The sequence below is a fragment of the Bos grunniens genome, chromosome 14 (genome assembly GCF_055505025.1).
Source record: "Bos grunniens cultivar Pamir isolate PY7600 chromosome 14, Bosgru_T2T1.0, whole genome shotgun sequence".
NCBI classification, from domain to species: Eukaryota; Metazoa; Chordata; class Mammalia; order Artiodactyla; family Bovidae; genus Bos; species Bos grunniens.
Genome location: NC_141178.1, coordinates 1,424,409 through 1,568,587, shown reverse-complemented (window position 1 = coordinate 1,568,587; position 144,179 = coordinate 1,424,409). Strand labels below are relative to the sequence as shown.

The 144,179-nt window shown below is 42.0% G+C and overlaps 2 protein-coding genes, 2 long non-coding RNA genes and 1 other non-coding gene across 17 annotated transcripts; 2 read left to right on the top strand and 3 right to left on the bottom strand.

Moving 5' to 3' along the window:
- The first annotated feature begins 45,179 nt into the window (after positions 1 to 45,179).
- Positions 45,180 to 80,632, top strand: SNX16 (sorting nexin 16). Of its 12 annotated transcripts, none has more exons than XM_086335777.1 (9): positions 45,180 to 45,317; positions 47,621 to 47,868; positions 47,956 to 48,095; positions 57,881 to 57,967; positions 65,334 to 65,482; positions 72,879 to 72,948; positions 77,114 to 77,250; positions 77,782 to 77,901; positions 78,619 to 80,632. In XM_086335777.1, the coding sequence occupies exons 2-9, from the start codon at positions 47,721 to 47,723 to the stop codon at positions 78,710 to 78,712; spliced, it is 945 nt and encodes a 314-aa protein (XP_086191903.1). In that variant the 5' UTR covers positions 45,180 to 45,317; positions 47,621 to 47,720; the 3' UTR covers positions 78,713 to 80,632. The 12 variants fall into 12 exon arrangements, 11 of the variants coding, with proteins under 11 accessions (XP_086191903.1, XP_086191899.1, XP_086191908.1 ...); XM_086335776.1 differs by lacking the exon at positions 45,180 to 45,317 and adding an exon at positions 45,362 to 45,412; XM_086335780.1 differs by lacking the exon at positions 45,180 to 45,317 and adding an exon at positions 45,362 to 45,446.
- On the bottom strand, positions 78,695 to 93,827 carry LOC147358954 (uncharacterized). The gene is made up of 2 exons (XR_015140436.1): positions 93,691 to 93,827; positions 78,695 to 78,746 (listed from the first exon to the last, which is right to left on the bottom strand). It is a non-coding gene; the product is annotated as an uncharacterized LOC147358954 (long non-coding RNA).
- Positions 93,828 to 102,159: 8,332 nt separating this feature from the next.
- On the top strand, positions 102,160 to 109,668 carry LOC147358953 (uncharacterized). Of its 2 annotated transcripts, none has more exons than XR_015140438.1 (2): positions 102,160 to 102,494; positions 109,291 to 109,668. It is a non-coding gene; the product is annotated as an uncharacterized LOC147358953 (long non-coding RNA). The 2 variants fall into 2 exon arrangements; XR_015140437.1 differs by lacking the exon at positions 102,160 to 102,494 and adding an exon at positions 108,115 to 108,241.
- On the bottom strand, positions 103,741 to 134,319 carry CHMP4C (charged multivesicular body protein 4C). The gene is made up of 5 exons (XM_086335783.1): positions 134,013 to 134,319; positions 112,095 to 112,272; positions 109,457 to 109,571; positions 106,140 to 106,302; positions 103,741 to 105,612 (listed from the first exon to the last, which is right to left on the bottom strand). The coding sequence occupies exons 1-5, from the start codon at positions 134,200 to 134,202 to the stop codon at positions 105,548 to 105,550; spliced, it is 711 nt and encodes a 236-aa protein (XP_086191909.1). The 5' UTR covers positions 134,203 to 134,319; the 3' UTR covers positions 103,741 to 105,547.
- LOC147358952 (U4 spliceosomal RNA) lies at positions 112,916 to 113,058 on the bottom strand. Its single transcript, XR_015141361.1, has one exon. It is a non-coding gene; the product is annotated as a U4 spliceosomal RNA (small nuclear RNA).
- Positions 134,320 to 144,179: the final 9,860 nt, after the last annotated feature.

The window sequence follows — 144,179 nt, the reverse complement described above, 5'->3', positions numbered from 1 at the left end:
CCTCAATAATAGAAGAGGTGTCTTCTCTACACTAAAAGATCATATAATCTGAACATCCCAGGTATGGCTCTTCATATGAATGTCATAAAACTACTAGGAAAAAAGTCCATTTTGGCTTAATACCATGAAAATATCATTCCTGTTACGACATGGAATATTACAGTTTTCTCATCTTTAAATGGAAAAGTGAGCAGAAAGGGACCTGCTTTACCACTGAGTTGTTTCACTCTGGAGACATAATCTGACTGCAATATCTTGGGATCCTATTTTTTAAAGTACAGTGGCAGGCTTTGATCCCTTTGGATGTGGATTTCATATCCTTTGGATATGATCAGAGTGTAAGAGTGAAGACACCTCAGATGGTATTAATAAACACATAATTAGCAGGTGAAATGAAAATCCTTAACAATATGGATTCAAAGAGCATCTTCCTCTTAGTGTCTCTATGTCATTCTGGTAATTCCCAGAACTTCCATGGGGCAAATTTTCTAAAACAGTGAATATTTGCTTATTTTTGTCCTCGTTATCCATCAGTGTTGCCCATTTTTTAAACGAGCAAGATAATTTATATTTTTTAATCAGTTGTCCCCTGTGTACAGCACTAAAAAGCAACAGAAAAACTTCCCATCCCCAAGTCATATGTAAGACTACAGACAATAATGCCAATCTGGAATTGAATAAGAGTCAGTGCGTAGAGTGATCTCTCTAATGGACTCTTGGATTTAAGATACTTATGTCTGACTAAACCCTAGTCTATGTGTGATCAATACATTAACCAATTTTCTGTTGTTTAAAGTCAAGGGCCAAAAAAAAAAATTAAAACAAGGGCCAATTACTATAAAATAGCGACAATATGTTTATCACAATTTAACCATTAAGACTTGTCTTCTAATGAGAACTTTCAATCATATGAACATCAGTAAAATATGCTTCTGAATAAAAAAGAAAATATGGATATTTCATTATCCATCTTAATTAACCATTATGCCACATCTATGAAACTCTAAAGGAGAAAGCATTTTAAATTCACATAAGCCTTTTAAATCAGTAGAAGACAGGCACTCTACCTATCTTGCTCATCTCTGTATTTCCAACACTAGCATCTGGCACATAAGCATTCTGAATAAGTGAATGAGCCTAGACCAACCCTTTTATTTTACAACTAAGGAAACTGAGACCCAGAGAGGTCATACATTTTTTGCTATCGTCAGTAAGAACAACTAAGAGGCTGCTAAGATGCATCTGTACTCGGCATGAATGTTTCATTAATGTTGCTTATGTTAATGTATATGCCTATGGCTTATCACCTCCATATACATTTTTAGTATTTGCTCTAGTAATTTAGTTTAATATTGACAAGCACACTCAACTGCATTTAGGGTCTTTTTGATAAGTAAGATATAGCTAACTTTTGCTACTGTTTGTTGATAATAAAACAAGAAGAAAAAAGACAACAAGAAGAAATAATGTATATAAAATATTCAGTCAGTTTGGGACATATGGCTTCACTATACCCTAAGCTAAAACTTTTCTTTGGAGTGAAATATGTAAGAGACACTCAGGTGCAATAATATAATTTAAGTAATTCTGCATGTTACATATGGTCCTTTTGAAGAAGACCAAAAATCTTTAAAATTTCATAATATTGAAAAGTAGGTTGTAGCAAGGCTCTGCTACTGCAATTTATATTATTCATTATATATTATTTAGAATTTTTACTATTTATTGAACAGAAATATATTTATTAAAGGAGAAATACATTTTAATGTTGATTATTCCTAGATCCTTCTTCTATATCTTGAAATTTCTACTTAAATTCGTTAATATTTATTGTGTGCCAAGCAGAATTGCCCACCCTGATTGGAATTTTCAGTCTAAAAGGACAAAGGGGAAAAAATTAAAATATGATTGAAAAGTACCATTGTAAATCTCTATATACAATATTTTAAGGGTGAATATTAGAGATTATTAATTCTGCCTGGGAAATCCTTTGAGGTATTTTTTTAGAAGAGGTGATTTTGAGCCAGGCTTCAAGGCATATGGAGGAAGTCATCAGATTAAAGGAAAGAAATAAAGCTCAAGACCTGCTGGGGTCCAGTCCCGGCTGATCCAGGGTATTTGAAGGGGAGACGGCTTCGGCGACTATTTAAATATTCATCAAAGATACAAAGAGTAATAGAATGAGGATAGCTCAGTAGGAAAATTCAGTGGAGAAAAGAGGCTGAGTAGCTTGGTTTACGCGGGAGACCAATAAAACTTCAAGACAAGAAGCTTGCACCACTTAAGTAGGCCGCAGGCGTCCTTCCGTTCTCCCGAAGGAGAGGAGACACTGAGGCCTCCCCGGTCGGATCTTAGAAGCCCAGGCATAATTAGTAAGCATGGCGGGTTCCACGCTCCAGATGGAGACTCAGCCAGAGTGAGAGAGAGAGCGACATGGGGAGACCAGTCTTTCGAGGAACTGATCCCAATTCTTTATTTTCCAGAGTCTGTTTTTATACACCGAGATGTTATACAAAAGTCACGTGGGGACAGCAGTCCTGACTTTTATTAAAGTCAGGTGCTTCATACAAATGTATACAGAGGTCTTAGGGGTGTTACATCATCTTCTGGCCAGGGGGGCCTGCTGACAATTTATGACCCTCTCCTTGTGACAGTGGTCAGTCAACCACAACACTTTTTTCTCCAAGGGTTATTATTCTTAAAACAGACGCCACCCAAATAAAGTTACATTCCAATAGGGTGAGGGTGTAGTGGGTTTTAATTAAGGAAAGAATTTACTTAGCCTAAGGTCTAAGGTGATTTATATCAAAGGTTAATACTTATTTCTTCTATATTCATTAATGTGTGTAAGGGCAGGGGATGTGGAGACTTAGCAGCAAACATTGGCTCAACAAATGAAAAACCCTTCACCAATACAATTTCTAATCAGCCCATTATACTTATACTAATAGTTTTCTAACTTTTCTAAGGAACCTGTTTTTAGAAGGTTTAAAGCATCTCGTGCCTCTCACAGTTGGGAGGCTGTGAGCAATCACATGTGGCCGGACAAGCCTGTCAGGCAGGCTAGAGAACCTTCAGAGGAGTTTGTAGGTTAAAACACTCTTATCATGCCCAGGAATTATTATTAACTGGAGCTCTAAGTTAACTCCTTCTCCGAAAGAGGTGGTGGGAGACAGCCCCCCGTAAAGTCAGAGGTGTAGGGGAGAGCACAAAGTAGTAAAGTAGGCAGGCTCTGGTTATGGGGGTAGATGCTCGAGAATTTCCAGGGGGACTCCTGAGGCTCGATCCCGCATTTGCGTATGTCGAGCCTCCTTCCTCATGACCTTTGTCGTGGGCGGAGTGCCTCACCCGGCCCCCAACAAAGACCTAAGGAAAAATATGCACAATTACACACAAAAAAGTGTAACAGCCGACAAATATAAGGCGCGTCCATTGGTGCTGTGTGAGTAGAACAGGGGACGTGAAGAACGGACACTTCCCCAGCGTGACTCTCAAAAGTAGAGCTGGGCTCAGATTATGAAGGACATGTTGCATCATGAGAAAGAGTTTAACCTCATCTCCCAGGTAATGAAAAGCAATTTCTAAGCGGGAAACTAGTATAATTTGCTTTATAGATTAGAAAGAATAACCAATTGGAATAATGGAGAGACTGAAGACAGATAATAAGAAGGTTATTTAAACAGGTCAAATTTGATGACAAGAACATTATCAGAAAGAATAGAAAGGAGGGAGCAGATTCTGGATACCTTTGAAGAGTACCTTCTAAAGCCCTTGGCGACTGATTAACTATGGACCTTAAAAAGACCTGAAGTGAAATTCCTCGGCTGAACAACTGAATGGATGCCTGGCAACTTTAACCCAACTGAAATGCACTAAAAAGAGAGTCAGGAGATCATAGCATTTGTAAGACACAACAGCAAGTACTCAAAATTTGAAAACTAAATAATTGATTGGTTTAATTTTCATTCAACTAGTAAATCAATTAACTATTTTCTCATCACAATGAAAAGCCATATGAGGCCGATAAAGGGCCTGTTTAATATTCTGCTCCTGAAAACATCATTAAGACATAGTTTGATATAGACACAAGTGAGACAGAAGACTTTAGCTTCCCTGACTTCTTGTAATGAAACCATGGGGCGTGCAGCTTATTTTCCAATCCTGATGTCATAGTCCATGTAAAGGATACTTGTTCAGCTTCACACTTATCTTTCTCCTCCCCCTCACTCAGTCTAGGGGAGATGGGCTGAATTACCTAACAAGTCACTGAGTTTGGAAACTAGTTAAGTGTTAGTTCAAGTCCTCCAGGAAGTTTATGCAAGATGGGATGAGACACCCAAGAGGTTACTGGAGGAAGTGCCCGTTAAGGATGAGGGGAGAGGAGACAGGGAAGGCAGAGAGAGCCTTCATAATGCAGTGTGGGTCTGACAGCTGCTAAGGAGCGTCAGTAACAGTCTCAGACCACAGTACCATTCCGAGAGTCTGGGCAAGGTCAGCGGGGCCCTCACAAGGAGGCTGCCCACGAAAAAGCCTGAGGAAGGAGTGGCACTAGTCCGCAAGCCCTGCTCAGTCAGCGGTGAGATCAGCCCTAGGAGTGGCCGAGCTGGCTCCAGAAAGGGCAGAAAGTGGGGCAGTCAGCCAATCAGGCTCCCAGCCACAGAAAACGCAGGCACCGCATCAGCCGCTCAGCACAGGAGAGACTGAGCATGCGCTGTCTCGCACCTTCCCCCTCCTTTTCTTGGGAACCAGACTCCCCACAAATTCTTAGACACTTTACTGCTCCAGGTCAGGACATAAGATCTACCCTATGGAGGGCAAGGAGTCCTGTGTTTATTTTTCAGGGAGGAAATATCTTTGTAACAGAAAGGAGGATGAATCTTTGGGGACCGACATACACAAGGAGTGATGAAGGCTTCTGGGGTAAGCCATGACCCATGACTTCAGGCTTTTTTGTTTGTTTGTTTACTTTGACCATGTTTAGAAATTATCAACCTTGAAATCTACTACAATTATGCATTTGTTGTTTTGTTTTGCTGTTCCTGCCCTGGCCTGAGAGACTGTGAGCTTCAAGCACAATGGCGTTTTTTCACTTGCCGTTGATCACAGCTTACAGAGGCGCTTTCTTTGGGAGGGCAGTGACATCTGCCCCAGGACTAACACGATGATGGCCGTAACAAAGGCGGGGTTGCGACTTCATCTAAGGAAGATCTACAGCTGACTCAGGAGGGCTACAACAGGCTCAGGAGGAGGGCTCCTTAGACCACACAGGTATGGCTTCCTAGGCAGCCGTGGCTGAGGCAAAGCTCAGCTTTAAGAAGCAGTCTTTTTACACAGAGGCCCTAAAATTGGACAAGAGACAGAACATTTGCTTCTCTTGTGCTTAAAGGATTTAGCTCATGCTAACCCAAGTTTTGCCTATGCTACACTACACTAATGAGTTTCCAGGTTTAGATTTTCAATGTCAGGCACAGGTAAACAGTACAAAGAAGACAGGCAAAAACTAGAGGCTTTGACTATGGGATGGAAGTGAGAGACTCCCTGAGATTTTCTGTCTGAAAATTTCTGTTCACCATTAAAAGTTTCTGAATTTTGAAAAGCAGCAGCCATGTCTCAAATGCAAGATCTGGAAGAGGACATGGTCCACAGAAGTGGATTTTGCTCCATGCTCAAAATTCTCCAAGTCAGGCTTCAGCAATACATGAACCATGAACTTGCAGATGTTCAAGCTGGTTTTAGAAAAGGCAGAGGAAGCAGAGATCAAATTGCCAACATCTGCTGGATCATGGAAAAAGCAAGAGAGCTCCAGAAAAACATCTATTTCTGCTTTATTGACTATGCCAAAGCCTTTGACTGTGCGGATCACAATAAACTATGGACAATTCTGAAAGAGATGGGAATACCAGACCACCTGACATGCCTCTTGAGAAACCTATATGCAGGTCAGGAGGCAACAGTTAGAACTGGACATGAAACAACAGACTGGTTCCAAATAGGAAAAGGAGTACATCAAGGCTGTATATTGTCACCCTGCTTATTTAAATAGTATGCAGAGTACATCATGAGAAACGCTGGGCTGAAAGAAGCGCAAGCTGGAATCAAGATTGCCGGGAGAAATATCAATAACCTCAGATATGCAGATGACACCACCCTTATGGCAGAAAGTGAAGAGGAACTAAAAAGCCTCTTGATGAAAGAGGAGAGTGAAAAGGTTGGCTTAAAGCTCAACATTCAGAAAACTAAGATCATGGCATCTGGTCCCATTACTTCATGGAAAATAGATGGGGAAACAGTGGAAACAGTGTCAGACTTTATTTTCTGGGGCTCCAAAATCACTGCAGATGGTGACTGCAGCCATGAAATTAAAAGATGCTTACTCCTTGGAAGGAAAGTTATGACCAACCTAGACAGCATATTGAAAAGCAGAGACATTACTTTGCCAACAAAGGTCTGTCTAGTCAAGGCTATGGTTTTTCCAGTGGTCACGTATGGATGTGAGAGTCGGACTGTGAAGAAAGCTGAGCGCCAAAGAATTGATGCTTTTGAACTGTGGTGTTGGAGAAGACCCTTGAGAGTCCCTTGGACTGCAAGGAGATCCAGCCAGTCCATTCTGAAGGAGATCAGCCCTGGGATTTCTTTAGAAGGAATGATGCTAAAGCTGAAACTCCAGTACTTCGGCCACCTCATGTGAAGAGTTGACTCATTGGAAAAGACTCTGATGCTGGAAGGGATTGGGGGCAGGAGGAAAAGGGGACGACAGAGCATGAGATGGCTGGATGACATCACCGCCTCAATGGACATGAATTTGAGTGAAATCCAGGAGATCGTGATGGACAGGGAGGCCTGGCGTGCTGCGATTCATGGGGTCGCAAAGAGTCGGACACGACTTAGCGACTGAACTGAACTGAACTGAACACTAAAGGAAAAGTTAAACTCTTACTGATTTCTCCCATTTGATTTTACGACTTCTGGACCAATTATCAAGCCTGGCTTTACAGCAAAGCTAGATCAAGAATATTTTCTGTGATAGGCAGTTAAACATATGGCTAATTTATATTTTGGATGAGATAAAACCTGTAGGAGTTTAGAGAAAATAGTTATCAAAGAAAAATCAGGACAAGAGTCATAACATCAGAAAATTATCATTTGGAACATCTACCAATGAAGACCCTTCTTAAGTCATTTATTTCCTAATTGATAAAAATCTCTAGCTTAAAAAAAAAAACTTTTTATTTTATATTAGGGTATCATGTTCATGCTCAGTCACTCAGTCATGTCCAACTCTGCAACCCCATGAAATGCAGCCCACCAGCTTCCTCTGTCCATGGGATCTTCCAGGCAAGAATATTGGAGCGGGTTACCATTTCCTCCTCCAGGGGATCTTCCTGACCAAGGGATCAAACCCATGTCTCCTACATTGGCAGGCAGATTCTTTATCACTGAGCCACCTGGGAAGCCCTGAATTGGGAGATAGCCGATTAATCTGAGAGTTTCAGGTGAACACAGAAGGGACTCAGCCATACATACATGGATACATGTATCCATTCTCCTCCAATCCCCTCCCATCCAGGCTGCCACATAACACTGAGCACAGTTACATGTGCTGTACAGTAGCTCCTTTCTGGTTACCTATTTTAAATACAGCAGTTTTTACGCGTGTAGCTTTTTTTAAAGTCAAAATCTTCCTTTTTCATACTTCCAATGCTAGATTCAGCTTTGTCTTCTGGGAAAGCTTCAAAATTTAGATATTTTGATTTCAGAGATTTTCTGAGGAATAAAGTTTAAACTAAATACATTAACAAAAATGAGAAAAAAAGAATATTTTTTTTCTGTGTTCCTTCACTTACATATCCTTGAGTCAGTGCTGTGGTCTTTGACAAACAACACTTACTTAGACTAGATCTTGAGTTCCAGATTCTGGAAATATTACTTTGCCTTGTATAACTGTTCTAGGAACTAGGGATTGGCTCATTTCACAATTTGTTGTGTCTGCCTAAAGCCGACACTTTCTGATGTGCATTTGGTCTCTTTAAAAAAAAGTGCAGCTCATAAAACAAACATTTGGCATTAAACAAATATAACTTCTGCAACTCTGAAGGACCTACACCCATTGCAGGAGGAAAGAGTCCAGCCTGCAGCTTTTAAAAGAAACCAAACTCTGCCAAGGACTGAGAAATGACTCTAGCTGAGACTGAGCAGAATATTAAGTTAAACAGAATGGATTTTGCACTTAAATTTCTCTGGCATTCTACAACACAAGGGCAACAGAATTTGATTTTGGACTTTATTTCCTTCACGCTTTTTCTTAAACTTGAATTGATGAGCTGGTTCTTTTCTGCCTGCTCTCCAGGTCTCTCTGTATACTTCTTGCCCCAGAGGCGGCGCGGGTGCTTGGCCCTCTGACTCCCCACTGAACTCACCCCAGGGAGGCACCAGCAGGACAAGAGGGAACTTAGCGCACGTGTTTATCCCCTCTGTTCCTCCCAGGCCGCGGTGAGTTTTTCTCTCTCTGTGTAAGGTGGCCCTCTCCATGCAGCTCCTTTCTCCAGAGTCTGAGGCTCCCCCGCTCCATGGGTCCCTTCAGGCCCAGGGTGGTATCAAGTACCCGCTCCTGATAACCCCAGGAGGCTGTTCATCCTTCTTCACTTCGGACGCCTTGTCTCCACTGCAGTCAACAGTTCTTTTATTAAACCCTTCTCTACTGCCCAGCGTGAGCTGCCATCTGCTTCCTACTAGAAGTTAATGGATACAGCCTGGAAGGGAGTTCAGTGGACAAGTTGTATTTCTCCCTGGGAATCTGATAATAAGAAGAGGATTGTATTTTATGATTTTTCATTTGCTCTCTTTGAAGAACGTCTGATCGCCCCTTCTGGATATGTGGTTGGATACATTTGGGATGTGAAGTAACATATAAGTGAACTTCAGCCTTCAGTGCAGAGAAGTCTTGGAGGAGGTAATTTAACTGGTTATTGTTTTGTCCTAGAGCCATTTGAGTGTAAAATCTATACTGCCTACAAGTGGCCCCAGTGAGTACTCAAAGGAGCAGTAACCAGTATTCACGGAGCAGCCTCAGGAGAAGGGTCATCCTGAGAGATGCCTGCTCCCCTTTCTGGCTGACAGGGCTATAACTATGGCTGACCAAAGACTTAATAGTTAAGCCCCAGATGTTAAAGAATCTGCCTGCAATGCAGAAGACCCAGGTTCAATCCCTAGGTCAGGAAGATCCCCTGGAGAAGGGAATGGCAACCACTCCAGTATTCTTGCCTGGAGAATCCCATGGACAGAGGAGCCAGGTGGGCTACAGTCCATGGGTTGCACAGAGTCAGACACGACTGAATGACTACCACTTTCACTTCCCAATGGATTAAGGTGCAGAAGCTTAGGCAGTTCTCATGGTGAGAGAAGTTGAATGGCCACTCCCGATGTTCCCCTGGATGCAGAAGGAACCTCATTAGTGAAACGCTGCTGGCCTCTCTCTACCCACAGCCCCCCAGTTCCCGACCCCCTAAATGATGTCACATGACTGGTGAGTCCATGAGAAAGTGGGTATGAAGCCCTTCTTCCGGGCTGTGTGTTCCTTCAGGAAGCCTCTGCCGACAGTGAGCAGGCAGTCCGTTCAGCTCCAGCCACAGACTCCCACCCTTTGGTTTGCGCTGTGTGCGCAGAAGGCTGCCTTAATCCAGGCAGTTATGACTTCCAGAGTTCAGTATGAAGAAACATATTTGTATACAAACACAGGCCATATTCTAAAGTAAAAGCTTTATGTGGATCAGAGATAATATTTGGACTTCCATCTGCCTTGCTCCTTGGAGAACAGAGGTAGTATTTATTTGTCATCCTCCATGATCTCAAAAAAAGTTAAAAGTTTCTCAAACCAAATTCTGTATTTTGCTAACATGATTTCTTGGCATTTATACTAAGTAAATACTAATAAAGTTAATATCATTAACCTACCATCAAAGACTGGCTTTCCCCAGGGGCTCAGTGGTAAAGAATTCTCCGGCCAATGCATGAGATGCAGGTTTGATCCCTGGGTTGGGAAAATCCTCTGGAAGAAGGCTCAGAAACCCACCCCAATATTCTTGCCTGAAGAATTCCATGGACAGAGGAGCCTGGTGGGCTACAGTCCATAATAGCATTGAAGAGTTGGATACAACTGAAGTGACTTGGCAGGCATGCACCATCCAAGACTAAGTTGTGATTTCATTATTTGTTTCACAAGAAAGGTAAATGCTATAATTCCCAGCAAAAACATAAAGCATTAAATTATATAGCAATCAAGGAAAAACCAAAAATAATATATCTGCTATTGTTTGGAAGATTTCAATTTAGTAAGCCAAAATGAGCATGTAATTCTTGAAAAACCCACCTTGAAAACTGAATTAAAATAAATGGTGGAATTTTTCACTTAGTGTTACCTCTCCTGAGTCTTCCATCATTTTCTGTTCAGATAAACTACCAGCTTTGTTTCTTCTTCTTTGTCCTCAGTGTGGAGAATAAAGGTCAAAATCTGAGTGTGCATCTCTGTGGTAACTGTGACTGCTGATGAGGGCGTCGGGGAAGGAGCTGCTGACACCAGGTCAGTTAGAATGACAGAAAAAAGCGTTGCACTGATAAGAGTCAGACCTTCCTTGTTTTGTGTCGTGTCTGATAGCCAGCGGAGCACACAGGGTAAGTGCTGGTTGACAAAGATACGCTATTATGTGAAAACTATCAGAGTTCAAACGAGGAAGATTTCTGCTTGGGAGGAATATTTCTGGGTTAAACAATTGAAGAGCTGCCAGAGCAGGCCACTGGAGGGCCATCGACAGCCCTGTTGAGAAAAAGACAAGGCTGGTGGGGAATTTCCCAACACGAGTCCCCATGAGCCCAGCACTGGTACTGGTGATTTTGTGACATGTCTCTCTGGTGGTGGATTTCACTTCCTGAACAAACCCTTTTTTCAGCAAGGTTTGAGCCAGTCTGCACTTGATACCAAGAACACAAGACTGACTTGTCCCAGGAGGGACAGTAAGTCACAACACAAGCAGTGTGGACCAGAAGAAGAATGCTCTGAGTACACCAAGGGACGATGCAGCTCTGCCAGGAGAACCCAGAGATTCATGGGAAGTTGTTCTACTCATAAACTATATCTTGCGAGGAAAGATGACTCATTGGAAAAGACCCTGATACTGGGTAAGATTGAAGGCAAAAGGAGAAGGGGGCGGCAGAGGACGAGGTTATACTGTATTGCCAACTCAATGGACATGAATGTGAGCAAACTCTGGGAGATGGTGATGAACAGGGGAGCCTGGCATGCTGCAGTCCATGGGGTCGGTCTCAAAGAGTCACACCCAACTTAGAGACTGAAAGAGAACAACATGGAAAAACCAATGTTTGAGGAAGGAAGGGGTATTTCACAAATGAGGAGTGTTCTGCATTACTGCATCACCCCGTGCTCATCAACCATAAACGTTCATCCAACATCAGCTCAGTGTCAGGAACTTTGCCAGGCAACGGAAATACCTGCTCTCAAGGAACAGTCAAGTTGAGGATACAGAACATATTTATGAAGTGTCAAACAACATAATAAAGTAGTAGATAACTACATAACAGGTCAGTCAGTCAGTTAGTTCAGTCACTCAGTCGTGTCTGACTCTGCGACCCCATGGACTGCAACACACCAGGCTTTCCTGTCCTTCACCAACTCCCAGAACTTGCTTAAACTCATGTCCATCATGTCAGTGATGCCATCCAACCATCTCATCCTCTGTCATCCCCTTCTCCTCCTGCTTTCAATTTTTCACAGCATCAGGGTCTTTTCAAATGAGTCAGTTCTTCACATCTTCACAGTTCTTCACATGGTGGCCAAAGTGTTGGAGATTCAGCTTCAACATCAGTCCTTCCAATGAATATTCAGGACTGATTTCCTTTAGGATGGACTGGTTGGATCTCCTTGCAACCCAAGGGACTCTAAAAAGTCTTCTCCAACACCACAGTTGAAAAGTATACAACAGGCAATAATGAAGAAAGCCAAATATCCCAGTTTTAGGGAAATATACCAATATCGGGCTAGTAGAATTATTTTAATAAGAGAATAGAACCAAACCAACACCCTTGAGTACTGGTATGGTTTTTCCAGAAAAAAAAGTTTTCCTGTGTCAATCATATAAAAAGAGGTTAAAGCAGAGAGCTGGGATGGGAAGGGGGCAGTAGGGAACTTGGGTATGAGGGACACTAGTCTCTCTGGGAAGGGGCATCTGATGTACAAAGACGACTGAGAATTCTGGAGTGGTTCTAACGGTGAGGCGTGAGTTGTCCCTGGTCAGAGGACACAGGCTGAGAGCTAGGCAAAGAATGAGGCTATAAGTGGTCAGAGGTATGAGCAGAGGTTTAGGCAACGACTGTTAGGCATTCTCTAACTTAAACCTCCCTACTCTTCCTTTAACATGGTGCATCAACAAAGCCTAAGCAAGAATTCCCAGGGTCTCAGTTGAGTTGAGGATCATTTAAAAAGACCTAGTACAAGCACTGTGGGAAAGAATGACAGGAATGAGGTTAGTTCTTCCCCACCCTGCAGAGGATCAGGAGGGGTAAGGCAGGGAGTCAGGGGGCTGGGCAATGTAGGAGCACCGCATGGAGCGGCTATCTCCTAAGTTATCAGTGGTCAGGAAGGCAGAAGACACCTGAGGATCAAGCTCTGTTCATGAAGAAGACTGAGCAGAAGAAACTGGGGCATTTGGGTCAGAACAGTCGAGAAACAGTATTCTTGGAATGGCCAGAGATAACTAAGGTTCATTGTGTGTGCGTGAGTGCTTAGTCGCTCAGCCGTGTCTGACTCTAAAGGTTCTCTTTAATGAATCTCATTTTCTGTCACAGAAATTTATGGGAGATTTGCCATACCAATTTGCATATAGTTTGCTGTGACTTGATAATAACAGATCTGATAACTTAGGGCTGCACTATTCAGAAGGTAACTGTCTGTCTCTTTGCCCAGGTCAGTCCCGATTTATGCCAGTTTTCCCAGCGTAATTATCAGTGGTACGCACTTTCACTATCAAGAGAGTCCCAGCTTGAATAATAAATACTGCAACTTCTCTAACTGAGCACAGCATCAGTGACAAAGAAAAGAAACACGCCGCTTCAGAAGAGCAGACGTCACTGAAGAATGGAGATTGGTTCTGAAATGCATCTTGAAGCAACAGAGAGCTGAAATAAAGGGAAAATGTAATGATTTTCGGGGAAAAAAAAGTGGCATGTGAAAATAATGTCAAATCTGGCATTTTTGCTGATATAATGTATTGAACTCTTTGCACGTGTCATGTATGGTTTTCTGTGATTTTTATGTAAGAACATTTTACTCCCCATAATAACCCTACATAGTAGATACTATTATTAGTTCTCTTTTAGTGAGACATAGTGTACTTAATTTACCCCAGCTATACAGTGAGAAAGTAGCAGAGCAGGAATCAAATACAGACAACCTGGTCTATCTAAATACACTGCCCATCAGGGAATACTGAGCAGATTTATTTTGGTCAAGTTTTTGATGGGAGAATAGCTGTAGATAAAGTTGGCAAGATGGATTAAAGGGTCTGCAATACCTAGTACAGCATACATACTTCATTCGCTACATGGCACAGACTTAGTGAGGGGTTTTGAGATATTGATTTGGGCAAGTCTTATTTTCAAAAGATTTATCTTTGAGAGAAGCATACAGAAGGAGTCAGAATTAGATTTAAAGGTTGTTTTAATTGTACTGGTTTATAATCTCTAATTCATTATGCTTGCTACCTTTACTCTACACATTGATATAAACGTAGGTGACATTTTTAAGAATTGCCTGCAACTGAGATTTACGGAGAATAAGATTAACAATCAGAATGTAGAAAAAGAAAGTTACCAGGGAGGGAGATACACACAGATATTTGAACATATAAATATTTCTTGTTTAGAGATAGGTATCTATGACAAAGCCCCAAAGCTGAGGGTGAAACCCTGTAGGAGTGGATTAAGTTAAAGATGAAAGGAGGAAGGAACAGTAGGACTATGAAATGAGATCAGTGTTTCAGGAAAGACTGGCATGCTGCTTGCTAGTAAAGTGAGCTCAATGGACAGAAATTTCAGTTCAAAACAAGAAAGAATTTTCAAAGAATCACAACTCCACAAGTGTGATTCTATGGGCATTTGTTCCCAAATTCCTATATTCTAAAAGTTAATCTACTGAATGTCACACAAAAATGGGAAAGAAATGTAACTGACAGAGCATATACATACATACACACACACGCACACATGCGCACGCACACACACACAGAGTAGATAGTAAATGTTTAGTAAAAGAAAGTGCAACATACACAGTACACACACTATAGGTAAGCTGGTGAGAGAGGGACAGAGATTCCCAGGATCCATGCGTGCTCAGTCGCTCTAGCCATGTCCAGCTCTGCAACCCTAGACTGTAGCCCACCAGGATCCTCTGTCCATGTGGACTCTCCAGGCAAGAATACAGGAGCGGGTTGCCAGGCCCTACTTCAGGGGATCTTCCCCACCCAGGGATCAAACCTGCATCTCTCATATCTCCTGCATTGGCAGATGGGTTCTGTACCACTAGCACCACCTGGGAAGCCCTTCATAGGATAGGCAGATATTAACTAGATACATGAACGTCCACGCAAATAGGCAGATAAGTATTATTACATTTTTTAACAAATTTCCCAATTTCCAAAATGTGAGAACCCAATCAAGACTCCAAGAGTGTAAGGGCTATGCCTGAATAATGATTTGCATGGTCCATGTACCAGTAAATGGGAAAAGGAAAATGACTGAAGGCTTTCGTAATTATTTCTAACATCTGGATTTGGACAATTAGCATTTGTTATTGAGGTGAAAATTGGGTACTATTTCACAGTATTAAAAATCTAGTGAGTATTGGAGTTGGGGAGATCATTTTCCCTAAAAGGTAAAAAAACAGTTAAACGTATTCTTTCATCATGTGAGAAAAATGAATTCATCATGCTTCTTTTATAAGCATCAACATTTGGGGCATCCTACTACATCCAATGTAGTGCTTTTTCATGTACTGGGATTGTGTACGTGTGCATATGTATGATACAAAATGAAAATTATATTTCTGAAAAATTAAATTATATTCATCTCAAATAGTAAACTTAAAAATTGTTAAAACTCCTATGAAAGCAACTCAGTTAAAATCATATATATTTTATTTACCCTAATACATGTGTGATATATATATAGTACATATACACATAGAGTCTCACCTCCTTTGCCTAGGTAGCTTATATCTCTTAGTAGCCCAAAGGAAAATTCCAGTACAGAACCAGACACTTGTCTTCTAATGGTAATATAAATATTATAATATAATATATATTATATATAATATACTCAAAGTAATATAAATATTACTTTAAAAATGGATTCTGCAGCAGAACAGGAATAAAAATATGTTCATTTTAAATCATTTATTTCAGTAGAAAAACAACTAAAGTTTTTTATTTATATTTTTAGCTTATGTAATGAAGTCATTATTTTCAGACAATAATTCTTCTGTCCAATTGCTTGAAACCACTGTCATAATAATTCGATTTAGATTGGAAAGAAACAGTCATAGTCACTTTTCAATTAAGAGACATTTCATTTTCCAATACCTCCATTTTCTTCATTTCCTCTAAAACTCATTATAAACTAAATTATTTCATTCAGACCAGGCAATTTCTGAAAACACAATCAAGGGTTACAGTATAAAATGAATTTTTAATTTTTTAGTTTATCTTTTTCTAGGGAACATTGTACATTAACAGGTAGAAGCTCCAGCTTTTGAAAATATTTCCCTAGGGCAGTACATTTGCAGTGAAAAACAATATTCAGGAAAACTATAATTTTTCTCCAGGATTAGCATAATATAGCACCATTAAAACATGCTTTGTAAGACACGAATGTTGTCAAGAAACAGTGATTGGTGTATGATCAAAGAGAGCAATTAAAAGGAAGTTAAAAAAAAACAATCCCAGGTGTGTGGATTTTTAAAGTCAGGAAAATAAAAATGTATTCTTCATATGCCTATGCATGTGTATGTATGTGTGTTAAAGCTATAAGTTCTGAAGAAATGCTACTCCCTGAAAATTTAGTAATCAAGCAGGACTTTATAACACCATGTGGAAGGGCCAAAATAGAGCTTATATATTATAAATTTTTTTCCTTTCCTTTATCAAGTTTTTATTTAAAATATATTAAATATATTAAATTAAAATAATAAATATACAATATATTAATAAAATATATTATGTTTTGTTATATAATTAAATTATTATATTATTTATATAATAAATATAAATTAAAATATATTAAAAACTTAATAAAGGAAAGGAAAAAAATTTAACTATAATTCTTAGCTCCAAGAATTTCACCACTTTACATATGCAGTTAAGTCATTAAATCTTTTCAACAGTTCAGTAAGGAAGGTTGTTATCACTGCCTTTATTTTATGGATGAAGAAAGTGAAGCTGAAAAGAAAAAAAAGGAACAAATTACCCAAGATCATACAAATTGTGGCAAAGTAAAAATTTCAAACCAGATATCAATTCAAAATCCTTCTCTTACTGACATGAGGATTCTTTAATGTACTATACTATAATTTACCTAGATAAAGTACAACAAAGTCAGCACTGAAAAGACATAAGAAAATATTGATAGCCATTTAAGAGAGTAATGTGCTGCTGTTGCTAAGTCGCTTCAGTCGTGTCCGACTCTGTGCGACTCCATAGACGGCAGCCCACCAGGCTCCTCCGTCCCTGGGATTCTCCAGGCAAGAACACTGGAGTGGGTTGCCAATTCCTTCTCCAATGCATGAAAATGAAAGGTGAAAGTGAAAGTGAAGTCGTGTCTGACTCTTAGCGACCCCATGGACTGCAGCCTACCAGGCTCCTCTGTCCATGGGATTCTCCAGGCAAGAGTACTGGAGTGGGTTGCCATTGCCTTCTCCGAGTAATGTGCTAGTAGCTATCAAAATTTTAAACATAAAAAAAGTTTATCCTTTTACCCAGTAATTCACTTTTAGGGAATTTCATTCATAAAACTGTGCCTACACCACAAAATTGTACATAACAATGTAAGATTATGGTGATTCTACACATACATACATAAAAAGATCTCTAAGATGTATCTTTAAGAGTAAAAGAAAAATAGAATATTACAAGTAACATGATCTTATTTATGAGTTATATTAAATTACAAATAGAATATTGATAGATAAATTGATAGACATATTGAGAAAGAGACCTTCTTACCATCCAAAGATCTTGCAACCTGATTTACCTTTATTCCTAGAAAAGAGCCCGAATTACATTTCGAAAACCAAGGATTAAAATGTTTCCCTCACGGGTCTATTGGAGCTTCAGGACTGAATCCACGACTACTATATTCACTGTAAAATACATCTGACATTTACCATTTTAAAGCACTTTCGCTCAGTTCTCACAATATCCATAATCAAAGTATCCCAGAGCAGACAAAAGCCATGTTATACTATTCTGCCATTTTATGCTAATATAAACTCATATTTATTCATTTGACAAGCATTTATGGATGGTTTACTATGAGCCTACTCCTCATAATATGTGTTGTCAGGGTAGAAAGATGAATCAGATTGGACAAAGATCCTACACTGAATAAAATGAGCAACCAGAGTGTATGTGTTGGGAGAAGCAGTGAGTTACATGATACATGCACAAAGAACGTAATTTAAGGAAAAAGGGAATAGATGACATCAAAAAGGCACCAAAACATACAAACTATGGTCTCAATGATGTGCAAATCTCGAAGCCTAGGGGTCTTCTGTAAGAGTCAAAACTCCGAATTCAAGTTGTTCATGTCACTTTCTTTGCTTGTTTATTCACAACAGTTCTTTAAGATGGTACTGATCCCACAACACTCTACTCTGCGATAGAACCAAGGGACAAGCACACAAAGTCAGAGACAAGGGAGTCGGATCTGCTGAGGCGGCTCCACTTACCAACTGTTTGGGAGCATCATCTAAACCCTCCGAGCCTCCGTGTGGTAAACTGGATTTTATAAAAGTGATCGCACCACCACTTCTCTTCAGAACCTTGTCGCTTCTGTACCAAGAGGAGACGCCAGTCTCCCTGCCTTGCATCTGGGTGCCCCCATACTCACACAGTCACCCAGGGAGCAGAATGCTGCAAGCTGCACTGCCGCTCCTTTCAAGGCTGCTGATACCAACGACCTCCCTCCGCCCCTCGCCCCTCTCCCTCCGTCTCTTTCCATCTCGTCCTCCCTCTCCACTCCTAACGCTCACCCCTGAAATCCACCCACCACGCTCACAGTCCTCTGCCGGGGACCAGCCCCGGCTGATCCAGGGAATTCGAAGCGGGGACGGCGTCGGCGAGGATCAGGAAACAACTGCTTAATTAAACGTTAATTAAGGATATAAAGAGTAATAGAATGAGGATAGCTCAGTGAAGAAATTCAGTGGAGAAAAGAGGCTGAATAATTCAGCCAGAAGGTAAGAGAAAGAACGACATGGTGAGACCAAGTTTCGGTGAACAAGGCCCGCACTTTATTTTCCAAAGTAGTTTTTATACCTTAAGTTATGCATAGAGGATAATGGGGGAAGGGGTAGAGTCAAGCAGCAAGCCAGGCTTTCTTCCTGCAAACTTATCATATGCAAAAGTTTAGGTGATTTGCATCATCTTCTGGCCCGGAGGCCTTTTCCTCTAAAGGTGATTATTCTAAAGTCAGGCGCCAGCCTCCAAAAAGCATTAGATAAAGTTGCATTCCTACAGAGCAAAGGTGTGGTGGGCTATAAAGAAGAAAAAGAATTAATTCAAGGGTCCCAGGTTACAAACATTAAAGCTACTACTTACACCAATTATATTAATCAATACACTGCCAGGGACACAGCAGGTAAGGGATATGGAGACTTAGCAGCAAACATTGGCCCAACAAGTGAGAATCCCTTCACCAATACAATTTCTAATCAATCTTTTAACTGCTCAAAGGAATCTGTATTTAGACAGTTTAGAACATCTCATGCCTCTCACAGTTTGGAGGCTCTGAGCAATCACATGTGGCCGGAAAAACCTATTCAGGCAGGCTAGAGGACTTCCAAGGGAGTTTGTAGGTTGAAACACTGTCACACCCAGGAATTATTAACTGGAGCTGTAAGCTAACTCTTTTTTCAGAGAGGTCGTGGGGGACAGCCCCCCGTAAAGTCAGAGGTGTAGGTGAAAGCACAAAGCAGAAAGTAGGCAGACTCTGGTTTTGGGGGTAGATTGCTCGAGAATTTCCAGGGAGACTCCTGAGGCTTGATCCCGCCTTTGCGTATGTCAAGCCTCCTTCCTCATGACCTTTGCCACGGGCGGAGCTCGCTCCCCACATCTCCCCCTTTTTTATTTCTTAAAACAGCCAGAGGCAGCTCAGTCGCGAGCTTTTGAATGTTCTGCCGAAGAATCCTGACAATACAAGGAAGGATGATTATGAGAAGCAAAATTAGAACTAAAGATATTAGACAGAATGTTTTTTCCAGAAGTAAAGTTAGAGAAGGTGTGAAATAAGTCATTAGCTGCTCCAGCGGTGGTAAAATCCAGTCGACAGTGTTCCAGGGTCTGTATTTGATTATGAAATTTCCCTAAGTCCAGGCCAATGTCAGAGCTGTTCCAAACACCTGAGATACGATTTTTGATTTTTTCCCATTCATAATCTGTCTCGTTTACCTTTAAAGATGTCACGCATATCCACCGGTAATCAGCGTGGCAAGACAGAGCCATTTTCACTTTTAAAGCCTGTAACTCAGTCCCAATATGCATTATTGCCTCTTCTAAGGCGTCTACTCTCATCTCCAATTTTCTATCTATAACCTCCTGTGTTGCTAGAGTTAAAGAGACATTTTTAGACATAGCATTAACATATTGGGCAGTATGCACTTGTTGAGTCAATGATATTGCTGCCGCAGTAACAGAAGTAATTGCTGCTATTAAAGTTGATATTCCTAAAATAAGTAAAGCCCACAAATCGTCGTGATCACATTAAATCTTGTAGTTGTTGTAACATAGCAAGACTATAGTTAACATATCAATAAGTGGTTACATCATAAGATAAGGTGGACGTTGTAACACTACAAAGGAGCAAACATTATATTGAGGGTTTAAACAAGATGAGAGCATGCATTGTTCACAAGTCACTACATTGGGTCCACCAGTGAAAGTCACATGTACATTAAGTTTTCCAGAATCATTGGTAAAGAGAAAAACATAAGGAGAGGGTAGACAAGCCAAAACAGAGTAAGTAGAATTATTTTCTGGTTGGAGTTCGCGCTGCAGCAGCCCCGTCGGTCCCGCCGGGATCTCGATGTTTATCTTGCCTCCCCTTCAGGCGGGCTCCTCTTTTGTGATCGAAGCAATGGGGGAACTGGATGTCTGGGGGTCTGCAACATGGCGAATCAACCTGTCCTGGATCTAAATTGGAGAATCTGCATCCTGTGGAAAAATACAAGCACATCCTCGACCGCTAGTTAATAATGGGTCAGGACCCTTCCATTGTCCTGAGAGGAGGTCCTTCCATTTGACTAACGGTTTTCCATTTAATTGCTCCAGGTCAATGATGAAGCATTGCAGTAGTTCCAGCCAGATCAGTATTTAGAATATTTATTACAAAAAGAGCATGTTGCAAGATTTGATGGGGAGAACTATACTTAAACTCCCCTTCTTTTAGTTTTTGAATTTGGATTTTTAATGTTTGATGCACTCTTTCAACAATGGCCTGTCCCTGGGGATTATAAGAGATGCCTGTATTATGTTTAATTTGAAACTTTATACAAAATTCCTGAAAAGACTTAGAAGTATAAGCAGGAGCATTGTCAGTTTTCAAAGCTTTTGGTAGGCCCAAATATGAAAAACAAGTAAAGAGATGTTGTATTACATCTTTAACTGCTTCCCCTGTACGAGCAGTTGCAATAATAACATGAGAAAAGGTGTCTACAGTTAAAGAACAAAGGACAGTTTTCCAAATGAAGAGACATGAGTTAGATCCATTTGCCAGAGTACGTTAGGTTTGAGACCGCGAGGATTAACTCCCATAGGTAGACTATTATAAACAGTGGGGCAATATAAGCAAGAACGCACAATTTCTCGAGCAGTCTCTCTGGGAATTTGGAATTGATATCTTAAAGCAGTAGCGTATTGATGAAGTGAGTGAGAGGCTCTGGCCTCCTCAATCACAGAAGCCACTGTATTTCTGGTTAACAAGTTAGCCAAATCATTAAAGGCATTTTAAAGGCCGGGCAATCCGGAATGAGCCCGAATGTGTCCAATGAAAAATATTTTATTTGTCTTCCAAATTTGTTGCTGTAATTTACTTAACAAATGAAATATGGTAGTTTTACTTTCAGGCAAAACCGCAGTTTCAATGTGTGGAAACAACCTGACAATATACTGAGAATCAGAATAAAGGTTAAATTCCTCATCTGCAAACATAGCAAAAGCCTTTATGACTGTTGTTATTTCAGCGCTTTAAGCTGAAGTTTTCTGTGTTTCTAAAACTTTTTGGTGATTTTTAGTAACTATGGAGGCTTTACCATTTGCTGACCCGTCAGTAAAGGCTATCTGAGCATTTGGACTAGGAGATTGTTTACATCTGACAGGAAAAATAACTGGATGTCTGGATATAAAATTCAGCAAAACATGCGAGGGTAAATGATGCAAAAATTCTGACCAAAATAGTTTCCTATAGCAATCTGCCAATTTTCAAACATTAGAAGAGCATCAAGTTGTTCTTTATTATATGGAATTACAATTTCTGATGGCTCTTTACCAAATAATTTAATGCTCCACTTTTTTCCTTTAATATCAAAGTAGCTATCAATCCCGGATAAGAAGCCACTACATTTTTAGTTTGAGCAGGAAGATGGACCCACTCTAGGGGGCTGTTTTGCTATAAAACCAATTTTTTGTCTGGCCACCCCAATTACACCTATGGGGGTTTTATTGCAAAGGAATTATCAAGCAGTTGTCAATTTAATTTTTAAAATTTTTTAAAATTTACATTTTAACAACATAAATTTAGAGATATGTTAATTTAGGTCTAATGTTTAGTTTAGGTCTCTATAAATTTAAATAATAAATGTATAACCTCCTTATCTCATTTTGGTATACAGATATACCTAAATGTAAAATGTATTTATATATGGCAACAAGTATAAACTTATTGACATACAATATATATAAATCAATATACTTGAATTAATCTTATAATTAATATATTAATTCATATATATTACAGCAATACAACACGCACACAGCCAATACCAACCAACACAAACCAATGTACTGTAATAATACATGTCACACATATATAATTATACAGCATACAGAACATATATCACAGCACATCAATCCATACCAATTAATATCAGCCACACACATTATATTACTGCAATATACATTTAATTATACAGTATATATATAATACATATATTGATTTATATACAAATTAAGTAAGTATAGATCTATAAATAGAATTAGGCATACCTTTATTATGTTTTATTTATACCCATACCTAATTAGGCAAACTGTAGTTAGGCAAATATATTTATATTACGTATTTATAACAATATATAAAGTATTGTTAATTGTACCACCTGTTGATAACTAAGAAATTGAGAAAACCCTTCTCTGAATATCTCCTATTTGAGACAGCACGTCCCTCCCCCATAGGGTAAAGGGGAGCGTAGGAACTACATACAGTTGGAAAGTTCCACAGGTATCCTCAAACTGCCAATCTAACATTTTTGAACTTTTAACTACTGTGGGGGCTTGAGGGCAAATGAAACAAAATTTGACCCCTGAAATCTATCAGGGCAACTTGACAATCATCACTATTTTGTAAAAGACTTGCAGTTGATCCTTATTGAGTGAAATTATTATATTTGCTACTTCTTTTCTAAAAGTTCCACACTTCTTTTTTCCTCCTTTTATAATTAATTGTGCCACCAAGCGGGGATAAGATAAAACTATATTTCTTGGGGTCACTGGTAGATGGAACCAATGGGCCTTTTTGTCACAAGCACCCTGTAGGTGTATGTTTTATGGCAAGAATAATTTAATCTCATCTTTTGGTAGTATTAATCCTAATTAACTGATCATTTAAAGTCTCATCTACTTTAACAAGAGCCAACTCTGTCTCACTAGTCAACTTTCTCTTAGAACTGGAATTAGGATCAATTTTTAAGCAATCAAATAAAGGCTTTAAATCTGCAGTAGTCAGTTTTAAATGAGGGCGTATCCAATTAATGTCCCCTAATAATTTTTGGAAATCATTTAAAGTTAGTAAACAATCTCTCTGCAGCTTCAAAGGGGCATTATCAGTTTTTTAAAACTTTTGGCCGACCTAAATATGAGAAGCAAGTAAACAGGTGTTGCACAACAAGTTTATAAGCTTCTCCAGTTATCGTTTTGTAACCTAAATCTGATCTATAGCTTTTTAGATGACAAGCAACCATCTAATCTTTGCTTGAATACTTCCAACAACAGGAAACTCACTACTCTTCAAGGTTTTAAACTCTCCCTCACCTTTTTCTCTACAGCATTCCCAACCCGCATATCACTTTCTCTAATCTCAACTCATTTTCAGTAGTATGTGTTGGCCAGGAGCTGGGTCAGTCTTTCCCAGCAATGTTAAGAGACGTCTGTTCCTGTGTCTAATAGCCCTGACATTTTATTTTCTTGAATTAAAAGATCTTTTAAAGGCCTTGGAGCTGTAATTTCCTGCACCCAAAAGGCTGGATCACTAGATCTAAACGCTCTGTGGCTCTTAGCTTGAGAAGTCAAGTTTTTTCCTGCCTGATAAGGTAAAAGCAAAAACTGTGTTATTCTTTGACCTTTATTAATTTGCACAGTTTTGGTAAGCGGCGAGATCAAAACTATAATTTCTCCAATATAATCAGAATCTACTACACCATACACCACCCAAATTCCTTGAAAAGAAAGCGAGCTATACCCTAGCACAAGTCCTACAATGCCCTCAGGCAGGGGGCCAGCCACTCCCATTGGAATCGGAGCAACCGCAAGTCAGGGGTTAAAATTGTTGCTAAATCCCCTTACCGGTCCGCTTTTTTCTTAGCCTGGGTGAGACCCCCCCTGAGGGGGTTTTCTCCAAAAAGCGCGCTCTGCATATTGTGCACGCAGTCTGTTTTAAAATCTCCACTGTTCAAAAAACTTTTTATCTTCCTCAGGCTTAGACAACACTTTGAGAGGCTTTGGGGGCAAAGTGGGGAACTCTTGGGCCCTGGAAGGCGCAAACGGAGGCGGCAGCAATGGCCTTAAATCAGAAAGTGGTGGATAAGTTTTTTTTTTTTTTTTTTTAAGTTTGCGCAGAGGGGGAGGGAGCTCGCCAGGGCACCTGGTCACAGCGTCTCTTACAGTCTCTCTCTTCCTCTCTTCCTGCTTTTCTCACTTTTTTCTCCCCCTTCATTTTTCGCTACCCTTCTCTTTCCTTCGTTTCTTTCCCTTTACCCTCTTTCTCTCTTTTTCTTCCCTCCTCCCTCTCTTTCTCTCTGTATCTCTTTTTCTAACTTCCTTTCTTCCTTTCTCAATCTTGCTGCATTCCCTGATTCCTTCCTTCTCTGTTCCTCTCTCCTTTTCACTCTTTAGCTTTTTCTCTATCTTTAGATCTTTCTCTATTTTTTCTTTTTTTTTTTTTTTTACTTTTTTTTTTTCTCTTTTTATTTATTTATTTTTTTTGCTTGGGTGAGGCCCCCCTGAGGGGGTTTTCTTCAAGGAGCAGGCTCTGTATATTGTGTATTTTTTAAAAGCTCCTTTGTTTAAAAGAAGTCTTTTTTATCTTTTTCAGCTTTAGGCGATGCTCTGGGAGACTTTGGATGTAAACTGGGGAATTTTTAGGCCCTGGGAGGTGCAAGCGGAGGTGGAGTAGTCGCCTTAAATCAGAAATTGTTGGATAAATTTTAAAGGTTTGTGTAGAGGGGGAGGGGGCTCTCCAGGGCGCCCGGCCGCAGCGTCCTGTAAGCCCTCTCCTTCCTCCGGAGGTAGAGCACAGTCTCCCTCCTTTTCTTCGTCAATGGCAGAAAATATGATCTGCGCAGAAGGTGGAGACCCACTACCATCCACCGCTATAGCCTCTCCCATAGGCTATCCCACGGCCTCATGACGAGGGTCCAGAACATTTTTAATCATATTTATAGGATACGTTTTTAGTTGTTTTTTACCTTCACCCAAGTATCTAAATTAACAGTAGCCTCTTTAACAGTTTCAAGATTACTTGTATAAAGAGTTGCCATTCTTAGTTTCAGTGTTACCCATGTCAGAAAATTAAGTATAATAGAAGATAAAGCTTTTAGCTTTTAAAAGATCAGGCTTTTCTTTGGCCTTTTAACTCTAGAAACCGGGTTTTCTCTCAAACCCCTTTGACACTTTCAATAAAAACCGGGTTTTCTCTCAAACCCCTTTAACACTTCCCACCACTACTCGCCCTGTCTGTCCTACAGGGGGGTCCGCGGCACCCTGGGTGGGGGCCTATCCGTCCCATAAATTCAACACTTTCTCAACACTTTTTCAATTCAACACTTTCTCAACACTTTTTCTGAGGTACCTACCTTCGAATCAGCCTGTTCGGGCGCCACTTGCCGGGGACCAGCCCCGGCTGATCCAGGGAATTCGAAGCGGGGACGGCGTCGGCGAGGATCAGGAAACAACTGCTTAATTAAACGTTAATTAAGGATATAAAGAGTAATAGAATGAGGATAGCTCAGTGAAGAAATTCAGTGGAGAAAAGAGGCTGAATAATTCAGCCAGAAGGTAAGAGAAAGAACGACATGGTGAGACCAAGTTTCGGTGAACAAGGCCCGCACTTTATTTTCCAAAGTAGTTTTTATACCTTAAGTTATGCATAGAGGATAATGGGGGAAGGGGTAGAGTCAAGCAGCAAGCCAGGCTTTCTTCCTGCAAACTTATCATATGCAAAAGTTTAGGTGATTTGCATCATCTTCTGGCCCGGAGGCCTTTTCCTCTAAAGGTGATTATTCTAAAGTCAGGCGCCAGCCTCCAAAAAGCATTAGATAAAGTTGCATTCCTACAGAGCAAAGGTGTGGTGGGCTATAAAGAAGAAAAAGAATTAATTCAAGGGTCCCAGGTTACAAACATTAAAGCTACTACTTACACCAATTATATTAATCAATACACTGCCAGGGACACAGCAGGTAAGGGATATGGAGACTTAGCAGCAAACATTGGCCCAACAAGTGAGAATCCCTTCACCAATACAATTTCTAATCAATCTTTTAACTGCTCAAAGGAATCTGTATTTAGACAGTTTAGAACATCTCATGCCTCTCACAGTTTGGAGGCTCTGAGCAATCACATGTGGCCGGAAAAACCTATTCAGGCAGGCTAGAGGACTTCCAAGGGAGTTTGTAGGTTGAAACACTGTCACACCCAGGAATTATTAACTGGAGCTGTAAGCTAACTCTTTTTTCAGAGAGGTCGTGGGGGACAGCCCCCCGTAAAGTCAGAGGTGTAGGTGAAAGCACAAAGCAGAAAGTAGGCAGACTCTGGTTTTGGGGGTAGATTGCTCGAGAATTTCCAGGGAGACTCCTGAGGCTTGATCCCGCCTTTGCGTATGTCAAGCCTCCTTCCTCATGACCTTTGCCACGGGCGGAGCTCGCTCCCCACAGTCCTCAGCATCCATCAGCACCAACTACTCAACTCGTCAGTGGACGAGCCTTCACATGACCACAGGCTCTGCTTTCCAGGCTTCCAACTGAGGTCTTGGACACTGTGGAATGGAGAGATAAGCCATCCCCATCTGAATTTCGTGTCCACAAATCCATGAGCATAACAAATGGTTGATTGATGTAATCTGTAACAAGGGTAGAGTAACTAGAACACCCAATTTCCTCATCAGAACAAAGTGAGGAGAGAGTGGGGGCAAGAGAGTGGGATGGAATTAAGAAATACAAATACATAGTAATATATAAAATAGATAAGCAACAAGCGTATAACGTACAGCACAGAGAAATATACTCACCAATTTTTAATAACTTCAAATGAAATATAATCTATAAAAATATTGAATCACTATGAGGTACACCTGAAGTTAATAACATCAATAAACTATATTTCAATTTAAAAAAAAAATTACTGAGACTTGTTTTGAGGCCTAACATGATCTATCCAGAAGACTGGATAGATCCAGTCTCTGTTCCAGTCCTCGATTCCAACATCCATTCCATGTACCCCTGATAGCAGTCTGAAGTTTTTGAGTGGCATATTCTACAGGTGTTATAAAACACATCTGATCTAATGTATTGTTTAAAGCCAATGCTTACTGACTGATTTTTTTGTCTGGATGATCTATCCACGGATATAAGTGGGCTATTAAAGTCCCCTACTGTTATTACATTACTGTCGATCTCTCCCTTTACATCTAAAGTTACTATTCACTTTACGAGTTTAGGTGCTCCTGTGCTGTGTGGATAAACACTTACCAATACGATATCCATGTCTTGCTCTGACCTCCTTTATCATTATGTAATGGCCTTCTCTGTTTTTGGCTACAGTCTTTCTTTTAAAGCTCAATCTGTTTGATATGAATATTGGTACCCCAACTTTCTTTCCATTTCCATTTCTATGGAGCATCTTTCTCCTTCCCTTCGTTCTCAGTCTTTGCGTGCCTCTAGATCTGGAGTGAATCTACTGTAGGCAGCATATCCAATCAGCCACCCTCTGTCTTTTGACTGGAGTGTTTCTCCCATTTACATTGAAGTGCTATTGACAGGTATTGCTTACTGTCATATTGTCAACTGTTGTTAGTTTATATCTGCTCCGTCCTTTTTGTGATCTTCTCCCTTGTAATTGGATAGCTTTCTTTTATGCTGTTTAGGCTCCTTTCTATTTTGTCCGTGTGAACCTATTGCACATTTTGGTTTGTGGTTTAGCACACAGTTCGTATACATCAACCTGTATACAGTGGTTTACTCTAAGCTAATAGTTGCGTAACTTAAAATGCTTTCTAAAGGCACTACATTTTTAGTTCACCTTCCCACATTTTTATGTCATATCTTTTTATGTCTTTTTAGTTTGTATCTCATGTACTTATTATAGTGGATTTTATGACTTTTGTCTATTAACATTCATACAACCTTTTTAGGTGGCTGAACCACTGCCTTCACTATATATTTGCTGTTACCAGTGAGATTTTTTTTCTTTCATATAGTTTCTTTTTCCAAGTTATGGCTTTTTCTTTCCTGCTTAAAGAATACTCTCTTAAATTTTCTTGTAAGGTCAGTTTAGTGGTTGTGAACCCCTCTAGTCTTTGCCTGTCTAAGAAACTCTCTCTCTCCTTCGATTCTGAATGATACTCTTGGCAGGTAGAATAATCTTGGCTGCAATTTTTTTCCCCTTTTAGCCCTCCCTTCTAGCCCGCCAGTTTTCTGCTGAGAAATCAACTGTTAGCCTTATGGGGGCTCCCTTGTATGGGACTAGCTGTTTTCCTTTGCTGCTTTTAAAACGTTCTCTTTAGCATGTGCCATCTTAATTATGATAGGTATTCATGTGAATCTCTTTGCCTTTATCTGACTTGGGACTTTGTGTAATTCCTCGACCTGGATATTTGTTTCCTTGCCCAGGTTAGAGAAGTCGTCAGTCACTATTTCATCAAACATGCTTTTTGCCCCTTTTTCTTTCCTCTCTTTTTGAGACTCCTATAATGCGAATGTTAGTATGCTTGATGTTGTCTCTGCAGTCCCTTAAACTACTCTCGTTTCTTTTAAGCTCTCTCTTCTTTTTGCTGTTCTCATTGGGTGCTTTGCAGTACTTTATCTTCTAGATCACTGATCGATTCTTATCATTTTATATGCTGTTTATTCCCTATAGTGTATTTTTTATTTCAATTTTTGCATTTTTCAGCTCTGACTGGTTTTTTCTTTTGTTTTCTAAGTCCCTGTTGACATCTCCTTCTGTTTCTCCATTCTCCTCCAAATTTCAGGAAGCATGTGTATGACTATTACTTTGAACTCTTTATCAGGTAAATTATTTATCTCCATTTCCATAGGATTTCTTCCTGGGGTTTTATCTTGTTCTTCCACAGGGAACATATTTTCTGTCTCCTCATTTTGTCTTTCTCTGTTTCTACGAATTAAGCAAAACAATTACCTCTCCCAGTCTTGACGTGTGTGTGTAGGTGAGCCTCCTATGTAGACCACATGTGTTGGCTGGCGCTGAAGTGGGCGCCAGCTGAGGGTGGCGTCCAAGAGTTGCCTTCACAAGACGGCTGGAGCTGGGGCAGGTGCAGACAGGGCGGGGAAGGGTCCGGGGTATGCCACGTGAGGCCCACCTTGGCAGGATGACTGCGGTGGGCACACTAGGGGGAGACCGCAGAGCATGGCACACCAGGGCCCCCTCTGGGGGACAGTGGGAGCTGGTTTGAGCCAGGGCCTGGAGGCACATTGACAGGGCTCTGGTAGACCAGCCCAAACACTTTCCTGCTGACGCTAACAAAGTGGCAGGGGAACACAGGAAAACGGCATTCTGCTCACCAGTGCGTCTCGTCCGCCCAGGAGAGCTCCAGAAGACCCCCACCGACAGGCTGATGCTCCGGTTAGCACCAATGAGTGGACTTCCTGCATGTACAGTCCTCTCGCCCCATACCCCAGCGCAGGCAACGCCGACAGGCCGATGCTCCAGAGTTAGCACCCATGAGTGGACTTCCTGCATGTACAGTCCTCTCGCCACGTACCCCAGCCCAGGCAAGTCTGCACATCGGCCCTCCCAGCTATGCCTTCCCCCTGGAGCTACCACGAGGAGGGGTTCCCACTGAGGCTGCGCCTCCACCCCTCCTACCCTCTGGAGGCAGTCTCTCTCTCCTTTGTTGTACAGAAGCTGTTCAGCTAGTCCTTAGCGCTTCTTCAGGAGAAGCGGCTCTATTAAGTGAGTATAAATTCAATGGGTCCATGGAAGCACGTGAATTCAGGGTCTTCCTACACTGCTCTTCTTGAAGTGGAACCTACTCCCTTCCCCCCTGCATTCGTTCTCTACATAGTAATAAAAGTAATTTATAAAAAGTAAATTTGAAAACAAAAAAAAGTAATTTGAAACTTCTGCTTTAAAAAGAAAAAGGAGATCTTCTTCCCCTTATTTCTGCCATCAAGTACAACTGAAAACCCTGGAAACTGTACATAAAACAAACATAAGAAGACTCTGAAAAGTGGAGAGAAGGCAAACTAGCTAAGTACATATGACAGAGGAACCAGAGAAGAGTTAACCTGTGTTCTCTTTTAAACTCATATGCCCCAGATTTGGAGGTGAAGAACTGGCAACTCAGAAATGCCAACAGACATATACAAACAAAAAGCCCAAACAGAAGCCACACATCTTTGGGGATCTGAGAGGGATAGATACACTTGGAAATGAGAGAGGAAGCAAGAGTCGGGGGAGAGGGTTTTGTTAGTGAGGAACAGCTGCCTGTGCCGCTGCCTCCCTTTTCTCCTCCTTTCAGTCCCGCTCACCTACTTCTTCCCCCAGACTAGGGTAGTTTACGCTTCAGATCCCCCTGCTACACTTCCAGGCCATCACCTCCCACTCAACTCCACCGCTGCCAGACAGGGATCAGACTGTCGGATGAAATCTGGGAACAGGAATGAAGGAAACGAGAAACGGACAGACAGTGAGATGCCAAATTAACCTCTTAACTTCCAATAAATTCTCAAAGTGTCAGTGAAGAAGGAAAAAGAGAGGAAGCTCTACCAAAATGGAGTGCCAATTCATACGTCAGCACACATCATGAACACTCACTAAGAGCTGCAGACTCTTTACTACCACGTTCAATTAAATGGGGAAGATTTTTACGGAAGACATGAACATGTGAGAATCAGCTGAAGGAAGGAGAATTCAGTGAGTTGCCGGGATGTAAGAAAGAAACTTAGGAAAAACTGCGAAGGTGTCAACATAACAATTGAACCAAAAAGGAAATTTAGTATACAACTACTGTTATATAAATATATTAAAATATAAGTAAAGTGTCATTTTTAAGGTCCAAATCAGTGTTGAAACTGAGCATACTAGGAAGCAGCTGAAACCTTGAAACGAGCGTTTTACATATAAATCCATTAATGTTGTATGCAATAGACTAATGAATCACTCTAGGCTTTTTGAATTCCCGATAAATATTTTTGGATAAAATTTTCTAATGTTAAAAGCAAACTGTATATATCAGAAACCATATCAAGTGACTTGCACATAACATATATTAATATATATTAAATACCTTTTGTTTTGCTATCCAGTGATTCCTTTTAAAGCTGCTTATAATTTTTTGCTCAGCATATATATTTATAACTGTGAAATGCTAAATATTACCACAAGGTGGCTCTTCTTATATTCTAAATTAACTGTATCATGTAAGTAGCACTGAAAAAACAATTTCCATAGAGATTATATTATCTCTTATATGTTCTTTTAAAATGAATACTATTGAAATAAGGCCAGTCTGGGAAAGGAGAAAAATATAATATATTCAACTACATACTCTTTCAATGATTTTGGTGTGTTCATGGTGGAGGAGAGAGGGCAACTGACTTGAAAATCCATGATTTAACCTTTCTCACTTGTATATTTCCAAGAGTGTATTTCCAATTCAATGTTGGGTATAGGATACAAAATGTCAGATATGAAATAATTTACTTGAGGAATGTCTTAACTAACATTTGAGAGAAGCCCAAATTATCAATACAAAACATTCATCCATGCAACAGTTATATATTGGTTCTGACCACACTCCAGACTCTGCAATAGTCAACGTAACAGAAGGGTTCCGAACACAGAGCCTGGAGCCAGACTATCAAGTTCCACTAGTAGTCTCTCCCACCTCACCATCTGTGTCTCAGAAACACTTAACTGCTTGTACCTGTGTTTACTCACATATGAAATGGGCCCAGTAACACAAGCTATACAAGCCTCCCTTGGAGCCCAGTCGGTAAAATCTGCAAGCAGCGCAGGAGACGCAGATTTGATCCCTGAGTCGGAAAGATCCTCTGGAGAAGGAAATGGCTCCTACTGGAAGGAAACCCCTCCAGTATTCCTGCCCCGAGAATCCTATGGACAGAGGAGCCTGGCGGGCTACAACCCATGGGGTTGCAAGAGTCAGACACGACTTAGCTACTAAACCACCACTCACCAATACAAGGTTATCATGAGAATCAAATACTCAACATAAGTAAAAAGTATAAAAGAGCACTTTCTAAGTTTAGGTACTTAAGTATTAGCTATAAAATTAGGCACTGTAGTTAATTTAAATCACATCAGCAAATTCCTTGACACTCCTCCCATCAAAATTCTTATTTTCTTTTCTTTAGGTATGCTGCTGCTGCTGCTAAGTCGCTTCAGTCATGTCCAACTCTGTACGACCCCAGAGACGGCAGCCCACCAGGCTCCCCCGTCCCTGGGATTCTCCAGGCAAGAACACTGGAGTGGGTTGCCATCTCCTTCTCCAATGCGTGAAAGTGAAAAGTGAAAGTGAAGTCGCTCAGTCATGTCCAACTCTTCGTGACCCCATGGACTGCAGCCTACCAGGCTCCTCTGTCCATGGGATTCTCCAGGCAAGAGTACTGGAGTGGGGTGCCATTGCCTTCTCCCCTTTAGGTATGAGCAAGCCTTAATAAGGTATTCCCAACAAGCACAAATGCAAGGTTAGTTTAAGAAAGCAATACAACCTCAGCATGGTCCACTCTTTCTTAGGATGCTCACCCTTGGAAGCCAGATGCCATATTGTAAGGAAACAAGGAACAAGACCCAAGGAAAGTCCAGGTGGAGGTGTCCTGGGCAAGAGCCCCAACTAAGGTTCCAGGCAACAATGAGCATCAGCTGGCAGATGTGTGTGAAGGAGCCCACAGGTGACCCCAGTCCCACCTTCAAGCCGCCCTGGGCGTTGCTCAGTAGAACAGAGCCAACCTGTCTTTCCCAAGCCACGCCTGCTCCCTTTGCAGAGGCAGGAGCGAAATAGACGCTGTCGCTTTAAGCCACTGCGTGTGCATGTTCAGGCGCTCACTAATAGACAACCAGGACAGGCACTGAGCCCACAAACAAGACACAGCTTCTTCCTTCAAAGAGGAGCACAGTGAGTACACAGGGACAGTGTGACCTACTAAGAAAAGGTGTGGACTTCGGAGTCATAGTCCAAAGTCTTAATCCTGTTTACTGCCAAACACCTCCCTGAGCTCTGCTTTTTCACCTGGAAAATCAAGGTAAATAACAACCCTTGCCTTCAAAGGATTGCTCTATACCCTAGCAAATCACCCCCCTGCCTTGAGTCTTACCTCTCTATTTCTTCCAGATGCCAGAGACAGAGGAATCCACCTGAAATGCAGATGTGATCCTGGGACCTTCTCTCTGTCTGCCCACTGCCCACTCCCAAGAGGAAACTTCTGTTTCTCAGCCTTGCTTTCAGGGCCCTCTGAGACCTGGTCTTCCACCTTCTTGGCCCGGAAAACCCAAAACCAAACCACATAATGAGTCTTGTGAGCAAGCCACTACCTCTGAGCATTAGACCCTGTACTTCAAACAACACAGCAGACGTGGGAAGAGTCCTTTGATTGGTAATGCTGAGGCATGTTCTGTACCCTAGCTGGAATGAGGCTGAGAAAGCAAGGATACGGCAATCTAGAATTTGAGAGTGGGAAGTGGGCTCTGGCCTCTCACAGGGCAGGAATTCCCTAGATGCAGAAAGACACTCAGAGAGTTGGCGTCCGATGAAGTCCACTGCAGAACTGTTACAGGAGCTTCAACCAACTCAGCCACCCACGTGGATGACACTCCCTGGGGAAAAGAGGAGAACTTGAACAAAGCTCAAAGGGGGTGCCCAACTAACTCTGCAACACTTGGGGATTTAGGCAAAAGTGAAAGTTCTCCGTTTCAGCTGGCAGCAGACTGCTGCTCGGTGGGTCTCCTGTTCAGCGGGGCAGGGAGCCCTACGGGAAGTCCTCCAGCTGGCGTCTGTGTGAGAGCTTGGCTCAAGTGGCACCAAGTGTCTCACCTCTGTTCATGGAAAGGCTACTGTGGAGCTGCCGCTACAAGCAGGATTCTGCTGTTGGCAAAGCAGGGACAGCGGCTCACCCAGCCCTGAAGGGAGTAATAACCGAAACAGAGTCCCTGGCGCACAGAAGATGTCTCTCGGGGAGTTTAAGGATGAGCAGAAAAGGGAAAATTGACACGAGACTAGAATTCCTTAAAATGAAGTGGGAGCTTGAAACTAGCAAGACTGGGATATTAGTGTTAAAATCCAACATGTCAGAAACACATGGATCACATATGCAACTGCAGAAACATCTGGCATCTTACTTCTGGGACCAGAGCTCTTAGGAAAAGGAAGAAAGAGCGCTCTGGCTAAGTGGTTTCCTTTTTCCTCCTACAGAGCACGTGAGGCAGCCTTCCTAGAATGCTCTGCCTACATCCTCAGGTTTGTAAAGTTGTTTTCTTCTAGACGTCCAAATCTCAGCAATCAAGACACATGTTGAGAGGGGTCTGCTTCGATGCCTCAGTGGATAACTGCTGCGCCTTCCCCTGCCCCAGCGACTCTGATCATATGACTCATTCTATTGTCTTCAAAGAATATAAACCTAGATAAATTCTTCACACTTATTTCTTGTTATGTTTATTGCCCATCCCCACGTAAACATTTACCAAACGTGGACTCCATGAGAAGAGTGGTTCTTGATAACTTATGTTGTTCCTGATAAATTCCTAGAGGCTTAGAACAATAACTGGAGCGTACAGAAGGCGGGCAACAAAGCCCTGTCAAATGAAGAGGAGGGTGGGCTCCTCAGAGTTAAGGCTATTCAGTATCACACAAACATTAAAACTGCAGGTCTGTCTTTATTTCAATTCAAACAACTGTCTCTCATTATTAAAAAATCTCTGTATAAAATCCTCTACACCTTTTCTGCCTAGGATATTCCTCTTCCCAACTGCACCCCCTCCCCCAATTCCTATCCAGACACATACTCTACCTGCTTAATTCCTTCCCAATCCTTCTGGTCCATCCAATCTTTCACAAAGGATGAGAGAAGCCAGGGCTCAGAACCAACATAAACAGCAAATGAGAACAGGAGGGCATCTGAGGACAGGAGAGGCACAGGAGAACGTCAGTCTACCAAGACAGATCACCCAGGAGCCAAACCCAGGATGCGTGAATTATACTACAGCTGGGTAAGAGTCAAAGAGAAAGATAAAAGAAACGAAATCACTCGGGTCAGCTCCCATAGTGTTAAATGAAGTGGGACCCCATGCGTTTCTGGAACTAAGTCTAAAGACTTCACTTTCAATCTCTGTCTTGCCAAGGATGGCCTTCTGAGGGGCGAGGCTTCATCCCATGAGATGACAGAGAGAGGATGGTGGAGGAGAAATCTGAGCATGGGCTTCAGAGATAGACAGAATCGGGCTTGAGTCCTTTAACCTTTCCAAACAAGGCTGTTCTTGTGGCTTAACTGCTGAGTCGTGTCTGACTCTTTGCAACCCATGGACTGTAGCCCACCAAGCTCCTCTGTCCATGGGACTTCCCAGGCAAGAATGCTGGAATGGGTTGCCATTTCCTTCTCCTCCAAACAAGATAAATTCTCAGAGAATAACTTTTCATATATAAAGAGCTGCTATTTGGCCTCTTAGAGACTCAGTCTGGAAAGAATCAATCATAACAACACTATCTGACTCATGGGATTATTTTGAGGGTTAAATAAGTTAATGTACATAAAATATATAGTGCAGACCTCTGTTCATAGTTAACTACTATTCAGTCATTCATTCAACAAATATCTATATTCATTACTATCAATACTGTCTATCTTCTTAAAGTAGTTGAGCTACCCAGTTGACCCCAGATAATAATATCTATTGTTCATTTTGCCAGGTACTGTGCTAAGCACTTACCAAACAAGATCGATTTTTTTTTTCAAAACAACCCTATGAGGAAGGACTATTATCATCACATATTACAGATGAAAAAAAGCTAGAAGTAATCCAAACAAAAGACCATGGATAACCCAGATAATTTAAGCCCTCACTGAAGAGGTTAATACCTCACCTGAAAGATGAGCAGGAATCTTGGTGTCGATGGACCAAAGACTTGCTACTTCTTCCAACACTATAGTTTTTCCTTGAATACATTTTTTCCCTTTTTTGGAAGGATCTCTTGCATGGTGGGATGTTGAAACCTGGAACTAGGACCTCAGAATTCCTTCTCTATGTTTATCCCAGGAATTGCAGTGCATCCCAAACTTAATTAAGACAGAGACTTAAAAGAACAATAACACCTGACTCATTGGTCTGTTTAATTTCATAGTTCAGCTTTTTTGCATTTCATTTGATTTTTGCTCTGCCTAATGAACTTGATAGATCTGAACCAGGCTGTGATGTTTGTTTCAGTATCTCCTTAAGGTTTCAAATGATACTCATAAACTCATAAAACATTAGATCTGAAGTGGACCTTGCTGCTGCTGCTGCTAAGTCGCTTCAGTCGTGTCCGACTCTGTGCGACCCCATAGACGGCAGCCCACCAGGCTCTCCCGTCCCTGGGATTCTCCAGGCAAGAACACTGGAGTGGGTTGCCATTGGAGATATCTATCTAATGCAGTGATTGACAAATTACTCTGGGCAAATGAAGGGATCCTTTCTCTCTAAGCAGAGTTGTTTCACTTTGGTTCACAGACTAAATTTCCCTTTTATGTTTCTTTGAAATCAAATTCCACTGAGAATGTGTGCATGTGTGTTTGCTTGTTTCTATTAAACTACCAAGCTGATCCAGTAAGAAAACTGTAGTCAGCTGCTTTCATTCATGTATTTGATATAGCCACAGCCGATGCTGGAGGTTCTGTAAGCCAGTGAAGAAGAAAAAGATATGGTCTCTGCCTCAAAGAGCACACTTTCTAGTCAGAAAGGCAGTCATACAGCGATAACCACATTCAACGGGGGCAAGGCCATAGTAAAAGCTTGAAAAGGGGACTGTGAGAACATGGTGGAGAGGGAGTCAGGCCAGCCTTTGGAGAGCATGGCACCTAAAACTGAGTCTCCGAAATGGGACAAGAGAAGTAGAATTCCAGGCAAAAGCTGTAGGAAAAGCTAGCAAACAGAAAAATAAAAAGCTTAGAATGGAAGATAATTATTGATAAAGCTGGACTTTGAGATGCATTGCATATGATAGGTACTCAATAAATGGCTGGAAAATTAATTAACTAATTAATTCATCTAGAAGAAATAGACCATAAAAGAGATAAAAGTCATTACTTGAAGGGACTCATGGACCTACTCAAAAATTTAGATTTTATTCTCTAAACCAGGAGTGGAAAATGTGTAAATCTAGAAGAATATTATAGGAAATGTGCACCAGTAAGATGAGCCAGGTATTTTAAAAAGTACTTATTATGGAGACTATACCCAAAGTACCTGCCTTATTCGGGTACTATATAAGGTCAGTATCAGATCAGATCAGATCAGATCAGTCGCTCAGTCGTGTCCGACTCTTTTCGACCCCATGAATCGCAGCACGCCAGGCCTCCCTGTCCATCACCAACTCCCGGAGTTCACCCAGACTCACGTCCATCAAGTCAGTGATGCCATCCAGCCATCTCATCTTCTGTCGTCCCCTTCTCCTCTTGCCCCCAATCCCTCCCAGCATCAGTCTTTTCCAGTGAGTCAACTCTTTGCATGAGGTGGCCAAAGTACTGGAGTTTCAGCTTTAGCATCATTACTTCCAAAGAAATCCCAGGGCTGATCTCCTTCAGAATGGACTGGTTGGATCTCCTTGCAGTCCAAGGGACTCTCAAGAGTCTTCTCCAACACCACAGCTCAAAAGCATCAATTCTTTGGTGCTCAGCCTTCTTCACAGTCCAACTCTCACATCCATACATGACCACAGGAAAAACCATAGCCTTGACTAGACGGACCTTTGATGGCAAAGTAACGTCTCTGCTTTTGAATATGCTATCTAGGTTGGTCATTCCTTCCAAGGAGTAAGCGTCTTTTAATTTCATGGCTGCAGTCACCATCTACAGTGATTTTGGAGCCCAGAAAAATAAAGTCTGACACTGTTTCCCCATCTATTTCCCATGAAGTGATGGGACTGGATGCCATGATCTTCATTTTGATGTCCAATACACAATCCTGGCCCTTATGCTGTACATTTAATGAAAGTCAAAGTGTTAGTTGCTCAGTCATTTCCAACTCTTTGCAGCCCCATGGACTGAAGCCCGCCAGACTTCTCTGTCCATGGGATTCTCCAGGCAAGAATACTGGAGTGGGTTGCTGTTCCCTTCTCCAGGGGATCTTCTCAACCCAGGGATCAAACCCGAGTCTCCTGCATTGCAGGAGGATTCTTTACTGTCTGAGCCACCAAGGAAGTCCTCACAAATAATGCAATGACTGCCTCCACTCATGTACCAAATACAAGGCACTCACAGAGGCTTGTATAAGTGCTTACTTAATTCCATCTGAAGAAAGCAGGAAGGTATTACTAATGAAGTTATACTTGAGATGGACTTGAGGGATGAGTAGGAGCTCGTATCTCTATTTCCAGCTACATTCAAAGGCCCTTCAATTCAATCAGGCTGGTCTCCGCAGTGTTTCACAACACTCCACACAGTTACACCCTTTCTCGAGTTTTTTACTTTGCCCAGTGTGCTCTGCCTGGTGGCTCAGGCCATAAAGAGTCTGCCCATAATGCAGGGGATCCAGGTTCGACCCCTGGATCAGGACGATCCCCTGGAGAAGCAAATGGCAACCCACCCCAGTATTCTTGCCTGGAGGATCCCATGGATGGAGGAGCCTGGCAGGTTACAGTCCATGGGGTCACAGAGTCAGACACAACTGAGTGACTTCACTTTCATTTTCGTTTTTTGCCCTGCCTGCATCCTTTACTTATTCAATTCCTAGCACCCTTTAAGCCCAATGTAGGTCCTCCTCGTGCACAAAATCCATGAAGACTTCCCAGGCATCAAATGTTAACTGAGAACGTACCAGGGGCAAGACACTATGGGAAGGATGACAGACATTTAGGACCCAAGTGCAGAAGTGCTCAGAAAAGGGCATCTTACTATCCCGGATAAGAAGCTTATCAGTTTGAGAACCAAGAGTTCATGGGCAATGGAAATGATTACAAGCAGATCTTTTAGCTTCTGTTTTCCTTTCAGTTTTTGAGGAAATGAAAGAGTAATTTTAGAGTCATTTTAGAGTCTCGGCTCTAAAATGGAGACTTATCTTCAAGATCATTATGGTCCCTTTCAGTTCGAAGACTAACTGTGATTTTGTGAAGTAATTTGGTCTCTTTGTTATATTTCCAGTAGGATTTCCACACATGCTTTCAAAGTCTTTCTTATGTAATAGGAGTAGAAAGATCACAAATCCATGCTAGTAGTATGAAAGGCTCTTCTCTGTGCCATTATAAATGCCATGTAATTCCTACCCTGGATTTAGGATATTCCACAGGTCACAAATTCACTGTAATAAAGTTGGCTATCATTTTGCTCCATTGCTACTTTGGTCACCTCCTGTCACTCTAAGAACAGAGTACCTATAGTTCCTTTTCTGAACTTTTAAAATTTCATGACAGGGAGAAAACAGAGGGCAGGTGGAGTTCAGATCCTGACTATTAAGATTATAGAAACACTGCCTATGGAAAACAAGGAATCCATAAAATTATACCAAAGTAAGACTGCAGCCATGAAACCACAAGACAATTGCTTCTTGGCAGGAAAGTGATGACAAACCTAGACAGTGTGTAGAAAAGCAGAGATGTTACTCTGCCAACAAAGGTCCATATAGTCAAGGATATGGTCGCCCCAGTGGTCATGTATGGTTAAGAGCTGGACCGTAAAGAAGGCAGAAAACCAAAGAATTGATGCCTTCGAACTGTAATGCTGGAGAAGACTGCTGAAAGTCCCTTGAACAGCAAGGAGATCAAGCCAGTCAATCTTAAGGGAGATCAACCCTGAATATTCACTGGAAGGACTGATGCTGAAGCTGAAGCTCCAGGATTTGGGTCATCTGATGTGAACAGACGACTCACTGGAAAAGTCCCTGATTCTGGGAAAGATTGAGGACAGAAGAAGAGGGCATCAGAGGATGAGATAGCTGGATGGCATCACTGATACAATGAACATGAATTTGGGCAAACTCCAGGAGATGGTGACGGACAGGGAAGCCTGGTATGTTGCAGTCCAAGAAGCCCCAAGGAGTCTGACACAACTGGGCGACTGAACAACAACAACAATAATTGGAAAAGAGTCATTTTATGTTATTTCAGTTATTTCAAATCATTGATAAGGGATTGCTTGTATTTTATCAACTTTCACTTTGCGCATTCAGTTTGTCTCATTTCAATGTGCCATATTAGTTGTACTCTCAGTTATAAGCAAAATAACCAACTCAGGTTAGATTTAAGTAAAAAGCAAATCTACTGGAAGAACATTAAGGTACTCATGAACTCCAAAAAAAGTGGATAATGGGGAAGAACCAAACCAACTCCAGGGACCTCAGCCATGGGACTTTATGGACCTTCACACAAAACTTCCTTAATCTGCCTGTAGCTCCTGTGACTTCCAGGCTGTATGCTCACCTTCCTACAAGACAGTAGGAGAGAGCATCGTTTGGACAGAACTGGGTCAAAAGTCCTGTTCAGACAGAATCAGCTATGACAAAACAACTTCTGTTATAAGAGTGGCATATTATGAACATGACCACGAGGACCCATCCTTGTAGAAGAGGGACAAACTTCACAGAAGGGGGAAATGTTGGGATCTGAGAAGCTACGCCTGTTGCACGTACCTTATTCTGCTGTGTTTTTTTTACATTCATTCTCCCTCCTCCTTAAACCCTCTACCCCTATGTACCAATATCTACATATCACTGTATAAAATCATACCTTGAGCGGGCTCCATATGTCCTGCTACGTGTATACATTTTATACAAAATTAAAATGATGAAAGGGCAGAAAAAATGGTCTTCTGTTACTTTAAAAATTAAAATGAATGCAATTCAATTTGACTGTGTGCACTGTATAAAGTCATCATAGCTCAAATAAAATATTCCATACACAGAGACTAGCCCATTAGATGCTATCTGTGTTAATATAACTTTTATTTTGACAATCGCAGATATTCTTTCTTGATTGTTAAGGATGTCCTGGAGCTCAGAAGTAAACCCATATGCATATGGCCAATTAATTTATAACAAAGGAGCCAAGAATATTGTTAGTGTTGTTTTTCAGTCACTAAGTCATGTCCAACTCTTTGTGACCCCATGGACTGCAGTACATCGGGCTCCTCTGTCTCCACTATCTCCCAGAGTTCACTCAAATCCATTGACTCAGTGATGCTGTCTAACCATGGATTCCTCTGTCACCCCTTTTCCATTTGCCTTTAGTCTTTCCCAGCATCAGGATCTTTTCCAGTGCATCAGCTCTTCACGTCAGGTGGCCAGAGAATTGACTTAAAGCTTCAGCTTCAGCATCAGTCCTTCCACTGAATATTCAGGGTTGATTTCCTTTAGAGTTGACTGGTTTGATCTCCTTGCAGTCCAAGGGACTCTCAAGAGTTTTCCCCAGAACAATTCAAAAATATCAATTCTTCATTCTCAGCCTCCTTTATGGTCCAACTCTTACACCTGTACATGTCTACTGGAAAAATCATAGCTTTGATGATATGGATCTTTATCAGCAGATGTTTCTGCTTTTTAATATACTGTCTAGGTTTGCCATAGCTTTCCTTTCAAGGACCAAGCATCTTTTAATTTCATGGCTGCAGTCACTGTCCACAGTGATTTTGGAGCCTAAGAAAAAAATCTGTCACTGCTTCCACTTTTTCTCCTTCTATTTGCCATGAATTGATGGGATTGAATGCCATGATCTAAATTTTTTTCATGTTGAGTTTTAAGCTAGCTTTTTCACTCTCCTCTTTCACTTTCATCAAGAAGCTCTTTAGCTCCTCTTCACTTTCTGCCATTAGAGTAGTATCATCTGCGTATCTGAGGTTGTTGATATTTCTTCTGGCAACACTGATTCCAGCTTGTGATTCATCCAGCCCAGAATTTCACATGATGTACTCTGCACAGAAGTTAAATCAGTAGGGTGACAATATAAAACCCTGACACACTCCTTTCCCAATCTGGAACCAGTCAGTTATTCCATGTCCAGTCCCAACTGTTGTTTCTTGACCCACATACAGGTTTCTCAGAAGACAAGCAAGGTGGTCCTGGTACTCTGGTCTGGTATTTCCACAGTTTGTTGTGATCCACACCGTCAAGGGTTTAACATAGTCAATGAAGCAAAAGTAGATATTTTTCTGGAATTCTCTAGACTTACTATGGTGATTGCTTCACAATGAGTACAAATATTAAGTCATTATGCTGCATACTTGAAACTAGTATAATTTATACTGTTAATTGGAATCTCATTAAAATATTTTTAAGAAATGTTCGGTTCATTTTCTAAAAGTAAAATCTAGACATTCATCTATGCCAGATATTCTGGAAGACAAAGGATACATATAGTATGCATGTCCTGTATGCGCCTTTCAATAATTTGTGAAGGAGGTTCTTCTTGGACAATTCCAATGATCTTTTCTAAATCTTTTCTCTATCCCTAACTGAGGTATGTGTATACTTTGCTTCTTGAAAGTTTAATATTCCTTTGCTTCCTGGATATTAGATTATAAGATTTTCCATTTTCAAACTTATCTTTTGCTGCAGTCCTGACAAGTGAGGGAAATATTCCAAAGCTCCTTTTTCTTTTCTACACATTTATTAACTTAGAGAACTCAAGGATATATCTGCCACCTCTCAGCCAAGGCTGCCAAGTCTATCCTGAAAACTACCTCATGTTTTAGTCTACCATCTCTACAGAATTCTTTTTTATATTTCAATTTTATTTATTTTTTCCACTGTAGCAGGCAGCATATGGGATCTTAGTTTCTCCACCAGGGATGGAAACTTTGCCTTCTGCACTGGAAGCACAGAGTCTTAACTACTCCACTGCCAGGGAAGTCCCTAGAATTCTCTTTTTATGTCTCATTCACACTGAAAGAGCAATATTATCAATCGAAAACCATCAATATGCCACAAGCCAGATTATCTTCCTATGTTCACTTTGAAATTACAAGTTATCATGTTTTCCCAGTTTTGGGACTATTCCAACGCCTTAGAACTCATTGAATGATTTTTGTATCAAATTGCTCAATTCTAATGATAAATAGGCCTGCAGAGAACATCCGCTGGATCATAGAAAAAGCAAGAGAGTTCCAGAAAAACATCTATTTCTGCTTTATTGACTATGCCAAAGCCTTTGACTGTGTGGGTCACAATAAACTGTGGAAAATTCTGAAAGAGATGGGAATACCAGACCACCTGATCTGCCTCTTGAGAAATTTGTATGCAGGTCAGGAAGCAACGGTTAGAACTGGACATGGAACAACATACTGGTTCCAAATAGGAAAAGGAGTTCTTCAAGGCTGTATATTGTCACCCTGCTTATTTAACTTATATGCAGAGTACATCATGAGAAACACTGGACTGGAAGAAACACAAACTGGAATCAAGATTGCCAGGAGAAATATCAATAACCTCAGATATACAGATGACACCACCCTTATGGCAGAAAGTGAAAAGGAACTCAAAAGCCTCTTGATGAAAGTGAAAGAAGAGAGTGAAAAAGTTGGCTTAAAGCTCAACATTCAGAAAATGAAGATCATGGCATCCGGTCCCACCACTTCATGGCAAATAGATGGGGAAACAGTGGAAACAGTGTCAGACTTTAGTTTTCTGGGCTCCGAAATCACTACAGATGGTGACTGCAGCCATGAAATTAAAAGACGCTTACTCCTTGGAAGGAAAGTTATGACCAACCTAGATAGCATATTCAAAAGCAGAGACATTACTTTGCCAACAAAGGTTCGTCTAGTCAAGGCTATGGTTTTTCCAGTGGTCATGTATGGATGTGAGAGTTGGAGTGTGAAGAAGGCTGAGCGCCAAAGAATTGATGCTTTTGAACTGTGGTGTTGGAGAAGACTCTTGAGAGTCCCTTGGACTGCAAGGAGATCCAACCAGTCCATTCTGAAGGAGATCAGCCCTGGGATTTCTTTGGAAGGAATGATGCTAAAGCTGAAACTCCAGTACTTTGGCCACCTCATGTGAAGAGTTGACTCATTGGAAAAGACTCTGATGCTGGAAGGGATTGGGGGCAGGAGGAGAAGGGGACGACAGAGGATGAGATGGCTGGATGGCATCGCTGACTCGATGGACGTGAGTCTGGGTGAACTCCAGGAGTTGGTGATGGACAGGGAGGCCTGGCCTGCTGCGATTCATGGGGTCGCAAAGAGTCGAACACGACTGAGCGACTGATCTGATCTGATCTGATCAAAGAACCATTTTTCTGATAATCTTCAGGTCTTTAGACATGCACGTCTAACAAGCCTGTGTGCTAAGTTGTTTCAGTCCTGCCAACTCTTTGCGACTCCATGGACTGTAGCCCACCAACCTCCTCTGTCCATGGGAAGAAGAACACTGGAGTGGGTTGTCATGGCCTCCTCCACGAGACCCAGGAATGGAACCAGGGTCTCCCCACAGGCATGTTCTTTACCATCTAAGACACCAAGGAAGCCCCTAACAAGCCTAATACTATATTATTTGAATCAAAATTTCTCTCGAGATAATAAAAAATAAATAAAATTTAAAAAAAAAAAAAACCACCGCCACACTGAACAACTTCAGGAGTTCTCTGAAATTACTCCTCCTCATTGGAGGAATTACTCCTCCTCCTTGGAGGAATAGTGAGGAACAGTAGGACGAGGAACAGGCTGTAGTGAAGCATCCTGCGCCCCCCTGTTAGAATCAGCTGTCCTCCCCTGAAACGCGGCTCCTTTTGGAAAACAGCCTGTAACCCGGTAGAACCAGCCCCGCAGGGGATGACTACGAGTCCCAAGACGCAAAGCGAGCCCCGGCCCACATTGGCCGCAGTTGCTCCCGGGAATTGTAGTCTTCTCATCACCTGTCGTTCAAACCAGGGACCGTAGCCTCCATTTCTCAAAAGTTAACTGATAAAAATAAAGCTATGGGAAAGAAGGTAAAATCCTTACCACAAAACTAGGCTCGACCCAGGCGCCGAGGACCCCTGAGACCACAACTCACGCCCCTGATGCGGGCGCCCTCCGCGTGACGTCATTTCCGGGAGCGGCGGCAGCCCAGCCCCTCCCTCCTCCTGGCGAGGACCCTGGGCCCGCGGCCCGCGCAGAGGCAGGCGAGGAGCCACTGTTTTCTGGAAGGGGTCACGTGAGTTCTCCGGGCGCTGTGGGTGGAGACGGAAAGCTGTGGTGAGGCAGGGTCGGAGTTAACCCTCCCGGGGCAGCGCGCCCGAGCGGGCTGAGGTAGGGAGCGGGCTGAGGAGGGGATCGCACTGAGGTACGGAGCGCGCATAGGTGGGGAGCGGGCTGAGGTAGGTAGGAAGCGCGCTGAGGTGGGGAGCGCGGTGAGGAACGGAGCGCGCTGAGGTGGGGAGCGGGTTGAGGTAGGTAGGGAGCGCGCTGAGGTACGGAGCGCGCTGAGGTGGGGAGCGGGTTGAGGTAGGTGGGGAGCGCGCTGAGGTGGGGAGCGGGTTGAGGTAGTTGGGGAGCGCGGTGAGGTAGGTAGGGAGCGCGGTGAGGTAGGTAGGGAGCGCGCTGAGGTAGGGGGCGCGCTGAGGTGGGGAGCGCGCGGCAGCTGACACCTGCGCCCCAGTGGCGGGCGGGGGGAACTCCCACGGAGGGCCGGGAGTGCGACAGAGCCCGGGCGGCCGCCGGCTCTGCCGCGCGCCGGGGCGGAGGCGGGGGCGTCTTGGGGCCCCCGGGAGTCCGGGAGCGGGGGCTCGCCGTCCCGAGCCGAGGGGCCCTGGCCTGCGCAGACCGGACCAGACCGTCCTGGGTAGTCCCGGCTCTGCGCTGCCAGCATGCGCGACCTGTCTCGCTCGCCGAGCTGCTCTGGCCACCTCACCTGCCCGTGGTCCTCCAGAGGACCGAGAGGTTCTTCTCAGAGCAGGTCGAGGCCGCGGCGCGAGTCCCGCTTGCTGTCTTCCCGCCGGGCAGCGCTGAGGGCCTCGCGAGCTCAGAGGCTGTGCGGGTCCGGTGTTCCCTGGCCCTGAGGCCTCAGGTGGTCGAGTGGCCGAGGGCAGGGCGACCCCGCCGGCCGTCAGGAGGCTGAGAGTTCAGGCAGTTATTTACTTCTTTGGGGGGAAGCCGTCGGGCGGAACCGAGGAGCGGTGAATCAGCAGCTCGGGCTTCCCGAGTGCCTGATGATGGGGAAGGGTGCCCAGAGCCACGTGCTGGGTTAGAAATGTCTGCGCGTCTCTCGGACTCTGAGCGGCTTGTCTCTTTACCTTTCTCACCAGTAGAGTTGCGTAGACGTAGTTGGATAGGTAGACCCGTTGTTATGTGCCATTTCCCGGATCTGTAATTTACTGCCATTTCGCAGCCTATGGGAAACCTTTTTTCCTGTATCATTGTGAAATTATGAGACAAGATAAACTCCTCCTTTTGACAGCAGAGCTTATGAAGTATGGGTTTTGAACATTTGTTCAGTACCTGCAGTTTATGGTGTAGCGGAATTAGGGATGGTCTGGAAACTACGAAGAACGTTTAAACTTTTAATCGTTTAATCTTGTTCGATATGTTTAACGTTCATTGCGGTTTATTTTGGAGAAGGCAATGGCACCCCACTCCAGTACTCTTGCCTGGAAAATCCCATGGACGGAGGAGCCTGGTAGGCTGCAGTCCATGGGGTCGCTGAGGGTCGGACACGACTGAGCGACTTCACTTTCACTTTTCACTTTCATGCATTGGAGAAGGAAATGGCAACCCACTCCAGTATTCTTGGCTGGAGAATCCCAGGGACAGGGGAGCCTAGTGGGCTTCCGTCTATGGGGTCGCACAGAGTCGGACACGACTGAAGCGACTTAGCAGCAGCAGCAGCAGCAGTTTATTTGATTAATTTAATGTGACCAAGTTTCCCCTCCCCCCAAATCCGTTTGATCCTGGTTTTAATGAACTGTTACTTTAAGAACTGTTTATTATTTACCTTACAAGCTGTCTAAGCTTCTGGTTGACTGTCATTACTCTGGGTAATTTTTTAGTTTCCCTAGTTAAATCGGAAGGAAGTATAAATAATTTTTCTCCCTTTCTTTCCTTCCCTTTACCCTCCACTGCCTGTACGATATTTAGTAGTGTCAGGATCATAATAAAGAGAATAAAGTTTCAGGACCATCTTTATCACTTTTCCTCTTTTCAACTCCTTTATGTCCATGACGTCAGGTTACAATGACCCTTACAGCAATCCATCACGAAGAAAGAGAGGGAAAAAGGATAACATGTAATATTAGGATCAAGAAAAAGAGTGTAGAATACTTCTGCTCTCCTCATCTTGCAAACAGGAGTTCTTAGAGGTGATATTTGTGGATTAAAGAAAGAAGTTTAGGGTGTGTTTTCTTTCTAAACAAAATAATACAGTGTCACAAAATTAAAAGAAATGGATATGAGCATTTTGTTTTCTTTTGGATAATGCTCCTGATCAAATACTAATCTTTCATGTGTTCCTCTCATTTTTAGAGAGTGAATTCCTAAGAAGAAAATAATGCATTGCTTATTACTTGTTCTCTAATTGTTCGGACTCAGAAGTGTGCAAGTTTGTTACAAAAGCCAAAAGAAGATGGCAACTCCTTATGTTCCAGTTCCTATGCCCCTAGGGAACTCTGCTTCCAGTTTTGCAACCACCAGAAACCAAAGAAGTTCTTCTTTTGGGAGTATCTCAACAAGCTCAAATTCTTCCAAAGGCCAGTTAGAAGACTCAAATATGGGTAATTTTAAACAGACCAGGGTATCTGACCAAATGGAAAGCACTTCATCTGTCTGTAGCAGTCCCCTCATTAGGACTAAATTTACAGGTGCAGATTCTTCCATTGAGTATTCTGCTAGACCAAGAGAAAGTGAAGAACAAAGTCCTGAAACAGTGAATATTGAAGATAGACCTTCTACACCTATTATCCTGGGTTATGAGGTGATGGAAGAAAGAGCTAAATTTACTGTGAGTATTGACTTCTGCTATCCATCATTAGATGAAAGATTTATTAACCGGTGCTCTAAACTTGTGTTGAATGATGTTAGCCTATACTTGTAATTTCTTGAACATGAAAGTTAGTTGGTTTATACCCCTTAAGTTGGCATGCTGTTGGTATACTTTTGCTTTACTTGAATGAATTTTTGCAAACCAGACACAGTTGTGAAACCAGCACACAAATCAAGAACAGACCATTACATCATGAAGGCCTCCCCTCATGCTCTGTCAGTCAATACCCACTCTCCTGATGGCCTAGGTTAATTTTGCCTGTTTCTGTACTTCATGTTAGTGGAATTATGGAGTATTTACTCTTGGATATGGTCTCTTCAGCATACGTTTGTAAGATTCGTCCTTGATCTTGCATGCAATTGTAGGCAGCTCACTTTTATTACTGATGTTACTCCTTTTTGTGAATATACTACAGCTTATCCGTCCTACTGCTGAAGGGCATTTTAATCATTTCCAGTTTGGGACTTTTACAGATACTGCTGCAAACCTGTTAGTACTTGTCCCTCAGTAAACACATGTACTCACTTCTGTTAAAGTCCTAAGAATAAAGTTTCTGGATCATCTGCCCAGATTTAGAAGATACTGATGAACATTGTACCAGAGCGGCCATACTAAGTTATACTCCTTTAAGCAGTGTATGAGAATTCTAGTTATTCCACATCTTCCCAGTTCAGTTCAGTCACTCAGTCGTGTCCTCTGTGACCCCATGGACCGCAGCACGCCAAGCTTCCCTCCATCACCAACTCCTGGAGCTTACTCAGACTGATGTCCATTGAGTCTGTGATGCCATCCAACCATTTCATCCTCTGACGTCCCCTTCTCCTCCCACCTTCAGAATTCAAGTTATTCCACACCTTCCCAACATGTAGTATTTTTTTTTTCATTTTAGCTTTTCTAGTGAGTAGAATGATACATTGTGGTTTTAATTTGCCTTTAAGACTTTTTTTTTTTTTTTGCCCATTTGAGTATTCTCTTTTCTGAAATGTCTGTTCAAGACTTTTGTTCATTTTTCTTTTGGGAGGTCTTTTCTACTTTGATTTATAGTTTCTTGTGCATTTTGTACATAAGTCCTTTTTCAGAACATGTGTTGTGACTATCATCTCTCACTCTGTGATTTGCCTTCCTTAATGGTTCATTCAATAATCAAGAGTTCTTAGTTTTAATATAGTCCAGCACATTAAATTTTTTTTTACAGTTAGCCCTTTTTAAAATCTGCCTCCTTCCAGGTTACAAGTATGTTGTCCTATGTTTTCTTCTAAGAGCTTTATTGTTGGACCTTTCATAGTTAGAGCTATAAACTGTCTGGAATTGATTTTTGTCCATGGTATGAAGTAAGAGTCAAGACACATTTTTTTCTCCCTAAAATCAGGTTTTTATTGAAAAGACAACTCTATCTCCTTTGCATTTGCTTTGTTGCCTATGTCACAATCAGGTGACCATAAATGTATGGGTCTGATTCTGTGTTCTATTTCTCCCTTCTTTACTGGTTTCACCCTGTCTTAATTACTAAGGCCCGATGGTAGTCAATACTACCATCTGGTAGCTAAGTACTATAGCTTTGCTGTTCCTCTTCAGGGTTGTTTTGGCCCTTTGCACTGAGATTGTATTAAATCTATCTAGAGAGAACTGACATATTTATAGTACCGAGTCTTTGAATCTATGAACCTAAACCATGTCATTAAGTCTTTAACTTATTTAAATAATATTTAATTAATTTTAAATAATATTTTAATAAGTTATTAAATAATATTTTAAATAATAGTTTTCAGGGCAGAAATCTTAACCTCTTTTGCTAAGATTGATTACTGGGTATGGATATTGTTTGATATTCTCTACATCTTTTAATGTTTCTGTTTCTTCATTGCTAGTTTAATCTATTTTGTCCTCATTATATATTACGTATTTATATATCCAATGACCTTGTTAAATCCATGTATAAGCTTGTTCTTTGAAACTGTTTCTTCTTTCTCTTGGATTTTCTGGAAGTAATGATTTCATATTTACTTCAATATTTCATGTTGTATAGTTAATGACAGTATGGAAGGATCTTCTAGGAAAAAGAATATTGAAATTATAAAGAGGCAGTTTTTAGAGTTAAAATATTATAAGACATGATATGGATGGCAAATCTGCATGGATCTGACTTTTTTGTGAGTGATTTTTGGACATTATAATAAATCGGTAGCTCATTTCTGTACGGTGACCTACCTTCTCTATGCAAGAATAAGCATTCACTGAGGTAATATTGTGAAAAGTTTGTATATAAAGTCTTTCAAGACAATACAGAGGAAGAAATAAATGACACATATAAAATCAATCATATTCACCTATTTATTAATTTAGCGTTTTTGGAGTACGAGTTATGTGCCAAGCCCTCTTCCAGGTAATAGTGGTACAGGAGCTCAACTGAACATATGAAAGATAGATAAGCAATTTTATTCTTAATATTAGTTTGTCACATGGTGATAAGTGCTATACAGAAGAATCAAAAGGGGGAAAGAAATAGTTTCTTGAAACCAGAGTTGCAATTTAAGTGGCACTGCCAGTCATGGCCTCACAGGAAAGATGTAGCACTAGGAGAAAATGACAGGGACAGACAGGGAGGCCTGGCATGCTGCAGTCCCATGGGGTCGCAAAGAGTCGGACACGACTGAGCCACTGAACTGAAGAGAAAATGAGCCATGACAATACCCAGGACGTTGAGAGGGGAGGGAAGGGGCTTCCCAGACAGGTGGTGTAACTGCCGAGACCCTCATGGCTAACAGCAGGATAATCAGTGGGGAGAGATGTAGGAACTGAGGTAACAGCAAGGGAGTGTGACCCCCAGTTCAAATAGAGCACAGAAGCCTTTATAAGGCCTTTAGAGTTTCCCCCATTTTGAGCTGGGAATCTCAAAAAGATTTTAAAAGGGAAAATCAGATGATCTGACTTAAGCTTTTTAAAGGCTCCTTCTGGCTACTGAATTGAGACTAGATTTTGTGGGAGAAAAAGGAAGGCAGGAGGCGGTTAGGTTCTTGCAGTAATCCATGGGACATATGGTGGTGTGCACCAGGTGAGGGAAGGGGGCCTGAGAAATTGTCAGATTCTGGAGATGTCTTGAAGAGAGAGCCTTTGGATGGGGGAGATGGAGAAAGCAAAAATGATCCCAACGCTTCTCACCTAAACAATGTGAAAAGTAGAGTTGCCATTTAATGAAATGGCAGATTTTGAGGGAAAGACCAGAATTTGTTTTTGCACATGCTAGGTTTGAAACATTTGTTAGACATCAAGTGGAGATGTCAGTTATGTGTGTGTATATATGAGGGTGTCACATGTATATATATTTTATCTTTCTTTCTATATATATATTCAGTTCAGTTGCTCAGTCAAGTCCGACTCTTTGCGACCCCATGAATTACAGCACGCCAGGCCTCCCTGTCCATCACCAACTCCTGGAGTTCACTCAAACTCACGTCCATCGAGTTGGTGATGGCATCCAGCCATCTCATCCTCTGTCGTCCCCTTCTCCTCCTGCCCCCAATCCCTCCCAGCATCAGAGTCTTTTCCAATGAGTCAACTCTTGGCATCAGGTGGCCAAAGTACTGGAGTTTCAGCTTTAGCATCATTCCTTCCAAAGAACACCCAGGACCGATTTCCTTTAGAATAGACTGATTGAATCTCCTTGCAGTCCAAGGGACTCTCAAGAGTCTTCTCCAACACCACAGTTCAAAAGCATCAATTCTTTGGCACTCAGCTTTCTTCACAGTCCAACTCTCACATCCATACATGACCACTGGAAAAACCATAGCCTTGACTAGACAGACCTTTGTTGGCAAAGTAATGTCTCTGCTTTTGAATATGCTATCTAGGTTGGACATAACTTTCCTTCCAAGGAGTAAGCGTCTTTTAATTTCATGGCTGCAGTCACCATCTGCAGTGATTTTGGAGCCCCCCCAAAAATAAAGTCTGACACTGTTTCCACTGTTTCCCCATCTGTTTGCCATGAAGTGATGGGACCAGATGCCATGATCTTCGTTTTCTGAATGTTGAGCTTTAAGCCAACTTTTTCACTCTCCTCTTTCACATTCATCAACAGACTTTTTAGTCATATATTCAGTGTTCACTTTAGGGGAGAGGTCTAAGCTAGAGTTACAAGCTTGAGAGTGTTAGATTTGTCAAATAATTTCACCTTGGTATATTTCTTTGAATTGATCTCTTAACTGAAGAAAGTTTAGGAAAAACTGGCAAGGTCTTATATATAGAGAGAGTGTCACGTCTTTGAAAAGTGATTAAAAACAAAAAGTAGGGAGGGGTGGTGAGCAGGTTCCAGAAAGAGTCACGGCGTGGACTTCTTTGGTAATGTTTTGTTTCTTCCTCTTTTACTCGGTACATGGTGTGTTTACTCTGTGAGAATCCATTAAGTGGTATACTGAAGTTTTTGTGCTTTTCTGTATATATTTTATGATTAGTGTATGTGTCTATATTTGTTTACTTAAAGCACAGGCTACATAAAACAAGAGTACAAAGTGTAGTATACACTAAGTTTCAAATAAAGGGTAGAGACAATAACTGCTATTAGAATTTAGAGGAAGCAATGATCAGTATTGTACATAGTTTTCATTGAAGTACCACTTAAACAAGTAGATAGGAGAGCTTTCTAGGACAAATAAAGCAAAAATCTATCCTGTGATTTTCCTAGAGAAAAAAGGAATGTTTAAGAGACCACTGTGAAGGGTAGCAGTTAGAAAAGGCTCATTTTTTTTAAAACAGAAAAAATAAAGTCAATGTGTTTTGTGTACAGTTGAAGTAATTATCATATGAAGTTGACTTTTATCATGCATCAGTTATTCACAGTCAAAAGTATTAAAGTCAGTTTATCCCTTTTTGAATTAGTAACTTCTAAAAAGAATATTGACTAGTTTTCTGTGAGTATGGTTTCAGTGTGTCTGCCCTCTGATGCCCTCTTGCAACACCTATGATCTAACTTGGGTTTCTCTTGCCTTGGGCGTGGGGTATCTTTTCACGGCTGCTCCAGCAAAGCACAGCCATTGCTCCTTACCTTGGACGAGGGGTATCTCCTCACCGCCGCCCTTCCTGACCTTCAACGTGGGATAGCTCCTCTAGGCCCTCCTGCACCCGCGCAGCCACCGCTCCTTAGACGTGGGGTTGGTCCTCCTGGCCGCCACCCCTGGTCTCGGGCGTGGGGTCATGGTGGAGAGATCTGACAGAATGTGGTCCACTGGAGAAGGGAATGGCAAACCACTTCAGTATTCTTGCCTTGAGAACCCCGTGAACAGTATGAAAAGGCAAAATGATAGGGTACTGAAAGAGGAACTCCCCAGGTCAGTAGGTGCCCAATATGCTACTGGAGATCAGTGGAGAAATAACTCCAGAAAGAATGAAGGGGTGGAGCCAAAGCAAAAACAATACCCAGTTGTGGATGTGACTGGTGATAGAAGCAAGGTCCAATGCTATAAGAGCAATATTGCATAGGAACCTGGAATATCAGGTCCACGAATCAAGGCAAATTGGAAGTGGTCAAACAAGAGATGGCAAGGGTGAATGTCGACATTCTAGGAATCAGTGAACTAAAATGGACTGGAATGGGTGAATTTAACTCAGATGACCATTATATCTACTACTGTGGGCAGGAATCCCGCAGAAGAAATGGAGTAGCCATCATGGTCAACAAAAGAGTCCAAAATGCAGTACTTGGATGCAATTTCAAAAACAACAGAATGATCTCTGTTTGTTTCCAAGGCAAACCATTCAATATCACAGTAATCCAAGTCTGTGCCCCAACGAGTAACGCTGAAGAAGCTGAAGTTGAACGGTTCTATGAAGACCTACAAGACCTCTTCGAACTAACACCCCAAAAAGATGTCCTTTTCATTATAGGGGACTGGAATGCAAAAGTAGGAAGTCAAGAAACACCTGGAGTAACAGGCAAATTTGGCCTTCGAATACGGAATGAAGCAGGACAAAGACTAATAGAGTTTTGCCAAGAAAATGCACTGGTCATAGCAAACACCCTCTTCCAACAACACAAGAGAAGACTCTACACATGATCATCACCAGATGGTCAACACCAAAATCAGATTGATTATATTCTTTGCAGCCAAAGATGGAGAAGCTGTATACAGTCAACAAAAACAAGACCAGGAGCTGACTGTGGCTCAGATCATGAACTCCTTATTACCAAATTCAGACTGAAATTGAAGAAAGTAGGGAAAACCACTAGACCATTCAGGTATGACCTAAACCAAATCCCTTATGATTATATAGTGGAAGTGAGAAATAGCTTTAAGGGCCTAGATCTGATAGATAGAGTGCCTGATGAACTATGGACTGAGGTTCATGACATGGTACAGGAGACAGGGATCAAGACCATCCCCATGGAAAAGAAATGCAAAAAAGCAAAATGGCTGTCTGGGGAGGCCTTACAAATAGCTGTGAAAAGAAGAGAAGCAAAAAGCAAAGGACAAAAGGAAAGACATAAGCATCTGAATGCAGAGTTCCAAAGAATAGCAAGAAAAGATAAGAAAGCCTTCCTCAGCGATCAATGCAAAGAAATAGAGGAAAACAACAGAATGGGAAAGACTAGGGATCTCTTCAAGAAAATTAGAGATACCAATGGAACATTACGTGCAAAGATGGGCTCGATAAAGGACAAAAATGGTATGGACCTAACAAAAGCAGAAGATATCAAGAGAGGTGGCAAGAATACACAGAACTGTACAAAAAAGATCTTCACGACCAAGATAATCACAATGATGGGATCACTGACCTAGAGCCAGACACCCTGGAATGTGAAGTCGAGTGGGCCTTAGAAAGCATCACTACGAACAAAGCTAGTGGAGGTGATGGAATTCCAGTTGAGTTATTTCAAATCCTGAAAGATGATGCTGTGAAAGTGCTGCACTCAATATGCCAGCAAATTTGGAAAACTCAGCAGTGGCCACGGGACTGGAAAAGGTCAGTTTTCATTCCAATCCCAAAGAAAGGCAATGCCAAAGAATGCTCAAACTACTGCACAATTGCACTCATCTCACATGCTAGTAAAGTAATGCTCAAAATTCTCCAAGCCAGGCTTCAGCAATACATAAACCATGAACTTCCATATGTTCAAGCTGGTTTTAGAAAAGGCAGAGGAACCAGAGATCAAATTGCCAGCATCTGCTGGATCATGGAAAAAGCAAGAGAGTTCCAGAAAAACATCTATTTCTGCTTTATTGACTATGCCAAAGCCTTTGACTGTGTGGATCACAATAAACTGTGGGAAATTCTGAAAGAGATGGGAATACCAGACCACCTGACCTGCCTCTTGAGAAACCTCTATGCAGGTCAGGAAGCAACAGTTAGAACTGGACATGGAACAACAGACTGGTTCCAAATAGGAAAAGGAGTACGTCCAGGCTGTATATTATCACCCTGCTTACTTAACTTATATGCCGAGTACATCATGAGAAATGCTGGACTGGAAGAAACACAAGCTGGAATCAAGATTGCCAGGAAAAATATCAATAACCTCAGATATACAGATGACACCACCCTTATGGCAGAAAGTGAAGAGGAACTCAAAAGCCTCTTGATGAAAGTGAAAGTGGAGAGTGAAAAAGTTGGCTTAAAGCTCAACATTCAGAAAACGAAGATCATGGCATCTGGTCCCATCACTTCATGGGAAATATGTGGGGAAACGAAACAGTGTCAGACTTTATATTCTGGGGCTCCTAAATCACTGCAGATGGTGACTGCAGCCATGAAATTAAAAGATGCTTACTCCTTGGAAGGAAAGTTATGTCCAACCTAGATAGCATATTCAAAAGCAGAGACATTACTTTGCCAACAAAGGTCTGTCTAGTCAAGGCTATGGTTTTTCCTGTGGTCATGTATGGATGTGAGAGTTGGAGTGTGAAGAAGGCTGAGCGCCAAAGAATTGATGCTTTTGAACTGTGGTGTTGGAGAAGACTCTTGAGAGTCCCCTTGGACTGCAAGGAGATCCAACCAGTCCATTCTGAAGGAGATCAGCCCTGGGATTTCTTTGGAAGGAATGATGCTAAAACTGAAACTCCAGTACTTTGGCCACCTGATGCCAAGAGTTGACTCATTGGAAAAGACTCTGATGCTGGGAGGGATTGGGGGCAGGAGGAGAAGGGGACGACAGAGGATGAGATGGCTGGATGACATCACTGACTCGATGGACGTGAGTTTGAGTGAACTCCAGGAGTTGGTGATGGACAGGGAGGCCTGGCGTGCTGTAATTCATGGGGTCGCAAAGAGTCGGACATGACTGAGCGACTGAACTGAACTGAACTAAAGAAGAAAATTTACTTTTTATTCCCTGCATGACTATTTTACATCAGGACTTTCTGGATACTTTACAGGGCATCTAAATAATCTCCATCCTCACCTTTATATGTTGCAAAGATAAATTATTTACTTTTTACTTGAAAACTAAAGAATCTAATCTAACCCTTGCTGATTCTCTCCCTTCAAAGCTGAAAAATAAGTCTGTAAGGGAGAAGAATCAAATGGTAAGGATGATCAACAATCCCTAACTAATAAATTGTCTCTTGATCATCCACTAGAATTTTGAGTCATACTTGTAATTTAAAATTTCCTTATTTTTAGTGTTAAAAAAAGTAAAAAGAAACTGATGAAATTATATTTAGTAATGTATTTTGTTTAATATATTTAAAGTATGATCATTTCAACATGTAACCAATATATAATATTTTTAATGAAGTATTGTTACATCTTTTTTCATACTAAGTCTTTGAAATCTGGTCTATATTACACTCACAGCATGTTTCAAAGTCACATTTCAAGTATTCTATAGCCACTTGCAGCTAGAGTGCAGCTCTAGAACTACAATTGAAAGTTATTCCACACCTTAACTTGAAGGAAAAAAGTTACTGTTTTTAAGAGAGTTTCACTCATTCAGTAGATAGTTATTGAGTACATTTTGTGTGTCACGTATTTAGCCTAGCTCAAACCACTGTACCAAAAACTACTAGGAGTTGTTTCTCTGAGATTCTGTTGTAAATTGTATTTCTTCGCAATAAACTCTAAAATTATCCTTAGAAAATATAGAATCTAGCTTTTTCTTAAGTACCTTTTAAAATATTGACTTGCTGCAACCAAATTTTTCTATTCAGTAGCCTAGAAAATTGTACATAATTATAGAAATGTAAACTTTCATCTAATACGGATATTTTCTACCTTGTATTTCATCCTTGAAGATTAAAACATCTAATTTATTAGAAAACTTTGCTTGGCAGTTATTGAGTTTAAAAATTAAATTGACTGTGTAAGACAATAGTGGCTACTTTTCATATTAATTTTAGAACATATTAGCATAAAGTATCGGAGAAGGCAATGGCACCCCACTCCAGTACTCTTGCCTGGAGAATCCCAGGGACAGGGGAGCCTGGTGTGCTGCCATCTATGGGGCCACACAGAGTCGGACATGACTGAAGTGACTTCAGCAGCATAAAATATATTTTAGAGGCTGATGAGTTTATTTATTATTAGTGTGCTTCAGAAAAGCATTTTGCCTCAAATTTGTCAGTCCTGAGAAAAAAATCTTTGCTTTTGGTTCCTACATTCGATTGAACATTTGATGGCCTAAATAATTTCTGAATTTTTTAACATAATAATTGTTACCATCTGCCTTTTCAAATGTTTTAAAATTATTTGTCTTAAATTTTAAAATATTTATAGAAATATATTTTAAAGCTCTCTGTCTCTCACTCTCTCCATAGGTATATAAAATATTAGTAAAGAAGACCCCAGAAGAAAGCTGGGTAGTTTTTAGAAGATACACTGACTTCTCTAGGCTTAATGATAAAGTAAGTACTTTAATAAATCTAAACCTAACTTTTCAGTCTGGAATTATAATCTGTTCCTGGAGTTCTCCTGTTGTTACTTGTTTTTTCTCCTTTGTTAATTATTTAAGTGAAGTCAAATCTTTGCTATTTCCTAACAACTGTTTCATTTAATTTTAAGAGTCTGAATTCCCATCTCTACATATAACTTCCTTTTGTTGGAAACAAAAAATTACTTTTAATATTAAAAAAGTGAAAACCTTAAAATTGGCAACAGAAATATGGTTATTTACATAATCTTATAACTTTGAAAAGATGTATGTGTATAAGACCCCCAAAATCTTACGACTGTAGAAGAATGAAAAAAAAATTTAGCACATTGTGGTTAGTTTTCTTTACTGTGTTACAAATTATCACAAACTTTGTGGCTTAAAACACACCTCTTCATTATTTAGAGATTTGGAGCGCTCAGCTGGGTTTGCTGCTCAGGGTCAAACAAGGTCAAAATCAAAATATTGACTGGCCTCTTATCTGGAGGCTCTGGGAGGGAATCAGCTTTCAGTATCGTTGTTGGCAGAGTTTGGTTTCTTGTGATTGTGAGACAAGGTCCCTGTTTCCTTGCTGGTTGTCAGCCAAAGGTTGTTCTTGGCCCATAGATACTATTCTTCAGGTCTTGCACACGACCCTTCCATCTTTAAAGTCAGCAAGAGTTGGTCAAGTTTTTCTTGTGCTAGAATATCTCTGGCTTTCTCTTTTGTCACCAGCCAGGAAGAAGCTTTACCTTTATAGAGCTTGAGTGATAAGATTAAGCTCATGTAAATAGTTTTCCTGTCTTAAGGTCAACTCAATAGTAACCCTAATTGCATGTACAAAATCTTTTTTGCTGTGTAACAAGGAAACACAGAGGCTTCACCAGGGGCAAAGGTCATGGGTCCATCTAGAATTCACATATGCCCACTGCACATGTGAAACAGACAAAGAAAATAATAATAAACCGCAGTACATTAAGTACCCTTAAAAATAAGTAACAAGAAGCACCCCAAAATAGAAAATTCAGCAATTGATATGAACAGTGTAATCCCCAGAAGAAATACAAATGACCACTAAATTTGGAAACCAAAACAAGTACCCCAAGAAAAGAAAATTAAGACACTATTTTTCACCTGTTGGGCTTCCCTGGTGGCTCAGTGGTAAAGAATCCGCCTGCCATTGCAGCAGACATGAGTTCAGGCCCTGGTCTGGGAGGATCCCATACACCACAGAGCGGTTGAACCCGTACACCACAACTGCTGAGCCTGTGCTCCATAGCCCGGGAGCCACCGCTGCTGAAGGCAGTGTGCCTTGGAGCCCGTGCTTCGCAACAGGAGAGGCCGCCCCAGCAAGAGGTTCACATACTGCCATTGGAGAGCGGCCCCGTCTCTCTGCAACTAGAGGAGAGTCTGCACAGCCATGAAGACCTAGCACCACCAATAAGTAAATAAAATTACAGTTAAAGAAAGAAAAACTATTTTAATTTTCACCTGTCAGGTTGACAGCCTTTAAGTGGTATATCTATTGTTAGAAATATAAGTCTTCCTAGAGGACATCCTAAAGCTATACATAATTTGACATGATAATTACATTTCTGGGATTTATCCTATATAATAAATTATTGATATGGGCAGGATATAGCCCTAAGGATACTTCTAATGATGTTTTATGTATTGTTTTTCTCTTTTTTCATTTTGTTTTAAATAGTTAAAAATTTTAGAACCAACCTAAATTTCTAACACTAGGGAACTGATTGAGTAAATTGCAGTAAGATTTCAGTAGAGAAACAGCAGCTGAAGTGTTCACAGGGCTGGAGGAAAATCAGGTAGGACAGATAGGGGTAACTGGTATTTAAGAAACCAAGAGAAAAAGCATTTTTCCAAAAGAAGCAAGCAGTTTATGATGCTTCGGAGAGGCCAAATAAGATGACCTTGGACCACGGATTACTCCCTACTTTTGATAGCTGTTGAGTAGAGGGAACTTCATGGGTCCTACTTTCCCACCTGCCGTATTTCCTATTGCTTTCTTGGACTCTCAGAACTTCTCAAGTTGGTATGTTCTTAAAACTTTTGGTGATGGGAAATTCCATTTATGTGACTTAGCAACCGCTAGGATGCCAAAAAGCTTCCACCATTCTTAAACCTCAGTTTCAATGAAAAGGTAAAATATAAAATGCTAAACTGTTTTATTCTTAATTAAGGTATTGTTAAGATGACTTATTGCAACATGTCAAAGTACTTAATATTATTTCTAAGATATTTACATAATATATAAATTTTATTTTCTGTACCTGAGTTTTTATTTTACATGGTTGATTTAAAAACCTGTAATTCTTTACTTCTGTTCATCTTTTTAAATAGTTAAAACACACAAGAATACCAAAGTGATTCATTAAGTTACCACATACTTCAGTGGAATTCTTAGCTTTCTTATGAAATTGTTATAATTTTTGTTTATACAGACTCATTTCTGACAGTCTCAGTTCAGAGCTATTTCATCCTTTATGACTTTTGTTCTCCTCAGGACTCAACTGTTATTTAGTGTTTGCTTCCTTTTATCTCTCTGGATTCATCTTTATTGCCAAAATATTTCTTGCCTTAGGCAAGCTGGGATTTAGATTGCTCTTAAGGTTTTGAAAAAAGATGTTAATAGAAGTTTAATTTAAGTCTTGTAAATATCTCCTTGATACTCTTAAGTTGGGCACTTAAAATTAATAAGTGTATATGTCAGTCTTCTAGGTACCAGAAAGAGCTCCATTCATCACCTGATTTTACTGGCAAGAGTCAAAAATGTGTGTCAGACAGCAGCAGCCACACAGTTTAAATGGTAGTTATTATTTTTATAATTGTTAAAGTAAAATCTTAGCATCTTTAAATCATGAAATTTTTGAGTTCATCACTGTGCTAGGAATTTGGTATCATATAGAAACTATACAGATCTGATTCTAACTTTGAGGAGTTTACATTTTCCATTTTTCTATAGCAGTGAGAAAAAAATAGCCAGTTGACAATGTGAAAATCATTTTAGTTAAAATAACACTGTTTAGAAAGAGAAATTTTTTCTTCCTCTTTTTTTAACTTACTGGGTTATAATCTGGCTTCAGCTTCTCTAGGAGTTTTTAAGAGCCTCTTCTGAGAAAGTCAGAGGGCAAAGTCATGAGCAAGGTCTGGAACACAGTTCTCAGAGTTGCGGCATCTGGCAGAGTTGTAGAGCAGACTGGTGATGAATAGTTTGCAGAAATGTGGCCGTGAGAGTGGGGTTTTCTTTATTTTCTACTAGAAACCTCACTATTTTCTACTTCCAGTTTGCAGAAGTAGTTTAAAGCTGAGTAATTCTCTGAGGTAAAATGATTATTCTCAATTGGTTCCACCCAGCAGAACATAGAGAGGAAGCAGAACCATTATCAGCCCACTGTCAAGACAAGCAGAGCTCATATGAAAATCTGGGCTAAGCTCAACCAAGCATTCAGTCCTTCCATTAAAAAGAAATTCATGGTAATCTTCAACTGTCTGTCTCTTAGGTCACACTGTCCTGAACTGCCCCAAACTGACTGACATCAGGCGGTTACAAAGCTGCCTTTCACTATCTTTCTAGGGTTTGTTCACTTTTTCCGTTGTTGGGTTTTGTTTCCTTTGTGTTGTGTCTTCTTTCTTGGATCATGGTCTCCTCGTGGTAGAACTAACCCTTCAGTGGCTTCTTGAGGAAGACCACATGGGAAGTGGTATCCTTCAGACCCCACACATCTAAATGCTCACTCCGTTTTCACACTTGGTTGAAATGTGGGCTGGGTATAGAATTCTAAGTTGGAAAATGTTCTTTCAGAATTTTGAAGACATTAAGCTATTTTATCTTGTTAGTGTTGCATATTGCCCTTGAGAAGTCCAAAGCTGTTCTTGCTCCATATCACTTGCATGTCACCTGTTTTTTTCTTCTTTAGAAGTCTTTTGAATCTTCTCTGTGTAATTAATCTGAAATTTCACAGTAACTTTTTTTTTTGCCACCTTCTAAATTTATTTTTTAATTGAAGAAAAATTACAGAATTGTGTTGGTTTCTGCTAACCATCAACATGAGCAGCCAATGGGAATTTGCTGTATGACTCAGGGTACTCAAACCAGGGCTCTCTAACAAGCTGTAGGGTGGGTTGGGGAGGGAGGTGGGAGGGAGGTTCAAGAGGAAGGGGACACACGATGACTTTTTGTGGGTTCTTTTCTTGTATTAACTTAGACACTCTGTGGGCAGTGCATGTCTTTCAGTTCAGAGAAGTGTTTTTGAATTGCTTTAGTAATGAATTCCTCCCTTCTGTGTTCTCTCTGTCACCTTGTAAAACAGACCTTTGGGCTGATTCTATATGATTCTGGATCTTTTCCTCCCCGTTTACTATTTTTTGTTGTTGTTGCTATTTTGAAGGCAATTTTCCTTTCTCTTTCTAAGACCATCTTTTCTCTGAATGTCCTCTCTTTTGATCATCTTATTCTTATTTCTTAATGTAGTATCTTAATCCATTGACTGCATTAGTGATTGTATTTTTATTCATACTTTTTCCTCTTTGTGTTGTCTTTGTTTTTCTCCTTGTGATATTTGTCTTTGTCTTCCATGTTAGTACTAGTGTGTAGTAATTCGTGGTTGTCTGCTCATGATTAAAAGTTGGGTACTAATAACTGATTGGAATCTCTTACCTCATGGTAGAGTCTTGTGTTGACTTCAAGATTCACTATATAATGGGAAAGGTGGGCTTTTGCTGGAGAGCTTCTGATTTCAAGACCTTAAAGTCATTCCTGTTGAGTTGATCGGACTCTCCAGAGGTGTTTTCCAGTCTCCTGCCTTGAGCTGCCAGTTTGTGAGCAGTTTGAGGTCTCTGTAACTACAAACTTGGAGTAAGTTTTTCTACACCTCAGGTTTCTTGGCTCTCTTGAGTCTTTGCTGCTCTCCTCGGTGCTTTTTAGTTTCCAATATGTTGTTTTAAGTGTTTTTCCTCTTTACTATAATATTAGCAGAACTCAGAAAGACAGAATTAGATGAATGTGCTCAGTTCTGCATCTTAATCCCACAGCATGTGTGTCATATTTTTAAAGGGTTTTTTATAGAAATATCAAATGCCTATTTTGATGTCATTTCACAGGAAATTTATTAAAGTTTAATGAAATATAAAAGCTACCATTTATTGGTTATTTCAAGCTAATGTATAGTTCCCAAATTGTACTTTGTTCAAAATAAAGTTATTGAATAAGCACTTATAAACACTTTGTGAAGGCCTAATTATGAAACAACTCACTCTTTTCTGAGGATTATTTTTTAAGGGGAAAAAAAATCTAACCATGCATGTGGACATATGTTATGTTTAAATTTTAAAGCTTAAAATTAATTTTTTTTAAAAAGACTTTTTATTTCATCCTTACAGCTTTTATTACTTTCAAACAGTAAAAAATCAGACTCCAAGGCCAAAAATATTTACATCTTGAAATCAAATCAGAATTTTTAGTATAGAAATGTTGACAGAATGTTTTATATTTTTATTTAGCTTTTTACCCTGTGAATTTTTCTCCTTTGCTAAGTTTTTTCTTACACTGTAATGTTTTGTTTTGTATTTAAGTAATGTGAATGTACGTGGTTCCATTTCATTCATCCATTTATTGAACATAGATTGTTGACTACTTGCAATGTAGCAGGCATTATGTTAGGCATTGGGGGTGCAACTGTGTGTAAAATGGTTCTCAGTCTTAGCTGTACTTTGCACTTCCCTGGAAAGCTTTTTAAAATTACAATGCCCAGGCCATATCCCAACCACTTAAAATCCAAATATGTCAGAGGTAGGACACAGTCATTAATATAAATCCTGATTAATCATCTTCAGACAAAAGGGAGCTGTTCTGCAGTGGAGCCCTCTCAGAATCTGTGTGAGTTCCTACTCAAAAGTTCCTTGGGTGATTCCAGTATGCAGCCAACATTTAGAATGAGAGTCCAAAATTAAGTAAACATTACTTAATTTGCCTCATGATAAATATCATTCAAAAAATAAGTGAAGGATTTGACAATGTGTGGCAGCTTGTGTTTTCCAAAAATGTCTGCAGCAGCACTCTCAGTCCCACATGCTCTCCCGGAATCTTGCCACTTACCATCAAGGGGTAGAATCTTGTCTCCTCTCCACCTCGAACATGGGTGAGCTTATGCCTGATCTAACTAATAGAGGACAGTGGAACTGACGCTGTGTTAATGAGGCTAGATCATAAGAAGTATATAGCTTCATCCTGGCTTTCTCTCTTGGGATGCTCCCTCTTTGAAACCCAGTCTCTATGTGGTGAGAAAGTCCACGATACATGGAGAGTCCATGTCAGGCTTGTGATTGACAGCCCCAGCTAAGGTCTCAGCAGCAAACAGCCTATTCCCGTATAAATACGTGGGAGTGAACTTCAGATGCTTCTCAACCTCAGGTGTCCAGCTGAAGTTCTAACTCATTGTGAAAGAAATAATCCATCCTCACCCTGCCCTTTAGGAATTGCCTAAAGAGTCCATGGCCTAATAAATGATTATTTTCCACCACTGAATTTTGAGGTACCTTGTTATCCAGTTATGTTAATATAGTCAGTTAATCAGAGTGTATAAAGGGAAATCTCACCCAGCTTAGAAGGTGGAAAAGCCTCCCTAAGAAAGTAAAATGTAAGCCAAATATGCAAAATGGATTATAAGCCAAAATGTAAACGTTAAAATTATGAACGTCTAGGAAAAAACATGGAAGAAAATTTTTACAGCCCTGGAGTGAGCAAAGGTTTCTTAGATAGTATCTAAAACAGCATAAATCAGAAAAGGAAAAAAAAAAAAAGGATGAGTTAGGAAACAATAAAGATTTTTAAATGTACTCTGTTAAGAATAACATGAAAAGTCAAAACATAGTTTGGGAGAATATGTTCATCGTACCTATACCTGACAAAGGCCTTGTAGCTAGACTATATAAAGAACTCTGACAACTTAATCCAAAGACAAGTACCCAGTTTTTTGAAAAGCAGGGGGTTCAGAAGATCTGAATAGATCCAAGCACATAAGAAGATACTTAACACCATTTGTCAACAGAGGTATGCAAATTAAAGCCACAATGAAATGCTGCTACACACCTAGTAAGATGGCTAACATTAAAATGATGGACAATACCAAGTGTTAGCAGGGACAAGGAGCACCTGTAATTCCTGTGCATACGCAACTGGTAGAAATCAAAGTAAAACAGTCAAGGCGTAAAAAGCATATCTGAATTTAAATCTTTTTTTGTAAGCTTGTTTTATGAATAGTTTCATAGAGTCGACAGGTTAGATTTTGTAGAATTCAAGTGATTTAGTTGAACATTGTATTTTCTTTTTTCTTCTTTTTCAGTTAAAAGAGATGTTTCCAGGCTTTCGATTAGCCCTTCCACCAAAACGCTGGTTTAGAGATAATTACAATGCGGAGTTTTTAGAAGATAGGCAATTAGGATTACAAGCGTTTCTTCAGAATTTAGTAGCTCACAAGGACATTGCTAACTGGTATGTAACAAATTGAATAAGAGTTTATGCATTCCAATAACTGGTTTAAACTAGAGAATATATCTAGGACCATATTTATTCAAGCACAAAAAATATAAGGTAGGAGTATAATTACTTATCCTGTCTAAAAGCAGTAACTGTGATTTTCTTGGCTTTTTTTCAGTAAGGACTTATTTGGTGTTTGATTTATATTAACACTCCCAAAAAGTGTAGCAAAGTTAGACTTTGTATGCCATATAGTCAAACCATCCACTGAGCTGTAAACTTGATTTCAGTATTTTAGTAATAAAACAGTAGCTAATATATTGGTAGATTTTTGGTAACTATGACACTATATAATTTTGACAATATTTTTAATTCTCCAAAGTAATACAAAAACCTTGAAATCAGGTTAATTTATACAGAGAGTGAAGTAAAAATACCAGAAACTTTTAGAGAAAGGATCAATATCCTTTCTTTATTTTTTGTATCTGAATATATTTACAAGAAAATTGCTATATGATCTGATTGCATCTGGGTATCTAATCTTGGCACTTACATTATCAGATAAATTAGAACCATTTTGAAAAAAATTAGCATTTACAACTTCCCAGGTGCATCGGTGGTAAAGAATCCACCTGCCAGTATATGAGACAGGGGTTGGATCCCTGGGTCAGGAAGATCCCCTGGAGGAGGAAATGGCAACCCACTCCAGTGTTCTTGCCTGGAGAATCTATGGACAGAGGAGCCTGGCGGGCTGCAGTCCGTGGGGCTGCAAAAGACTCAGACACGACTTCGTGACCAAACAACAGCAGAGAGCAGTTACAGTGCAGCAATAGCATGTTGTGTAGAGACCTACTTTTGGAACGATCTTCAGCATTCTTCACCCTGTTTCCTTAGTCTTTCTTTTATTTATATCACCTCACATTGCAAGACACTCGTACTATACAAACACACCTTGCTTCCTAATGTGCGCTAAGCTCAGTGACTACGTGAGACTTCTGCCACCCTCCTCACTTTCCTCTAATAAGGTAATTGCAGGCCGGACCCCTCCTCCCGTTCCCAGACTCACTGCTGCGGTTGCCTCCCTGCCGTCTCCTTCAGACGTCTCAGTGTGACCTCAAACCTAGAACAGACGTCACAGCTCATTGTCTAACTTTCCCCCAATATTCAGCTCATTGTCTACCCAAAACCCAGTCATCTGGACACATCCCTGTCTTTATACAATACAACTCAAATCTGTCAGCTTTTCTCCATCCTGCCATTGCCACTCTAGTCTAAAGGGTTGCCTCTCACTTAAATCACTCCTCTCCACCACTGTCTTCCTCATCCACTCCTATTTCTGTAGCCCACTGGAGCCACAGTGTCCTTTTGTAAGGCGATTTAAGTCATCCTTTCTGGGCCCTGACTACATGTCTGTCTTTCCAACCTTATGTTTCAGTATTCCTCCCTGCCCCTGTTCTCTACATCAGACAGAATTGGTCTTGTACTTTTTCACAGTCACCTGTTCCTTTTTTAATAAGCTGTTCCTAGAAAGGCATTTCACACTACTGCCCTTGCTCCCACAGCCCCAGCCTAGATGACTCTTTCAGGCTTCAAGCAGACTTCACTTCCTTAGGTTGGTCTCCTGACCAACCCCTCATCCATCACCACCACTAAAAATTAGGTCAAGTCTTTCTCATAGTATCTTCTCTGCTGGTTCTGAAAGTCAGTTCCTAATGCCTTAAGACACCCGTTGCATGTAACTAACTTCTCTCTAGGATAATACTAGCCGTATACCACCAGTCTTAAGAGAACTGAGAAAATAGTCACTCATATCATTGGCAATAGGATTTAATCCTCATGTGGAGTCCCAGTCGAAAAAGGCTGGTTGGAGCTTTACTTTAGTAGCCTTTCAGTTTGTAACTATTTCTGTGATTATTTGATTGTGTTCTCCCACCAGTCTGAAAGGTGCATACACAGGAGTAGGTCATGAGGCTCTTTGACCCACCGTTCAGTGTGCAGGGCCTGTTAGCACAGTGCAACAGTCCATGTCAAAAAGTCCTTGTTGCTTTTTGATTCCTTAGCACCTCACAACGCAGTTGAGATCCAAGGGATATTAAGAATTGTTGGTTTAAGTGTTTTAAGAGAATATTTTCAGATACATTTAGAGAATACAGAATAAAACAAAAATGTTAATATTTTCCTGATAAAATCTTTGGTTTTGTTTGTTCAATAAATGTTTATTTAGGTCTTTTATGGTATATAAAGTATTGCAGCTACACAAAGGTTCATTAGATGCTAATCCTTTATTTAAGAAAACTAAATAGGAAGAAAAAAGACACACCAAAAAACTAAAAGTTGGATATCTGTCTTTTTCAGAAGGGGAAGAAAAGAGAAAAATTTTAACTGGAGGAGTTAGAGGAGGCTTCCTAGATGGTGGTATTTAAGCTGGGTTTTGAAGAATTACTGATATTTAAACTGACAGAGAGAAAGTAAAGAAGGACTTACCAAATGAAAAGGAATACTACATCAAAATGCAGAAGCAAGCAGGCACAGTCCTGTACCCGAAACAGCATCTAATTTAGCTTGTCAAATGTGTAAAGATGGATGGAGGGGGAAGGTCTCTCATAGCTGTATAGTTAAAATATAGCTATTGTTTTATCCTAGCTTCTGCTATTTTGAAATAATTACATCATTTAATCAGCACAGCAAATATCTTACTACTCCATGTTTTCAGAATTACTACACATATATCCTGATTTACCATATTTTTCTTCTTAATGCTTTAAAATGCAAGAGTTAAAATTATATATATTTTCCTTATATTACCATTCATCTACAAGAGGTTCAGTGCCAGAATTCAGTGTTTTAAACTCTACATCTATTTTAAAAGAAAAAAGTCCAGGTATATCTGGATTAACAGAAGCTCATTATTTAAAACAAATACTATCCAAACATTTTACATGAGGAATCAATTGAAAGAAATGAGACTCTTTACCCTTTGAAAAGAAAACTTACTTGGAGAGACATGGTAACCATATTCAGGTGTTTGAAAGTCTTGTGATGGGGAAAAGAATTAATCAAATGAGGACTTCCCTGGTGGCTCAGTGGTAAAGAATCCTCCTGCCAGTGCAGGAGACACAGGTTCAATTCCTGATCCGGGAAGATCCCACACGCCTCGGGGCAACTAAGTCCAGGGACTGCAGCTAGTGAGCCTGTGCCCTGGAGCCTGGGAGCTGCAACCGCTGAAGCCCACCTGCCCCAGAGCCAGTGCTCCACAAGAGAGACCCCCACACCCAGAGTAGCCCCTACTCTCCACAGCTAAATACCACGCAGCAGGGAAGACCAATCACAGACAAAAATGAGTAAATAAATAAACATTCAGAAAAGAATTAATCAAATGATAGTTAGCTCTAAAGCCAGGCTTCTCCACTGTCAGGCACATCATGTTCAAACACAGATTCTGAATTAGCAAGGTCTGGAGTGGAGATGCAGTGTTTCTAACCGGTTTCCCAGTGATGCCGATGCCACTGGCCTTGGACCTCATTTTGAATAGCAAGACTAACATGTAAAACTCAGAATAAATGAGAAGTTAGAGGAAGCCCCCAGTAAACTCAGATAAAAAAGTTACATGTCCTTTCAAGCTGTCTGGTATAGAAATGTGTTCTGCCTTTTGAGTAAGTGAGTTTACCTTAAGTATTAGAAGAGACTAGGCTAGGTAACTACCAGTGGTATTAAAGAGGGAATTATTACATGGGATATATTGAATTAATGACTTCTTAGGTGTCTCTTCTAGTTGTAAAAGTCAATAAATTATAATTTTTGAGCAAGAACATCTAAAGTAACTTTTTTATACATTTTCATATCTTCTCATGTGTCTAAGTTTTTATATATAAAGAGACTGTCACGAGAGGTTGAGTTAACCTTAGTGTTTTTATAAAATGAAGGAATTCAGTTATATAAGCAATAGCTTATATAATGCCAGCTCATGAGAATGAACACATTATTGCTAAGGTTGGTTGGGTGATTTTTACACAAAATATTAGTTTGGTAGACATTTAATTATGGACAGTTTTCCTTTTAATGCAGTAAAGCTAAATATGTTGTATTCAGATACATGTAAACTCTTACCTAATTGGGTCTCAAAGATCTTACGCAAAATTCCGTTTCCTGAGCCTGGTAGTGAAATAATTTTAAGCAGTTACTTAACTGATTTTAATCAATGTCTCCAATTAGAAAATGAAGTAATTAGACTAAATGTTCTCTGAAAATATCCTCTTTTAGCTCTAAGTTTCTTACTCTTTTTGTTGTGCTTCTTTATAAATCTTGAAGTCATACCATCAGAAGCAACCAAATTCTAACTTTCTTTTAACTCTTAAGACTTTTGGTCTTACATTTTGCTGTCTAAGCTTACTTTCACATGAAAGTAGGAATATCTGTTGAAAACTAAAATCCATCTCAAATTTGAGAGTTCTGCTGTATTATTTATATACAGCAGTGGATAGAAGTTTGTTCTGATGCTCTTAAGAGTTTCATTCCTTTTTTTTTTTTCCTAATTGCATGGCTCTTACAAACAAATTCATTATTTTTGAACACTAACTCTGTGCTGTGCTAATTAATTGGTTCAGATTCTGTACAGTCCTGAAACTTGTCATCTACTTTTTGGTGAAGCAGAAGACTGCTTGGTTAAACAGATAATGCTAATAAGACTGTGTGGAAGTCCTGTGAAAGGGATGTCTTCAAGGTGGTGTCGTAATGCATGTAAGAGCACTGGGCCTGGTAGCGTGTGGAGGAGAGGGTGGACCAGGATAATAACGGCAGGCGTGAGACGACACCATTTCTGAAGTGTCAAGTAAGGAAGGCAGTTAAAGTCTGAATGTGCGCAGGTACTTTATGCCAACGCCAAGACCTCAGCTTTGTTCCCTCTTGTTAGAGGACGCACAGATGGGTTTCAAGGTGGGTTTGACATAAAACATTTGTTCTGGAAGCATTTCATGTTAGAATGAATAAAACTGAAGGTCGGGACACAAATGAGCTGAAAGAAACCAGGTGAGACATAATCAAGGTGTAAACCAGGCCCACACATCCGCCACAGGAACGGAAGCGTGAGCCCTTCAGCCCCACACCCACCAGCCCAGCTCCTGCACGGCAGCCCTCACCGCCACCAGCCTTGAGAGTCCCTGTCCTCAGGGCTACAGTCAATGTCAAATTTTGTTATTTTCTTTTTACTAGTTGAGAATACTGAAGAGAAGTAGTAACTGATAAAACATTTCTATCTGAAATCCCTCATTAATTTTTTCATGCAGCGACTTTTTGTGCTTAATTTGGTTTTGACAATTAGTATCTAGTATTTTAGTACATTTTTTACCTAGCTCTTTATTGACCTTTTAATGAATTGTAGGCATTAGTTTTAGCTTTTTTTAATATAAATTTTGAGATAAAGAGCATATTTAGCTTTAAATTACTGGTCTGTTAGAAAACTGGGATGTAAACAAATACATACCCATGAAAGAAAAAAAGATACATTATGAAATACAAGGTGAAGATTCACTGAGTGAAATAGTTTTTTAAGAAATTTGAAAATTACAGTGAAACTCTTCTAAAGGAAACTTTTTCAGGAGACTCAAAGGAAGAGTCTTAAGTTACAGGACAAATTTGCTCTGATAAAAAGAATGCTGAGGGATACCATCTCTGGTTTCCTTATCGTTGGGCACATTAAGTCAACAATTGATCACAATTTTAAAATAGGGATTTCCCAACCACTCTTTAACTCTAGGTACTAAAGAGAGCAGAAAGGTGGTCTTTTCTTACCTTTCAATTCCAGATTATTGGATTTTCTCTTAGATAGATTTCCCTCCTATCCTGATATTACCTTTATTATCAAGGTCAAATGAAAAGTATTAAGCATTGAATACAGAAGAGAGATTAGGGGTTATATTGAACTTATCAGTGAACAAGTAAATAAAACTTGTTTAAAAGAATTAACTTTTATTTAGTCCATAGGTCATTTAATAATATAGACCCTTTGGTACTTATACTTTATTTGAATTTACTTGATTTGTTTATAAATTATACATTGATAATGTATAAGAAATCACTGAGCAGGCCATGGCACATATAGGCAATCAAATGTTTATCAAATCTAAGTAAAGTTCTCCAGTCAGTGATTCTCAAGAAGGGGTAAGAGCTTGATTTTCTAGACAGGAAAAACGTATCAGAATTTTTGATAAAGCAATTGTTTTCTCAAACACTACTCTCTGTCAGACATTCTTATCTGCCCCTTTTCTTGGATAAGCAAGAAAGCTTGAGAATATTAACTTTCTTCCTCCATCAAGTGAGTCCTGTTGAAACAGAAGAAATGTATTGAACCCTTTAAGTGTTTTGTAAATTACAGTTGTGATGCCAGTTTTAAATTTCATTCTTATGCCACAGATTAAACAAAGTGGGACATAGAATATAACCTTAGAATTATAGTGGAAAAAAAATTAGAGAATCCATTGGACTTCATTTGAGTAGAACTCCTGTTTAGTTGCTAAGTCATGTCCAGCTGTTTGCAACCCCATGGACTGTAGCCCACCAGGCTCCTCTGTCCAGGGGATTTCCCAGGCAAGAATACTGGAGTGGATTGTCATTTCCTTCTCCAGGGGATCTTCCTGACCACCTCCTGTATTGCAGCTGAGTTCTTTATTGCTGAGCCACTGAGGAAGCCCAGTCATACTTTTTGAGTATCCACATTTTTAACACACACACAGAGCTGTCTCTAAATCCCAAATTACTTTTTAGAAAGAGGAATGTCATATAACAAGTTCAGTTTTTACCTTCTTAACCTGTTTCTGATCATTGAAAAGTATAAATATAACTATCATTTCATTATTTTGAAATTTTTGGTAATTCATAAATGGGATGATCAGAATTCTTTCTCTTGAACTCTCTAGAGAAAATACTTAAGTAAATTAATATAATAAACATAATTGCAAGAAAAATCTTTAATTTGTAATTACTTTAGAATCATCTCCTAAAGAGGGAACAATGGTGTATAAATTAGAAATTGTATTTCTTCATAACAAGATAATGGCTTTTTTAGACTAGTTCAAATAAACATTTCTCTGAATGCTATGCCTGTTCACCATTTAAGTTGCTCTCTTGTACTGTTATTCAGATTTATGTTTTATGTCATATAAACTATGTAACAAATTCAGAATGTCTGTTTATGTTCGTAGGACCTTAGAAATAACCTAAAATCTTTGTATCTTCTATAGATTTTATATTTGTATTTTGTTACCTGTGTGAAAACACATAAGCCATCTTGCTTATTTTCTTGCTTATCAGAACCAACTTACTTAAAACACCATAGCTTCGGAATGACTTTTGCTTTCTGCTGTCTTTTGTAAACGTATTTGTACCCCAGCTTTTTTTTTTTTTTTTTCTATGAAAGCCTTGCAGTGAGAGACTTTCTTTGTCTGGATGATCCACCAGGTCCATTTGATAGCTTAGAAGAAAGCAGGGTAAGTGCTGTATTATATATCACATGAAAAGAGGAACAAATAATACCATACAATAACTTCATTGTTTCTTGAATGGAATAGCAAACAGCAAAATTATAATTTCAGACTGGTAGTTTTGCACAGAAAGCTTTTAATGTTTGAGTCAAAGCTTTCTTTCACTGAAGTACATGGACCTAATTCAGTAAAAAAGTAAAATTTCGTACATATCATATAGTCAGTGAAGCTCGAAAATTAAATCCTACATTTATTCTCTGTGTTTTTACCATTTCAGAAAACAAAAAGAAAACTACTTGGAAATTTATTTTACATTCAAAAGCAATATGTGTATGTTGAATTTTCTTCCATCCAAGTATCAAAGTAAGGAAACTACATTTAAAATCAAATTTAAAAAACCAATCTCCAGAAGTTGAAGTTACTATCTTGTTACCAGTTCAGCTCAAGCTTGGTGCTACTCAAATTACGCTAATTGACGTTTAGAGTGGCCTATTTCTTGAAGAAATTGGCTAGATTCACAGATTTGGTAATAATAGATTAGCTAGGATTTTATGCAAGTTTTTCCCTAAATGTTTAATGATTTTTAAGTGGAACAGATTTAATTGTTAATGTTTTCAGTTAAACTGAGTCAGTTTTTTGTGTTAGAAGCATGCCATAGCTTTTTTTAAAAACAGCTTTATTGAAGTAAAATTTTCATCCATAAAATTTGTTATTTGCTATTTCATTGTAAATGTACAATTTAATAACTTTTAGTAAATCTTTAGAGCTGTGCCTTCATTAACATACTCCAATTTTAGAAATTTCCACGACCTCAAAAAAAATTCTACAAGCCATTTTGCAGTCATTCCTCAGTGCCAGCCTCATGACTACTGTTCTGCTGTCAGTCTCTGCGAATATCTTTTCTGGTTATTTCGTATAGATAGAATCATATCGTGTGTATATAGTGCTTCCCCAGTGGCTCAGCAGTAAAGAATCTGCTTGCAATGCAGGAGACACAGGTTCGATCCCTGAATGGGGAAGATCCCCTGGAGGAGGGCATAGCAACCCATTCCAGTATTCTTGCTTGGAGAATCCCATGGACAGAGGAGCCTGGCAGCCACAGTCCACAGGGTTGCAAAGAATTGGACACTACTGGTCGCACAGAGTTGGACACGACTGAAGCGACTTAGCAGCAGCAACAGCAAAGCAACTTAGCACACACGTGTGTATATAAATATATATCAGTTCAGTTCAGTCACTCAGTCATGTCCGACTCTGCGACCCCATGGACTGCAGCACACCAGGCTTCCCTGTCCATCACCAGCTCACATGCTTGTAAATGTATATGTGTCTATATAAATACATAATACCATATGTACAATATGCATAGCATATAAAAAAACAGATGCAAAGATTTTATATAAAATCTTTGCATTTTTTTTAAAATTTAACATAATGTTTCTGAGCATCATCCATGTTATGCATGCTAATAATGTGCTCAGTCATGTCAGACTCTTTGTGACCCCATGGACTGTAGCCCCCCAGGCTCCTCTGTCCGTGAAATTTTTCAGGCAGAAATACTGCAGTGGGTTGCCATTTTCTACTCCAGGGATCTTCCCAACCCAGGGATTGAACCCAGGTCTCTTGCATCTCCTGCACTGGCAGGCAGATTCTTTACCACTGGGAAGTGCCACCAGCGAAGCCCATCCGTGTTACAGTCTCTCAGTGTTTCATTACTTTTTATTATTGAAGGGTTTTCCGTTGTATACATAAACCACATTTTGCTTATCCAGTCACCAGCTGAGGGATATTTGGATTATTTCCAGATTTGTACTATTACGAATAATGCAGCTATGAACAATTTCAAGAAGACTTTCTGTGGACAGATGTCTTCTTTTCTCTTAGGTTGGTTCCTGAGAGTAGAATGTCTGGTTATATGACAAATCATGTTTGCCATGTAACCAGACATTTATGTTAACTTTAAGAAGCAGAATTTTCTCAGGTGGCTACACCATTTTACATTCCCACTTGTCATGTGTGAGAGTTCCAGTTTCTCCACATTCTCACAGGCATTAGATGTTGTCTGTCTTTTGGATTATAGCCTTTCTTGTAGATATGTCATGGTATTTCATTAAACTTGGAATTTTATTTCTGTAACAGTTTTCATGTTAATTGCTTTTTCATGTGCTTTTTATGCCATTTGTATGTTTTCCTTGATGAAGCTTTTTGCTTATTTTTTTAGTTGGATTGTTTGTCTTACTGAGTTGTAAGAATTCTTTAGATACAAGTCCTTTATCAAATACGTTTTGCATATATTTTCTCATAGTCTATATGTGTCTTTTTATCTTCTTAATGGTATATTTTGAAGTACTAATGTTTTTAATTATTAAGATATTCATTTTATCACTTTTCTATTTTGGCTTATGCTTTTGGTATTGTATCACAAGAACTCTGCCTAACATATGACCACAAGTATTTTCTCCTCTTTTTTTTCTAGAAGCTTTATAGTTTTAACTCTTAACATCCATCCGGAGCTAATTTTGTATAAGGTGTGAAATAATGATCTTGAGTTTCTATAAATATTTACTTGTCAGTGCCCTGTGTTGAGTTATGTTGGCACCTTTATCAAAAGTCAAGTGAATGTGAAAGAACAGGGTTCACTTCTGGACGGTCTTCTTTCATTGACCTCATTAATTATCCTTATGCTGCCAGTACTGCACAGGAGAAATGAGTAAATGACAAACACATACGAGATGTTAATGAGACAGCAGGGGAGGAGGAGAAGAGGGGAGTGGGAAAGACTGGGCTACCTGGGTCATACAAAGCAGTGAAATGCCATGATCTAAGGCCTGCCTGGTGGATTTGGTGGTTAGGGATTAGGAGGTAGAGCAGATGTTCCCTTGGATTCTAACCTAGTGTTGGTCCATCCAGTTGAAGAGGACCAATAGGCATATGAATGACAACTGTGTATTCAGGAAAGGTCTGGGCTGGAGATTAGCAGGGAAAAAAAAAATTGATAGCAAATAGTATAGGTTATAGTTGAAGTGGTAACAGTAATTGCCCAAGGATGTCATATAGAGCAAGAGAATATATAATCAAGGACAAAACTGTGAATGCCCACATGCAAAGAACGAGTAGAAATCTCGCTGTAAAGTTAGGGGAACCACAGAGTTTCACAGATGCCTTTTTTTTTTTTTTTTTACTTTTTAAGTATAGTGACATGCGGTGTAGTTGAGAAAACCAGCATTTTGGATTTGACAATTAGAAGTCATTATTAGCATTTGCCTTGGCACAGCTAGTATAGAAAAGAGAGTAAGACTCTTAGTGAATTTGGCCATAGGTAGGGATGGGAGGGAGGAGGTAAATTTGGAGGATAAAAATTTCATCCAAAGGATTCTGGGAGGGTAGCATTTTTTTTCTGGGATGGGCATAAAGATCATCTGCTGGGCTTGGGATAACCAGGAGTAACATACTGTAGGAAGTTTGCAGGAATGAAGAATTCAAACAGTCACACGGGAGACAGGGAATGATAGATAACAAGAGATCATTCAAAGAATTGATCAGCAATACTGAAAACCTCAGTGCGTAAGTGACCCAGATTTTTTTCATGACATCATTCTGTCAGTATGATTTTAATTTTTATTTCAGTACTTTAGCTTCCTGGTATAAAGGATAAAATGTCCTTGCATGAATATAGTGAAAGGAGAAGTAAGGGGAAATAATATTGAAGGTACTATGATGGAAATTCTGATTATCAGATATGTCTTCTGAGCTAACACAAATGGGATCAATAACCAGTTTGTTTCCATTTTGTTTTTTAAGTATAATCATCTTAGAGTGGGCAAAAGCAGACTGAGTAGAATAGAAACTAAAACAGTGGTTATTGGTAATTTTTTCCAAATTGTACACTGGAGACATATCACATATTCATTTCTGGCACCCTGACTTACTATTTAATAATTCTCAGGAAAAGGGACTTGTATTTATTTATGATTTCCCCAGTAAGTGAGAGCTAAGGTAGCAGAAACCTAAAAAGATGAGAGTGGAGAACAAAGCACCTGGGTTGTATCCATATTATTTTGATTATCTGAGTTCTTGAACTCTTCAGTTACACTCTTCAGAAGTGTACTGCATAAGTAGTTCATGTTATTCTCATTCTGCATGTGGTTTTTATTTGCTGTTTGTTTTTAAGGCTTTCTGTGAAACTTTAGAAGAGACAAACTACCGTTTTCAAAAAGAACTACTTGAAAAACAAAAAGAGTTGGAATCACTGAAGAAACTGCTCAGTGAGAAGCAACTTCTTATAGACACTCTAGAAAACAGAATCAGGTATGTGCTGTGGACTGCATTTTCAGTCCAACAAGTTCAGCTCAGTACTCTGGACTAAATACCTTTTGTCCATTAATATAATTTAGGAAATTTCTGACTCCAGAAGTCTTAGGCTCACGGTGTACATCCTCATAGATGGGGAAAACTGTTGTCTGATTATTTATTTAGAAGGCTGAAAATTTGAAGGATAGGAAATACTGGGAAAATAAGGCTGTAGCTGTTCACCAAGGCAAACATTATCTATTTTAACCTATTTAAATGATATGTTTGTTTCTAGTCATTTATACCAACTCTTCACATATTGAAACTTCTAATTTGCCCTCTTGTCAGCATATATCAAATTGATGTTAAAATCATTTTAAACTAATCATAAGTACTGATTTCACTATTGACACTTAGAGTCAACAGTTTATTAAGTATATGACTCCACTTAGAGCAGCTAAAAGCTGCTAAAGCTACATGCATCGACAACAATAAATATATACCTATTTTACTCATAAAAAACAACTTGTCACTGTACTTTACCTCTAGGACATTATCTCTGAAACCTGAAGAATCACTGCTCACGTCAGGAACAGAAGGCAGACAGACCCTGAAGGTGGAGCCCTCTGCGCTTGAGGTTGATCAGGGTGTCCTGGATGAAGAATCTAGGTATATAATGTTTGGTTTACTGTAGCCTAATCATCTGAGTAATTGGGGGGAAATAGTCATGCTCTATGGGGTCTTTTTTTATGAATTCAGTATCACTGTATCATGAATCTGATGAGCAAACACAGGGAGACTCTACATATTCTAGGCTGTCCCTAAAAGTGAATCTTTGGCATCCAGGCTATACAATTTATTACACTTATTTTGAAGATATGTCTGAATTAACAGGGGTGTGACTCGATTAATTAATTGATTTTGTAACCTTGACAAGTCACTTTAATCTCTCTCAGTGTCAGGCTTTTCTGTGCAAAAAGTGGGGCACTGTGATAGAATCCAGCTTGTCTACATAATAGGAATCATGAATAGTATATTTGAACACAGAATTTTTATTGCATGTAAATCCAAGGTCATCATTAATACTTCAGTGATGGTCGTTAAGCTTATAACCATGAGAACAAATTTTATGTTGGTAAAGGTCATTACAAACTAGATTTTTATTGAAAAATAATAGGTCAGAAAGCTGAAAGAGTTAAAAATACATCCCCAAAGGTGTTATCTGGCAATGATAACTTTATTAAATTTCTGATTGAATATTTAGATATTCTTTTTTATTGAGTATTTTTCCATTTAATATTCTCTACAGGAGGTAAAAAAAATTATAAGGTAATAAGTGAAGAAGTGTGCATCTGGTCTCTTCATTGTGTTTCTCTTTTTTTGCAGGGCTGATAATAAGCAATACTCAAGTTTTAGTGAACCTAAAAATTCCGTATCAGACATAGAAGTAGCAGAAGTGGCGTATAATGCAGAAGACTAACGCAGCTCCAGCAGTCCCTTCCATTTTTACGTTCCTGTGAATTTAGAATAGAGTGACAAATATTTAAAAAGAAAAAAAAAGAGACTGAAGCATCTACATTAAACAGCCAGATTGCACATGTATAAAGTTTACATAAAGGAAAATTTAAGTTATTGGTGTAGGAAATATATTCACGGTTGCTTTAAATTGTCTTTTAGACAAACTTTGTATTTAATACACTAAAAACAATCTAGTTAAGAGTTCTGTCATCGAGGCCCACATCCTTAAATACTGTACATAAAATATTTTGGTATTTTGCCAATATATTGATCCAGACTAACATGGGTGAGCACACTGTGTGTGTATGTGTTTAAATCACCAGTTGTATTAGTTCAGTGCACATAAATTGCATGTTGCTGTCTGTTGAATATATACTTCCTTGTGTCTCTGACCTGATATATTTTTATTAATGGTTTAAATGAGTGGTAAAGATGAGTTTAAATATTGATGTGTTTATTATCTCTAAATGAAAGTTGCTTATTTGGAATGTTACTATTTACAAGAAGAAAACTTTCTAGTACCAAAGCAAAACTCTGAAAGAGCTGTAATAACATAGCTAAAGTGATAAAGTAGCTTTGATTTGAAAAGCAAATCCATTAATATCCAAATACTATAGTAAGTGTACCAGTGTATTATATGTTACACTTATTTATTTTCCATGTAATCTTTATCTTAAGTCTCTACCTATAGAATCAATGGGTTTGCCTTTTTCAGAATACTACCTCTTTTAGCTAATCAGGGCATACTCTTTTGAAAATACAGATTCTAAGCAAATAGGCAGTCATACAAAAAAAGAGAGAAAAAGCCATATATCCTGCAGAGTTCCTATGTCAGCTCCTGGCATTGCGTTTTTATTTCTGTATATGTAAACATGTTGCTATAATGTCTTGATGCTGATTTTCTTCTTAATATATTTAGCTAAGTGATGCACTTTATGATAATTAAACTCCTTTGTGCCAAGTTTAATGGGTGAATTTCTTTAGTAAGTGGAGTTAGGAAAAAGAATTATATACTGCCTTCACTATTTCACCTTTTACAAAAGTCACCTAGAGTCCTGTGAGTCTGCTTTATGAAAAAGATATTTATTTCAGCTTTGCATATAGTTGTCAAAAGTGCCTTGTTTCATTTTATAGTATGAAGTTACTCAGTTTTTATTTCTACTGTTTTGCATATTGCTCTTAATAAGCATGGTAATAATTCTAGCATTTTGAAATTCCAGTTGGTATATTGAACTGCATATGCTTTCTAAAAAGTGAAGGAAACTTATTGGGGAATTAGAATAACAATCTCCATTTTTTCCCTCCTCTAAAATTAATCAGTGTCTTGATGTACAGCATATTAAGATGCGGTTGTTTAAAATTCTACTGACATAGATAAACAGATACAATGGCTGTTGTTAGTCTTTGACCTGAAAAGGAGACTGCTTTTCACCAAAGTACCAAAACTTTTTTAAAGTTTTCATCAAAATGGACAGGTATGCTTTATCTCAGAATATTTTTGACAAATTGTATTAGAAATATGTTTGCTATCCTGGGAAACAGAAAGAGTATAATAAAATGGTCTACTTGTTCATTTCAAAATGTTTAAAAAGGCTTAAAGAGAACAATCATTTAAATTAATATCATTTTCAGTCTAATAAAACACGATAATAAATTTCAAGTATTATAGTGCTACATATATGTCTGTTTTAAAATGAACCATACACTTTCAAAATCTGGCCTTTCAGAAGATTGTATTTAAAACTTAAATGGGTGAAGAAAAACTCTTGTTAATTAGGGAAATCACTATTATTTATATATATTTAGAATTTAATTTTTTTACTTTTATAATGCATTTTATTCCCAGTATTATATTCATTTAATAAATTATTTTTTCAGTAAATATTAGTTGTCTTGTCAGATCGTGAATGCCATTTTTCCCCTCCAGTTTCTGTGTTCTTGTTGTCCCTACAATTTTTGTAAATCAAATTGTAGGTATTTGCATTCCTCTTCTTCGCCACCTCCAAAATAAGAGATGGGGGAGCTTGTTTTCTCAGCTCCCCTTGCAGCCAGGTTTGAGTCTGTGACATATATAGTCAGTGACACATGTGGACGTTCGCTGGTAGCTGCGTCTGCTGCATTTCACAGAAGGGGACTGAGTCTGAGATTTTCTTTTTAAGTTTATACTTTTTATTACTGGTCATTTTAAGTATCTGTGAATAGGTGCAGTGCACTTCAAATGTAACCAATATTAATAAAAAATTTGAACATAACTGAAACAGAAAACATTCTATGAATGGTTTTTTAACCTTTTGAAAATTAAGTCCATGTATAAGAAACACAACCATAAAATTCAGCATTTAGAATGTGTTCTTCTATCTACTAAACTTAGATTAGCCATTTAAAGCACATTCATTTAGAAAACCATGGTCGGGGACATCCCCAGTGGCTACAACTCCACACTCCAGTGCTGGGTCCTGGGTTCAGTCCCTGGTGAGGGAGCTAGCTCCCACACGCCACCACTAAGAACCCACGTGCCGCAACTAAAAGGCCCCGCCCGCCACAACTGAGACCATCACAGCAAATCAGTAACGACTATTTTTTTTTAATCAATAAATGTTTATTTAAAGGAAGAAAACACGGTCCTGAGAGAAATCATGTAGTTTACTACACATGTCTGTGAGATTAGAAGGGAGCAGTGGCCTTAGGTCCAAGAATAATTAGTCTGGTTTTGAAATGGGTTTTTATTACTTCCAGTGATATTAAAACAAGTTTGTGTTCCCAACTAGTAAAGAAAGGAATCAATTTTCTGGCAGATTTTCAAAGAGCTACATACTTGGTCCACATTTTGATTCTTCATAGAAGTAGTTTTGTTCCGTTGCTGTTTGTTTCGACACTGTTGGCTTGTACTGGCAAAAACGGTCACCAAAACTTACATTTTCAATACATGTGTGTTTATAACTGATGTCTTCTCTGTCACATTGTGTACCGTTTATGAGAACTCATGGGAGAGAATTCTCTTAGGTCTCAGTTCCAGTAAAACCTGTGCTTCTAAACAAGTGATTTGTTTTTATCTTAAAGACTATGTTACTGTCTTGTCTTGTCTTCTGGGCAGCTCTAAGCCAAATTGTGGTTCACCTATAGCTACTGTATAGAAGCTTATGAGTTACGCTTTTGTGTAGTCAATATGACTTTATTTTTCTCTCATTTTCTCTTAACTCCAGTTTTCTTCACTATTTAACTTATTCAATTAGAGCAGATGTATTTTTGTTCCAGTAAACTCTCAGATCTGAATATTTTAGACTACGTTAGATAAGAACTTGCCGTAGCCTGCACTGAAGCAATTACTACACCCTTAAGTGATACCATTAACTATACAAATTACTTTAAAAGGTGCCTTTAAGTAAAATCGGTAAACATGAGTGCAAATTTAGACATGCTGTCTGTTGGTAGCTGTTGGTAGCTTCTTGGCCAGAGCACAATATTAATAAACTCAAGTTATGGTTTTAACTGTTGCCTCAAATTAGATGCTACTTACCATTTTGATGTTTATCACTGACAGAACAGTGATAAATATCAGAAAGTGACAAAAGTGATCTTCTCCATAAGATGTTACAGAAAAACCTGAAGGCAATTTTGGGCCAACCCAATAGAACAGTGTTGTGTTATCTCCAGATAAATAATTAAAAATACAGCCAATGCGTACTCAGTAGGTGAAAGGTAGCATTTTAGATACAGGGAAGATTAGATGCAGACTTCACACGTCCTCGTGTAATGTTTGCAGCCCAGCTAATTACAGTCAAAGGGCCACTAGTGTTAGTCCCTGAAACCCTTTGCTGCAGTGCGGAATACAAAACCCATCTCGGGGAGGTTAAGCTCATGAGCAGAGAAGTCAGGAATGACCTGATCCGCCAGTCTAGTTTTCCAGTTCCCTATATAACAAATATGCAATGACTAACCCAACAGGTATTTCCGTTCCTCTTCTTCGCCACTTCCAAAATAAGAACTGGATAAACTTGTCTCGGCGCCCCTTGCAGCTCGGTTTGAGCCTGTGACACATACAGTCAGTGACACTCACGGGCGTTTGCTGGTAGCTTCTGGGAGATGGCTTGCTTTTCTTGTAAGAAGGTAAACGTGCCACTGACCTAGCCTCTCCAGCTTCCTCCTGTTTTGACCTCAGATGCTATCCAAAGCACGAAAAGCTATCACGAAAACCACATTGCAAAGGAGGTGTGTGACAAGCGTGGGGGAAGAGGAAGAGAATCACAGAGACTCCAGCTACTTGTCAAACCACCCTGAGATGTAGCTCTTTGTTAATTATGCCAAGATAAAAGTTATATTAAATTTGGATTGTAGGTTGTGGCTTCAGGAGAAGATAAAAGCCCTTCCTGTGATGATACTGTATATCACCAAAGAAAAAAAGGAGAAAAAAGTTTTGAAAGCTAGAGGAAAGATAAGAAGTCTAGTAGACATATCAAAGGTCACTTTACATTTGAGGCTCCTTTTGACAAATCAAATATGAATGAAAAGATCTATTATTCTATGTATAGATATTAGTCTGGTCAGGTAACTAAAACAACAGCACGGGCTGGATGGCTGAGACACTGAATTACAGTGGAGGCTGGGCGCCAAGATCTAGGGGCCAGCAGCGTTGGCGTCTGATGAAGACTGTCCCTGGGGCTGCAGTCAGCTGCCTTCTCACTGTGGCCTCACGTGGCCCTTCCTTAGGGTGTCTCTCGTAAGTACAGTAGTCCTGTTGGATCGGGGCCTACCCTTGTGACCTCGTTTAACCTTAATTACTCCCTGTGAGTATGCGTGCCTGTGCGTGTGTGTGCTCAGGCGTGTCTGACTCTCTGCAAACCCCCGGACTATAACCCAGCAGGCTCCTCTGTCCATGGGATTTCCCAGGCAAGAATACTGGAGTGCATTGCTGCTTTCTGCTCCAGGGGATCTTCCCAACCCAGGGATCGGACCCACGGCTCCTGCACTGCAGACGGATTCTTTGCTGCTGAGCCACTTCAGAAGCCAGAGGCTCCATTTACAAACACAGGGAACACTCTGGAGGTAGGACTTCAATATATGAATTTGGGAAGAACGTAAACATTCAGTCCCCAACAGTACAGAATGAATATGACATCATTACATGTCTACAAAGATTTTTCTCAGTTCAAAACATAAAAGGAGATACACTAAAAAAAAAAAAACAGCCTATTCTTTGATTTGTTTATTCAGCAACACTGAGTATTTACTGTGTATCTTCTCTGGGTTATAAAAATTGTTGAGAAGTATGTGATCCCTCCCAGGAGTTTAGAGTGAATGGATTTTTTTTATAATCTATAGCGGCATGAGGTAAACCTGATAATAGAGATACTCGTGATGAACTGCGGGAATGAGAGGACTGGAAGGGGGCAAATAGTGGCCAGCAGCACAAGTCCAGTGCCCTAGCTGCTGCTTCACGTGGAACGCAAGGGCACACCGAGCGCTGGTGTCAGCCCAGCCTGCACGAGACACAAGTGTCGGCCCTAATTCTCCTCCCTCTTCCCGTGCCTTAGATACGGCTACGAAATGCAAAAGTCCACCTCCCTGATGTAATAGAGACACATGCTGTGATACACGTGGTAACGTTTTGATGTAGGGCACGTACTGCATATCCATTTACCAGTGTTCTAACAGCGGTTCAAACTTTTACTTGGTATGGCTTCACTAGGATGAGAGTTTCTGGTTCTCTCTTGATAAGCCACACCCCTAGCGCTTTTGTCTGAATCTTAGCTTTGGTTTGGAATCTGTGACGTGAAACATATTTTCTTACTGTTTTTTTCAATCCTATACTGTTATTTTGCCTTTATTTTACCAAGTGTCATCTGACCTGGTTCTTCCTAGAAATAATTATTTATTCTCATATTTCACTGTTTTATATACTATTAGTAAATATATTTAAACTTAGTTTAAGTACGGCTGATACACACAGTTTTGAAAACAAAACTGATAGTTTGGTAATCAGTCACACAGCAGTGCAGGTGTTCTGAGCAGTCAGCCGTGACCATTCAGCTCATCACGGGTGTTGGTGAGCCCATTCTGTAGAGAACATGGAAAACTTGAGTGGCTAAATTATGTCTGTCTTCTGAGCTTGGAGTGACAGCGGAGCGCTTGTCTTATGCCTTGAATCTGTCCAGTTCTCTTCGTCTCCACTGCCATCGCCCTGACCCGAATCACAAAAGCACCTCGTGAAATACAGCACTGGGAGGGTCTGTCGGCTTCCACCTTTGCCCCACTTTATCCAGTCTCCCAGAGCAGCCTACTGTTCTTTTTGAAAAACATTAATCATACCATGTTTTTCTCTACCTAAAAATTTTCAAAGATTCCTCATCACTTTTAATATTAGAACAGCCAAACCTCTCTCTGTGGTCTCCAAACATGGTTCCACTCTGCCAACCCCTCTCCTTAACGCCCGCCACGGGCCACCTTCCGTTCCTTGACGGGTTCAGGTCTGCTGCTGCCTGACCTTCCCATAACCCCTGACTAGAGAGCCATACCCCAAGTCCTAACTGGCTCTTCTCCTCCAAGTCTCAGGTTAAATGTTACCTCAGGCAACCTAAAATAGTCCTCAAAACAGTCCTGAGGCAACCTCTTCAGGCAATCTAAAATAGTCCTCAAAACAGTAATTTCGATGTCAATTTTCTTCTTATTATCTGCTCCACTTGCCCGCCTCCCCACAGCTTGCCCCAAAAGGCAAGGCTTTGCCTGTTTTCCTGTAATCCCTGCCTGCCCCACAACTACCAAGCTTAGAAAGAAATGGCAGATGCTCAAAATATTTATTGAATAACCTAAATTAGGACAATAGTAGAGAAAATAGAGGTATTTGAAAGGAAATTTTAAGTCTTGGGGATTGATACTTCCTGTGGGTTGTTGTGCTGCCAACTGAGGAAGAGAATAATGCAGGAAGAGGGGGGTTTAGGGGCTAGATTCAGCTTGGGACACACTGGATTTGAAATAGATAGGTCATCCAAGTGGAGCTCTCGAGCAGGCATCCAAAATTCAGAGGAGTGGTCTGCCTTGCAGAACTCAAGTCAGATTCACAAGGATTAACTGTTCTTCACACCCGTTGCCCAGTCTACATTGATCTAAACCCCGTCAGGGCCTCGTATGTTAGCAGTGCTAAAATGAACACCAGAAGCGCATGATCCCAGGTGTACTACTGTGACAGGCGTCACAGAAACACGCTTCATGGGCCCGGCTGTCTCATCCAGGTAGTTTGTTTTCCATTCCAAAAGTAATTTGTAACCAGGGAGAACTGTGTCCTCTTCTTCCTTTAGAAGGGATACAGTAAGGGCACCATACCACAGTTTGGTCTTGTTTTGGCTAATTTTAGTACTTAGCATTTAAAGTAAAGGTTAAGAAAAATTCAAATATACAGTAAAATTTAAATCCTTCAACCTCACTAGTAATCAGATATAGTTGCTATTTTTTTTTTTATGTATTTTCACTAGAGTTGGAGTAATGAAGTCTGTGTATTGCTGGTAGGAGTGTGGACTGGTTCAAGAATAGCATTTCTGGAGTTGATTTGACTACATACAGCCAAACTACTAAAAATGTTCATAGCCTTCAATCTAGCAATTACACTTTGAGGAACTTATACAAAAGAAATGTATATGATGTTTAAAGGATATAATACATCACATTTATCTTGAACATGTCAGCCAGTTTCCAGTACTGAGGGGATTCTGTCAAATATTTTATGATAGATAAAAAGTGGACTGCTTTGTACCCAATAAAGCAATGTTACAGAAGATTTAAAGATATTCATGATATAATTAAAAGAAGCAGACTTCAAGATAGTATTATCTCACTTTTAGAAGTAAAAAGGTGTTCAACATTTATGCATTTGTATACAGAAAAAAATAAAATCATAGTCATGGTTATCTACTTGATGGAATTATGAAGGAATCTTATTTCCTTCCTGTCATGAATCTGTATTCTCTCTCTTTTCTATAATAAGCATGTACTGAAAAAAGTCTTTGTAATTTTTAAATTATTTTCAAACTAATAGTAATTAGTATGTGTATTGCCCCATCATCTACAGTGTGTTTGCCTCAAGGCCAGTTCCTTCATCTACTTCGCTCCTACCAGAGGAAGACAGTGCCGTCCACACTGTGGCACTGTGGTGGTCCAAACGGAGTGTGAAAATCCTCAACTCGGTCTATCCCATAGTCAGTGCAGTTCAGTCGCTCAGTCGTGTCCGACTCTTCATGACCCCATGAATCGCAGCACGCCAGGCCTCCCTGTCCATCACCAACTCCTGGAGTTCACTCACTCACGTCCATCGAGTCAGTGATGCCATCCTGCCATCTCATCCTCTGTCGTCCCCTTCTCCTCCTGCCCCCAATCCCATAGTAGGCACTTGTAAATGAACAGACTCTGACAAACGACCCCCTGCACCGAATAGCATCACCTTGGCCCTTCAGGAGTCTACCTGTGAGCAGGAAAAACACTGGAAATCCTTTATTAAACTGACATTGGTGGACGGACTGAAAGTCATTCGTTAACTAACCTTGTTATCCCATCATTTATCCTATATTTTACATTTTGAAAGCTTGAGTAGGCTGTCTGGTTTACAAATGGTTTTTGTTCTAACCATGCTTCGCCATACTTAATCCGTTGAGACTGCATGTTAAGTCCCTCGGTCGTGTCCGACTCTGTGCGACCCCATGGACTGTAGCCTTCCAGGCTCCTCTGTCCTTGGGAGTGGGTGGCTTGCCATGCCCTCCTCCAGGGTATCTTCCCCACCCAGGGACCGAACTCACCTCTCCTCTGTCTCCCGCGTTGGCAGGTGGACACTCACTAGCGCCACCTGTGGTAGACGATGGTCTTTCAGATTAATCTTAAAATGCCTTTCAATATATAAGATAATGGAAATCTGCATAATGATTGCAATGGGACAATTTATAAAGTTTGAACTGGTGATTAAGCACGAATAATTTAAAGCAAATATTTGTGTGGACAAACAGGGCTTCAGGGGGCTTCCCAGGTGGAGCTAGTGGTAAAGAACCCATCTGTCAACACAGGAGACATAAGAGACTCAGGTCGATTCCTGGATTGGGAAGATCCCCTGGAGGAGGGCATGGCAACCTGCTCCAGTATTCTTGCCTGGAGAATCCCATGGACAGAGGAGCCTGGCGCGCTACAGTCCATGGGGTCACAAAGAGTTGGACAGGACAGAAGCGATGTAGCACGCATGCACAGGGCTTGAGGAAAGCAGATTAGTTAGAGATGAAAGGTAACTGGAGACTTTTGTAAAGAATCGAATGGGAGATTTCCAAGTGAGCCAGGCCAAGCACAAAGAGATGATACAGATTTGGAGTCTGCTCAAAAATGACACGTCGGGCCACCTCAACTAAATGGGCCCACAAGCAGTGCAAACGGTTTGCCAGAAGGATACAGATCACTTCCAAGCCAGCCTCCAGCCTGGCGACTCACACAGCACACTCGAGGCAACAACCGCACGAAGTCACAGAAGCAGAGAAACTGCCGGTTCCCGCCCTGTATTCGGTCCACCAGCTGAAGTGGAGCCACGTCAGCCCACCTACCACCATGCAAGGGAACCCTTTGCCGCGCCACCATTATCTGACAGCTCGTTCTATTTTTTAATGTCTTCATGCATTCATGTTTCACAAAAGTCTATCGATCACCACCTCTAATTTTATACTCATTAATCAAAATAAGGGCTGTGCTTCTGCCTAAAACGGATTAATGATGCTTTGATTATGATAAACAGACAGGAATTGGAAGACCCAGGAAGAAGTGAAAGATGGCCCGCGGTGAACTAACGAAAGCATGCATAAGGAGGAGCAAGTGATAACAGCATACGGGCCCATGCCCCAGGAATAAAGGAAAGGCGAGCAGAAAAGCGTGGTGGATAAGAGTGGGACAGACAACACAGGAGGGCACTCGGTGTGGGAGGCTGATCATTCAGTTTCAGACCGCAACCCTTTAGCTAGTCTGTCAGTGATTTATTTACAGGATCTTGGGGACGCTGGTCTTATAGTACGTGAACGGCTTTATGTGCAAAGTAACATTTTACTGTATGTGTTGAAAGATATATGTATAGAAATGTCTTCCAGCTTTTAGCTAGGCCATACATTAATTTCTCCTTTATGGAGGAACCTTTGTGGGTGATACAGCTTGTGTGTGTGTGTGTGTGTTAGTCACTCAGTCGTGTCTGCCCCTTTGCAACCCAATGGACTGTAGCCCACCAGGCTCCTCTGTCCATGGAATTCTCCAGCCAAGAACACTGGAGAGGGTTGCCATGTCCTTTTCTAGGGGATCTTCCCTTCTCAGGGATTGAACCCAGGTCTCCTGCATTGCAGGCAGATTCGTTACCATCTGAGCCACCAGGGAAGCCCCTGATATAGTTTACGTGGATATATTCATAATGCCATCCTCAAAATATTTTGTAAAAATCTGTGGGGTTTGCTTTTCTGAATATGTCATATCTACAAAATGTTTCCTTATTTTCTCCAGTTCTTGGAACCCCAGAACCTTCCAAGTTCACTTATCTCTTAATCCGAAGCTAGTTAAGAATATACTTTAAAATTAAACAGACCTAAGCTTGGGTTCTTGCTTCTTACCAAGTAAAGCAAATTGCCTCAGCTCTCTGAGCCTCAGCACTCATTTGGAATAGAGATAATGGGAGTGCTCACCAGCTCGTTTTGTTGAAAGGAGGACACCTGGGAGGGTGTGTCAAGCGTGCAGCTGCGGACCTGGCATTACCCGTGGCTTGGAACCAGCAGCGGAGCCCAGGGCAGCAAGGGGCTTGCACAGGTGCCCAGTGTGCTCTTTTGCACACACTTCCGCCTCACGCAGTGCCCACCAAGCTGTGTCCCTGAGAGGTCGCAGTTTAGCCACAGCCGGAGAGTTAAGAGGAGCAGAGAAAGCTCCCTGAAATGCTGAACTGTCCATATTCCTACCAGTCACAGTTTTCTTTGGTGATGGCGGGATCTCTGTTTGAATACATTCACGGACATGCACGTTTAAGGCACCTTGGTTGACAGTTAATCTGAGGTCACCTCCTCAAGGTCGCCTCTCACGCTGCTCACTTCTTAGTCATACTAGCCTTTTCAGCACCTGGAATGTTCTACTTGCCTACCGCAAACCTTCAGGGACAACATTATCGCTACATTTTCTTTCAATAGAAGGATAAAGCCAAAACCTACGGAAACCTCAACTTCCTGCTTCTGCAGTCTGCCAATAAGTCTTGTTTTATGAGTGATGCTTACAAACTGTTCTATAAACATTGAAATTTTAAATGTAAATATAAATACATAAAGCAAATAGGCATATTGTTTAAGGACACAAAGAAATAGGGAAATGAGAAGTTGATCTATTTGTTGTCAGATATCAAATTCCTTCAAACATTCTTGGAAGCATTTTTCCTTCGGTTTAGTCTCACCTTTCACATATATCAGAGGAATACCATTGATTCAGTGTGCTGTCAAGGCGTAAGAAGCTGATACGGAAGTCACTTCCTGAATTCATTTTCAAGGCACAGAACGGCCACCGTGACCAGACAGACAGTATGCCTTGTGCCTTGGTCGGTGCCTCACTCAACTGCATAGAGAGTTTTTCATTCTAAAATGCTTGAAAGCAAATATCATTTGAGTAGTGTTGTTCCATTCTTTGTTCACAAGCTTCTGCTAAGAAGTGACATCATCTGAGAAATTTGTATTTTGAGATATGTAAATAAGAATTTCCTTGTGTACAGTGTACATGCCAAGTCGCTTCAGTCGTATCTGACTCTTTGTGACTCCATGGCCCGCCAGGCTTCTCTGTCCATGGGATTCTCTAGGCAAAGATCCTGGAATGGATTACCATTTCCTCCTCCAGGAGATCTTCCCGACCCAGGGATCAAACCCCCATCTCTTATGTCTCCTGCATTGGCAGGCAGGTTCTTTACCACACGCCACCTGGGAAGTTCTAAGAATTTCCTTAAATTTAACCAATTTAATCATTAAAGTCTTGCCCATGTCTATAGCACTTCTGGAAAAATTATGGCAACAAAAGCACAATCTATGCTGGCCTTGGATTCTGTCTACAGAAATATCATAGGAACATTTCAGACTTTGCTCTCAAGTACCCAACATTCTGTGGTCTGTATGCCCACCTGAATGTGCCTGTGCTTGACATGTGTGCAATGAACAAGGCCCTTCCTGACCCAGCTACTCCCGCAGGCCCCTCTGAGAGCCCTCGACTCCAGACATGCTGTCTTCCAGCTCTGCAAGGCGTGTCTCCAGCAGGACGCCCCGGCAGGTGGGCCCCCAGCACCGTGTGCATGCCTCTAGTAGGGCACTTACTGCTTTGGGTTGTACTTAAGTCCATTCCCCATGTAGACGCTAAGCATACACACGCCAGAGGCTCTACGGATATGTGTTTCATATGAATGGATGGATTCATCTTAGAAATTAAAAATAAGTTAAAAATAAGGTATTTGAACCTCTTAGCCCTCAGACAATTAATACCTTATGATTAAAATGGACTCAGAGGGTCTATTATAACTAGAAGTACTTTGAGAATTGGCTGGTTTAAACTGACCCTCAGCACGAATCCCGTAGGTATCAAATCTGCCTTTCCCCCAGAAGCTACTGTGATTCAAAAAGCTCTTCCACAGCGGGTGAGGGGTGCAAGTTTGCAGACAGACTCTACTTCATTAGGTCCGAATCCTAGGACTTTCATGCCTGATGGAGCCCATCAAGTAGGTCTTCTGCTCCAAACCCCTCATCTTACAGGTAAAACCTCACACCAGGAAGATTATCTGAATGCTGATGGAGCAGTAGAACGCCGTGGAAAACAGGTCTCTTTGGTTCCCAGCCTGGTGCTGTTGGGTTTGGTTATATCCACAAAAATGGCATGGATATTGGATCATAGCCACTATCTGAGTGTTAACTTTTTCACAGCCACTGGAGAGAGGTTCCCAATTTTGTCCTGGATTCCAGACTCCAGTTCTACCTTTCAGGCTTACGTCAGTTGGAGAGGTTGGTGAAGAAAGGTCATGCAACATATTTTAAGTAATTACTTATTTAGTTGGAGTGTAGTTGCTTTACAATGTTGTCTTAGTTTCTGCTGCACAGCAAAGCGAGTCAGCCATATATATGTGTGTGTGTATATGGGATAGACTATATATGTACGTATATATATACCCTCTTCCTTGTATTTCATGCAGCACATTTTATTCTTTTTAACTGGAGTGTAGTTGCTTTACAATGTTGTTAGTTTCTGCTGTGCAGAAAAGTGAATCAGCCACATATATATATATATTCCCTCTTCCTTGGGTTTCACGCATCACATTTTAATACCAGTAAGTGTGAGTGTGTGCGTGCTAAGTTGTTCCAGTCCTGTCCGGCCCTTTGCGACCCCGGGGACTGTAGCCCACCAGGCTCCTCTGTCCATGGGATTCTCCAGGCAAAAACACTGGAGTGGGGCGCCACGCCGTCCTCCAGGGGATCTTGCAGACTCAGGAATGGAACCTGCGTCTCTTACGTCTCCTGCCTTGGGAAGCGGGTTCTTCACCACTAGCGCCCCCTGGGGAGCTCAGTATTCATAAGCAGGGTCAATAGCGTCCAGCCTGAGCCTGGATGCATGCATTCTATCCTCCTTCCTGATGGCTTTGAGAATCGCTGCCCATTCCAACGCTTGAAGCTCGCAGCTAAGCGCTTAGCTGTTGAGCCCTCAACTGCTGTTGCAATCATGCCGTCCTGATTCCTCTCTGCCCCTGAGCCGTGAAAGCCCCGCCCCTGGGAGCCGCCTGTTGGAGAAGTTACTGGTGCCTCTCGCATGGCTGAGCAAGCACGTTGGCTCCTATCGGTTCCTTGAGAAGCAGTCAGCCCAGGCGACCCCCAGGGAGCGCAGTCGCAGGCCCCTGTGCTGGGGAGGAGCCCCCAGCGCTCTCACAGCAAACTTGGGGTGGTCACCGGCCGCCTCGCCTCACTGGTGCACAAGACGGAGCGTGAGATGAAGCAAAAGAGGGTCCCAAAGACGGCCGACTTTCAGGCTCAGTTAAACCATACTGCCAGGCTTGTTGCCTAGGTTATAAAGAAGCAGTATCCATTCTAAAGTTTCGATGAGTAAAATACAAACAGCATTTTTTCAGGAAAGGAGCTGCTTCTGGCCAAGTTTAGCCAGAGGCTTCTCTTGGCCTTGGCGATGAGCTAGGAGGACTGCCTGGTGGAAGGGGCGCCGGTGGGAGGGGCGGCGAGGGTGGTGGTGGGAGGGGCCTGTGTGGGAGGGGCGCCGGCGGAAGGGGCTGGTGTGGGAGGGGCGGCGCCGGGTGGAGGGGCGCCGGGTGGAGGGGCGGCAGCGGGAGGGGCTTTGATGGGAGGGGCGCCGGTGGGAGGGGCGCCCGCGGCCCCGGGTAGCCTCGTGGCTCACGGGGAAGCGAGCTGAGGCTTGGGAGGCCTCGAACTTAGGTCCGCGGTCTGGGCAGGACTGCTGTTCCAGGGTCTGTCTGACCGAAAGGAGGTGAAGCCCAGGAGGCTTCTCTTGAGTGACTGTCTCATCTGAGAAAACGGGGCCACCATCCCATCCAGACCTCCAAGAGCAAAAGAGGAAGGTATTTCATTTACTGTAGAATTTTTGGTGAATTGTTGTTACCTTCACAAGGTAGGAACATAAAATTGACTTTTGCCTTACTTTTATATTTGAAATTCCAAAAGTCATTATCAACTACTTTTTCACTGTAGCAAACTTCAGACTGTCCGTTTGTATTATTTTACCTGTTTTTCACTTAGGATGCCAGCCACACAAGCTTGAAAGTTGCCTGTTTCTAAAAGTTTTTCATAAGTCTACTCCCTATATTAGCTTTTTCGTTTTCTCACATTCTCTTTATTCTGTTTTCAAAACTTTTCTTGGGCTTTAGCTCCTTTTTTACTCAGCTAGTATTCTAAACATTGTATGCTTGACAACTTTTCTCACCTAATTTTGAAAAAATGAAATTCTTCCTCTTTACTCCATTTCTTCCTTTTGAAGGAGAAGTTGACATTCAGAACGAAGTGCCTTTGTTCAAAGAATTAAAAGACGGAAAGCTGCTTCCTACTGCAAGGAAATAGGACGTTTTTCAACACTGTCAAAATACACGGTAGAAGCTAGAAAGCCTCCTGGACTTTCCCTGCTCCCATTCCTTCCTCCGTTGGGAGTCCCACCGCCAGGCTGTTGGCCGGTCCTCTCCCAGGAGCCTCATCTTTCCCCACCTGCCGCCTCTCACCTCCCCTCCCAGTGTGCCGGTCCCCCTGGAGCCCAGCGTTCTCTTTCACAATGCCCATCAGCAGCGCAGGCCAGACCCTTCAGCGGTCAACCAGGCAACAGCTGGTCCAGAAGGCCAGCCCAAGGCAGCCAAGCAACGCTGGAACCCTTACACATCATACTGGGCTGCCTTGGGTATGCCAGCCTCCCCTGACCACACTTGTTGAGGGCACGGAGCTGTGCTTACCCGTTTCTGAAAACCTAGTGCCCTCCAGAGCGCTGGTTGTATGCACTGGAGAAGCTGTGAGCAAGATGACAATGGGGAATTTTTGCAACATCTCGTGTGCCGGGCACAACACGGATGTTGTTGCCTATATTGTTATATTTAATCCTAAATTTGACCATGTAAAGATATCTTCAATACTCATCTGACACATGAAGAAAAGGAAGATCAACAAAGTTCAGTGATGGAAGGTCACTGCGGTGGAAGCTGTCAGGTAACTTCCGAATCCCCTCCAGCAGAGGACTGACGGGCTCGCCTCCTGGCAGCGTTGCCTGTGGCTCTCCTCACCCCAGGACCATGCCCTCTGCCAGGCAGCCGCACTCTGAGTGAGAGCCGCGGGGTCGCCCGCACTCAGGTGCCGCTTCCTGGTCCCCTCGTGGAGTCAGTAAGGCCTCCCGTGAGACCACACTGCCCCTCAGCTTCTCTGTGTAATCCCTCCCTGGGGCATTGATGCCAGTCAGCCTCATTCAGCTTCCTGATTTCTTTTCTGTCTCAGAGTCAGCTTCCCAGGGAGCCTCGCCGGGAGGAGTCTGGCAGCCAGTAATTGATGGACCCCGGGGACCAGACCAGCGGCCCACCTCAGCGCTCCGCTTGTGGTTCCCTGGACTGCACCCCATCCTGTGACAAACAGGCCTTTCTGTTCTTTGTATCCCCGGGACTCAGCGCAGGTACTCAACAAGTATCTGTCAGTCAGCCTCCGCTCTGTGTTCTGGCTTGGTTGCTTAGGCTCCTTTGTTGACAGTTCTCGCCCTGGGAAGCCTCACAATGAAGTCTGCTGCCTCGAGGGGGCAGGCAAATGATCTTCTAAACTCGTGATTCAGGATCAGGTCAGAAGTGGTCAGTGTAGTTGCTTCAAGCAATACCCAAACCCTCTAATGTTAGACTTTGTTTTCTTTATCAGTGTTTTCAGAAATTCAAGCATTTAGCAATTACATTTCTCCTCCTTAAATAACAAGGCTGATCCAAGTCTTATTGATGTTATTAACTAAATATCTTTAAACCTGTTGAGAACGGAATGTTTTAAGAGGAGAGAGAAGTCACGAACGCTGACCCTGGGCCTGGAGGGCATGTGCATCACACGCGTCCTGTCGTGCACGTTGTAACTGGCACTGCAGACGTCAGAAGCCGCGGCGACGGCTCCGTGCCCCAGATCCTGCCCACTGGCATCTTCAGAAAAGAAGTCAGAGCCAAAGCAACTCACGTGCCTTTGAGCCTTCATTGGAAAACATCATCTTGAACTTGTCGATCTTGACTAAGAACTACAAAAGGGCTACATTTTCCAATAGGGACTCAGGGGACTCAGCGTTTGAGCTATTATTGGCTCAGTCTTCTCAGCTAAAGTTTGCTTTCTTTCTCTGCAAAAAGCATACATGTTCATTAAAATAAAAACTCTGTTAGAAAAATAATTAGTATTAGAAATGCAACCAATCTGGCCCAGTTTCCCAGGAGCTTCTGATAGTTTTAGGCTTATGTAATTTTGTTATTTTGCGCTGTCCCAAGTAAAACAATCTTCTTGTTCTGGTTCAGTTGCTAAGTCATGTCTGACTCTGCAGACAAAATAACCTTCCTGGAGATGTGCTAGTGGGACGCCTGCCCCTTTTTTCTCAGTTTGGACCTCTGCTGCCCTCTACAGCCAACGAAAGACAACGAACGGTCTTTTCTTAGGTTCTACTTGTCTGGAACGATTTTTTTTAAGGATTTTATGCCCGTGTCATCTTGTGAAGGAAGCACTTGTATCAGCAGAAATACAGGGAAGAAGTGAAGGATGTAGGTATTGAACTAAGAGTGTTAGTCACTCGGTTTTGCCAAGTCTCTGCAGCCCCGTGGACTGTAGTCTGACCGGCTCCTCTGTCCATGAGGTTTCCCAGGCAAGAACGCTGGAGTGGGTTGCCATCCCTTCTCCAGGGGATCTTCCCGACCCAGGGATGGAACCCACATCTCCTACGTTGCAGGAAGATTCTTTACCATCTGAGCCACCAAGGAAACTTGATTTCAAATTCTTCATTCTAATTAGCAATTGTATGACCTCAGAAAGTTGCTTCATCTTTTTGAGCCACTTTCAGATTTATTAATGACTACATATATCAATTAATTAATATCTAATTCAAAGCCATGTTTTACAAACTAGTGATATACTGAATAAGACCTTTTGCACTCAGTTGGCATAGAATTAGCACATGACAGATGGTGACAAGTGTTACCTAAATTGCCTCTGTTGCTTTGAGAATTGGCAAGAGGAGGAAGAAAGTAAATTATTAAGCATTAATTTTGTACCAGGTACTGTACTAGTTTTACATATATATTCCCATTTAATTTTCATGATAATCCAGTGATGTCAAGGATATAGTCTTCCTATTATATCATAAAGGTATTTCAGCCTCAGAGAAGTTAAGAAACTTTCCCAAAGTCACAGAGCTGGACTGTGACCTACCTAAGAGCAGGATCTGTGTCTTGCTTAAACTGACAATATCTATCATTAAGTAGTCTTTGGTGAAAGAATATATGAAAAAGTGAATAATCTGGGGAACGCTGAAAGTAAATGTGAACCTTATTGCCCATGCAGTTCAGCTGGGCATGTGTCACACTCAAGCAAACAGGAGTCTTGCTGAAATGTTAACAAACCACGTGGCCTGTTATTCTGCTCTCATAAAAGGCACGGAGAGAGCGCTGCCCACCACTTTGTGCAGGATATTTTGTGTTATACAACATATTTTAGTTCCAAGTACTTAAGGAAATCTGCGTTCAATTATTAACTGACTGCTAACGGAACAGAGACTTCACTGGACACACAGCAGAGACTGCAGACAAAAATGAGTTCAGAAAAGTAAGCAAGCAAGCAGACAAGTTCAAGGAACAACAAACACTACGGGAAGGACTATAACATTCACATGTATGATACCAGAATGCCCTGTTTTCAACAACAACAAAATTATACGACACACACAAATAAGACAGTGTGCTCCAAACACACGGGGAGAGCAGCCAGTGTCCCCAAAACAAACCAGATGCTGGGCTTATTAGATATTTTAAATTGGCTATTTAAAATATCTTCAAACAGCTAAAACAAACCATTTCTAAAACAGTAGAGGAAATCATGAGAATAATTTCTCACCAATAGGAAATATCAATGAAGAGAGAGATTTCATGAAAAAATACCTAAATGGAAATTCTGAAGTTGAAAAACACGATATAATAACTGAAATGAAAGTTCACTAGAGGAAATCAGCAACAAACAAGCAGGCAGAGAGAAGGAATCAGTGGACTTGAAGACAGATCAATTAAGATTATCTAGTCTGAAAATAAAAAAAATGGGGAAAAAAATGAACAGAGCATAAGAGACCTGTGTGAGACCACCAAGCAAAGTAACATGTGTAATTGGGTGCCCGGGTAAAGAGAAAGAGACGGAAAGAGGAAGAGGAAGGGGCAGAAAGAATATTTGAAAAAATAATGACAAATACTTCCCAACTTTGATGAAAGATATGAATCAACAAATCCAAGAAGCTCAATGAAACTCAAGTTGGAAAAACTCAAAACATCTACACACATTTTAATCAAATTGTCCAAAGACAAAGAATCTTTAAAGTAGTAAGACAGAAGAGACTCATCACATACAAAGAATCCTCCATGAGATTAACGGCTGTTTTCTCATCAAAAACCACGGTGCCCAGAAGAAAGTAGCATATTCAAATTTTTAGGAGAAAAAAATTTTTATCCAGAATTTTTAACTAGCAAAACTGTTCTTTAAAAAAAAATGAAGGAGAAATTAAGAACTCCCTAATAAAGAAAAACTGAAAGAATTCATTGTTAGTAGACCTGCCTCGCAAGACACGCTAAAAGGAGACCTTCAAGCAGCAATGAAGGGCACCACACAGCGATCTGCACCAACTCAGGTAATAAGGAGCAGCAGCCAAGGTGACTGCGGAGGGGAGTGCTAGCCAGCCTGAGGATTTTTAGTTGTAACTCCTCTGTTTTCCATTTTATTTAAAAGACAAGTGTAATCACTATAAGTCTGTGTTTACGGGCACACATGCCTAAAGATGTAGTTTAGGCACCATAAAGGGGGATGGGAGATATATAGAAGCAAATTTTATATAACATTGAAGTTGTTTGTATTAATTTGAACTAGTTTGTTATAAAGTGTTATTTGTAATCCCCAAGGAAAGCACTAAGAAAATAAATTGTATAGTGAAAGGAGCTGCAAGGGAATTAAAATAGTACACTAGAATGTATTTATTTGTTATTTATTAACTTTTTGAAAGAAGGAAGTAATGGAGAAATTAAGGGAAAAAAGACGTAAGACATAAATTATAGAAAACAAGCACCAAAACGGCAAATACAGTAAATACATCACATATGAACGATTAACCTCTCCAATTAAAAGGCAGAGATTGGGGAATGGATTAAAAAAAAGAAATATCTAATTTTATGCTATGTACAAAAGACTCACAGTGATTCAAGCACAAATATAGATTGAGAGTAAAAAGATGGGAAAAGATATTCTATGCAAAATGTAATCAAAAGAGAGCTGAGGAGAGTAGCTATTACAAACACCAGACAAAGTAGACTTTGAGACAAAGATGTCGATACGGAAGTGACGCCAGGAAAAATAAAGTGAACCTCTGGCCTCTAGCTGACTGGAGCCTGGGATAGAGGCCACAGCTAGATATAGAGGCCACAGCTAGATATAGAGGCCACAGCTAGATATACATGCAACTGCAGCACTGCCCCAACTTTAATCCCCATACTGACTCGGAGCTCAGAGGACAGTGCTTAGTAAATATCAGTTGATTGAATGAATAAATTCATATGAGCAATTTAAGTCATTCTCTCATAGAAAGGATAGTTGAAACTATAATTTTAAATGATACCTACGAATAGTATAGAAAAGAGAGAGCAAATAACTAAATTATTAAAAATCTGGGAAAGATTCACATTTATGAGTCAGGAAGAAGACTGAGCCCTCCAACGAGAAAACGATGCACGAGCTGGGACTGAGGGAGCACAGGAGAATTGTGGCGGGCAAGAAGCCGCAGACTTTCCCAAGCTGGAGAAGATGACCCGCTCCAGTGTTCTTGCCTGGGGAATCCTATGAACAGGGGAGCCTGGTGGGCCACAGTCCACAGGGTTGCAAAGAGTCAGACACGACTGCAGCTATATGTATCTTAACACATGTGTATAATTTGTACATGAGCATATATGATCCACTTAGACACATTTCAGATATATAAACATATTACATAAAAGCATGCCACACGCCACCCACATGTCACCCTTTCGGTGCTTCACAGAGAAATCTGAATTGGAGACTTTCTGGATGCTGAAAAGGAACATTTAACCCTCCTGATAGCATAAGTAATAGTGTATAGACAGCCTTCAGTAGCCTGTGAATATCAGAAATGTTCAGGAGAAGGATTCACAGAGGCACTGCCTACTTGCTCAGCGTTTGAACACCTCTCTTCTGAAGAGCAGTTTTACTGTTTTGCCCTGTCTGTACTCCGTCAATATACACTGTCTTCTTTTTCCAAAACAGTAGCTCCAATGTCTTGTATAAAGTGCAATAAAACTTCTGGCCAGCCAGGAAAAAAATGATGTAAAGTAAATTTGAAGTTGGAGTATTTTAGCTAATTTAAGAAATACTGTGGATCACAACAAACTGGAAAATTCTTGAAGAGAGGGGAATACCCAACCACCTTACTTGTCTCCTGAGAAAACCATATGTAGATCAAGAAGCAACAGTTAGAACCAGAAATGGAATAACTGACTGGTTCCAAGTTGGGAAAGGAGGATGACAAGGCTGTATTGTCACCTGCTTATTTATTTTATATGCAGAGTGCGTGCTAAGCCACTCAGTCAGGTCCTACTCTTTGCGACCCCATGGACTCTAGCCGCCAGGCTCCTCTGTCCATGGGATTCTCCAGGCAGGAACACTGGATCGGGTTGTCATGCTCTCCTCCAGGGGATCTTCCCAGCCCAGGGATCGAACCTGAGACTCCTACCACTCCTGCATTGCAGGCAGATTCTTAGCTGCTGAGCCATCTGAGAAGCCCATTTTATGCAGAATGCATCATGCAAAATGCCAAGTTGCATGAATCACAGGCTGGAATTGAGATTTCCCAGAGAAATACCAACAACCACAAGTACGAGACATACCACTCAACGGCAGAAAGCAAAGAGGAGCTAAAGAGCCTCTTGATGAAGGTGAGAGAGGAGAGTGAAAAGGCTCGCTTGCAACTCAACATTCAAAAAACTAAGATCATGGCATCCAGTCCCGTTACTTAATAGCAAACAGAAGGGGGAAAAGTGGAAGCAGTGACAGATTTTATTTTCTTGAGCTCCAAAATCGTTGCAGATGGTAACTGTAGCAATGGAATTAAAAGACACTTGTTCCTTGGAGGGAAAGCTGTGACAAACCTGGACAGCATATTTAAAAGCAGAGACGTTACTTTACTGACAAAGATCCCTATAGTCAAAACTATGGTTTTTCCAGTAGTCACGTACGGATGTGAGAGTTGGACCATAAATTAGAAGGCCGAATGCTGAAGAATTGATGCTTTCAAATTGACGTACAGGAGAAGGCTCTTGAGAGTCCCTTGGACAGCAAGGAGATCAAACCATTCAATCCTAAAAGAAATCAACCCTGAATATTTATTGGAAGGGCTATTGCTAATGCTGAAGCTTCAATACTTTGGCCACCTGTTGCAAAGAGTGACTTACTAGAAAAGACCCTAATGCTGGGCAAGATTGAAGGCAGGAGGAGAAGGGGACGACAGAAGGCAGGATGAGATGGGTGGATGGCATCACCTAGTCAATGGACATGAATTTGAGCAAACTCTGGAAGGTGGTGGAGGACAGAGGAGCCTGGCATGCCAAGTCCAGGTCAAAAAGAGTCAGCCATTACTTAGCGACTGAACAGCAATAAGAAATACTTTCTCCAGAAGAAACATCAGTTTGTATCTTAAATTGAAGAAACAAAAAGAAGTAGAGACATGAAGTAGACTTTGACCAACAGTTCATAGGCTGGTTCCACTGGGCTGTAGCGTAACGCTGCCAAGGTGTCCTTATTGGTGCTAGCGCCTCCGGAATTTTTCCTTTCTCTTTTTCTTCCTTCTTGCTGGACTCCTAACTTTAACAGATTATTCAGTTTGTTTTAGTAAGACATATAAATTGTGGTGTGTAAAGTATCTACTACTCCAGTTTCTGCTAAATAAATCAGTGCTCAGACTCAGCGTTTGCCAAGGAGGAGGAAATGCTGCAGCTCCAACATACTCATTCTCATTGCGTGTGTGGGCATTTGCTGTTTGAGGTGGCATTTTAGATCGAGAAGGCCAACATCCCATTCCGTCTTCTTCAGGTAAGAGAACCTTGATTACGCTTTAGCAAACCTCCCTTCCTGCTTCTCAGCTCATGAGGATCCAGGGAGATTGGCCAATTAAATATTCTGGCTTTCAAATTTGATCCTGAACAGAATAACAGCTTCTTCACAATGGCCGCAGCTTAGCTTTCCTTGCTGTGGGGGACTGAGAAGATGGAGTCCCTTAGTCTGAGCTCCAGAGTCTCTGGCTTCTAACATTCCTCTGATTTGCATTTCCAGCATTTTCTTTGATTATGGGAACTATCCAAATCACTTCTAAAAAATCATAAGTTACGCTGAATGTGTTGCATGCACGCAGGCTCAGTTGCTTCAGTTGGGTCCGACTCTGCGACCCCATGGCCTGTGGCCCTCCAGGCTCCTCTGTCCACAGGATTCTCCAGGCAAGAGCACTGGAGCGGGCTGCCAAGCCCTCCTGCAGGGGATCTTCCCGACCCAGGGATCAAACCTGTCTCCTGCACTGGCGGGTGGATTCTTTACCGCTGAGCCATCAGGTGTTCCTTATAACCAAAAAGAAGGAGAAAAACCTGAGGGATATATTGGAAAACACTTTTTTTTTTTTTTTTTTTTTTAAATTTTGGGGCCGGGCGCGCCGAGTCCCCAGCCAGGCGCAGCCTCAGAAGCAGAATTTGGGAGCCACCGCGGGAAAAAAAAAAAAACACCCAAAACCCTTCGACTGGTCAACACCCACCCCCGGCCCGCGGAGAGACCTGGAAAACACTTTATTTAAAAATACAAGACAGCCCTGACCAAATGAGATCCACCCCTGGGGTGCCAGTGAGTCTCAGTGAAGCCAGGTCTCAGCAAACATCCCGGACTTTGTGACTTCCAAACAGAAGCTTTTCCATTCTAAGATGCCTTGCTGGAAGCGTATGTAGCTGACTGGTTAGTACCTTTATTCTTTTCAATACCTCTTCAATCTAAGGATGGTTTACTTTTATACCTTTTCCCTCATGTCTTTCACTGCTTCCTTATTGTCAACAGAGGGGCAACATTATGATTTTATTTCAATGTATTTTGTTTCTTTTCAGAATAAGAGTCACCTTCTACAAAATTTGTTTTTATTTTGAACACAGGCATTTTAGTACTTCAAATCTACCTGTGCACTCATTGATAATGAGAAACTGGTCTTCTTGCCCAAGGCTAACCAATAGAAATATAATGTGAACCACATATGTAATTTTTAATTTCCAAGTAGCCACATTTTAAAATGGTGAAAAGAAACAGCTGAAATTAATGTTAATAATATATTTTACTTAATACATTTAAAACAATATTTCAACATAAACTCTATATAAAGGTATTAATAAGATTTTCTACATCCTTTTTATACTCAGTCTTTGAAATCCAATATATGTTTTACACTCAAAGCACATCTCAATTCAGATGCAAATTTTAATTAGAAATACTCATTCTGTGTAGGGCTTCCCAAGTGGCTCAGTGGTAAAGAATCTTCCTGCCAATCCGGGAGATGCAGGAGACCCTGGTTCAATCTCTGGGTTGGGAAGATCCCCTGGAGGAGGAAATGACAACCCACTCCAGTATTCTTGCCTGGAGAATCCCATGGACAGAGGAGCCCAGCAGGCTACAGTCCATGGGGTCACAAAGAGTCGGACACGACTGAGCGACTGGACTGAACTGAATGAGGCAATATCCTTCCAAGGACTCAAGCTGATACCCCTTGGTAGGAGGTCTTGCCTGTGGCTGATGGAGACACGTTCCCCTGCCCTGTGTGAGCTCTCGGGACTGACCTGCTTGCTTCTTTCCAGCGGTCCCTCCTGTGACAGTCACTTCCTCAGACGTGTATACAGATCAGTTCTGAGCCAAAAACTCTGAAGGGGCGGCTCTGCGGATTTCCAGCACGCTCTCTCCCTCTCCGTGTAGCAACCTCCTTTCCAGAAATCTCCCCCTTGGATTTCCTCCCTTGGTAAGCCCACCAGGCTCTGTGGAGGCAGCGAGCGGGAACCACAAGTCCGCGTCTCATCTGTCTCCCTCCTCTGCTGCCTTCTATCCAATGTCTGAAAACCGTGCTTCATATCTTCTGTCCAGCTTTCCAGTTATTTGACAGTAGAAGGTAAATCCAGTTCCTGTTATTCTATCATGACCCAAAAGAGGTAAAAAGTCTTTCATGTAATATTGATAAATCTTTATTAAATGACAGCTGCATGAGAGAGGCTGTGCAGAGATACGCAGTTGGATTGAATGGGCAGAGACACAGTCCCTGCCCTCGAAGCAGCATGGTGCAGCATCACCGCCTTGTCGTGGCAGAGGGCCTCGAGGAACTCAGAGACGCTAAGAGCCATGCTGGTCACGGCCACCCGAGTCAGACGGGTCGTACTCAAGAGTTCGGACGAAACGTGGCCCAGCGGAGGAGGGAACGGGGACCACGCTGGTGTTCTGGCCACGAGAACCCCATGAGAGTGAGGCACGACTTAGGGGCTGAAGAACAGCAGCAAAGGAGAGGAAAAACAGTAACAGTGATCATTCAAGTAAAATGCAACAGAAAACGTGACAGGTGACGGGGGAAAGCGATGGCTACGAAAGCATTAGAAGGAAGACCTGAGTTAGTCTGCAGGGGAGAAAGCGATGGCTACGAAAGCATTAGAAGGAAGACCTGAGTTAGTCTGCAGAGGAGAAAGCGATGGCTACGAAAGCATTAGAAGGAAGACCTGAGTTAGTCTGCAATCAGGAAAACACTTCCCAAAACAAAGGACATTTTAACTGAGATTGAAGAACTATGTAAGGTGTGGCATCTGTGTTTCGGGGGGATAGAAAGACTGCTAAGAAGGACGTCATACGCAGAAGGCCTGTGGCAGGACGGAACCGCCAGCCGCATCAAGTCCAGCCCTTAGATTTCTCAGTGAAAAAACAGACTGAGTTTATGACTTGCCTAGTCGTACCGTGTTCAAGGCAGAGCAGGAAATAGGATCCAGAACTCCTACCTCCAAGTCTAGTGTTGTTTCCATTCCACTGACCTTGTATTCCCTAAGCTAATGTTGGGAATTACTAGATCATTTTCTATAATGACATTTGTCATTTTATGGCCCATGATACATTATGGGCAACACATAATTTTGAATTTTACTTCCATTTAAAAATCATTATGGCCAAATTTTATCTAAGATATATTTTTAATTGCCTATGTTTTTATGTATTTACAAAGAATATGACACAAATTGTAAATAAATGTACGAGAGAGCCCAAAACAGAAAAGAATGAACACACACATTTAGCACGCTGAAGCCATAATAGCATCATAATGGCCGGGGAACGGTAGTGCAGCTCGCTAAGTGGCTGGATGACACCCAGGAGATTCCCGCTCAGCAGCGGAAGCCGTTAGCGCTTTCAGACATTTGGGGAAATGCAGCCATTGCCCATTCCAAGCTTAATTGGCATAATAAATGTCAATTAAAACTCCTTTAAGATTTTAAATCGCAAAACTCAATGAAACTATTTATGTGTAAACTCACACAAGACTTCTTTACAAGAAAAGTTGTATTTCTTGTACATTTACCCTGGGCTACAAATCTCCTAACATGGACACACTGCAAACCTGCCTTCGCACGGGGAGGAAAGTGCAGAGCACGTCACTCTGAAGTGGCTTACAGCTGATTATAGGTTTCATGTGTTAATAAGATTCAGTTTTCTTTCAACAAATACATAGAGAGTACCAACTACATGCCAGGACTGGAAATACAGCGGGGAAGCAGTAGAAGGGTCCCTCCTATCAGGAGGAAGAGATCCTCCAAAATGCTGCCGGGAAGTCCCTTTTCATCTTAAAGGGATCCTAAATCTACACACGACTCCTTTAACTTTTACCTATGAGGCTTAAAAGGCAATCATTCATCCAGTATAAATATAAAACAATCTGTGTTAGCTGCTGTATTTGGCAAAAACATCTTCGTGTCTTATGTACAGCTGTGTCCAAAACTTCCGCTCTAAGTAGCCCAAGCTGCCAAATGTTGGATGTCATCATCCTCTCCTTCTGTCCTCCTAGAAGATGCTGGAACAACAACAAAAAAAGGATAAAAATCTGTCACTGGTGACATTCACACTTTCAGCACAGAAAACAAATTAGAATTACTCATTAAAAGGTGTATATTTATGAAATGGAAAATAAGTGCTAAAAGAGAGATGTGTGCTAAGTCGCTTCAGTCGTGTCCGACTCTTTGCGACCCCATGGACCCAGCCCCTGTGTCCACGGGACTCTCCAGGCAGGAACACGGGAGTGGGTGGCCACGCCCTCCTCCAGGGCATCTCTCCGTCCGCTGCAGGGCGGGCAGGCTCGTTACCGCTAGCGCCACCTGGAGGCCCAGGCGTGCTCATTACTCGAGAGTTGCTGTTCTTGGCCGCGCAGGGCCTGAGGAATCTCACTGCCCTGACCAGGAATCGAGCCCACTCCCTGCGGTGGGAGCACTGAGTCTGAACCACTAGGCTGCCAGGGAAGTCTACAGGAGAGGCCCCCTGAGATGGGCCTGGCCACGATTTCAGGCCAGCGTTTGACCACGGGGGCCGGGGTGAGGCACAGACCTGCTCGAGAGCGGCGTGCCGAGGGCACGCCGGGCATCCTGCCCGACCCTCTGTCCGGCTGAGCCGGGAGCGAGGAGGAAGGCGCATTCGGGAGTCGGATATTTGTCATCTTCTTATTTAATTCTTCCTGCTCCAGTTCTTCAAGTTCTGCCATCAGCTCATCCTGAACACAGGAGAAAGAAAGAATTATGGAGTTAACGTTTCAAGACGTGGGTTTCCTCAAACACAATAACAAAAACATCTGCTACCCAATTGATATGTGAGAATCCAGTGGAATGGAATATTTATTTTAAGACTAAGTCTTTTTTGCAACACTGAGCAATAATTAAAATATGAATATTTGGGGCTGTGCGAATTTGTTGTAGCTAATCTTATAATACTTCAGTCAACAGTTTGTTTTTTTTTAAGTAATTTGTGCTAGCTGAATATATAACCTCCAGAGCTTCTAGAAATTTTACACTTGGCCTGTCATTTTTGCAATGTAACTTTTATGTTCTACTGTTCAGAATTCAGAATCTGTGAAACTTTAATTAGAGGAAATATATATTTTCATTTTGGCTAATGCTACTGAAAACAAAACAGATATAGCAAAAACTTAACATACCAAATGTAAAAAGAATCAAAGATACTCTGGCTCCTTTGTTAAATTTCCAGAGCCAGTGAAAACCATGCTGTGTGTCTGAGTGAAGAATAACTCCAGGTGGGTACATTGTATTTCTTTCTGTTAGCAATAGTCCCCGACAGTCTTAATCTTAAATTACTCTGTCCCAAGAAAAGCAAGTCCAGAAAAGCAAGTCCAGCTGAGACTTTGAGGGTAAAAGCCGCCTTATGACAGAAATAATATGACTTGAGATGACTAGTTCAGGTCTAACCGGCTCCAAGAGTCCTCAGGTTGAGCCCAGCCCCCTGAGGGAGGTTGGGAGTCAAAACTAAACTTGTCGTCATTATGATTCTGAGGCCGTTGTCGTGAGCAATGACCTAAGACTCATATTCCACCAAGGAGATTTCTTCATTTATTCATTCGTCACTGAACAAATTTATCGAGAGCTTACTCCAGGCCAGGCGTGAACTCAGGGCTCGGGAGACAAAGTCCAATCAACAGTCCCTACATTTAAGGAGCTTTTTGGAACGCAGGAGAGAGGCTCACAAACAAATAATTATTCTATCTTAAAATGAGAGTAACAATACTATGGCCAAGGGTAGAGATCCTGAAGCCAAGCACAACACTGGATCAAGTCAGCATGTATCAGACACACGCGAGCTGAGCTGTCTGAGAACTGGTATATCTACCTCAAAAGAGGAAATAAACACGAAAAAGAATAGCAGGAAGCCATGTGAAACAGTGCCTCAGGCTAGTTGCTGGCTTTTCAGTTCTCCACAGGCTGAAGGAATAAAATGCCTTCAGGACGAATATTCTGACATCCTATTTCTGCTAAAAGAACAATTAGGAACGAATATAGCAAATGTAGTAATAGCAGAACACACTACCCCACCCTGAATGTACGCCCAGAATCCCCAACACCGCTTGACGGTCATTACCAGCACTGAAAAGACTGATATTTTCTATAACAAATATGTGATCACAAAATAATCATTTCCATCATTTTCAGATTTCAGGGAGCGAACACTTTTTCATTCATTGGTAAAAGAATTTTAGAATTTAAGGGACTTCAGAATCGTCTAGGGACCGTCGTTCATTTTATGAATGAGAAAACCGAGGGTCCGAAAGAGAAGGGACCTCACGGGCTCAGCGGTCCGTGGCAGAGCGGGGCGTCCCCACGCGCCCAGGCCCTCCGCAGCGCGGCGTCGAGACTCCCCACGCTCACCAGCCGGCCAGGGGCAGGGGCACGTCTGGGGAGGCCTGGACAGCGCTGCAGGCCACAGACGGTCCCTGTCGAGCGGCCTTCTGGTCGCTACTGCCATTGCTGCTGCGGTTTCCCGCAGCCATTTAAACATACAAAAACCATCTTGCTCCACAGGCCAAACAGAAACAGAACTCGGGAAAGATCTGGCCTGAAAGCCACCCTTTTCCAAGCCGCAGCCTACATCACTTAAAAAGCTGCTGAAGAAACAGACCAGCAGACGCAGCAAACCAGCTCATGGTTAGTTACCAAAGGGGAAAGAGGATGGGGGTTAAATGAGGAGTCGGGATTAACACAGATAGTGTTATAAACGAAACAGACAGCCCACAAGGACCATGGCACGGGGAACTCTACTCAGTGTTTTATGATAACCTGTAAGAGAAAAGAATCTGAAAAAACAGTTATGTGTGTGTGTAACAGAGGCAGGTTGCTGCACACGCGAAATGAGACAATACTGGCAAGTCAGCTGCACCTCAGCTTTTTTAAAAAGGAGAATGGAGGAAAATGAGATGAAATGAAGTAAGTATAGAAACGAGAGCTGCTGACACCCAATCCCCACTTTCAAGGACTCTGTGGAACCACGTCTTACTTCCCAGATGTGCTGTGTTCAACAGGACGTGAATGCAGGAGTCAGGTTCTTTGCCACGCTAACCTGAAACGTTTCAGAACATGCACCAGTCCTTCTTGTGTGTGCTTTGAGGAGGACAATTGAAATTCACAGCGCAGACTTCACCAGTATAATTATAGTCTGTTATTACTGGACTGATTAATCTCAATGGAATGTGTGTGTTAATAATGCCACTCCACATTTGTTTCATAGCCCGGGTAATAAACAGAGGCAGCATAAGCCCTGATTTAACAGGAGCGTGATCTGCCTGTCCTGTGCAGAGTGACACAGTCTGCTCTCTTTCACCCAGATGTGTGAGCACTCAATTTCTCATAATGGGGCTATTTACGTACCCGTCAACAATTAAAACTCACTGACTTCACATAATCACATGCTGCTTTTCTTTAATAGCTGAGAACTTAATTAGGGGGCTATTTGCCAAACTATATTAATCTTTCCTTTAAATCAGAGCTGCCAACACTTCATTTCCCTCTTAAGACAGGTGTTTTTCTAACAGATATCATTTATTCTTTAGTGATATTAAAGGACATGTGTAAGAAAACCTGCTTGCTTCACATGGTGGGAAGCTATCTTTTTTGTCAAGATTTTTTTTTTTTTTGAGGTGGACCACTTTTAAAGTGTTTATTGAATTTGTTACAATATTGCTTGTTTTATGTCTAAGGTTTTTGGCCCTGAAGCAGTGGGATCTTAGCCCTCCAACCAGGGATGGAACCCACAGCCCCTGCACTGGGATGTGAAGCCGTGACCAGCAGGCCTCCAGGGAAGTCCCAGGAAGAGCTGTCCTCCTCAGCAGCCATGTGCTCCATTCTTTACACTGCGTCACCCACCTCATCAAAGTCATCACCAAATCCAACTCGTTGAGAAAATGCTTCAGAGATTTCTTGGGCAATATCCTGTTGCTCTGTAATCTCTTGCATCAAATCGTCTATTTTGTTCAGGTCCCTGGGAAACAATGTTTTGTTAAAATACTGTAGAATTTTACTTTAAAAGTATGAATTTAGACACAATAAAATCCCCTATGAAAAGTGAGTCAACTTAATATAAACTTTTGGTTATTTCAGTACGATTATAAACGTCCCTGGTGGTAAGATTTATCAACTTGAAGACTTTACATTTCAAGAAATTAATAATTCTGTATATGCACATATTTTAAATTATGTAAGTTAATTGATAGCCATTATGTTTGGGAGTCACTAGGGGCATATCTGTAGACCCATTTCGAAATTTTGTCTGGTAGGGCACGTTCAGGTGCTAAGTCGTGTCCGACTCTTTGCAACCCCATGGACTGTAGCCCACCAGACTCAGACTTTGTCCACGGGATTTCCTAGGCAGGTTGCCATTTCCTGCTCCAGGGTGGAAGGGCATATGAAACGGTTAAATACATGCTATGTATTAACTCTGCAGGAAGCGACGCCACGGGTCATCAAGGACCACGGAGAGTGAGATAAGCAGGAGCCGCTATCAGAGCAGCTTTTTGTAGAAGATGGACTGGAGACCAGAGATCCATTTTCCAGAATGCCACATAGCCCTGAGATTCTGACTCCCTGAGAACTTCCCCACGGCTGCTGATGGGCCGGGAGACAACGGATGAGAGCAGGGTTAGGCCTGTGAAGGCCTCAGAAGAATTAGCAGCTTCAGCAAAGGGATCACAGGCCCAGGGCCGATGGCAGCTCTCAAGCCAGTTCCTGGTGCCGAGCCCCTCTGGCCCCTGCAGCCCCATGGACTCGGGTCCGAGTTTCCCGGCAGCCGCGTCTGCATCCCATCTCCAAATCATGCCTCCAGCTCTGAGGCCAGGCCATGCTGATGGGTACCGGGGAAGTGACAAGGCTACTCATTACTGAGCCGCTAACGCTGACATTTTCACTCCTAGTGGCATTAAATGCTTTGCGTGTTTTCCAGACTCCACGCATAGGAAAAGCTGAATATTTGACAGCATTCATGCAGTAATCAAAACGAGAACCTTCCATCTTGCCGTGCTGTGCTGTGCTAAGTTGCTCAGGCATGTCCACCTCTTTCGACCCCAGGGACCACAGCCCGCCGGGCTCCTCTGTCCCCGGATCTCTAGTCAGGACACGAGCCTGGGCCGCCAGTTCCTCCTCCAGCCGCCCTCCACCCACCCCTTATTTCCACTTCTTATATTCATAACAAAGATAGTAGGATCATGTATTTAAAAATCATATGTGAAATGTACAGCTAACATGTGGGCCCAGCAGTAGATTTTTCCCAAAAGGAACACCCGGGGAGGATGCGGCTGAACTGCCTGGGAGAAGGGCTGTGATTCTGGAACAGAGTTAGCACCTAACTCACAGCAACGACAGTGGGTGGTGACTCTGAGCATGAATCTAATGATCCCTCAGAAGCTGTCAGAATGACGGCTGGTGGTCAGCTGGTTATCAGGACAGGAAAAGGTCAGCAAAGCCGCCTTCACTGGCCGCAGCCTCTCTCCCCCTTCTCCCATCCACAGAACCTTCTCCACGAGTCCCTCAGACACTCGTTGCCCTTGTACACCTTTGGCCCAAACTTCACCGTCATATTTAAGCTCAGGAAAGGATTAGATTCTCTGTGCAAATAAAAAGCAAACAGCCACGAGCCCCACTACCACTATGATTACTGATGACTGAGTGCTACTTTATGCCAGGAACTCCTAACGGCAGTGTATCTAGTTTCCCATCAACTCTCACAAGAACCACATGAGGTAAGTATGATTATTATCTTCAACTTATAGACAAGGAAACTGAATCAGGAAGAGACAAAGCATTGTCCAGGGACAGTCAGCCAGGATCTGGGATTACAGTCCAGAAAATCTGCCCCAAATCCACGTTTGTATCTATTATATTGCATGCCAGTGGTTCTCGAACACTGGTTAGTGTCAGAACCACCTGGAGAACTTGGTTGAAAACAAAAGGCCCAGTCCCGAGCTTCCTCAAAGGGGCATGGGCATCTCAGTTCTCTTTAGTACTGATTTCTGAGTCCTCCCAAAGTTTGACCCTGGGAGGGGAAGATCCCCTGGAGAAGGAAACAGCAACCCTCTCACAGTACTCTTGCCTGGAAAATTTCAGGGATGGAGGAGCCTGTAGGCTACAGTCCATGGGGTCGCAAAGAGTCAGGCGTGACTGAGCAGCTTCACTTCTGCAAAGTTTGACAGCTACTATTGTACAGTTCTAATACCCTCACAGATGTTACCACTTAAGCCTTTTTGAAACTATAGGATGAAAATATTTGCAGGTGGAGTATCAGAGAACAGTGAGGCCTGGAAAACATTAAAGGCAAAATGAGTGCCCTTTATTTTCTCATGATCTTTTCTTCTTTGGCTAATATATTAAAACTTCTGCTCTTTCTTTGTGGGAGCATTCCATTCCAACATGTCAAAGAGTCTCAAATGAGTAAGCCCATCCCTGCCCAAGCCATCAGAGTTCCAAAGCTCTGAGGGAACGTAAGACTCAGAGGGAGATTGCGGTCACTCACATGTTCTCATGAACGGCTTTCATGGCTTTCGCTGCAAGGCCCATATTCTTTAACACTTCCGTGTTGGTGTATGAGTTTTCCAAGGCTTCTCTCTGGAACTCAATGGTGGAAAGTGTGCCATCAATCTGAGTGAGCTGCTTCTCAAGCCTCTTCTTCCTCTTCAGGGCCTGTAATGCAGCTAAATAAGGGAGAAGCCACATTTATAAGGAGCTTTACATAAGCTCAATTACTCAAAAGACATTTACTCAGCATCAACCGTGGAGACCCGGGTTCAATTCCTGGATGGGGAAGATCCCCTGAGAAGAGAATGGCAACCCGCTCTAGTGTTCTTGCCTGAAGAATCCCATGGACAGAAGAGCCCGGGGGGCTGGAGTCCATGGTGATGCAAAGAGTCAGACACAGCTGAGCACCAGATGAGTGAGTGAGTGAACCATGGACTCGGCACTGTAGAAACCCACAAAAGTGAAGTCGCTCAGTCGTGACCGACTCTTAGCGACCCCATGGACTACAGCCCACCAGGCCCTCCATCCACGGGATTTTCCAGGCAAGAGTACTGGAGTGGGGTGCCATTGCCTTCTCCGTTAACAGCGGCGAGGCCTATAAAGTGGACTCCAAATAAACCTGAGGAACGTAGAGGCAGCATCTGTCCTTGCAATTGCTTGCACAAACTATCACTCCCTAAAACATTTTGTTATTCTCCCAAAAATCTGCCAGGTGTCAGAGGATGAAAAGTCAGAATGCCATATTCTATAATATATACCACAGAAACGTTTTTGCTAAAGTTGGATTTTAGAAAAAGACTAGGTAAAAATAGAAGTACCTATTGTGTAATATGAAAATAAAGCTTTAGAGAAAGAAAGAGCCTGAAGGAATATCTATCTGAGCCCTATATTCTTATTTCAGTTAGCAATAATCGCGCCTCGAATAAGCGTCACTGGCTATGATACTGCCACTGTGCAAAGTTATTCTTATTTCAAAGACAAGTTAGTTGAGACCCAGAACAGTTATGAGTTGCCTGAATTTAATAACAGTCCAAAACCTAGCAAGCCAACCGAGTCTTGATCTGAAGTGACTATGAGACAATCAGTAAGGTTACATCTAATCTTAAATGTCATGAAATCAAGAGTCATCCTCGAGGATTAGATGGCGGACTGCTGAGGGAAAAGACTGTTGCCTTCAGAAAAATGAAATCCAAATTCCCTCTATCAGCACTCAGCAAAATCTTAACACGCATCTTTCAGAAATCACAAAGCTAACGAGTCCATTTGACTACAGCACCTTTGAAGGCACCCTGAAAAACAGGCCTTAAAATGTGAGTTTTGAAAAGGCATTTACGGAAAGTACAGGAAAGAGCAGCAGAAGAATGGCAACGTGAAGATAATCGAATGGCACTGACAAAAGAACGCAGTTTTATGGTTTCAGAGTGAAACGGGATTGCAAGAGATTTCTGAGAGAAGGCTCTTCTCTGTTTTGAATAATTTCTTCTTGCACTTCCAACAGATTTAGTATATTTATTCAAATGCTTTTTGTTTGGTGCACAAAGACTCCTAGCCATTATACTTTCTTGTTGGATTTTTATTAGTGGTCAATAAATAAATATTTCTTTGTTGTGATTGTTTATTGTTTAATCACTAATTCGTGTCCAGCTCTTTTGTGACCCCGTGGACTGTGGCTAACCAGGCTCCTCTGTCCACGAGATTTCCCAGGCAAGAATCCTAGAGTGGGCTGACATATTACTTGCCGTCCATTTAATCCTTTTTACATTAAATTCCATTTTGTTTTATATTAATACTTAATATAAAATTAATACTTATATACTATATACTAGGATTAAAGAAAATTAATATTTCAACTTTCTTTTTTTGAAATTTACCTGTAATAGTTCTACGTGTACCTCAATTTCAAAATTTTTTCGAATTTTTTTTTTGGTATGCCTATAACAGGTAGAATATATTTGAATGTTTAATGTGTATGATTATTTTTGACCATTTGGATAGTCTCCAACTTTTAAGGTAAGTTTTTAAGTTATTTTTATTTATTGTAATAACTGATATTGGTCCAAAATGGTCTTTTTACCATCATTTTTTGTGTTTTATGTTATGCTTTTTATTTTCTTTTTGCTTTCTTGTCTATATAAAGATTAATTTTCCTTTATTTTATCCCCCTTTAATTGTATGATAGTTACACATACTAAATTTATTCTCCTACTGGATACACTTGTATTTAAATAATATGCTTAAAATTAAAGTTAAGCTTTCTATACATGTTGAAAATTAATCAGCATCTATAAAACTAATTTGGAGAAGGCAATGGCACCCCACTCCAGTACTCTTGCCTGGAAAATCCCATGGACGGAGGAGCCTGGTAGGCTGCAGTCCATGGGGTCGCTAAGAGTCGGACACGACTGAGCGACTTCACTTTCACTTTTCACTTTCACGCATTGGAGAAGGAAATGGCAACCCACTCCAGTGTTCTTGCCTGGAGAATCCCAGGGACGGGGGAGCCTGGTGGGCTGCCGTCTATGGGGTCAGACAGAGTCGGACACGACTGAAGCGACACAGCAGCATCATAAAACTAATTGTTCCTAAGCAAGATTGTCTTAACACCCCAAAACCCCAAGTGTTTGATTGAAATTGTTAGGTAGGTAGAATAGGGAAAAGGAGTCCAAAATGGCAGTGGCTAAAAGACAAGGAAGGTCAAAGGAAGGTCCGAGGACCAGAGTGAAGACTTCAGGCAGAACAAACAGCACTCCTGGCTAAGCCCAATTTGCATAGGGCAGGCCCAGGTGGAGGAAAAAACAAATAAAAGGAGGAGCCAAAGCGCTTTCTCTTGGACTCTCTCTCCCGAGTGCCTGTGCTCTTTTCTTTCTCTCTCTCTCTTTCTCTCTCTCTCTCTCTCTCTCTCTCTCACTCTCCTGCTATCTTCTAAATAAAATGGAGCTGTAACACTGATTTGCCTAAGAGCTGTAACACGGTTTGTCCAAGACCCGAGAGCTGTGATGCGCCGAGGGCTTTAATGTCCGTTGCTCCAAATCTTTGTTGTGACGAGACAAAGAACCGAGGAACATACACTCACGTGACAAAATAATCTGACTTTTATTAGTTCCAGATGACTACCAGTTTTTAAAATTATTCTTTCAATGTTTAAGGAAATATTTCTTAACAACTGCATCAAGCTTCATAGACACAATTTCAACAGTTACTTACACTAAACTGAGAGTATCTGCTGGCTTGCTTTCTTACTACTGCTTCTTGTATCCTATAATATCATGAATCCAAGAGAAGAGAGATAATGTAGAGAATAAAATATGTTAAATAAAATCTGTTAAAAACAAAACTTACATTAGTGTCTACAGGGAGATCAAGAGGCTATTGTGTTATAAGACAAGAATGGGCTGTCTTAAAAATGAGCAACTAGAAAATAAGAAACAGTTCTTAGAAATTAAAGACATAATTAAAAAATAAATTAAAATGTTTAAAAGGTAGAATAATAAATACAGCTGAAGACTAAATTAGTGACTTGGAATATAAAGTTAGAGAATTCTCCCAGAACAGAGAACAAAAAGACAGATAATTTAATAAATTAGAGGACAGAACCAACGAATCCAACATCCATCTTACAGGAAGTTCAAAAGAGAGAGAATGTTTCAGGGGAAGTGTGGATACTAATAAAAATAAGCAGCAGTTTTAGTAGAAAATAGGCAGAAATAATGGAGGGGAAGAAGCAATAAAGAAATCACAGAATGGGCTGGAACTTTCTGCACACCCAGCACTTAGGACTCAGCCTACCACTGCAGAGGCCCAGGGTTTGATCCCAGGTTGGGGAACTAAGACCCTGGGAGCCATGTCCTGTGGCCAAATAAATGAAAGACAGTTACCGCTGATGACGTGATGAAAAAGAAATTAAAGAGTACAGTTTCCCCAAGACGAAGGGAGATGATTCTTCAGAATAAAAATACTCACTGAACACATAGATGGGAAAACAAAAAATAAAAGGCACATACCTAGACCTCCACCTCGAGAAAAAAAAAAGAAAATCTTAAATGTTTCCAGAGAGGAAACAAACGAAATGATTATTGACAAACGGATGAGACTGATACTATTAGTAAACTTAAGACATGTTGGCTCTCCAACAGCAACAGCATTATAACTTTGGCAATGTGCTGAAGCCAGCATTCTGTAAAAATCCAAGCAATTATTTAGATTTGAAACAAATGAAGTCATCTTGAGACGCATAGGTATTTAGAGAATTTATGTTTATGAACCATTTCTGAAAAAGAATTCTTTTAGGTTTTACTCCAGTAAAACTAAAAAAAAAAAAAGAAAAAAAGTCTTAGGACAATCTAGGATATCGGAAGCAACATTAAGGAAATAAGCCAGCAGACACCGTGGTTTGATGTCAATAGCTGCTGCAATCATAGTCACAGAGGTGTGTTTCTCCATGATGCCTCCCCATAGACCTGGGCAGGGCGTGCCAACGGGCAGGCCTGCTTTCGGGGGTGGGGAGGAAGCAGACAGGCCGGGCGTTCCTGCAGTTGCCAAGGACGCTGTAGGTGTGGACATTCTTCTGCTTCCCTCGTGGTGGTAACTCTTCCTCCCCGTCCCTTCCGCCCACAGGGAAGGTCCAGGGTCATCTCGCCTCCTCCCCGGGGCCAACACCACAGTTTCCAGGATCGCATGAACAGCCCTTCTGACTTTAAGAATGGTTTTTGTGTATTTATTTAATCTTTCCTTTAGGAAGGAAACTAAAAAAAAAGAGGCCTCGGGCACAAAGGCCTTCCTACAAAATCGCACAGAGCTGCTCTGCGGAGCGGCTCAGCACGGTGGACCGCAGAGCCGTGCTGTCCGCCGGGGGCCACAACTGTGAGTGGGCCTCATACAGGACTACAATTCTGTGTTAATAAAATCTATCTGACCCCATCTCCCCCACACTGAGAGTAAGCCCTCTGTGGAAAGATACAGTATCTTATTCCCCTTTCTCCCCAGCACCTGACCCAGCTCAGGGCACACGGCCAAACGAAACACAAAACAAAAACCGACTTTTATGGAGCATTTGAAGTGAAGTGAAGTGAGAGTCGCTCATTCGTGTCTGACTCTGCAACCCCGTGGACTATACACTCCACGGAATTCTCCAGGCCAGAGTACTGGTGTGGGTAGCCTATCCTTCGCCAGGGGATCTTCCCGACCCAGGGATCAAACCCAGGTCTCCTGCGATGCAGGCGGATTCTGCACCAGCTGAGCCACAGTTTGTTACACACCAAGCTGGTGTGAATTGCTTCAAGCACATCATGCGATATGGTTAACTCTCACAAAAATTGCAAGAGTAAACACGTCATTGATCCATTTCACAGAAGACAAGATGAAGGAATGTTAAGCGAATAAACCTGACAATTGTGTGCGCCGTGACAGCACAGTACACTGGAAAGAGTTTGACCTTCAAGGCCAGAGGGTGAATTTTTCTTCTGTGACTTAATAGATGTATATTCTTGGATAAGTCAGTTCCCTTCTCTGAGCTTCAGTCTGCTGTGCTGGAAAAGGAAGACAGAATCCCCCAGAGGCTGGGCAATTATTCTAAGAATTAGTGATCATTTATGGAAACCGCCCTAGACTGAGCAACTAAATATTGTTACTAACAACAGTGATTTATATAACATTCCTTAGTTAATGAGACTGTATATCTTACTTGTTTTTTGTTTCTTTTTTTACTGAAGTAGAGTCAGACTCGACTGAGCGACTTCACTTTCACTTTTCACTTTCATGCATTGGAGAAGGCAATGGCAACCCACTCCAGTGTTCTTGCCTGGAGAATCCCAGGGATGGGGGAGCCTGATGGGCTGCCGTCTATGGGGTCGCACAGAGTCGACACGACTGATGTGACTTAGCAGCAGCATGGACAGGGGAGCCTGGCGGGTTACAGTCCTTGGGGCAGCAAAGAGTCTGGCATGACTTAGCCACTAAACAACAAAATAGTTGATTTACAATGTTGCATTAATTTCTGCTGGATAGGAAAGTGACTCCGTTACACCTTTCCACGTTCTTTCTTATACTCTTTTCCATTACGATTTACTCGAGGTGTTGAGTACAGTCCCTGCACTGGAGAGCAGGACCATGTTGTTTATCCGTCCTGTATCACAGCTTGCATCCACTAATCTCAAACTCTCAGGCCGTGGATATCTTGTTTCTGAGACCCTCTGGGCAACAAGTCACCTGTTTTTTCACCATAGCTCACCATAACAGGAATATACTATTAGAAAACAGCTCTACATTTCAGTGGTGCAGTATAAAATACTACGATACAGCAGAGTATCCTCAGAAGTTAAACTCCAAATACACGTCTCCACCTGACAGACCCGAAGGGGAATATCAGCGTCCGCCTCCTCCCTGCCTTGCCGAGCAGGCTCAGTGTTTATGCTCTTTTGGGACCACCAACCCCAAGACATTTTCTTTTAGAGAACTTTACAAAACTTTTTCATTTAAAAATATGCCACGTTTCCTAGTAAGAATTGATTTTAGATTACTTTCTACAAATCGAGAAATATAATTTGGTAGAAAAGACGGGGCTTTGGGATCACTGCTGCTGCTGCTAAGTCTCGTCAGTCGTGTCCGACTCTGTGCAACCCCATAGACGGCAGCCCACCAGGCTCCTCTGTCCCTGGGATTCTCCAGGCAAGAACATTGGAGTGGGTTGCCATTGCCTTCTCCTTGGGGTCCCTAGATCAACATTTTAATCCTACTTATACCAATTAAAACCTGTGTGTAATACCCTTAGTGTGTGACCTTAACTCTCCTTAAATGATGCTTCCTCGCTTGAACAATAACTGTTGTGGTTGCTAAGTCACATTAACTCTTTTGCAACCCATGGACTGTAGCCTGCCTGACTCCTCTGTCCATGGGGTTCTCCAGGCAAAACTACTGAAGTGGGTTGCCACTCCCTTCTCCAGGGGGTCTTTCAGACTCAGGGATAAAACCCACATCTCCTGCATTGGCAGTCAGATTCTTCACCACTAAGCCACTAGGAAGCCCCCACGAACAACAATAATGACATACGGAGGATGTAAACAGGACTCTGTACTCTGGAGTCAGGCTGCCTCCTTTCGAATCAGCCTCCACCCCTCCACTGCTGCGTGGCCTTACACAGTTGCTTATGGGAAAATGGGGATAAAACTCACATTATTGTTGAAGATTAAATTAAATAAGGTATGTAAAGTACCTAGACTGGCGCCTGCTGAGTGATTAATAAATATTAGAAAACTTCATCATCATCACCATCTCCGTCACAAGATGTCAGACCACATGGTGGAAGCCACATGCTATCACGCCCAACCTTGCCAATGTTTTTTAATTAATAATAATAAGTTTTGGTTTGGACACAGTTTTGAATGTTTGTGTTCACATATGGATTTGGCTCTTCAAAGTAATTGGGAGAAATTTGAAAATTCACCAGTATGTGAGATCTCAGCTTACACTGTAATCCACATACCTCGAGCTACACAGTGGCCTGAATCAGAATCCTACACTCTGAAAGCCAGCAGGTAATGAAGGAAGTGACGGAGAAAGAGGTCAAGGGGAAAAGCTTTCTTCGTTTTCTCACCTTTGAGGAAGAGACAGGGCAGTGTTTCACTGCTATCACAGTAACAGTGCAAGAGTGAGAGTAAACGGCAGTGGAGGCTGGCTCCTGCAGCCGGGGGCCCGCAGGAACAAGTGGGCCCTCTGGCCACCAGGAGAGGTCGAGCCCCACCCGTGGGGGCAACACAGCCAGGCTCCCGCCCACCGCTGCCGTGAAGCTGCACACCCAGCTCTCCACACGCTCAAAACAAGCCAGACATCTGGGTTTGCATCCCAAATCCTTCAAATTTAAAAACTAAGCTACATTTTCAAAAAAACCTTGTGTGAGCCAAATTGATGAGGTCTGCATGGCTGAACCCAGCCCCAGGACAACGGGCACTCATTGTAGCTTCCATCTGGCACAGTAAGCTGAGATAAGAGGCTTCTGTTTCAGAGCCAAGAGGTGTACATGTCACGAGTCTCTCTGTGAACTGTTTCTCATGAAATGATGATGCTACCGCCCACCATGAGTTGGACAGGCTTTGTTTCCTAATAACCAATCTAGGAAAGAAACAGCTGTATTTTTTTTCCCCAAAGACATACAACAAATGTTGCAAATCAACCATGCCTCCAGTTTCCGCAAAGAAGGACACTTTTAGAATCCTGTAATTTAACCTGTGTAAAATGTGCAACTCAATCTTCCAAGCTCCTACATGCGGTTTTAGGCAGCTGATGAAACCTGGGGAACATCGTTTTGAAAACAAAGGAATCGGCTGTACTCCGTTGAGGGGGAAAAACTTGTAGGGGTTTTGTCTCTTTGCCTAATGGTGATGTTCCTCCAGCAATGGTTGCAGAACGTGCTGTATGTGTTCTGTCGAGGGATCCAGGAAGAGCCCTTCCTGTACATGCACTGAGCATTTGGAGCTGAAATGTAAGAACTACCCACTTGAACCAAAATTCAACTAGCCCTATGCAACTTTATCACATTGCCAGAGGAGGAAGGCTTTCAGTCACCCACTAAAAAAATAACTTCAAACAGCAGAGAAGAGCGGCAGTTTCACTGCTCAGATAAGGTACAGGGCATCCCGGTTAGAAAGGTCGATTTGTTCTTTGCTCATTCAAGATGTATAAACATGTCCATTGTTCATCCATCAGGGGGCAAAAAAGCCTTTTCGGAACCATCATACCCAGGGACTATAGACAAAACTGTTTGTGAAATATGCAACTGCGTTATGACAGCTCCTCTCTCTCCCAGGAATGGGTGATTTCTGGAGAAGGCCTAAAAAGACGAAGCCTGGAAGATTTAATCCCAGACAGCGCTTAATTGATGCATGCCACGCATAATTGCTTATGGTTCTCTTTTGTTTTTAACTGAGTAGTCTCATAATTGTGCTGTTTTATATGAGAAACTTTAATGCAAGTCCTGTGACTCACATAAAACTCACTTGATTATCCAGTACCTTCAATTTATGGCTCCCTGCTATTGTTCTCAAAAAACACAATCTGAGTAATCACCACCACGGGCATTCCATAAATGGGATAAAAACAAAATGTCTCTCTTCAGAGTCACAGGTTAGATGGGAAACAGCCAGTGAGATATTAGAGAATTCTAACACTCATGCATTTGTCCAGGGCCAGGCCTTCTAATTTATATAAAATATATATTGCTCATCTGTTCATTTTCAGTCACTCCACAAATATGTACTGAAGCATCATTGTGTTAGGCCACTGCAGGGACGAAGAAAGAAGGCTACGATCTCAGAGGGAGCAAAAGATAAAACGGGCGTTCAGTCACTTATCCACCATTCAGCAGCAGTACCATCTTACAGGACTGTCTCCATGGACACTAGTGTGTGCCGTGCCAGATAAAACGGGCGTTCAGTCACTTATCCACCATTCAGCAGCAGTACCATCTTACAGGACTGTCTCCATGGACACTAGTGTGTGCCGTGCCAGATAAAACGGGCGTTCAGTCACTTATCCACCATTCAGCAGCAGTACCATCTTACAGGACTGTCTCCATGGACACTAGTGTGTGCACCATGGACACTAGCGTGTGCCGTGCCTCCTCCATTTCCCTGGTGGTTCAGATGGTTAGCAGTCTGCCTGCAGTGCAGGAGGGTTCAGTGCCTGGCTCAGGAAGATCCCCTGCAGAAGGAAATGGCAGCCCACTCAAGTATTCCTGCCTGGAGAATCCCATGGACAGAGGAGCCTGGCGGGCTGCAGTCCATGGGGTCGCAAAGAGTCAGACATGACTGAGCGACTAACACGCTCCCTTCAAGCAGCAGAGGAGGCACAGAGGAAAAGAAAGAGCCAAGTACGAGGCACAGAAGGTACATGGAGGAGCACATTGACTCTCCGGAGGGCGAGGGACACCCTCACGGAGGAGCGCATCGACTCTCCAGAGGGCAAGGGACACTCTCACAGAGGAGGTGACGCACATTAAGCCAGGGTCAGGGTGACTGTCTACATGGATTCTCAAACACACAGCCCGGTAAGGACCATGAGTGAGGAAAGTTATTACACAAAGGCCCCCCCCCCTTCCCTATTGCAAGTCTCCTACTCAATGATGCAAAGTTTCTGGCTGAGATACATTAGACAGACACCAGAGCAAATCACGCCAGCTTGCCACACTAGCTGAAACTTATAAGCAAGATCCCATTTTCGGAGGTCTCACCAATATTAAATGTCACGAAAAAAGGATGACCAGCAAGTTAAAAGGAGACTAGCCCACAGAAATGATGTAGCAAATTATACAGTGGCAAAGCAGATGCCCAAGAAAACAGTAAAGAGGAATGAGACTGGACAAAGTGAGTAAGAGACATTCTGAGGAAAGGGCATTTGGAAGAGGAATGTTACTAAGCAGCTAGTAAGGTTGGGCTGAATTTTGTGTAAAAAGAAAAAAAAGAGTATTGATTAATACTGTACGGTGTGAAAGATTACAGTCAGGTGTCCTCACCCATCCTCAGAAAGAAAGAGACAAGGGAAGCGGAAGTTGTTTTCCAACAGAAATGTCCATCTCATCATCCTAGAAAGCTCAGACTCTCTTTCGGAGATGAGTGAGAGCTTACTGTCAGGATGTCACCCAAGAGATCGTGAGAGGAGATAAATCTGAGAGGAGAAGGTCATGACCTCAAAGTGCCGTCAGCCTTGAGTTGACAAAAAAGGAAGAAAGGCTTGCATAAAAGACTCATTTTAAATATCCACTGAAATTCCTTTTTTTTTTAAATAATTAATTGCTTCCAAGGTCAGTTTCCAGGCAAGTAAATTAACTTGATGTTGGAACATGATACCGAACTATTCATTAAGGTCTACTTGATATTCTTTGTAAAAACCCAATTAAGTGTCCAGGCAGAATATATAATCAATTGAATGAATGTGTTCTTCTTGCTACTAGTATCACTGGTAACCTTACACACTGGTAACCTCCGAGGGCCTGCTATTGCCGAGAAGACAGGGAGAAAAGTATAAACCTGAAATGAGCAAACACTGAGCAGAAAAACTCTGAAACAGCTGATCATGCTCCATTCTACAGGGTAGACACAGGCGCCTGTGGATGTAGCTGTGTGGTGTGTGTGTACGTCTGTGTACGTCTGTATATACGAACACATGTGTGTATGTATACACACACATGTGTACACGTGTGCATATGCACACGTGCATATGCATGTGTGCATACGCGTGTGCGTATCTGTGTGTGTGTATGCGTGTGTGTGTGATGTGCCCCTCTCATACTTGTCAGTGAGCATTCCTTGTTCACATGATGTACCAGTATTTCCAATGACTGTCGCTGTGCCTTGTAGGTGCTCCTGACAGGCAACAAACCCTGACCCTAGAGCCCCCTTTGCTCCCACTGCCTGTGACTCAATGACTGTTCCCCACAGATCCTGCGATCAGCAAATCTGGAGCGCCCCATAGCTCCTATCCCCAAAGCAAGCTATCACTACCAATACCTTTAATTCTTAAACAACACATTTAACTTGACCTCAGTGATGAACAATAGGCACTATGCTTTAGTTTTTCAAACGTGAGAGAAAAACATTCAGCAAATACAGTTCACATAAATAAAGCAGTCCGGTTGCTCAAAAAATGATAAAGCATAGGTTCTTGGGTGTATGATCTTTGAGCTACATATCAATATAAATTGGCTTAACATAATCGCAACTTTTTTTCTTTCTGCAGTTAACACAGTAGAAGTTCTGAGTTAGGATAATATCTTTATTCAAACTCCAAGGTTATATTGACTTTCACTTTACATGAATGAAATAGATGGAAAGAACTGGTAATGTAAATAGCTCTGCTCACTGAGAAAGGCTGTTGAACAAGGTTCCTGCTACAGCAAAAAAGGCACACCCACTATGACAAGCAACACGCAGCACTGTGTGAGAGAAGTAAGCAGAGTCGCTAGAAGCTCATGTTCAGAGCATGGAATCTCCAAAGTGCTTGCCAAATGTTTGGCCACACAATTGTCTCTTTTATGAGTAACCAAATACAAAAGTGTAAACTTCATTCATTTAAACTAGATGGTTGGCATTAAATTTTAATTTGCAAATAAAGAACTTCTAATGCAGGGATTCCCAACTTGTAGCAGAGAATAACCCACTTTTCCTTTCCTGTACTTCTAAAGTCACCACTCCTGCTTGCTTGCTCTTGGAGAGCTTGTTTTGTCTGAGGGTAGCAGTTACACCGTTGGTACTTCAGTCACTAGACTGCTGGATTCAGAAGAGCTGACGGAGGCCGCACAGAGCAGATGACGGGTGGGGCTTTAGCTTTTTCCCATCTTCTCACTGGAAATACCCACAAGGTAGAACTATTTGAGACAAAGGCTTAGCGTGGGCTGAGAAAGCCTCTGGTCCAGGTTTAAGAGTTCTTACTGCTTTAAAGTATAACCATATAAACTTCAGACTAAGTACTAGATATTTCCAGTGAGTTTGAAAAAGACCCTGATGCTGGGAAAGAATGAGGGCAGGAGGAGAAGGGGGCCATGGAGGATAAAATGGTTGGATGGAGTCACCAACTCAATAGACATGAGTCTGAGCAAACTCCAGGAGATAGTGAAGGACAGAGAAGCCTGATGTGCTGTAGTCCATGGGGTCACAAAGAGTTGGCTACAACTTAGCAATAGAACAACAACAATTCCCTATTAGCACCATTTCTTTGAGGTAAGTAATTAAAATCTCTGGTACAAGAAAGTTAGTTACTCAGGAAATGGTTTACTATTTGCTTTATATTTATTCCATATTGGTTTTGTTGTTGTTGTTGTTCCTTCACCTTCTGCAAATTTTTGAGCCAATTGTGTATATTAGAACTTCTATCAAATGATAGAAAAAGTAGGAGAAACTAAAATTACCAGTATATACTAGAAGTTATGACTACAGCTTGCTAAAGCAGAGGACTGAGAGTGTGACTTTAGAAAATAAATCCTCAATATTATCTATATATTTTAAGCACTGGTGATAATTTTGTCCCTTAAAAACACAAATAAATCCATGTGTACTTAAGCATATAACAAAAATTGAGTGCCAAATTGGATTAATTATGTCCTTTCCAAACCAGAGCCCCAAGCAAGGCATCATAAACTTTAAAACTCAGAATTGGAGCTCTTGCCTTATATCTCGTATGTTTTGAGTTGTGTTTTATTCTGTTTCTTGAAAATAAAATCTGATCTGAAATAAGTAGTCCTAAATACTGAGAAACGTACTAATAATACTAAGCACACCTGAGGACAAGCTCAGGGTCTTCTCCTGTCAGTTTCTTAAAGCTACAACAGGTCATGGGATTTTGGCATAATCATGGTATTAGTAGTAACTTTTCTATCTTATTCTATTTTATTGTGGCTGACTCAATAAACTGTAAGATAGCATAAATCATGGAAAATGATATCTTTGCTGAATGGAATTGTTTCCTAAAATAAGGTGCTCTTTTTTCAGCTTTGTGGAATTTAGATGAAGAATAATAACAAATGCATGCTCCTATATTTATAATATTGCTTCAAATTCATGATGGAAAAAGTTAACTGTATATATAAAATGTTATATAATACAAAAAATAGCAACAATTAGCCTCATATAAGGAACTATAATACATCAGCAAACTGTCAAAATTTGTGCCACAGGTACTTGAAAGAATGATTCTAGAAGAGAAACACTATATACTCTAGTTTCTGAGGAAGTAGAAAAGAAGCCAGTGGTAACTAGAAGTCAATTCAAGTTCACAAAGATGAAAAATGAGTTCAAAACCTAATCTTATAGGCTTCTTTTCTTTGGGTTACGCAAAGCTGACCCTAAGAAAAAATATGGACCACCCACTGGCTTTCTAACCTTAAATATATCAAAATCACCCAGAAAGCTATGAGTACCACTTATCCCAGCTCTCAGAATCTCCTGCTGGGGCAGTTTAAAAGCTCTCCAGGTGAATCTGATGAAGCTAACACACTATCTATTCATAAACTGGCATTTGTGAACCAGAGGCGTGTGAATATAGTTCGGTTTTAGGAAGATAATTCACAAGGTGTGCTGAGGCATTGTTAGGGAAAAGAGAAAAAAACAGAGGAGTAACGTATATGGGCCAGAGATAGAGGTCAGGTGTATTCACAGCTAGATGAGCAACTGAACTCACTGAGTGCTGAGCTGTCAAACTGGTAACATCGCCTTAGCTGAGTCTCACACGAAACAGCACTGCTCCGTGCAGACAGGATCCTGGACCGAGGGCTCTGGGAGCGTCCACCAGGCTCTGTCCTTGTGCGTGCAGACAGGATCCTGGACCGAAGGCTCTGGGAGCGTCCACCAGGCTCTGTCCTTGTGTGTGAGTGCAGTTGCTTCAGTCGTGTCCCACTCTCTTGTGGCCCCATGGACTGCAGCCCCCCAGGCTCCTCTGTCCATGGCATTTTTCAGGCAAGAACACTGGAGGGGGTTGCCATTTCCTCCTCCAGGGGATCGTCCAGACCCAGGGATCTAATCTCTTGCATCTCCTGCATTGGCAGGTGATCCTTTACCACTAGCACCACCTGGGAAGTTTTATTCAGTATATTTTAACAAATACTTTGACAACAACGAGAAGAAAAGGGCAGCTGATTCAACTAAAAGAAATCGCTCATACATTCTGTTTGTTGTTCAGTTGCCCAGTCGTGTCCAACTCTTTGCCACACCATGGACCACAGCACGCCAGGCCTCTCTGTCCCTCACCATCTCCCAAAGTTTGCCCAAGCTCATGCCCATTGCATCAGTGATGCCTCCAGCCATCTCATCCTCTGATGCCCTGTTCTCCTTCTGCTGTCAATCTTTTCCGGTATCGGGGACTTTTCCAATGAGTCAGCTGTTTGCATCAGATGGCAAAAATACTGGAGTTTCAGCTTCGGCATCAGTCTTTCCAATGAGCATTCAGGGTTGTTTTCCCTTAAGGTTGACCGGTTTATCAATATGTCTTATGTCTCATACATAAGATAATGAAATTGCAATTTAAAAATCTTAATTTTAAGACAACTGAAAATAAGATGATATTGAATAGACATAAATATAAAATGCGGAATGCAAGCTTAACATATTGATTTACACAAAGGGGCAAGGGTAAATCTGGCTGGGATTTTTTTAACTCTTTCCAAGTCCAGTTGAACAAAAAGCAACTAAAATGGCATCTGGAAAAAGCAGATACAAACTCAAACTGTGTCAGCAAAAAAGAGACACGACTCTGAGCTGGTCAGTACCTAAGTGTGTAAGTGAGTGTGTAAATCTATGCAGGGCCCAGAGGGGAGAAGGAGGGATTAGGAAAGCAAGAAGTTTTTAAAATTACAGCTCAAGTGAATAGAGCTCCCAAGGCTAGTTCAGGTATTTTAGGTCTTGGTAAGGAACCTGCCTGCCAATGCAGGAGACATAGGTTTGATCCTTGGGTCGAGAAGATCCCCTGAAGGAGGAAATGTTAACCCATTCCAGGATTCTTGCCTCGAGAATCCCATGGATAGAGGAGCCTGGCGGGCTACAGTCCATGGGGTCACAAAGAGTGAACACGACTGCAGTGACTTAGCATACATCACACACACCACCGGGTAAAGCCCGACGGGCTCCCGAGGTGAGGGAGGGAAATTGAGCGTAGGGGTTAAGAAAGTATCACATTTATATTGATCTGTCTTTTCCAAGAGAGAGCGAGGCAGTCGACAGCAGAATAAAACCTAGATGCTGTTTGTTAGGGGCTTCCCAGGTGGCTCAGCGGTAAAGAATCCACCTGCCAATGCAGGAGAGGCAAGTTTGATCCCTGGGTCGGGAAGATCCCCTGGAGAAGGGCATGGCAACCCACTCCAGGACTCTTGCCTGGAGAATCCCATGGACGGAGGAGCTGGTGGGCCACAGTCCACGGGTCGCAAAGAGTCCGACACGACTGTGCCCCGTAGTGTCCAGGAATAAAGTTCCTTTCCCTGACTCAGGATAGTGTTGTAAACATAATCGGACAACCAGAGACCAACAGAACGCTTCATTCTGAGATGCTTGGGGGCGATCTGAATACTGGGGCCCTTCGCGATGACTGTGGAGTTACAGGACCGTGTGACTTTCCTACTGGAAGCTAATGCGGGTGCCTGAAAGGCCTTGCCAGGAGCTCGGGAAATGTTCCCTCACAGCCCTCATGCGGGAGGCGGTGAACGTTTCCCGTCCTAGAATCTGAGCGGCGGCAGGCGGAGGGGAGAAACAGAGGGACGGATGACGGAAAAGCAGAGCGCAGACGGGCCCCCTGTTTCCCGGCCGCGGAACACAGACCCTCAGACGGCATCCGAGTCACCGCGCTGTCTGCTCAGAGGTCAGGTTTCCGACCCCTCCACTCACCCACTGAACTGGAAGTTTTAGGGGCCTCCTTGTAAGTGCACCCCTTCACCAGCACCCTCGGGGTTCCGGTGCGGCTGGACTGAGGCCCGGGTGGTGGGAGCTCTGTTCAGAAAGGAGGCCGCCCCGTCGGCGAGGCCTCCCCGGGGACCTTCCCCGCCGGCCGGTCTGTCTCCTGTTACCTGAGCCCCTGGCACTCGCCCCGCTGGCACTGGGGTCGTTCTCTTCGCCCAGTTCTTCGCGGCCCTGGTGTGCGGCTGCAGGATTCGGCTCTGTGACCACTGTCCTAAAAGCCCAAAGGGCGTCCAACACGGAGCTAACCCGGGAGGGCTGTGCGCACAGCCGACTCCGAGGAAGCCCAGCCCGCATCCCGACTCAAGCAAAGTCATCCTTGCCCCCAGCAGCGGGGCTCAGCGTGAGCGAGCGACGCCCACAGCGGACTCCCCACCCGGGGGCTCTCATTTCACCCACGCCTGCAGCGGGGTGGCCGGCCTCGGCCCCGCGGTCGGCGCCCTGGGACGCGGACGGCCGCGGCCGCAGCCCCTCGCCCCGGGCCGCCCCTTCCCGCATGGAGACGAGTCTGGTTTCCTGCTCGGCCTGACAGGCCGCCCCGGGCTGAGAGGAGAGGGCAGCGAGGGCGCAGAGGCCGCGCGCCGCTCTCGGCCGAGCCACCCCCTGCGAGGGGCGGGACGGTGACAGACGCGGGGCTGCAGCGCAGGCGGCCCGGGGCTGGCTGACCGCGGCCTCCAGACGCCGACCGCCTGCAAAGACTCGAGGCGTGCGGGGCCGACCTCACCTGTAACAAACCGCCGCGGAATCACAAAGGCGGATGCTTACAGAGCACCGAGTTAAGGGCTTTACACAGTAAAGTCAAGCGCCCTCGGCCCTGAGGATCAACCTTATCGTCAACCTCACGCAGGTGAGGAGACGGAGACTCAGGCCGGCCCAGCCAACGGTTGGACATCTGCTTCTGTTAAGCGAATCCCTGTGACCATCTCTTAATGATACTAGCTTTTAAAAAAAGAAAAGCCTCATAAGGGAGGTTAGAACCGGGACCTAAGGTCTAAGGGTTCCACCGACCCGTGCGGCAGGAGGGGACTGCAAGGCACTGACACGCTGAGGCCCCCGCTTGGGGGGCAAGAGTCCTTGGACACACGGCTGTTACTGTCCGTTTACGGTGGGGACGCAGACGCGGAGCACAGCCTTGTGGACGCAGCCGGGAGGGAGAGGGTGGGGCAGACAGAGAGCAGCTGCACACACACATGTATATGTATAGCCGACTCACTTTGCCTTACAGTAGAAACTAACAACGTTGTAAAGCGACTATACTCCAATAAGACTTTTAAAATAAACGAATAAAAACAATTTTTTACAAGTCCTCAAGCTGCTGGTCCTTGGTTATCCCAGTGACACACACAAGTGTCATCCGTGCTCACGGGCGCCATGATAGGAAAATGGCCAGGAAACACTTGGAATTCCACCCCATGGACATGACGATGGATTTGGTTTCCTCACCCTTAACCCTGGCCACAAGGCAGAGTCACCCCCAGAGGCACGTTCAAAAACGGACGTCCCAGCCCCACTCCAGCCAGTTACACTAGAATCTGTGGGGGTGGGATCCTCCGAGCATCGAGGCGACTTTCACATACAGCCAGGATTGAAGACTGCTCTGGAGGACAGTGCTCAGCAGAAGCAGAAAAAGGAATTAAGTGGTATCTAAAAAATGTGCTTTCCCACCAAGCGGATTGCTGGTTATAAAGGAGTTCTGTCATAGTAATCTGAACGAACTGTGCTAAAGACTTTCTACTCTTCTCCAGTTTTAACCAGACTATAGACCTTGCTTCCAAATGTTACTCTTTCAGATCAACAGGGCCTTGATATCATGGTTGTTTTCACTCAGGCTCGTTTAGGTAGAACATGGAAACTGCCAGAGAAGTCTGAAGGAGCATTAGCCACCACTGCACGGCCTTGTTCTGAGTTACAGTGAAAGCAAGTTTCAGACTCGGATCTGCAGATGCGCCTATTAAACAAACACATCTTGGCCATGTGGGCCAAAACAGTTTGTCAACCAGTTTTATGAGCTCACTGAAGCCCCAGCTCCATGTCTTTTAGTCTAATACACGTGATATGAAAGGCTCACTGAGCACAGACAATGACCTTCACTGGCAGGGTGCCATGCTCTATGGAAGGTCAGACACCCACCTGGACCCAGGACTGGACGCTGCACTGATCTGACCAAGCCCCAGGCACCATCCTAATGTTAGTTATAAACCTCATTCATCCTTAATGCCCGTCCTTACATTGCGAGCAAGGAAGTACCTCTAAACTCTTAGCCAACCCACATGTTTAGGATAGCCACAATTTCACCAATGAAACCCCATTTCTAAGGTTTATTATGCTAATATAACAGTTACTCATTTTACCAATAAAACCCATTTCTGACATTGAGGATGCTAGCTGTCAAAACTCCTGTTGTGGAGACCATGGAAGAATGTGAAGTGGCCAGGAATGTGCAGTGTGCACTGCAGCACTGCTCACAACAGCCAAGACACGGAAGCAACCTGTGTCCAGGGACAGGGAACGGATAAAGAAGATGCGGTGCACGCACACAATGGAATATCGTCCTTGTTGTTTAGTCACTCAGTCGTAGCTAACTCTTTTGCGATCCCATGGACTCTAGCCTGCCAAGCTCCTCTGTCCATGGGATTTCCCAGGCAAGAACACTGCTGTGGGCTGCCGTTTCCTTCTGGAGTGGAATATTACTCAGCCATTAAAAAGAGTGAAATAATTTGCAGAAGCAAGGATGGACCTAGAGATTGTCATAGTGAGTGAAGTAACAAAAAGGAGAAATAGTATGATATTCTCTATATGCAGAATATAAAAAGAATCTAAAAAGAAATGATACAAATGAACTTATTTACAAAACAGAAACAAACTCACAGACTTAGAGAACGCAGTTATGGTTGCCAGAGGGATAAGAACTGGAGGAAGAGATAGTGAGGGAGTTTGGAATTGATGTGTACACACAGCTGTATTTAAAGTGGACGACCAACGGGGACCTACTGTAGAGCACAGGGAACTCTGCTCCATGTCATGCGGCAGTCTGGATGGGAGGGGAGTTGGGGGAGAATGGATACATGCATATATGTGGCTGAGTCCCTTTGCTGCTCACCTGAAACTATCACAGCATTGTTATCAGCTATTCTCCAATACAAAATAAAAAGTTTTTTTTTTTAATTGTTGTGTCTGGGAGTGTGGCCCTTTCTGAAATGATATTAACTGGACACCCAACGAGTGTTCTTGACAGCATGTTATTGGACTAACCACCTCTAGAAGTAAAACTTTAACTGCAGGTACATGTGTCACTCTGATTACCAGGTAATTTACAGCCATTCTAACACTGACATTGTGTAGCACAAGGCCCTTTTAGTAGTAAGTCTATTTGGCTTTATTACATGTGTGAAAATATTTCTTAGTGGCTAGTGGAACACAGTAGCCATGAGCATGTGAAGTTACTTGGTTTATTTGAAGATGCTGATACTGACAGTGTATCCAACGCATGGTCTATGACCAGATTCTCTCACAGCTCAGACTACAGATGGCCTCACGCCAGCCACACTCTTCCTATTCAAGGCCCGCTGCAGAACCAGGTGAGGGCCACACCAGTGAAGGTCCCATGGATAAATGACAAAAGATAAATGGCCTTTCTGACATCAATTGATGATTAATACTTGAACTTGAGACTTATATCTGTAGCTACTCCGATTCAAGGAAGTTCGGTTGACGCTCTTATTCGTGTCGTCTTTGTGTGAATCTTTATAAAGTCTGCTTATGACACTTTAGTGTATTGCCACCTCAAGGACACTTCTATATTATTTTACATTATTTTCTTCTGAAAGCAAATCTGTATTTCCACCACTTCACAGAAGCAGATGTTTTTTATTTTTCAGATTTTTTAAGCCAATGTTTACTTAACAACCACTGTGGATAAAGCTACAAACAGATCCAAATGGATAACAAAACAAAACAAAAAAAACCTTGACAGACACTAAGCAAATGTCGGAGTGCCTATCAAACTGAAGAGGAGGGACCCAGGAAAAGAACAACCAATGGCTTTTTAGCAAGTCTTAATGTCAGAGTCTCTCCGCATAAACTGCCATTGAATAACATCCCAAAATATTTTCAGACATGAAGTAAAAATAGAAACCAGCACTTAACTCTAAAACAGGCCATAATGGGGACAAGAGTTGTACGCCAGAGCGGAGGAAAATGAAACTTGGTTTCTTTATTGTTGGCTATAAAATGGGCACAAGTGTAGCGGACACATTTTGTGGGGAGAGCAAGACTTTCAAGGCCAACTCCAAGACATGGTTCCTTTCCAGCATTAAACAATGGCAGGGCATTTAGGGCGAACTAAACCTTCCCAAGGTTTCACTATGACTCAGAAAGCCTAACTTCTTGGGAATGCAAGTTCAGGGTTCGGTGGAGAGCACAGTCCTGAATTGCCAGCCCTATTTCTGGGTCTGCCATTGACCTTGTGTTACAAGAGCAAATCATTTCAACTTCTTGCTGGGTTTTTATATGCGCCACGGGGGCTGTTTAGATTTGTTCTCTATAGAGAGAGCCATTCACCAAAGAAAGCAATTCACCCTGGCAAAGAACAAAGGGTTCAAGGTGCAAAAGAAGCATCCAGAATGATTACTGACTCAAAGTCCTTCCCAAGTGGCAATAGCCAGTGGTAGAATTAATATTTAAATCTCTGACTTTTTTTTTTTTTTCATATCTCAACTGCACCACCAGCTAAAGTCTTCCACAGCGAAGGGAACCGGAACACACCAGAATATGCGTCCCTGGAGACTTACAGGCAAGGTAAACTGTGTGATTCAAAACACAAACGCAGGGCAGAGAAGTTGATATGTGCAGCTGGAGTCAGCAGGACTGGACTAGGGTGAGACAAGCCGGGGGCAAACTTTAAAGCGGCACCCCCCCAAAAAAAAGATTATCTTATAACCCAGATAAGTAAGATTTTATTGGAATATTTTTGAAATTCAAAATTAAGGCAAAAAACTCGATGATGAACAAAACATCACATTTTAAAATGAATTTGATTTTTTTTTAAGTCTGTACAGAACACATAGGTGTGTGTGTTAGTTGCCCAGTCCTGTCCGACTCTTTATGACCCCATGGACTGTAGCCCACCAGGCTCCTTTGTCCATGGGATTCTCCAGGCAAGAACACTGGAGTGGGTTGCCATTTCCTTCTCCAGAACACATAGGAGCCAATTGCAAAAGAAAAGAACCAATAACACCAATCCGGTCTTTACTTTAAATGTTGATGTTTTGTTCATCACAGATGCTTCTGTGTCAACTTTGAGCTTTCTAAAGATTGCATTAAAAATGAGATTTGTCTTGATCACTGAGATGTTTGGTGTGTCTCCCTCTTTCGCCATCGAGGATGGTGCTGCGCTCAGCCCTCTCCCAGTCCGGGCCGGGGGATCATCACCGGTTCCCAGAAAGGCCGGGCAGGCGCCGGACGGACAGGGCTGCCCCAGGCCAGGGGGTGCCTACCTCGTTTGTTCTGCGTCCCGTGCTTCCTGGCCAGGCTGAGCTCTCTCTGGATGCGGCCTTCCAGGTACTCCTGCTTCTTGCCCAGCATCTCCTCCGTCTCCCGAAGTCGGGCCAGAGCTTCCTGGGCGCTGGGGGCCGCGCGGCTCTTGGAAGAGCCTCCGCCTTTGAAGAACTTGCCCAACTTGCTCATGGTGCTGGGGGGCCGGGCGGCGGTCCGCGGGGCTCGGGGCTCGGGGCTCGGGGCTCCGGGCGCGCCTGCGAGCAGGTGAGCGACGTTCGCCCGGGTCTCGGCCAGGCCCGGGGAGGCGGCGCCCGCGAGTCCACACGCCGTCGGGCGCAGGTGACTCCCTCTCCCGGGCATTTCCTGGCGGCCGGGCCCGCCCCGCGCGCCGGGAGGGGAGGGCACCGCAGGCGGACGCGGCGGCCCCGCCCGGGCCCCGGGCATCGGGAGTGAAGAGAAGGAAAGAGCTGGAAAGGCCGCAGGGGCCGCAGCCCGGGGCTGTTGTACCCACGCTGGGGGCTCACCCGGGGCCAGTGACCGATTTGATGCCGGCCCAGAGAAGCGCAGACGGCTGTCGGGGGTCTAGTGCGGGGCCCGAAGTTCAGTTCAGTTCAGTTCAGTCGCTCAGTCGTGTGCGACTCTGCGACCCCATGGACCGCAGCACGCCAGGCCTCTCTGCCCATCACCAACTCCCGGAGTCCACCCAAACCCATGTCCATCGAGTCGGTGATGCCATCCAACCATCTCATCCTCTGTTGTCCCTTTTTCTTTCTGTCTTCAATCTTTCCCAGCTTCAGGGTCTTTTCCAATGAATCAGCTATTCACATCAAGTGGCCAAAGTATTGGAGTTTCAGCTTCAGCATCAGTCCTTCCAATGAATGTTCAGGACTGACTTCCTTTAGGATGGCTGGTTGGATCTCCTTGCAGTCCAAAGGACTCTCAAGAGTCTTCTCCAACACCACAGTTCAAAAGCATCAATTCTTCGGCGCTCAGCCTTCTTCACAGTCCAACTCTCACATCCATACATGACCACTGGAAAAACCATAGCCTTGACTAGACGGACCTTTGTTGGCAAAGTAATGTTTCTGCTTTTTAATATGCTTTCTAGATTGGTCATAACTTTTCTTCCAAGGAGCAAGCATCTTTTAATTTCATGGCTGCAGTTACCATCTGCAGTGATTTTGGACCCCCCAAAATAAAGTCTGACACTGTTTCCACTGTTTCCCTGAAAGCCGGTGTGTAATGTACGTGCACCTTGCCGACCTGGCCTGGAAGGACAAGATGCTGGTGTTCCACGCGTGCGTCCTGTGTGTTTTTGTCTGTGACTGCATATGAGTACAGGGTCAGGTCTCTGTGAATAAGAATATTCAGGTAGGTTCGTGCCGGGGTGCGTGGTGTGGCTTGGGAGGGTGGGGGACACCGGCTTGCAGGGACATTTGTGTGCCTCTGTGATGCAGGTGTGATGGCAAGTGGCTTATTCTCAGAGCACCTGGTCTGACTTAGACTGGGCATGTTGATGTGTGCTGGCTGCCCGTGGGCATGGGTGGATTCTAGATCACCACCACCCCCCACACCGCTTGAAGTGAGGGAGGCGGGGAGCATCTCTTTTCCTAACGTGGGGACTTTGGAGTGTGTTTCGTGGCCACATTCAATTCAGTGTCACTGTAAGTATCTCTCTCTCTTTAGTCATTAAGTCATGTCCGACTCTTGCGACCCCAGGGACTGTAGCCCGCCAGGCTCCCCTGACCATGGAGTTCTCCAGGCAAGAACACTGGAGAGGGTTGCCATTTCCTTCTCCAGCTGTTAGTATATACAAAGCCTTTAATGGGGCGTCCTTGTGTTTGGATCTATATCAGATGCCTTTGCAGAGACACCTCAGTAACAAAAGGGAAAGAATGTCTTAGAGAAAAGCAACATTCTTTTGTTCCTTTTCAATATCTCAGTCCCGTCTATTAGAGCTGCAAACAAAGAATTTGGTAAGATGAAAGCACAGCAATGGGTAATGATTATGGATGATGCAATTCAGCTGAAAATCTGTGCAGAGCATGTTACAAAGATGTGGAATACGGGACTGAGTCTGTGTCCTAGTTTTCCAGGGCTCTGATGGCCTCCACATAATACAGGCCTATTTGAGCAACATTACCCACTGCCATCAGGACCTGTTTGTGATCATTAGCTACCCACTGATTATTAAAGCGGAGGAAGCACCCATTACTATGACAGACACACCTTGCTACTCAAGACCAATAACCCACTTTTGTCTGCTATCACACCAACCCAGAAGCATCAGTTCAGTCCATTTTACCCAACATTGGTAGATCCAGCATTACATCTTGACAAAGAAATTGGAAAATTTTATAAGAGGCTTAGTGTCCTATATCTTAGACACACAAACATGTGAACTTATAATTTCCCAATAACTACAGCCTGCCGTCTCTTACCATTTCCTGCCTGGCCATCCAAAGCACTTATGAACTGTAATACATCTAATCTCGTGTATATTACACTATAATAAGCATTATCTTTTGTTATTATCTAAATGGTTCATAAATCTGTTTTGGAACTTATTTTCTTGCTTAGATTTTAAGCCCTTTGAGAGTGGAGAAATCGCACATGTTCTGCTGGTCAGTTTAACCAGTTTACTGAGAGTATTCTACACATAAGGTTCTGGGAATGCAAGTATAGTCTGCCATCTGGGAGCTCAGCTTATAGTAATAGTAGCAACGGGTGCCATATTTGAGCACCTATTATATGGCAAGCATGCCACATGTCTTCTTAATAACCCCTACATCAACCACACAAAACAGGTACTGCCGCTCTTCTGACAGGTAAACAATCCGGCTCAGCTGGTGACTTGGACAAGTTCACATAGGTAGTGAGTGTAAAAGATCCTTTTGTTTTAAAGCTTCTGGTCTTTCTGCTGTTTACATGACCTTTCCCTCTGTGTGGTTCGGACCAGAGGAGAAACTCACAGAGCATTTATTTAATTAAATAACAGGGGGAGTAAAGAGGCTGGTATGAGGTATCAACTTTCAGAGATCATACAAGTATTACTGAGTCCATAAAGGGGTATGTTTAAATAAGAACCTCTCCAGTATAGAAAAAAAACATTCCTTTCTGGCTCACTAGACTCTGTATTTTTGTTGAGAGAACATTGAAGAAATAGAACAGAGGGACGGAAAGTTATGAGCTACTTAGTCATCCATCTATCCATAGTTTCATTCAACAGCTACTTATGGAGCATCTCTGTTTCGGGCATTATGGTAGACAGTGAGGAGATGATTAAGAACAAGATGAAGGCATTTTACAGGTTAGGAGAGAAGACAGGAGGTAAGCAACTTATCACACAAATAATAGACTTTATAAGTTAAAGTTTTAATAAGTGCTATGGAGAACTCGGAAGGACAGAGACCTGTCAGAACAAATTGTAGATAAAGTTGATTTTGTCTTGGGTGTCAAAAAAAGGTGGCTTGAAAAAGTGACATTTAACCTGGAATTTGAATGATGAATAGAGAATAGCTTGGTATAGAGAAGGGAAACTGGTATTCCAAGATAAGGAATCATTCATTCATTATTTTTTGCTGAGTGCATACAATGTAGCCAGTACAGATCTGGATGCTGGAGCAGTGAAGAAAGAGAAACTAAAATCCATGCATTTTTGAAGCCTACTTTCTAGTCAGGAAATGATGGACAATTAATTAAGAAAGCAATGTACTCGATGGAAAAAATAAAGCAGGTAGTGTTAGAGAATTAATGATCCAGACAATATGTGGAAAAACATTGACTCTAAAGAATTAGGTTTTGACATAAGGCCAGGTTTCTGGTGACAGAAGAGCTGTGAGATTGTCTCTAAACGTCAGCTGAGTCCTGGTCACATAGGGGCCACCTGATGTTCTAAGGATCTTGTTTTGTATCCAAAGAGCAAATGAAAATCAGTCAGAATTTAAAAGAAAGGATATAATCATTAATTTAAAATTCAATGGAAAAATCTATTTTACTCAATTTAGTGTGTCACACTTTCAGAAACACACATCATGTGCAAAGCAAGCTACATTTGAATTAAAAATTGTTCCCTTCCATTAATATGTAAATTCAATAGGGAAAAAATAATACTGGCAAGCAAGCCATCCATCCAAATATATATTAGTGTTTAATCCAGCGGTGGGATTTAGAGAATAAATGTTTAAATCAATGATGTAGAAGCTGAAAATAACACATTAATCTTCATTCAATACTCATCCTATAAATGTGGTTTCATAAAGAGTTCTCAGCAGCTAGTGTGTTTTTCATTTTTTAATCTCAATTGATCTCAGCTAATAAGGAGGCTCTTGTTCAAAAGAATGATCTTGTTCAGAATGATTTACCATGGTTAAGATGGCAAAGGAAATTGGAAATTTATAGGTCTGTTAAAAAGACTTAGATGTCAGGCTAATTGATACATTTTGGTCACCCCTTGAAATTACATCCATTTTTAGAATGTCAAATGAACTCTCCAAAGCAGCAGCAGCAGAATTACCCTTTAAACACACTGCAGAATCATCAAATAGTTATTTATTAAACAGCTCAACGAACATGTACACATTCTTTCCATCAGCAGTTTTTTGTTTGTTTCTCAGAACTAGATATTCATTGTATATAACACAATCACAGTAATAAATACAAAAGTAGCCATTATGAAAAACAATAATTTTGCAAAAATAAGTTTTATTGCCCTAATTGATAATGAAGATCTATGGTGCCTCTGACTGAGTTTTGCCTGCATAGCTCTGTATGCATATTTTCTCATATCTCTGTCCATGCCTGATTAGAAAGAAATTAAAGAATCTAAGGGTTCTCAGATTGAGCTGTAAAGTGTTTTCTACACCAGCCACTTAATGAATATAAAAGGAGAGGTAACCCATCCACCTCAGCATCATCTTTATCACATAACCTTCCCAAAGTTGATTCTTGATGCGTGCTAAGTCACTTTAGTCGTGTCTGAATCTTTGTGAGTCTATGGACCATAGCCGGCAAGGCTCCTCTGTCCATAGGGTTCTCCAGGCAAGAATACTGGAGTGAGTTGCTGTGCCCTCCTTCAGGGGATCTTCCCTATGCAGGGATTGAACCCGCGTCTCTTACGTCTACGTAGAAAGCCCCTGGTTCTTAACAAAGATCATTGGAGAATTGGATTCTCCCCCAAGAGCCTGCAGAAGGAACACAGTTATGCCAACACATTGGTTGTAGGAGTTTTCACATCCAGTACTGTGCAATGATAAATTTGTGTTTTTTTAAGCCATTAAATTTGTGGGAATTTATTGTAGTAACAATAGAAAACTAGTACATATAACAAGGAGCGGATCTGATCTAGGGCGGGTCCTAGAAACTCTTTTGAGAGCGATGAGGAGGAGAAAAGTAAGTAAGTGAGGAAAGGAGAGAGCATCCCAGACTGAGAGACTAGTCCATGTGGTGGAGCAGAATAGCTGGTGAGTACAATTACTTAAGACGTCAATGGGAAGACAGAGAAGGAGAGTAGTTTCAGATGCTAGGGACAGGGAAGCAGGAGGTGGGTAATTTTTTAAGCCATTCTATGAAATGGGAGTAATAATAGAATATATCTTAAAGTTTCATTATAAAGATTAAATAATTCATTTAGGGGCCTGGTACATAATAAAATAATCCAAAATTTTAGCTGTTATTATTGTTCAGTTCAGTTCAGTCGCTCAGCCGTGTCTGACTCTTTGCGACCCCATGAACTGCAGCAGGCCAGGCCTCCCTGTCCATCACCAACTCCTGGAGCTTGTTCAAACTCATGTCCATCAAGTCAGAGATGCCATCCAACCATCTCATCCTCTGTCGTCCCCTTCTCCTCCAGCCTTCAATCTTTCCCAGCATCAGGGTCTTTTCCAATGAGTCAGCTCTTCACATCAGGTGACCAAAGTATTGGAGTTTCAGCTTCCACATCAGTCCTTCCAATGAATATTCAGGATTGATTTCCTTTAGGATTGACTGGTTGGATCTCCTTACAGTCCAAGGGACTCTCAAGAGTCTTCTCCAGTATTGTTAGGTTTGAATAAATGTTCAAGATTTGATTTTGAGTATATTGTGCAAGATAAGTGTTAGGGATAGATCAAATCTACTGAATGTTACATAAACATACAGAGACAGATTAACGAACAGCTACACAGTGAACATCTGTGTAACCACAACACAGCCCCCTGTCCTCGTGGAGCTTGCAGTACAGAGGAGAAGATAAACATTAATCAAATAATCGTATAAACAAGTAGAAAATCAAATCTGGGACAAATGTCTTGGAGGGGATATGAGGTGGATGTTACAATAGCAGGATTTGTCCTAGACAGGAAGAACAAAGAATTTCCTAAGGAAAACATGCTTGTGGTAAACGCTAAAGGAACAGCAGAAGTGAGCCAGATCAAATGGGAGAGGGAAGAGTATTCCAGGCACGAAGAACACCAAGTGTGAAGGGCCTGAGACTGAATATGAAGAGACCCTGGGGAGATAAACAGAAGAGAAAGACGGGTTGGGCCAAGATTTGTAAGACTTTAAATGCCAAGCAGAGTCATTCCTTTCTAGATCATGTGAGCTCCTTGAGATTGGGTCTTAATCAAACCTAGAATCTTTGATTCTATATCAAACCTAGAATCTTTTTTGATATATAATAGATACTCAAAGGACTTGCTAAGTTGACTTAAGTGCAGATTTCATTTTGTAGCTAATAGAAGCCACTGAAGGTTTTTTTTGGAGGGGGACAGGTAAATTATAATCTTGCCTGGTTAGTGTTAGTAAGAAACATATGTTTCAAGTCCCACTCACTTACTATAGCAGACGGCTAATGTCCTGGAGGACTGAATTTTTGCCTGTGCATTCAGAGGTCTTTCGCAGGTGAAAGGGTAAAAGCGTTACACTCTGAAAGTGGAGTAAGAGTGAAACCTGTCTGCTAAACCGGCCCAATGACAAGAATGACAGTGAGGCCACTTGTTAAAACATAGCTTCCCAGGACCCATCCTAGACCCTGTAAACAAGACTCCTGAAAAGCTGTGAGCAGCTGTATTTATTGACACACACTTTACCTGATTCTTATTCTCAAGCAGGTTTGGAAAACTCTGGTATGGAGGACCTTTAAGGGCAACGGAAAGGCATGTGCAGAAGTATGAACATCTGAAAGAGCCAGAAGGTATATTATGAAAATGACTGGGGAATAGGGCGCCTGAGAGGAAGTGGTTGTTACTGAGGCTGGAAATTGTGAAAAGCTTTACTGGTAAAGTTTGTCCTCGCTAAGCTGAAAAATCTTGTGAATAATGGAGACCCAATGGAAGATCTTAGGCAAGGAAGTGAGGTTTGGGGGAGGAAATAATTCAAGAAATGGAAAAGTACAGGTTTGAGAGACATTTTTGAGAAATAATTGAGAGTGCTCAATGGCTACTTTTATGAGAGAAGTGAGAAAGGAGAGGTGGAGAATGAATCCAAGGCTTATCATGTGGCAGAGTGCCTTTGTTAGGGAGCAGATGATGTGGTAAGAAAGCATTCCGTTTTAGACTTAGAAATACAGAAGGAGAAACCTCCAATTTGGGAGGAAGTTCTCAAGGCAGAGAATATGGTTAAGGAAGTCATTGGAACCATGGGAGTGTCACTTGTACGAGGATGTAAATTGATAAATGGTCCAAGCACAAAATTATGGGGAAATGGGCATGTTTAAGCGACACTTACGGAAATCCTTCCCAGGTGGCTCTGTGATAAAGAACGCAGCTGCCACTGCAGGAGACTCAGGAGATGTAGGTTCCACCCCTGGGTCGGGAAGATCCCCCGGACAAGGAACAGCTACCCACTCCAGTATTCCTGCCTGAAAATCCCATGGGCAGAGGTGCCTGGCAGGCTGCAGTCCACGGGGTCACAAAAGAGCAGGACACAACTCAGCAACCAAACAGCAACAAGGGGAGAAATCAGCAAAGAGACTCAATGGAGACGGAAGAGTTAGCAACTGTGTCTCGGCTGTCCTCACCATCTACTGGCAACCTCCTTCGAAAGGGCTTATGCCAGGACTGTTGTACTCATTGCCTCTGACCCCACAGCAGGCCACCACCGACCCACGCCTCTGCTGGAGACTCCTGGACACTCACAGTAAGTCTGGCTCAGTCTCAGTGGGGCCACTGCTCCTTTCTCCTGGGTCCTGGTGCGCATGAGGTTTTGTCTGTGCCCTCCAAGAGTCTGTCTCCCCAGTCGTGCGGAAGTTCTGTAACAAATCCCACTGGCCTTCAAAGTCAAATTCCCTGGAGGTTCTCAGTTCCTTTGCCAGATCCCCAGGTTGGGAAATCTGTTGTGGGTCCTAGAACTTTCACAACAGTGTGAGAACTTCTTTGGTATAATTGTTCTCCGGTTTGTGGGACCATCTAATGCTTCCTATACTCCCATGCTAGTGAACTGAAAGAACAAAAACATTTCCATTATTATTGCGCTGATAAATAAATATTTGCCACCCAGCTAGAACATTTAACGGTAAAATTCTATAGAATCTGCCCTTGGTTAATGCTATCAGATAAAGAAACATACAAAATCTATATAAGCCACTGGTTTTTAATGTTTAATTTCTTTATTTTTTATTGGACTATAGTTGATTTACAATATTGTTTTACCTTCTGCTATACAGCAAAGTGAATCAGTTATACATATACCCACTCTTTTTTTAGGTTCTTTTCCCATAAAAGCCATTAAAGAGTATTGAGTAAAGTTCCCTGAGCTATTCAGTAGGTTCTGACTAGTTATCTCTTTTATATATAGCAGTGAGCATGTCATCCCAACCTCCCAATTTATCCCTTCCCCCAAGCTGAGCTTCCCTGTGGCTCAGTAGGTGAAGAATCTGCCTGCAATGCAGGGGATAGGGGTTTGATTCCTGTGTTGGGAAGATCCCCTGGAGAAAGAAAGGGCAACCCACTCCAGTACTTTTGCCTGGGAAATACCATGGACAGAGGAGCCTGGTAGGTTACAGTCCATGGGGTCGCAAAAGCCAGACACAACTTAGTGACTAAATCACCAATCTCCTCCAAGCCACTGGTTCTTCAAAATACCGGAAGCTGTTGACACTTGGATTTTAGTCCGAACTCTTCTACTAACTTGAGCAAATCATTTAATTTCTCTCAACCTGCAATGCATGAGACAGGGTGCTCAGGGCTGGTGCACTGGGATGACCCTGGGGGATGGAGTGGGGAGGAGGTGGGAGGGGCGTTCAGGACAGGGAACACATGTACACCCATGGCTGTCTCATGTGAATGTATGGCAAAACCACCACAATATTGTAAAGTAGCCTCCAATTAAAATTTAAAAAAGAATTCACACACAAAAAGAATTTCTCTGAACCTGTTTATCTTAAAAAAAATAAATAAATAAAGAAGGAAGCTGGGATAGCTAGATATCTTCTGCTACTTCCAGCTCTAAAATCTAAAGTTTCTCTCCAGACCCAAACAAGCCTGAGATGAAAATTTTAAACAGATTTTTGAAGAGCAAATCTTGAAGTAAGGATACCTGTTTCCCAATCCACACTCCGCCTTCCTCAATGAATATTTGTTGGGAAATATTCAAAGGTATATAGGACGCACTGGATATTTCACAGTTCTTGTCCTTAGCACAGCTTTGTCACTCACCCACTCTGAGGCGGGTGGTGTCACGTCAGCGGCACGGCATCCCTTTAACCCCACCTAGAAGAGCCTCTCTTTTCTCAGTACCTTTGAAGTGACGCATCAAGCACATGAAGCTTCCTACCTCCCCATGGAATGACCACAAGCTTTCTTCAGGATATGTGTTAAATGAGTCTGTGTTCTCTCAACTGAGGGGCCCTAGGCAGCTCAGTGCACACTCAGGACTTCAAGAGCTAGAGACCTTTTTTTCTGCCAGAACGTTCTTATATCATCAAGTAACACTGGTGTAGAATGAGTCAGGAATTCACACACACACACACACACACACACACACACTTCTGAGGAAGCCTTCCACAACTCCAATTTCGCGGAAGGAAGATAAGCACAGAGGGCACACAAGCACGTAATCTCCCAGAAAACCGGGTATTTTTTCTAAGGACTAGGCGACAGGACTTGCACCCGAAGAAACGCCGAACAGATCAACAACCCCTCCTCTGGCTCCGGACGCTCGGAGTGCCCAGTCCCTCTCGGCACGGGCCA

Bases quoted from the DNA above. Each gene is read 5' to 3' on its own strand.
- SNX16 (XM_086335773.1), top strand. From the start codon at position 47,721: ATGGCAACTCCTTATGTTCCAGTTCCTATGCCCCTAGGGAACTCTGCT. The intron at 48,096-57,880 runs GTGAGTATTGAC...CTCTCTCCATAG, and splicing joins AAGAAAGAGCTAAATTTACT to GTATATAAAATATTAGTAAA. The intron at 72,949-77,113 runs GTAAGTGCTGTA...TTTGTTTTTAAG, and splicing joins ATAGCTTAGAAGAAAGCAGG to GCTTTCTGTGAAACTTTAGA.
- CHMP4C (XM_086335783.1), bottom strand. From the start codon at position 134,202: ATGAGCAAGTTGGGCAAGTTCTTCAAAGGCGGAGGCTCTTCCAAGAGC. The intron at 112,273-134,012 runs GTAGGCACCCCC...TCCCTTATTTAG, and splicing joins CGGGACGCAGAACAAACGAG to CTGCATTACAGGCCCTGAAG. The intron at 105,613-106,139 runs GTCTGTGCCTCA...TTGTTGTTCCAG, and splicing joins GGCACGCCGCTCTCGAGCAG to CATCTTCTAGGAGGACAGAA.